Source organism: Carettochelys insculpta, chromosome 5, assembly GCF_033958435.1.
Source record: "Carettochelys insculpta isolate YL-2023 chromosome 5, ASM3395843v1, whole genome shotgun sequence".
Taxonomy (NCBI): Eukaryota; Metazoa; Chordata; order Testudines; family Carettochelyidae; genus Carettochelys; species Carettochelys insculpta.
This window is the reverse complement of record NC_134141.1, coordinates 7,680,954-7,825,132: the sequence shown is the minus strand read 5'-3', so window position 1 is coordinate 7,825,132 and position 144,179 is coordinate 7,680,954. Positions and strand designations below refer to the sequence as shown.

General features: G+C 43.4%; 3 protein-coding genes across 8 annotated transcripts; all 3 read right to left on the bottom strand.

Moving 5' to 3' along the window:
* Nucleotides 1–6,352: 6,352 nt before the first annotated feature.
* TAL2 (TAL bHLH transcription factor 2) lies at nt 6,353–16,189 on the bottom strand. Its single transcript, XM_074994028.1, has 2 exons — nt 16,120–16,189; nt 6,353–6,892 (listed from the first exon to the last, which is right to left on the bottom strand). The coding sequence occupies exon 2, from the start codon at nt 6,880–6,882 to the stop codon at nt 6,529–6,531; it is 354 nt and encodes a 117-aa protein (XP_074850129.1). The 5' UTR covers nt 6,883–6,892; nt 16,120–16,189; the 3' UTR covers nt 6,353–6,528.
* Nucleotides 16,190–39,609: 23,420 nt separating this feature from the next.
* FKTN (fukutin) lies at nt 39,610–75,418 on the bottom strand. 5 transcript variants are annotated; one of them, XM_074994619.1, is made up of 12 exons: nt 75,362–75,418; nt 71,949–72,016; nt 68,842–68,909; nt 68,720–68,752; nt 62,561–62,620; nt 58,225–58,428; nt 55,988–56,265; nt 53,511–53,643; nt 52,122–52,251; nt 49,353–49,486; nt 48,058–48,185; nt 39,610–44,702 (listed from the first exon to the last, which is right to left on the bottom strand). In XM_074994619.1, the coding sequence occupies exons 3-12, from the start codon at nt 68,890–68,892 to the stop codon at nt 44,489–44,491; spliced, it is 1,365 nt and encodes a 454-aa protein (XP_074850720.1). In that variant the 5' UTR covers nt 68,893–68,909; nt 71,949–72,016; nt 75,362–75,418; the 3' UTR covers nt 39,610–44,488. The 5 variants fall into 5 exon arrangements, with proteins under 5 accessions (XP_074850720.1, XP_074850718.1, XP_074850721.1 ...); XM_074994622.1 differs by adding an exon at nt 45,257–45,392 and having other exon boundaries at nt 44,540–44,702; nt 68,720–68,909; XM_074994617.1 differs by having other exon boundaries at nt 68,720–68,909.
* Nucleotides 75,419–77,323: 1,905 nt separating this feature from the next.
* Nucleotides 77,324–126,270, bottom strand: FSD1L (fibronectin type III and SPRY domain containing 1 like). 2 transcript variants are annotated; one of them, XM_074994615.1, is made up of 14 exons: nt 126,158–126,270; nt 119,240–119,335; nt 118,520–118,651; nt 115,013–115,114; nt 109,841–109,863; nt 104,156–104,277; nt 98,838–99,047; nt 97,513–97,611; nt 95,628–95,757; nt 94,504–94,536; nt 89,387–89,487; nt 88,009–88,260; nt 84,225–84,313; nt 77,324–82,167 (listed from the first exon to the last, which is right to left on the bottom strand). In XM_074994615.1, exons 1-14 carry the CDS (start codon nt 126,170–126,172, stop codon nt 82,045–82,047), a joined length of 1,527 nt encoding a protein of 508 aa, XP_074850716.1. In that variant the 5' UTR covers nt 126,173–126,270; the 3' UTR covers nt 77,324–82,044. The 2 variants fall into 2 exon arrangements, with proteins under 2 accessions (XP_074850716.1, XP_074850717.1); XM_074994616.1 differs by lacking the exon at nt 94,504–94,536.
* Nucleotides 126,271–144,179: the final 17,909 nt, after the last annotated feature.

The window sequence follows — 144,179 nt, the reverse complement described above, 5'->3', positions numbered from 1 at the left end:
TGGGAGCCACACATTACCCAGGGGCCCAGCAATCCTGTCACCCGCCCCCCCCCCATCCACCGCTATGTAGTTTATCATCCTTATAATCAGATTAAAGCATGTGTATCTGTGACGTGTATTCATACTTGCGGGGTGGGCTTTTCAGAATGGCTCAATGCTGGCCTAAATCTGCTCTTATTGGAGTTGTCTCATTGACTTAAATGGGAACACAGGCCAACACCGAGCATTTCTGAAAACTCTAGCCATTGCACACTGAGACCCAGGCATCAGTAATTCCTGTGTTTGAGATAAACAGAAACACATACCTTACAGGGCCCTCGTGTTTAATTCTTTGAACCATCTCCCCCTTTGATTCTTCTCTTAGCACCTGCTGCTTTAAAAGGACAAATGCAGCACTGAAAACCAATGGATTTAGAGTGTGTTGCTTTATCGCTAGCTTTAAGATTTAAGGCTGTGACTTTAAAGTGACCTCTGACCCATAGGTCAGCAGTTAAGCTGTCCATTCTCCCCACATCTTTACTCACTTGCCTTCAAAGAACAAGTCAGTCAGGCACTGCTCACCCATTTTTCACTCGGTCATCTCAGGCAATTTCCTTATGTCTAAAATGTTAATAGGGAATAATTTAATAATTTATATGAATGACTTATTAAACATCTTTCAAATGTTATTTCCTTGAGACGTGTCAGGTCACCATCAGTCTTTTCCTCGTCAATGGTTTCTGGAGTTTTTCAGCAAGATAAATATTGTCACTTTAAATATCCTTCAAGGATACTTATTGGTATCTAGTTGTATTATCTGCTCCTGCTCTGTACCAGGGTCCGTCACCATAGCCTAAATCAGAAGCTGAAAATTCTATTCCCATTGCTACACTACTCTTTTCTCATGGTAACCTATTCCTATCATGCCTCTGATATCCTTTTGTAACCAAATCCGGCTGGATACAGAATCCATTGATTCTCCCCCTCTTCCACCGTCTACACACCGCTCAGTTCATGTTCTGCTCATGGGACTAATAAACAGCTCTGTTAACTACGCTGGTTAACATAGACCTTTGGCAAACTGAACAACATGAACAAAGCTAGCATAAGGCAGAAAAATGTTCCAGCGCTATTGCTGGCAGCAAGAAGGAACTGAAGTTGATATATAATGGGCATCATCTCATGAGGGCATTATTCCAGAAGGCGCAAGTCACTAGCCTACAGATACTGCTAAAGGCAAAGCTTCTGGCATTGGTGCACATGGCAAGCACAACCTCCTGTTGTGGAATGGGCATGAAGGGCCACTCAAAGAAGGATGTTTATCCAACACACACATGAAAAATAGACTATTTGGGCCAAATCCGGAAGCTCTTCCTGAAAGAGCTGGACTGCCATGAACTATTCTGCCTTAGGAGGGGACAGCCTGAATGGCTTTGTTGCGAGAGAACAACAGTGCCTAGAGGCTCTTTGGCTTTTGATTGCCCTATGGACTGTAGGTCCGCTGAGACCATTGTTCCGCCGAAAGGCTTACTGCCTAAAGAGGCACAACAAAGGATGTATTACTCTCTTTGTTTTATAGGCAGGGGATTGAGGCCCAGAGATGCACGACTTGCCCATGTTTATCCAGGAAGTCTATGGCAGAGCCAGGACTTGAACCATGTCTCCTGAATCTCAGTCCAATGCCTTTATCACAAGACTACCCTTGTCTTTAAACCATGTGTTAGTCACCACTAGGGCTGGTAGTCAACATCTTCTCGTTACTGGATGGGCACTACAGAGACAATATAGCAAATTAAGCAACCTACAGAGACAATACAGTTCTGCCCATGACTTACTCTTCTGACCTCTAAGTACTGTGATTACTAGCACTCTGTATCCAGCAATAGCTAGGTCACGAGAAAATTGTGAGCATCCAGAGCTAGAGAGTTAAAATGGAATGACCACCCATGATGAGGTAGTCTGCTTCCTTAAGGGAAAATGTGCCTAATAGTGAGCTCTCAGCCAGCACCCCCATCATGTGGGGTGGCACTTTGTCATTGTGAAAGATTACACACACACACACACACACAAACAGAAGTGATACTGATAATGAGGAAAAGGTCCCAGGAATGTGTGGTGCTTAGGTAGAAATCCTGTCCCATGTTTTTAAGGGCCCAGAGCTAGAAGCCTGGTTTAAAGGATGAGGCAAGGCACTCCTCAGCAACCAACTGGGGATGAGCTGGGGAAAGGGACTAGTATAAATACCGCCCTCCTCCATCACAGCTACAGGCATGGGCTAGAAGAGGGGTCAGTAACCTTTCCGAGGTGGAGTGCTGAAATTTGACTTTTTGACCTCCATGTACGGTCCGAATGCCGGTGATACTTTTAAAAGTCACCAGTGGTCCTATTTAGAACAGCTGAATAATAAATTAAGATGCCGCGCTTTACTGTTTAGGTGGTGGCTGGTAGCATTAGCTGGTCTTTTGTTAATCCACAGACAGCATGGGGGAGTAGGGGCGGGGCTGAGCTCCTGCCTCATGTGCCAGTGAAAATTGGCTTGTGTACCAAAGGTGGTACATGTGCCAGGGGTTTCTGACCCTTGGACTAGAAACAAACTGAATTCTAAGCATCACTGAGATTTGGGGACATTTATAATTCAAACCTGGATTCCAACAGGAACATGGCGAGTCCCTATCTGAACTTCCCAATCTGTTAGGGTGTTCAAAATCCATCACTGGGTCCCAGTTTTGTGCCTTTCAGACTCCCTCTACTTTTTAAAGTGGAGTTGTTTGGGAGCTTTTGAATGCTAAACTTCTGAAAAACTTCTGACATTTTTGCAGCATATTTTTACTGATCTATAATGTTTTAGGCAACCAAAGAATTGGTCATAATCTTTCCAACACAGACACTAATAAAACATTGGCCAAATAAAGTAAGAACATTTTTTAAAAAAATGGACTATAGTTTTAATTTATCCCTGGGTTTTTGTTTTGTTTTTTGTTTTGTTTTGTTTTTTTTTGGACTATCTCTGATTGTTAAGATTTGTTGGTAAAATAGTCTGAAGATCAAAACAATAACTAAGGGGTAAACCTTAAAATGAGCCCTGTATTTGAATTCATTCTGCTTTTGCAATTTGACATTCCCTATCAGATTTTTTTTTAATTTTAAGAGTAAATTTAAGGATGATAAGGTTAGTTTCTTAAATAATTTATTTTGAATACGTTAGCAGTTAAATAACATTTTACACAACAAAACGTGACCAGTTACACTATATTTGTTCATAGCCACACACATAAGAAATCACAAAAAACCAAGAAGTCCTGGCAAAAAAAATCTTTGGTAGATAAATCTAGTCACACACATGCTGTACCTCAAAATAGGCAGATCCTAAAGGAAAACCAAACAAAAAACATGAGCCAAGATTAAGAAAATTTTTAAATATTTAAATAACAAGCATTTCACATTACATAATTGGCTAGGCTTTCTTCCCTTTCCTTGATGACAATACTCTGTTCAAAGGATGTATCTGTTTTGATTTGCTTTGCTGAGGAGAAAATGTTTTCAGTAGTAGCAATGGGCTCATGGAAAGTATATTACCAACAAGCCTCACACATAAATGTTTACACCTATTTGGCCAAATTTTTATTTTGGTATAACTCCATTTCAGTCAACAAATATCCAGGAGGAGCAGCTGGTCCATTAACTTTGAGACTATACATAGAATAGACAATATCAATTCATTTAGCAACATTAAAGGGGACCTAGGCAAGGATAAAGCATGAGCTTCACAAATTGTGGAAAGGATTTGGTGTATTTCCACTCAGATGCCCTTCAGTATCTTCACTCATTTCAGGTCCCCAGAGTGTTGGGATCTAGGACCAAGGAGGCTGGAAACCAGAGCTCTTTGAAAAGTATTTGACATGTTTCTCCTAGATCTGCAGTGCATTACAGCCGCAATCCAAGAGCCATAGAACTGTTTTTGGCAAACGTTAGTCTTTGTAAGTGTTCGGATTAGCAAAACAACATTCCCAACTGGGCCAAGTTTGTTTCCTTGTCAGCTCCCCTGAGCCAGATAAATATATAGGGACTGTGGAGTGTTTTACGCTTGATTCGCGTGATTCTGATAGGAAACCCAGGGTTAGACGACAGATTCGCTGTGCTACAAGCGTGAATGTTGCAAGTGTAATGTCCTCAAAGTTCTAACTACAGTTTCTGAAGGCAGCTCATCTTCTCAGTAGGAGGCAGAAGCAGCCAAGGAGCTCTGGCAGAGCATGGGACACTTCCATTTCCTGAATCCTGAATGTACTGTGAACTCAGGTACATGTGCGCTACCCACCGGTCCCCATGAACTCAATGGGCATTTTGTCATTGACTGCAGTGGGAACAGGATTGGACTCAGAAACCTTTTACATTTGAATCCCTAGACTTTCTATCTGCCATTCCAGGGGGGTTTTTAACACCTATGAACTGTCCAGATCTCTGCTGACACAGGAAGGCAAATCTGGTACATACACCAGTCAGTTCCTTTGCAACATTCTAGAGTACAATTGCTTTCCTATTCCACAGAGTAATACTTGAAAGCCTGAAAATTTCCTTAGATAATTAAATATTACTTCAGTATTTGCTGCATAATTGAGGTATTCCAGAGAGCAGCAATTCTCAAACTTATCTTATCAGACCTCCTTCTTTGTGATTATAATCATTTATGCCCCCCAGTACATATACTGCCACCCAGCTCTGGAGGTAGAGCAGAGAGCAGCATCTGCCGGCCAGGTGCCCAGCTCTGGAGTGAGAGAGGAGAGCAGTGGCTGCTGGCCAGACTCCCAGCTCAGGACACCAGCAGCAGCACAGAAGGGTGGCAAGGCGAAAAGTGGTATTCATCAATATAGTTTTTCACAGCACACAGCGTCCTATTGCCACGCTTACTTCTACTCCGCTGCTGCCACCCCTGGAGCTGACAGTCAGAGCCCTGCTGCCTCCAGGTGAGAGATTCTGAGGGAGAAGAGACTGCGCAATAGGGCTCTCGATGTCAGCCCTGGGTGGTTGGTCTCCAGCTGTGCTCTTTAGTCTCACCTCCTGGGTGTGCAAAGCTCTTCTGCAGGAGCTCCAGACACCCTGGGCTGGCAGCCAGAACACACAACCCCTCTTCACCCACACAGAGCCTGTACCTTCCTTTACACATTCCCATGTCTCCCTTGGGAGGCCTGCCCCTGAATTTGAGAATTGCTGACCTACGGTAATTTGTACAGGGGTTACTGCTAATAAGCCCTGATCTGAAGCCCACTGAGTTCAATGCAAGTATTTTCTACTGAATTTTTTCCATTGACTTCATTGAGCTTTGCCTCAGTCTCACAGCGAGGAAAACTCATCTAGTTATCAAAGGCAAAATCCACATGCTTTAAGGGCAGCCCACGGTACATATGCAAGGTAGGTATAGTGCATCCCATCTTGTTGGCCATGCGGACAATGCACAAAAGCATGAAATAAATATGACCTCACTCATTCTGGTAGAGATATGCACAGGTCTTGTGGGCTGTAGTGACGATCACAGGGAAGCTACTTCTGGCAGCGTGCCAAATGAACATACATACGTAATGCTCACACAGGCCTGTATGCTGGTCAGCAACATCTCCAAAGAGTCCCTGCTTCCTGCTCTTGTGTGGTACAGCCTATAATGTGGCATCTGTCTAGATGATTGCTCAAAGGGGGCCTTTGCTGGACCAGTCGATTCATGTATGTAAGATTATCTCCTGGTTCTTTAAAACCTGCCATGGAGAGCTAGAGGAGCAGTCTCTCTGTAGGTTTTACATCGAGCCAGAAAGAAGCCCACCAGTCTCCTGCAGTGCTCACATTTGAGTGTAGATTTACTGATGGATGGACTCTATCCACTGCACCTACTGAAACTTAGCCCATAACATTTCTTCTTTCAATGCAGGCCAGCATTTCACTCTTGGTGGCTGTTTTTATATACTCATTCGTGCTTCATTCTGATGCTAGAGAGGCCTTCCGCCTGGCAGACAAAGATCCAGCAGTTGGGAGCTACATTAGAAAAACTGAAGACGGAAATCAGACGAGAACTCTGCATGATGAGAGTCATCAACCATCGGAACTGCTGGCCGAGGGATATGGTAAATGCTCCACCACTTGGAATCTGTCAGTCCAGGCTGGGTATTTTTGACATGACACGTGCTACTTCAGCCACAAGCAACAGGGCTCGCTGGTGTCTCCTTATGTAGCAGAGAAGAATATCTTCTTTCACCACAGAAATTACTGAATTAAATTCTATGACCTGTGTTCTACTGGGGCTTGGATCATAATGGTCCTCTGTTGGCTTGGATTTTTTCTGTGAAACCACTGCAATGAATCCTTTCAAATTCCCAAGGAACACCAACTTTCTACTCAACCAAGCCACTGTCTCTCCAATGGCTCCTTCCACCTCCTTGCCTTTTAAATAAGATGCATTTAATACACCGGTAATAATATAAATAAATACTGTACAGAGGCAAACAATCCACAAGTTATGCAAAGGGGACCATCAAACTAACCCAAGGGTGAATGACCCATTCCCTGCTAGGGAGAGGATGTCTCTGACCAGCACTCTGGGATACTGCTGCTTGTGCCCGGAGAAGGGACTCCGCAGTCTTCAATAACAGTCAGCTCCTCCACACTCTGCAAATGTGGGGCTTGTTGAAATAATCCCAGTATGCTGCCCCGGGCAGTCACTCCTGTCTGAGGCAGGCCCTGCTCCCCCAGGACCTTGACGAGGAAGTTGATGTACCTCATAGCCAAGCGGAGCGTCTCGTTCTTGCTGAGTTTTTTGTCTGGAGGGTGGGTCGGGATGAGCTTCCTCAGCTTGGCGAAAGCGCTGTTGACGTTTTGCTGCCTCCACCGCTCCCTGGTGTTGGTGAAGATCTTTCTGGTCATATTCGAGGCTCTGCAAAGCAAAGGGAACAAAGAGGGTACGCTAGCGGTCTCTGGCTGGCCTTGAGGCCGTATGGCAGTAGCAGTCCACAGGAAGTAATAGTGTTGCTAGCAAACTGAAATTTGTGCCCACCCTGACTGATGGATTGCCCTCCCCAGTTGTGGATTAAGTACATCCCCAAGTTGACCTGTGTCTCACTCCTTGCCCAGACTACAATTTCAAACACAGTCGTGGCAGGTGGATATAAAGATTTCGGCTCACATTGTCAGAGGTTTGAGGAAAAGAGCACACATGGGGACAGATCCTCACTTCCCCCAGAACACACTTGGCTTCTCCAGACATCTGAGGGGGTCCTCTGGCGTGAAGGAAATGCCAAGTAGCTGAATCAGTGCAGCGGTCTCCGCACCGCCTCTCCGCCCACATCCCAGCATAGGGGGTGCACCAATGACCAGAGAGCAGCAGCATTTTGACAATCCCAAGCCGGCACAATGGCCCCTGGACACCACTAACAACTGACACAAAGTACAGCACTTCTGAAATTGGTCTGAATTGTGCTTGGGAGCAAACCAGTCCTTCAAACCTCAGAATAGGGTTAAAAAAGGGGTAAATATGGCATACAGTCACCACAGCCCACCTCCACCATATGTCTTTTGAGACAAGCAAAGCTGCACTGGGCCCAAGGACCGGACCCATGGCATCTACCAGTCACCATGAGAAATACTCCTCTAGGAAAACAGAACTGGTACATTGCAGCACTGCCCAATTACGACTGTCACTGTAGGGTATGATAGTAAAACCCTTCACAAAAGCAACGGTCTGCTTCTCCTCCCAATCCACATGACTCACTTGTTGCCGTAAGGAAGGACTTTTCAGCAATGGAATGTGCACTCATCCCTGGATCAGACAGGGAAAATCCCACCCTAAATTGATACATAGCCACCATTAGGGGCTTAGACCAGGGGTAGGCAACCTGCAGTCCACCGGCCACATGTGCCGCCCATATGTGACCTTACGTTTGCACTCCAGAGCATATATTCGGTTTGTCTCTTGACCCCATTTAAAAGAACTAGTGTGTACTTTACTTGCCCAAATGCTGCTGAAGCAGGGAGATTACACTGAGTTTGTGCATGATGTTTCCCATCTTCATCCCTTTTTCGGTACATAAGTTTTTGGGGTGCTTATGCTTTCCTCTTGTATTTCCTTACCACCTTTCTAGCTGTTGCTGATTATAACTGTGTCCAGCTTATACCCATTGCTTTGGTTACAGAGATGTTTATTCCTGTGTAAACGCAGAAATGTTTCAAATGCTGGACAACTCATCAGTGCTTTGTTTATTTAGTTAGTGGTGGCTTCTTTTCCTGGGGGCTTACTTACAGCACTGCATGAAATGCTCCCTGAGAGTGGGTCAGCACAGCTCCCTGGCCTCACTTCAGCAAATCTTGATGAGTCTCTGATCTCATCATTGCAGGGGTTTTATTTTTGGAAAGATGACCATAGCCCATTCCTTCACATCATTCTTTCCCTGTCTCCCTTCTCATTTTCAGTGGAGGACAAAATGGGATTCGTGAACACAAGCCAGCAGCTGTCTTTATGAGTCTAGCTCCTGTGTGACGTTAAAAATATACCAGTGTGACTCTGACATTTGTTCAAGATCAGCAAACACCACACTTCCCCCAACTCCCAAACTCTTTTTACAGAATCTCTGTATACATGGGAAACTTCCCTACCTTTTCAGCTCTCTCCACCCTGAATTTCTCTCTCCCTTTCCTATTATAGCACTATGCTGCCAGCTTCCCAACTTTTTCTGTGGTCTAACTCAGGGGTTTAGGACAGAGATCTCCAAAGCTAAAATCAAGTGAGTCTAACACAGCAGTAATTCTAATATCTCAGAAACCAGCCCCGCCAATCTTTTTTTTCTTCTCGTGCCACACACAAAGCATCCCTTAATGCATTCTGTGTCCCTACATCTAACACCCTAAAAGTGGTCAGCGTACCAAAGGGGGGCCAGCACACCAAATGATCTGCCTTATGTTTCAGCTGGATCAGCACTTCCTTGCCTGCTCTTCACCTCGCTTTCAAACTGTCTTCCTGCTTCTGATTTATGCTAACGTATACACCTAAGCACTGTGTTATTTATATCTCTCTGATGCAGTATATGGAACTTTCGGCATCTGTCTGCTGTTGGGTTTAGTGTATAGCTCCTTAATCGTGAATCTGTGTCAAAGTCCCTATTTTATCCATATATAATACAAGAATATATATTGCATTAATCTGCAGGCATTAATTCACATTGAACAGTTTTCTGGTCCCCTCCACTAGACAAAGACAAGAAGTCCTACATTCACCTAAACAGAAACAGAACCAGGTAAATGCCAGGTTAGATCCAAAAGAATGAATTTTGCTCTACGAGGTATACAGGGTTGTGCCATTGAAACTGGTGGTGTTACTTTGGGTTTAAAATCATTCATTTCTCTTGGATCAGGAAAGCAAAACCCAACATTATGTGACAGATGCTGGTTTCTGATTCAAGAGCCATATTCGCAGAATTATCGTTCATCCAAGACATGCAGATGAAATATAACCCCAGTCGGACTGTGGGTCACTCAGAAATAGTTCATCTGAAGCAATGAGAATAAAGCTCAAGTAAACAAATACCAGAAGCCGCTTTTGTCCCCTTTACCTCTTCAGAAAAAATCATTCACTTGGCTTCAGATGTGGCCGTACAAGTTAAACAGTGCAGAGAAGAGATGATGATCTTTTTTCTCAACAGCAGCGACTCTCACAGCCTTACTACCCACGAGCCATTCAAGGTCTTCAAGCAGAAGGAAGCAGCAGGAATTCCCAGCACAAAGTGACATTTCTGCTCGGACATTCTAAAACGAGTCACGGTGATTAAGTTGTGGGCAGGGAATGGGTCTGCAATGAAGCCAGGGACTCAGTGTTACCAAAAGGCTGATTACAGACAAACATCTCAGAATACAGCTGTCCAATGCATAGCACCTTTGACCTCAATGGAGTTACACCCGGCATTAATCTGACCCCTTCGTCCAGAACCAGTTGCTCAGTCAACACACCCACTGACAGCGAGGACCAAGCCCCTCACAAATAAAACCCACAGCAGAGTTCTGGTTTTTTCCAACAAGAAGGGCGCGTTAACGCTTTCTATTTAATACTTCACACTGAGGTTTTTGGAGCCTTCTCAGCCCTGGAATGAAATAATGGAACAAAAGACGGACCCCACTTACAATTCAGGCAGATACTTGCCAGATCGATTTAGAACGGGGAGCCCCAGCAAAACGCTTGGGGCTGAGTTTTGTTCAGTATGCACTGGTGTCGTGGAACAAAGGAGGAGGAGGAAAACTATTGTTTCTCCCTTCCTGTTCGTGGTAGCACTGGGCTGTGGCAGGGAGGGGAAGATATGGCTGGATGTTGCAAGTTGTTACACCGGCCAGCACCAACACCCAGTCTTTTGAGGTCCCAGGAGAAACAAGATTGAGTTCCTTGCGATGGAATCAGATAGTTACACAGAAAGATGAACAGGGACCATAGCCTTTTGGGCCTAAGGATTACCAATGTGGGAATGACCACCCTTGTCACCACCACCACTACCAGTCCACAGCTCCTTGTGTCTCTTATAGAGTATGGATCCTCTAGGAGCTATGCTGCCAGAAATTCCCATTGTTGAGATGTCAGATTTAAAGGCAAGAAGATAAAAGAGGTGGCAATGGTGTCTGGTGGATAAAGCCTTAGACTGGGACTTAAGAAACCTGGGGTTTGTTCCCTGCTCTACCACCACCTCTGTAGTGACTTTGGGTAAATTCCTTCATCTCCTTGTGCTTCCATTCTCCTCTGCCCCTGGCTTTGTCTACATCTTCTGTACGATCTCTCCTGGGAAAAAAAAACTTCTTTCAATCCGCTCTTTTAGAGAGAGTGTCCTCACAGCCGCCGCCCTTTCGAAAGAATGGGCTGGGGACTGAAGAAACCAGCGCCATGAGGATTGCTTTTTCAGAAAAAGGGCCCCCGAGACATCAATGGATGTTTTTTACCTGAAGACTCTTTTGGGAAAAGGCGCTCTTCCTCAGCTAGGAGAGGATGAGGGCCTCCAGAAAAACTGCTGTGTTCTTTCAATTGCAGATGGAAAGACACATTTTGTGTGTAGATGCTCCATGGGTGCTTTTAGAAAAGGTCCATTTTTTTTTCAAAAGAACTCGCTAGTTTTGACGCAGCCCCTGTGTCTATCTTGGCTTTTTTCAGTTGTAAGCTGTTGGAGCCAGGAATTCTTTGTTACTGTGTGTACAGCACTTAGCTCAAAAAGCCCCAGTCTTGTGAGGGTCCTCTAGGAAACAGGACAATAATAAATATTTCCTGTGGTTAAGAAAGTTATGGTGAGCACCTTTAAGGAACTTTTATAAATATTTGCAAAAGGGGAATATAAATCGAATTAACTGGGGCCTCCTTTCTATGACCAAGCAACATAGCTCCATCATGGCTGTCTTTTAACTGTGGAACATTTGGAAGCACAACACTCTGGAGAAGACATAATAAGAAACAAAGCAGCCTGGGCCCAGAAGTTTATGAAGGTCAGTGACAAAACTGACACTAAGAACTCTCTGATTCCAGGAACTTCCCCATCCGAAGCCAGGGTTTGCTGGAACTCTCAAACGATAAAGTTCTCCGAAAAGAATACTGTGGTGTTCCAAAGCAATGGTCTAAACTACCCATTTTTAACTTAGCATTATGGTATTCTGGGGATGAGACTGTGGAATATTTATTGCTCCATTTTTATGAGGCGCACAAGGTGGTGAGGTAATATCTTTTTATTGGATGAGCTTCTGGTGGTAAATGAGACAAGCTGTTGTGCAACTAGAGCACACATTTGGACAAGGCTTTTTTTTTTTTTTAAACGTGAGAAAAATGGCCTGCATTTTAAACAGAGACTAGTTATTTGTGGTGCTTCAGCTTGAGACCTGGTTTCCAGAAAGTGAGTGTTCAGCACCCTCTTCTAAAGGTCTTGTGTTGGGCACCTAAAAGATGAGGTGCCCAGAATCACAAGTCATGTTTCAAAAGTTAGGCCGGTAGATCTACCAGCTTTTAGCCTAAATGCACTTGGCAGAGCAGAATGTCTGTTTTCCTTTCAGCAAACCACAAATTTAAAGATTTCCTTGAATGCCAGAGAGTAAAATGCACAAATTGCCTTTCATGAGGAAAACCAGACCTCTTTGCCCTTTTTCTTTTCCTATTGCTCTCCCATTAGGAACATTCTTTACCTTCCTTTGTTTTGCTGCACTTACGTCTCCATAAAGCCAGACCCTGGAGTCCTGTCTCCAGCCAGATTCTCTCACGGAAGCTTGGGCTGATAGACCTGCATGGGTCTGACATCCTTTGTGTCAGTGCTATTTACAAAGGACCATTAGTTTAAAAATAAACAGCTGGGTTCCGTGTTCATCAAGTGCACGTTAGCATCAAATTCTTTTCCATAAAATATTTTCTTGCTCTTTTTGCCATTATGCTTCCCTCCCATCCTGGAAGGTACAGGTACTTGAGCTGATCCCTGTTCTAGCTGGTCTCCTTTGAAGCACAGACCCTCAGTCCCAAGCATTTCCCAGATATCATGGTCCATGCGTTCATAATCAGAAAGAAAATCCAAGTACTCTGCAAATACTACAAGTATCCTGGATGAAACCTATACTGTGCATGAACCTCTGCTCTAAGACCAACCTTCATCCCAGCTTTATACTCCCAACTCATAACTACTGTATCTGGCCATCTCTCTCTGCCTGTGCATCTCTCGTTTCCACGTTAAAAGGTTAACCTTATGTTTGGAAAGGTCTCTGTTTGCATGAACCACCTTTATCTATAAGAACATAAGAATGGCCATACTGGGTCAGACCAAGGTCCATCCAGCCCAGCATCCCATCTGCCGACGGTGGCCAATGCCAGGTGCCCCAGAGAAGGAGAACAGAAGACAATGATCAAGTGATTTATCTCCTGCCATCCATCTCTTGCCCTTGTTCTGAAGGCTAGGGGCACCATACTTTATCCCTGGCTAATAGCCATTTATGGACCTAACCTGCAAAAATTTATCAAGCTCTTTTTTAAACCCTAAGAGAGTCCTGGCCTTCACAGCCTCCTCGGGCAAGGAGTTCCACAGGTTGACTGTGCGCTGTGTGAAGAAAAATTTCCTTTTATTAGTTTTGAACCTACTACCCATCAATTTCATTTGGTGTCCCCTAGTTCTTGTATTATGGGAAAAGGTAAATAATTTTTCTATATTCACTTTCTCCACACCATTCATGATTTTATATACCTCTATCATATCGCCCCTCAATCGCCTCTTTTCCAAACTGAAAAGTCCCAGTCTCTCTAGCCTGTCCCCATATGGGACCCGTTCCAAGCCCCTAATCATCTTAGTTGCCCTTTTCTGAACCTTTTCTAATGCCAATATATCTTTTTTGAGGTGAGGAGACCACATCTGCACACAGTACTCAAGATGTGGGCGTACCATAGTTTTATATAGGGGAAGTATGATATCTTTTGTCTTATTATCGATCTTTTTTTTTAATAATTCCTAACATCCTATTTGCCTTACTAACTGCCGCTGCACACTGCGTGGATGTCTTCAGAGAACTATCCACTATAACTCCAAGATCCCTTTCCTGATCTGTCGTAGCTAAATTTGACCCCATCATGTAGTACGTGTAATTTGGGTTATTTTTTCCAACATGCATTACCTTACACTTACCCACATTAAATTTCATTTGCCATTTTGCTGCCCAATCACACAGTTTGCTGAGATCTTTTTGTAGTTCTTCACAATCCCTTTTGGTTTTGACTGTCCTGAACAACTTGGTGTCATCTGCAAACTTGGCCACCTCACTGCTTACCTCATTTTCTAGATCATTGATGAACAAGTTGAACAGGATCGGTCCCAGGACTGACCCCTGGGGAACACCACTAGTTACCCTCCTCCATTGTGAAAATTTACCATTTATTCCCACCCTTTGTTTTCTGTCTTTTAACCAATTCCCGATCCATGAAAGGATCTTTCCTCCTATCCCATGACCACCTAATTTACATAAAAGCCTTTGGTGTGGGACCGTGTCAAAGGCTTTCTGGAAATCTAGGTATATTATGTCCACTGGGTGCCCCTTGTCCGCATGTTTATTAACCCCTATCTTGCACAGGAGCAATCCACACCCTTTCTTTGTGACAGAACAAATGCGCGCCATGCTGGGGATGAAGCAGAGATGGTGCTAAGAGCTCCGCAAAAGAGCACCCTATACTAAACTCCCGGCAGCTTCAGAGCTGGGGGAATGCAACCCAGCATGTGATTTTAGCCTGAGGAGGCTGGTGGTTTCAGTGCTATTTAAAACACGATCCAGGGTGATGTTTACATTTTTGCCCACTCAGGTCAGGGGCTAATCTTCCTTTGAGTTCAGTGAGCAGAGGAATGGACCCTGTACATGTATCTCACATGCAATATACATTAACTTCCAAATACACAGGGTTAAAATCATACCTGGTATAGCTCTGCAGGCATGCACATGCAGATTCCCCTAGAATCTGACCCACTGTCTGTCTCTAAGTTACTGATCCCCATAATCACTGAGAAACTGATCCACTGTGGCAATCCCTGCCTTTCTATATCAAGAGATAAACTACCAGGAGACAGAGGGCCCGATCCTGATCACACTCTAGTGTAGTTCCATTGACTTGAATGGGGCTATTGTCCATCTGCAGCAGAGTGAGAGAGATCAGCATTAGGTCTACAAAATTCAGGGTTAGCATGATCCGAATAATATTATTCTTAGCACACCCTGCTGACTGTGCATATTCCCTCCCAACAAAGTACACAATCCAGCTGAAAGGCCCTCAGCTCTGAATGTATTTATGTACTTGTGTTGAAAAACTTCAATAATATCTGTAAGAGGGAAGGTTTATGGAGAAGAGAAGGTGGTTTACAGAGTGAAATTATAAAAACAACAAAAAAAAAATCCCAAAATCTTTAGAGAAAGGCCTTGCATTGTGCATGCTAGAGCCTAATTTTGCTCCTAGGGAAGTCGCTGGAGTTTTCACAGTTTATTTTAGAAACATACTTGATTCATTTCCTTTGTCAAATATAGCTTTATAAAACAGAACCAAGCCTGCAAATGAAATTTAGAACCACCATAGATTAGCAGGTAAGAACAAATTTAACCAGCTTTTTAAAAATTGTGCTATTTACATTATTTTCAAGTGTTATTGATATTAGCTTTTTCTCAGATAGACTGGATGGTGGCGGGAAGTGGTGGGGGGACTTAAATCTTTCCTTCCTGGGAATTGTTCCATTAAATGAAATTCATCCCCATACCTATCACACACACGATACACCATAGACTTTACCGGGTAAAGAAGTAGTAATAGAAAATAGATTTTTAAATTGTGCATGTGTGAATCTAGAATTTAAAGCTGTCTCTTAGTATATCTTTACCTATTACTATTCACAGTCTTTAACTACGTATTATTTACACACAATCTACTGCACCAGTGCGCATAACAAGCTGGCTACTTTAGGCTTTCTAAAAGCTTTGTTTTAAATGCGCAAGTCCATCAGATCCTGCTATCAAGTTATATTAGTTTTATTTATTAAATTAAAGGGCTTTATCTTCTGTGCAGCCATTTACACCAGTGTAAAATGAGTGTCAGTCAGGTTCAGTACCATTCTGCACTCACTTTGCCGTGGTGGAAATGACTGTACAGGCAGCAGAGAGCAACAAAGGATTAGGCCCATAGTTTGTGGCTATAAAACCACAGACTGAAAGAATCCAGCATTTGTTTGGACTTTGTGTACTTTTAAACATCCCCACTCATTTTTTTAAACAGCAAATATTTGCTCCTTGCTTGACATTTTTATTTCTAAGCTTTAGCAAATTTTAAACAGCCTAAAAATAAAGGTACATAAGGAGTACACCACAAGCGTCTCTTTTTGGTTCAATTCAGTAACCTGCAAGTAGCGGTTTTCATAGCACTTCAGCTGGTCTGATATGCTGCTTTTTAATTAGCATTTCAGAGAGAGGACAAGGGGGAGTCACTATTAATAAAGACCCAGCAGATGGCAAAAGGAATTCAGGAATTCCTTCCTGGAAGGGTATACTTTGCTGTGCACACCTGATGGCAAACATGTACACACCCAGGAAAGTTGCAGTGTGGATCTACAAGCCCCCAAATGACTAGCTAAGAAGAAAGCCCTTGTTACTTACTTTCCCAGACACAGGCGCTTGCTGCTCTTGGAACCTGGTTCAGCAAGGGAACTTTCCAGAGAATCGGAGATTTCCCTTCCTCTCTCTTTGCTCTCAGACCCCGGGCGGAGAGGCTGCTCTCACTGCAGTCAGCCAAGTGCTGATCCTGGCTGCCTCCTTTATAGGATGCCAGCTCCTTTGTCTGGCGCGTGTCATCACTGGTCCTAGCAATCCACAGAGCTTGTTTTGCATCTCCCAGGAGATTCTCTTAGTCCTGTCTTTTTTCTCTCCCCTCCACACCCTCTTCTTTCTGAGGCTGATCCACACTGCTTTAGGTGCAAAGCACCAGCCGTAGAGATTTAAGCAGGGTCTGGCTGCACATTGGGGAAAGCTGGGGCAGAGCTTAGCAAGACTTGTGTTAGCTTATTAGTTCACTCAGTGCTTGGGAAAGGTGTCAAAGTGACATCCCTCAAAACCAATGTTGTGAAGGCCAAACCTATAAGAAGGCTCAAAAAGGAATTAGAGGTGTTCATGGAGGACAGGTCCATTAACAGCTATTAGTTAGGATGGCCAGGGATGCAAAATCACGCTCTGAGTGTACCTGGCCTCTGACCGCCAGAAGCTGGCGGGGGATGACTGAGAAATGGATCACTTGATAACAACCTTTTCTGTTTCTACCTGCTGAAGCACACGGCATTTCCACCTGCTTAAGCACGTGCAGGGAGACAGGATGCTGGGCTGGATGGACCATTGAGCTGATCGATTATGGCCATTCTTATGTTCTCTAATCCATTGCTCATTTTAAAATATATTTTAATCCAAAAACTAACCAACAGATTTACTCACTTTCTCGGAAAGTTCATTCTGTAGCCACAAAGCAAATGCGGCAAGTTGAGGGAGGACATGCTAGATTCTTCACAGGTGACAAAGAGATTGACTCCCAGCTGCAGAAAACTCTCTTCTGACCACTGAGAGCTAGGTGGGACTCTCTTCGGCCATACTCAAGCTCACGGATTGGCCAGACACACGGCAGCAGAGCAATATGGGGTGCTCTTGCTTAACTGTCCCAATCCTACGTGAGGTAATGGACCCAAGAGCTGTGCATGTGGTTCTCACATGACAGTGCAGGGCACCATCCCGGGGTAAAGAGACTGTCCCTGCTTTAACTTCAAAATAAACACAGCTGGCTTTTTCGATCGGTGACCTGGAACTTGGTCCCTGCCTGGGATGGGAATCTGGTGCGGATCGCAGAGAAGGCTGGCTGCTTTTGTGAGGGAGGAGAGACTGAGGGGGAATGGGACATTGCACTCAGGAGGAGCCCAGAAACAAACTCCTTGAGCCCCCGTTCAGGAAAGAATCCCTACGCGGGACAGCACTTAATTTTAAGCACATACTTAAGTCCCATTCAAGTCTATGGGACGTGAAGTCAAGCCCAAGATTACACGCTGCTCTGAATTGGGCACTGAATTGGCTTGTGTTTAATGTAATTGGATTGTGCCCTACAACATTAACAAACCCCTTCCAGAGGGACGTCCTTTTCTCGGGAAGAGCAAGTCACAGGCCCTGTCTGCTGTAGTTCTCTCCCTGAAGAGCTAAAGTGGAGTTTCAGCCCTTTCACACGGTAAATTAAAAGCTGCGCTGCACTCTGAAAGCGGTGTCAACCGCTTCATTTAGCACAAGTGTTATGTTAACTAATGGCCCTACTCCACAGGGGCCTTTGGCCTCACAGAAGCCTGATTTCCATGTAATTTACATTGGACAGTCACAGAATGCACCTCCTCTGTGTAACTTCCTCCAAATCATTATTTACCCACAGCATGCAACAAGCTACTCCAGCCAGGATTCAATGGATGGGGCAGGGAGCTGCCAGCCCAACATGGAAAGGAGAGAAAAGCTCTTATCTGTCGCGGCTTAGAATCCGCACTGCTCAGGGTTTGCAAAACCAGGCCAGACAGAACACGGGAAAATGTACTAGCAAGAGGAACGTCTGCATGGCAGGGCGAGCCCAGCACAGTCTCATATTACTACTTCTTGCACAATTATATATCATCACAAAGCAAAAAAATGAACGCTCGGATTCCACTCCTATTGCAGTCAAAAGGGATTTTGCCCTTGACCTCATAGGAACAGGTGAAGGTTCTACCTTGCCCAAGGCCAGGTGTACAATAGCCTTTAAAGTCAGTTGTAGACACACAATTCCAGCTACGGCCATTGCGTTGCTGGCATCGACTTACCTACAGTCGACTTACCTGGCTGTCCTCACTGAAGGAGGTCAATGGGAGAAACTCTCTCCTCTACCTCCCTTACTCCTCATGAGATTGAGTACAAGGTTCAGCTGTTGACCCCAGGTAGTTCGATTTTACACGTCCCCAGTAGGAGTGTGAAATAGAGCCCTGGAAGATTGACTCTGATTTGGTCAATCGTTCAGGTAGTGAAGTCACATCCTTGGGGAATTTACCACCTACAGCCCAATCCTGCAAGCGCATAAAGAAGGACGCACCTGTGGGCAGGTGAGCAGTGTTGTTGACGTCCATTGGACTCAGTGCAAGCCCACATGTGCACACACACTCGTGAGTTTACACAATCAGGGCCATCAAGGCAGGCCCAGAGGAGAAGAGGCACCATATCAGGAAGTTAGCCAAGTACTTCTCTTGTCTTACGCAGATCAGCAGCTGTGAGCCTTACAGACGGAGGGAGGAGCTCCTTGGAGAAGTTGCCCCAGCGTCTCTCGGAGGGTCAGAGCAAAATGAGAAGAAAGCCTGGCGCACCAGGTCTAAGAGGTCATGCTCCGTGCAGGGAATAACACAAAGGCAGGTCTAAAGGCAGGAGCAGGATGTGGAAAGGCTGGTGCTGTTTACACAGCTTTCTCCAGCTCTGACCTTCATGATCCCATGGCTGAGACGTCCCCCCCGGCATGCACCCAACCCCAGAAGACAAGGCTTGAAATCCCAAAAGAGAAAGTTAAAACTGCCTGTGCACTTGTCCACAAGCCCAGCCGCTGCTCCTTGCACCCTGCCTTTAGTGTGGTGTCCCCTCCCAAACAACAGCACACACTACTTCTCCAGGCTGAGCATGCAGAGGCGGATGCCATAGAAGGCTACACATAAGGGCTTGAGAGACACAGCACCTGAGAAATCCGTGCCCTTGAAGTGGGGTTGGCCTGATGGAAGCAGCCACAGGGAACTCCATATATTGTGCCTTTTGCTTCTCCTTTTCCAAGCATGCAGCAGACCCAGGCCCCCATGAGCTGCAGCAGGGCATGCAGAAAGCCAGCCAGCCTACCTGCTGTTGACTTTACAGGCAGGAACAAGTCTAAGGCATTCCTGATTTTTGCCCCTCTCTTCTGGACAATGGAAAGAACATTTAGACAGGAGACACCCAGGCTGAGAGCCTGAGTGTGAGGCTGTTATATCTGCCATGGAGCTGCTCCCTGTCCAGGGAGGAGTTTTCTGTTTCCAACCTACAAAGCAATCCCTTCCCCACCATGTGCCAATGTCACTTTACCAGAAGGCAGGATTCTTCTTGGGCATCCAGACACTGTTTGTCTCTTTCCTCTGCATTAAATACACTCAGAGAGATCCCCACCTGGCCTAAATCAGCAAAGCTCCACATCGGTCAGGATCCGCATATCCGCTGTTTGCAGCACTGGACCGTACCTTGCAAACAACCGATGGGACTCAGCACACCTTCCCTACTGATGAGTTGTAACGTGTGAGTGGCTGCAGGTGGGCCACAGCCCACCCACTCAATATCCTGGCCATCCTTCGCTGTCCTGGCTCTGCTCCTGTACCTGTCCTGCTCAGCAAGCTCCACACTCCAGCAGGGAAGTGGGGTTGGGTGTGGGGCCTTGCCCAACTCCATATTCCAGCTGGGAAGTAGGGTCAGGGTATTGGGGTGCCAGAGCAAGGCAAACCCCCATGCCCAACCCCACTCCCCAGCCTGAGCGTTGGATGTCTGGAGCAGGGCACGCCCTGAGTGCTGGGCGGCGATGAGGGAAGGGCAGAGTGAGGGGCACACATTCCAAGGGCCCCCATTTTTTGGGTCCCCTGGAGGGTGGAGAAGGCAGCAGATCACTCCTATCCACCTCCCCACCCCTAGCATTGTTCACTTACCTGCAGGCCACCCAAGTGTCCTCTCCTGCTTTCACCACTGCTGTATAGCACCAACAGTTCCCAATATATGTCCTTTCTGTAACCACCTCACTTTTCGAGAACACAACCCCAAGGTATGCCAGGGACTTGCTGTCATTCTACCATTTCCATCTAGTCAGGAACCACTATCACTATTAGAATTTTTTTGCTTGCTAGTTCCTATTATATTTTCAAAATTCCTCCTGATTGTCCTTAACATTGCTGGAAACAGTGTTCTTAACCTCTGATGATAGGACAGCGGGCTTAAATTGCAGCAAGGGAAGTTCAGGTTGGACATCAGGAAAAATTTCCTGTCAGTGTGGCTAAGCACTGGAATAAATTATCTAGGGAGGTTGTGGAATCTCCGTCTTTGGTGATATCGAAGAGTAGGTTAGACAAAGATCTGACAGGGATGGTTTGGATAATGCTTGGTCCTGCCATGAGTGCAGGGCACTGGACTAAGTGACCTCTCAAGGTTCCTTCCAGTTCTATGATTCTACAGAAGAGAAGAATAATTTTTCTCCCTCCCTAAAAAGTAACAATATTTTAGGTGCTTGAAAGCTGACCACTCTCATGTCCCCTCTCAGTCTTCTCTTTTCCAGACTAGACAAACCCAGTGCTTTCATTCTTCCCTCACAGGTCATGTTTTCTAGACCTTTAATCACTTTTGTTACTCTTCTTTGGACTTCTCTCCTCCCCACCCCATTTGTCCACATCTTTCCTGAAAGGTGGCATCCAGAAGTGGACACAGTACTCCAGCTGATATCTAATCAGTGCAGAGTAGAGCAAGAATTATGTCTTGTGTCCTGCTTACAACTACTATAACCTTCCTTTTGTGTCCCTTTGCTTCCCAGATCAATTTTCTACAATCCACAGCATTTTAATTTAGACCTCAATGGGTCAAGAATGTCACCAATTATTATTTGCGTTCATAGGAAGCTCTCTCACTAATTAATGCAAAGAGGCGTAGATTCACAGAAAAGATGAATCTGATAGCATTGGAACACTATATTTTACCTCTACTTTAAGGCATTTTCACACTGACCTATTGCTCTTAAGGGGTCTTAGTTTATAAACGTCTGTACTCGCTTTATTAATCCTTCTATTGTATTCACTCTGCTTGGCACTGGTAATCTCAACTGGAATTGCTCATTTGTTTCTCCTTGCTCCTGGTATGGGCACTAGAGTACACCAACATTCCCCGGCAAAGTCTTAGAGTCCCACTTGTGCACTATGTTCAGCAAGGGCATCTTAACTGTGCATTTAACTACATAGTTAACAAAGAAAGCAAAACAATTACTGCAGGGCCAAAATGCACTCTTTGTTTCTTAGTATTTCTCAGTGGATTGGTGTTAAATTTACGTTGTAATCCAGGATGCATGCATCTTTGAGCCTTTGAGCAATTGTTATTTCAGTAGCTCTTCAGATTGTCATCTGTGATCTGCAGAATAATAAAAAAACATAAAACAAAAGCAAAAACAAACCCCCTTGCGAATTACAAACCTTGGAACAATTCCTGCCCACTTAAAATTATCCTGGTTTCTGATCTTGATGTTCTTTGTCATTCATTATGGCCAGAATTAATATACTAACTGTGTCCCCCACTTTATGAAACGGTGTCAATGGGAACCAATACATTTTTGAACCTCTGCAGTCTATGAAATTCTGTTATTTGTATTATGGGAACATTTCATAGTCCACTCTGGCTGCGTCTACACGTGCACGCTACTTCGAAGTAGCGGCACTAACTTCGAAATAGCGCCCGTCACGTCTACACGCGTCGGGTGCTATTTCGAAGTTAACTTCGACGTTAGGCGGCGAGACGTCGAAGCCGCTAACCTCATGAGGAGATAGGAATAGCGCCCTACTTCGACGTTCAACATCGAAGTAGGGACAGTGTAGACGATCCGCGTCCCGCAACGTCGAAATTGCTGGGTCCTCCATGGCGGCCATCAGCTGGGGGGTTGAGAGATGCTCTCTCTCCAGCCCCTGCGGGGCTCTATGGTCACTGTGGGCAGCAGCCCTTAGCCCAGGGCTTCTGGCTGCTTCTGCGGCAGCTGGGGATCTATGCTGCAGGCACAGGGTCTGCAACCAGTTGTCAGCTCTGTGTATCTTGTGTTGTTTAGTGCAACTGTGTCTGGGAGGGGCCCTTTAAGGGAGCGGCTTGCTGTTGAGTCCGCCCTGTGACCCTGTCTGCGGCTGTGCCTGGCATCCCTATTTCGATGTGTGCTACTTTGACGTGTAGACGTTCCCTCGCTGTGCCTATTTCGATGTTGGGCTGAGCAACGTCGAAGTTGAACATCGACGTTGCCGGCCCTGGAGGATGTGTAGACGTTATTCATCGAAATAGTCTATTTCGATGTCGCAACATCGAAATAAGCTATTTCGATGTTGGCTGCACGTGTAGACGTAGCCTCTGAGATCAGGGCTGAAATGTGCTAAGTGCTATAGAGCAACATAATAAGAGATAGTCCCTACCCTAAGAAATGTACTGTGTAAGTAGATGGCTAGCTAAAGAGTGGGAGGAAAGGAAATCTGATTACCCCATTTCACAGATACGGAACTGAGGCACAGAAAGATTTGCCCTAAGGTCACAAAGGAGGTTGTTGCACAACTAAGAACCAAATACAGAACTCCTGTGTCCCAGGACAGTGCCTGATCCACTGCAGAGGGTCCATCCTGCCTTATTGTTAGAACCAAAGCTCTGGTAAGATGATGGTTTTCACTGTTCTGAAGTTCTGATAGATACACCATGGTCAGCTGTTCAGCACGCTAAGATACTGTTGCTAACGATAACAGGTCCAAATGCAGCAACAGCTTGTACTTTATTTTTAATCATTACACAGTGACAGACATGTGCATACAGTGGAAGATAAGAAGATGGCCACAGATTCTTCAAAGACAAGCCCACACTTGTGACAACGGGGCGTGGAGGTCAGCACATGAATTAGGTTCCTTGTGTCCACTTTGCCATGTCAGCATTTAAATCACCTTCTCTGAAACTGCCAAGAGAAGTAACCAGGCATCCAACAGGAAGCAAATCTGTTCTTGGCTTATTCTACTGTTTACTCTTCACACTTTAGCATAAAGGCTGTTCTGCACCTTCCCCTGCAGGGAGTGAGACAACTCCTGTCAACTTCCGTGAGACCAGCAGCGTGTGTCGGGGAACGCACCCAGACATAACATATGGATCACAGATGAGAACATGACTGCTATGTCTGTCTCTGCCTCCTTCTAGGCCAAATCTTAAATCTCTCCTCACTCAAGAAAACCACTCAATGAATGCAATGGGATCGTCGTGAAGCCAATGAGAGGTTTGCCTATGTACGGACTGTGTGAAAACTGAGCACAGGCTTCAGGTGTAAATTGCTTCCTCCCTGTTTGGATCATGGGTTTGGATCTGAGGACAGGAATGCTCATGCAGGTGACTGACGAAGGAGCAATAGCACGTCTGTGTTCGTGTGTGTGTTCACCACACACTCACAGCCACATACTGCAGAGGGGAACAATAAGAAACAATAACACACATCTGCTTGACAGCTTGTCTCCCTCAGCAACCGAAGTTGGTTCAATGGAAGTTATTACATCACCCTCCTTGTCTCTTCAAGAAGAACCTTCATCGGTGCAGATTGAACAGTTAGAAGAGACTCCTTGAGGTTCCAATACCAGCTGCACTGTAATATTAAACATCCGTCATCTGGAGGTTTTTGTAACCGTTTGAGTGTCTCCTTAGTGTTAACAAAACACTCCCCTGAGGAGAAGGGCGATACTTGGCTTCCTAGGTACATTTTTCAACTTAATTCCAGGAGCCAAGTACTTCCCCTTTATATGAAACTTGCCAATTAACTTGATGGAAATGTTTTGCTGGGAAAGAATCATAGATTGGGGGACTTGACGTTTCTTTCACCCCAGTCAGGATGGGGTGGGCAGGAAGTGAGGGCAGTTAAAACCAAGACACTAATTGGTATTTTATCACAGAGGTATCTAGGCCTGAAAGGATCTCCCAAAAGCAAAAAGGGAAAATAAATTCAATGCATCAGAATAACACCTTGTCTAGAAAACATTGTGTCCATTTTTGTCTGGAGTGGACTTTCTTACCAAGCTAGCTGTATGAGCAAGCGTAATTCCCGACTAGTTCACACTATCTCTGAACTCCTTGCAGGGTGAATACTCAAAGAAAGGTTGCCGTGTTAGTCTGTATCTGTACATAACAAAAAAAGCAGTCCTGGAGCACTTTAAAGACAAACAAAATAATTGAGTAGCGTTGCAGGGGTTTGTCTGTCTGAAGAAATTAAAGCTGGGCTGATATAGTTCAATGAGAGTCTACAATGCCAGGCTTCCTCCTTTAGCATGGCTCAGTTCACATGGGGGGAGGGGGAGAGAGACAGACAGAGAGCACCCGCCCTCTCCTATTTCCCACGTACGCTACTGTGGTAATGAATCACTTGACTCCAAGATTCAGCAAAGCCAACTAACTCCAAAGGACAAAGCACAGTTCAGCTCTCAGCCCTGGCGAACATAAAATTTATTCCACCCATGGATGGAAACAAAGCGAGGGAACACTGCTGGCCTCTGAAAGTACAGAGTGTGCAATCTGCAAATCACACTGTGACACCAGACCCCAAAAAGGCCACATGCATACACTGTGGCAGCGCAAACCAGAACAGAAAGGTGCCACTGCCTCTTCAGTGCATGCTAATGAGATTTTAAGTAAAAACATCAGTTCTAATGGCCTGGTGCATACAGACTTTGATGACAGAATGCATGCAGGTACAGGTTTTGTACAGGCCATTTAAACGGCCATTTTTGATCACTGGGCCTTTGGTTGGCCTGCTTAGTCTTCTTGAAACCGAAGACCGAAAGACTGCTCGTTCATCCTGAACCCTACAGAGAGCAGCGGCCTCTTGCCACCAGAAGCTTGAAGCTCGAATGACTCTTTTCAATAAAATCAAACCATCTCTGCATCACTTGAGCTGAGTCCCTCAGCGCTGCTCCTCATTACACTGAGTTTGAGCCCCTTAGCCAAGCAGAGGGCCACAGGAACCTCACGTAACTGCCTCCTCGACCTGTTTCTCAGACAGTGCACAACCCTGACCATCAATTCACTGCCCTCTTACTGTTCCACCAACCTGGAATGTTGTTGACAAAGAAACAAAGCACAACTCTATTACTCCCATAAAACTAGCCCATCCATTCCCAAGTACACTGGCTGCTCCCACTCCTTTAGGAGAGCTGCCTGCCTTCATGCAGTTTACATTTGCCTTGTAGAGTGGTTATTTTGTTTGGCAGCTTTGAGAGTGGGGGAGGAGAGTTGGGGGGGGGCGGGCTGGGGGAACTGTTGAAGTAGGAATTTACATAATCTGATTAAAGGGGATTAGCCAATGGCTGCTAAACAGCCTTAGTGTGCTTGAGCTAAAAACCTTACTATTCATTGCTCTCTCGGCCCTGCAGAGAAGACTGCACCTGCAGCACTGGCCAGCTCTCTGCTGGGATCGTCAAGGTGGAGAGGAAGGGGATTTTAAAGATACGCTGCTTCATGTGTACACAGGCTTTAATTGAACTGTCTGGATTAGCAGTAAGGAAACTCAAATGAAAGCTGGACCAGCTAGCGTTATCGGGAAGGGTCATCGGTTTCTGAAAAGGGCTGACTGGCATCGGTCCTCGTTGGTTTCCATTCGGTTAATTTATAATGTTGGATAAGCCCACGAGTTCTGCCTGGAAGGTGATTCAGACAAAGGTGTGCTGCTTCAGTGAGAACTAGGACCCACCAATCTTACCTGACGTTGTAAATGGCCAGTGCTAAAGAGGACAGCAGAGTAACTCAGGCAGCAGCCATCACAATCCTGCACCCAACCGTCCAGGTGCTGACGATCTGCACATCAAATTAGTGCAAGCAGCCTGGGGTGGGAGCCATGCCAGCCTAGCCCATAGGAAACAGTCAGTGGAGACAGGGGTATCTGGTCCCAAATCTGCTCCACTCCTCACTGTAAACATGATTCTGCAGCTGTGAAGTTCCTTCCAGAGGGCCAACAGCCTGGGGAACAAACTGCACTTTGTTCAACCTAACGACCAAGGGAGATAGTGAAACAACATGGACTAAAACGTCAGTGACACACAGCTGAAGCTTCCCACTCTTCCACACAGTCGCCTCGGACGTACACAGGGCTGTGCCACAGCTATCCAGCAGGCTTTGCTATGGGGTGAAGAGCAGCTGGCTGAAGCTGAATCTAGGGAGGTCTGAGGCCATCCAAGTGGGTGGAAACACTTTTAATAACCCCTCCCCATCTCGTCATCATGGACAGAGGGTCTGCACCGTCAAGTGGTTAATGATTTTCTCTACTTCCACTCCACCTGAAGGCTGCCCCCTTTTTTCTTTTCTTCTCCTTCTTTCTTCTCCCCCTCGCTGCTATATACGTATATATACACCCACTTTTCTCATTTTTGCTCCAAAATCTGAAGTGGGTCTTCCTCATGAAACCATGTGACCTAATACAACTGTTAGCCTTTAAGGTGCCATAGGGCTGCTTCTTTACCAGGCAGACGGTAATTAATCTGACCGCTCATCAGTGATTTGTTTTTCACATTTGACAACATCTGTACAGCTTGGTGTGTCAAGTCCCTGTAAGAAAAAGATAAACGCTTAAATCTTTCTTACCCAGGGCCCTGGCCACAGCCCAGTGCAGTCAATAAGATCTTTCTGTTGACCTCTAGTGGGTTTTATATTAGAGTCTAGGCCAGTGGTGGGTGAGCTGTGGCTCACAGGCCACATGCTGTTCACTGGGGCTCCACCTGCAGCCCCTGGGCCCCCATCCCCCCCACGCCTCTGACACACAAGGGTATCGGAGCCCTGCACTTTCCCTGAGCCCCATCCCTCCCTCTCAGCACTTCCAGAGGGACCCCGAATTGCCTGATTCACACTCCGTCCCCTCTCCTTGCCCCCTTCACAGGCATGAAACCCTGTGAATCAGCTGTTTGTGGCATTCCAGCTCTGGGAGGGAGGGAGGGGGAAGAGCGGGAACAGAGTATGAATCAGGCAGTTAGCCTGACTCAAAGTGCTGGGAGGCAGGGGAAGGAGCAGATAAGGGTGGGGGCACCAACGCACCAGAGGCACGGGGAAGGGGAGCATCTGAGGGAGCTGAGGGGCCACAGGTGGAACCCCAGTGAGCCGTGGGCTGCTGCTGCCCACTGAAGGGAAGGAGGGCCACTCATGAGGCCCACCCACTATTCAGGGTTGCCCATCCCTTCTCGAAACAGACAGTAACCCCAGGTGAACTCCTGGCTGCACTGAAGTCACTGGGGATGTTGAGGGACTGAGGCAGACTCCAGGACTAGGGATGGTTCTTTTATTGATGAGTTTAAAGACGGGGAGGCTGCTCTCTCGACAGTGGAAGATATCAGGCAGCCTGTGCCGACCTCTCCCAGCAGCCAGGAGAGAAATCGGGATTGCTGAAATCTGTATCACCAAGGCAGACTCTGGCTGCCGGTTAAGGGGAAATGAACTGGAAGTCTTTCCCTTGCTCTGAGTGTGCTTCATCAACCCTGCAAGACCAGAACCACCCTGGCAAACAAAAGCTGGATTCCCCAGAAGAAAAGGGCTTTTCTTTGTTTAATCCAACAGTCAGGATTCTGCTTTATAATCACCCAGGAGTAATTTGTGAGCCAGTGTTTACAGGGCCACACACCCAGCTAGGCCTGACATGCTGGTGGCTCCGACCACATTCACCCTCCACTCCTGTCTTTTGCTTTCAAGGCTTAGAAGGCTGGGCTGGAAGCTGCCATCCACAGTCCTCTCCCAAACCTATTTTAAATGAGATTTATTTTTCTCCTCCCTGACTATCAGTATTTTAATAAGAGCGAGCGTGTTAATATATCAGGATGCAGAATGATGCATGAAATCGACAGTGTCAACAGAAGGGAGCCGCTCTGCCTGTCTTCTTTTCTCTCTGATCCTTACAACAGAGGAGGCAGCTTCACTTCTTTGTTAGGACAAAATGGAACCTAAGGAGGGGGCGGGAAACTGCCGTTAGCATCTACTTCTAAAAAGGCTCCCTGGGCCAGATTTCCCACTGGTATGAAACAACCTCAGTGGCGCTCCAGCCAACGTGCCCTCTAATTGTTCCATTTGTGTGTGGAGTAAATTTTGTGGTGTGCACCAAGGCATAGGAAGATGTGCGCCACCAACATAAATACATCCTGCTGGCTGTGGGGAGCTGTGGGTGTCTGCCAATCAGATGGACAGCCCCTGAATCTCTCCAGGGCGGCCGCCCAAGTGCTCAGCTTACAGGGAACACTGGCTACGGTCACGTCTGCTGGCAGGCTCTCTGACTTTGAGCACTCGACTGCAGAAACCCGGGGGATCCAATCTTATCTGAGTGACGAGCCCAAGCCTACATCCCACAGCCATCAAGGGAAATCCTCTGACCTGCACTGTGCAGGGGCTCAGATAAGAGGATCATAAGGGTCCCCCTTTTGGCCTCAAAATCTACACATCTATCATGCACCTCGTAAGATGCCCGAACACCACACTGTGAGGGGAATCCCATAAACAGTCAGGCTGTGTCTAGACTAGCCCCCAACTTTGAAGGGGACATGGTAATTAGGGTGTCGGGAGATTACTAATGAAGTGCTGCAATGCATATGCAGGATTTCATTAGTCACAATCTCCCCAAAGGTAACTCGAAGTGTGAAACTTTGAAGTGCTGGCTTGTGCGTAGCTGCGGGTACTTCGAAGTGCCTGCGCTATATCGAAGTCCCTTTACTCTTCAAAATTTTGACCCGTGGCTACACACAAGCCGGCACTTCAAAGTTTCACACTTTGAGTTGCCGGGGGGGGAGGCTGTGACTAATGAAATGCTGCATATGCACCGCAGCACTTCATTAGTAATCTCCCGACACCCTAATTACCATGTCCCCTTCGAAGTTTGGGGCAAGTCTAGATACAGCCTGAGAAAGACAAAACCCCACTCCTGAACTTTGGTATGACTCAGATGCAAATCCAAAATTAACAGGTGGTCTGTATCATTCTTAACGTCCCCATAATTTTGAGCCTGGCCAGGCACCTTCAGAATGATGGCCTGATTGCGGCACCCTTCCACAAAATAGTACCACACTCCATGAATTGTTCCACAGGAATTCAAGGGACCACTCTATTACCATAATTTACCTGCATTGCAGGAGTGTCATAAACCTAAGGAATGACCTCTGGCAAAGAGCTTCACAGATACATAGGAAACTCACAACAATGGGAGCCAGAGGCACTGAGAGGTGAAGTAACTTGCCAGTGTCATAGGAGAGGTCAGCGAAAGAGCCAGGATTAGAAGCCAGGCATCCTGAGTCCCAGACCTTTCCCTCCCACTTGCCCACCACCTCTCATAGAATAAGGTGCTAGAATCGACTGTGGGGCATCTTGTGGTGTCCCAAGGACAAAGAACGTTTTCACTGAGAACAGTCATGCTTCCAAACCACAGACACAAAACGTTCCTGCGGACAGACCCTTTCATGTGTTATCCTGAACACTGCAGGGTGATGTCACTGTTCTCCTCACTTGTGTGGCCTGGGAAGCTTTCAGTTCTTTTCCCTCTGCCATCCATCCTCAGGTACACACAGCCGACCCCTGTGGAAAAACAAAACAGGCAAGAAAGGAAAGAAAAGCTTGACTTGAGCAGCAGGTACATTTCTTACCATAAATCTCCCTTCCTCTCTTCCCCTGCAGTCCTGCCAACAATGCAGCTGCTTGGTCCTGCACACAACAGACCCCTGCCAAGGAAACCCATTGAACCTCAGGGCTCCAGTGGATAATCTCAGCTAGACCTAAGTGACTAGCATGGTGGAGTGTTGTGTCAGAGGGACAGGGAGTGGTGGGGAGGAATTGACCTTGTTCCTGTGCCTAGCCTGATGTGTAGCTTGTTTCCTGTATCAGAAAGGACACCCCGTGGGCAGCACCCTCCCGACGCTCTCGCTCCATTTGTTTGCACTGCTGAACAACCGCTCAGCAATCGAGGACAGTTCAGTTCTGACACCCTTATGTTATTTATGGGTTTGGAAATCGGAGACATTTGGTACCCGGCCAGTAAGTGGCACAGATTGGAAGGCAGGAGGGGAGAGCTTAGGCTTGGCTCTCCATTCCCCATTCATTGTGAACAGGGGATCACTCCAGCTAACTGGCCAGTGGAGATAAGGATTTCAGACAATCTGCATTAGCCTGATAAGGATGGTTCGCATGGCAGAAAGATTATTTGTTAAGAACCTCAGTAAAATAAAACACAGTCAAAGGGCTTATCACGGGAACTCATTTTCCACTCACCAGTTGTGCCCAGCCCCAGCAATTTTTTGATAAATAAAGCCCCCCTGCTTGTGTCTCACCTCTCCAGGGAGGGTAGGCGGATTGGGGAGAACATCCGGGAACCACCCAGCCTCTGTTGCACTCTCTCATTGTTTGAATTATTACTGGGATTCAAATCATCTGCAAGGGTGGAAAGGCGTTGTCCTTGTTTAAAAACCCAACAGGTGTAAGTCACCATCACCGCCCCAGTTTGCACCTGTGGAAGGTCTGGCCCACAGGGGCTGCGCTTCTCTCACTCTCATTTAACACTTCACCCCCCAAAAAGCAAATCCCATCTCCAATAGGCAGGAATTTCTGAACCTCTTGTCCCCTCCCTTTCCTCATCACAAAGCCAAGCAGGCATGGGCAAGTGGCTGTTGGAGAGCCCTGCAAAAGCTGAGATTTTCACATAGCTCTGTGGTTTGCGCATTGGCCTACTAACTCCAGGTTTGTGAGCTCAAGCTTTGAGGGGACCATTTACAGATCTGGGGGAGCAAGAAAAAAATCCATCAGGGATGGTGCTTGGCCCTGTTGAGGGTAGGGGGGCTGGATTCACTGGCATCTGAAGGTCTCTTCCAGCTCTATGAGCTAGGTGTAAGTAACCTCACTCCCCCAACTTTTAAAAGAAACCCCTGTGCTCATAGTCTTACTCCCAAACACACACATTCCCAGTCAGGGGTCTGAGAGGTCTCCTTGCCTCTCCTCTCTTCTTGATTGCTCTTTCCTTTAAGCACATTCCAATGTTGTGCAGCATTCTTTAATGTAAACTCAGCCCCCTCCCAATCACTGCCCCACCAGCCAGTGTTCCCTGTAAATTGAGCACTTGGGCAACTGCCCAGGAGAGATTCAAGAGTCAGGCAGTCGATTAGCAGGGCACCCAGTCAGTAGCATGTGTTTCAATTAGTGGAGCACATCCACACTTGCTTTGGTGCAAATGACAAAATTTATTCTGCCCAGGGATGGAAAATATTAGAGGGAACACTGCCGCTGACATCACCAGCACGATGGCCTCCCCCATGCAAAACAGACTTTGGACCTGTCCTTTGATGCCTCCTGGAGTGACTTCACACAGCTAGAATGGGGGGGCAGGGCCCTGATTCTGAGGCGGTAGCATTGCCACCCAGACAAAACATGCATCTCTTGTCCTGTTCCTACCCAGTGGAGAAGTTAAATGAAAAACCAGCTTCTCCTGAAGGCCACATGGCCAGAACAGCATTGCAAGACTCACAGCTCCTGATAAAAGTGCCTCCCAGGGGAGGGCTCAACACAGGAACAACCCGACCCACGTGTCTCTGCAGAAGACTATCTCTGCGTAAAGGAAAGTTCTGCAATCGGAACCTGAGTGGTCCCTGTGGAATAAGCAGGACCAACCACAAAGTCAGGCATTCCTCCCCACAAGGGTGGCCAAAACTGTTCCTTAGTGGAGTATCAAGAGCGCTGTTTAAACTAAGCATAAAGGATTATAATAATGGCAGCTATCTGTCAACTATAGCTCACCACATTACATGTTCATGTCCTTCAGGCAAAGAGACTAAAAGGCAGCCTGGTTCAGGACACAGTGATAAATGGTTTGTTAAATAAGCAGACTTCAGAGACACGATACCAAAAGATAAGATTATCTCCCAGCCTTCTGTGTTATTAAAGCTATTTCCAGAACTTTTCTTTTAAGGAGGAAGAGGGCAGAATAACCACAGCCTGCAGAAGAGTAATTGAGTTTCCAGGAGATACACATACCTGTTTGTGAACACGGAAAACACAGGACATGACCCAAAACAAACCACTTAAGGCAGAGGTGGTTTCTCTTCTAAATCAACTGTGGACACATGCCATGCCATGTCTGATTGCAAATCACGAGCTGACTATCTCTGTAGCCTACTAGAATCTGATAATGACATGATGACACCAATATTTGTCATCAAAATTTCAATTTCCTCTACATTTTTCCAACCAGATCTATTTCAAAATCACCTACAGCCATAGGACACAAATAACTTCAGGCATTGCTGCTATGCTCTCATTTGTCACGGGATGAGAAACAGAAGTTTACAATAAGTACATTTTCTCTCACCAGTTCACTCCTCCTCCTCCTTACGTTTTAATTTTAGCTAAACTTGGGCACCAAACACTGTCACTGTGTTCCGCCAACAGGAGTACTTTTCTCTTCTACATCATCCATCAGAGTATCCCAAAGCACTTTACAAATGGTAAATGAACTCTTCCAATGCACACACAATGCAGACATTAAATTAGCCCCATTTTACAAGTGGGTAAACTGAGGCCACTGGCAGGTTGAGTGATGTGACCAAGATCCCATTATGAACCACCGTCAGGTGTAAAAGAGATTAGTTTCCCAGCCAACCAGTCTACTCAGGCTTTCTGGGGTTTATAAATCACACAATTGTAAATTTTCTAGTGACGTGTAGATCTGAAAGCCAAATAATTTCGTTATTTTGAATGCCTAGTCCATATTCTCAGAATCTTAAGCGCAGGGGCACTGTACCACTTTAACAAAATTTACTTAGTTAAAGGAGTACAATAAAACTGTGGCACGTAGACAAGGCTTTCCGCATGTCATCTCTATGGCGAAGGCTGACAAGGCTGTAGAAAAATAAATCAAGGCACCCATGTTTACAAATAATGGAAAAGAGATTGCCCAGGAGATCAGGCACCATATGTCTGATCAGCCTCGGAGCCAAGCTGAGACCCACACGCACATAGAGGCTTCCCGAAATAAACATTCCGGGCTAGCTCCTGTCTCTAGCGGCTGGCACCTTTTTAATCAGCTCGTGTTTGCTCAGCACTCACTCTTTCAGTGCAGCTGGGAAGGTTGTTACTAACCCACCACCAAGCCTGAATGCTGACAATGGCGGAAGAGTAAACATGCAGACTTTGCATCCAGAGACACTGCTACTGCCAGGCCAGAAGCTGAGATGAGGCTCCTGCCACAGTGAGTGATAAGTGGGGTGTAATTATTTCAAGAGGAGAGGCTTCAAAAGTTAAACAGTAATTCTATAACACTATAGCTACACTGAAGAGCCTTGACATTCCTGACTGGAGGTGACTGGCTAAAAGGCCACAAGCAGCATTAATTAGCTTATTTGTGAGAAAGGAGGCTGTTCAGTTTATTTCCGTAGCAACAACAATGCTAACGGCTGAGTCCGAGGGAAGGAAAGAAAGTTAAGCACTGGCCAGACAGCTTCAGACTTCTGGTATTCCAGGCAGTTTCAAACAGGCCTAAGGACCTTGTCCAAAGGCCAATGAAGACAATGGAAGACTCCCATTGACTTCAGGAGCAAAATCCTTCTGCTCTGTCCTTACTTGCTCTAATGCAATTTCTTTGGCATACAGGTTGAAGCTCTCTAGTCCGGCAACATCTATAATCTGACATGATTTTAGTTAGCCGGAGGAGCATTTGTCATGGGTGTGGCCAAGTTTCTCCTGGTCCCATAAGGTTTGTTTATTGCCACCAGTCCTGGCTCTGTGTTCTGTGCTGTTATTTAGCTGTAATTTACCCTAAATGTCTTCTAAGGGCCCTGATAGCAGTGGAAGTGTTACTAATATGCTAGGCAATATTGACGTCCTGTGGTCTGGGAAATTCTCTCATTCAGCACCAGTCAGGTCCTGGTGGTGCAGGCCTGGCCTAGAGAGATTCAACCTGCACCTAGAGGGCGTTCCTTGTACTTCATATACTCCCAGTGTCACCTATTGAGATTTATTAGACTCCTTTCAGGTTTCTCCATAACTGTAGATAGAGACTAACTGCGCTGTGGATCTACTGAAACCACTAAGACCACAATTGCATGAGATCAGAACACTTAACAGCAAACCCTGGCCAGCTAACACCATGGATGGTTTGGGAGCCAAAAAGTTCCCTTTTAGTCCAGTGTCTGGACCCTCGTGATCTGTGGTTCTCTCCCAACACAGCAACTGAATCTCTGCAGTTAATGTTGACTCCTATACCATCTAAACAGGTTTCAAAAAGATTTAATATTAGTGCTTGCTGCTCTTGGCTTTCTTTCTTCCATTTCAAATCCTGGTTTGATCTTGAGGGATGTATTTGCTAACTCAAGAAGTTAAGTACTCATGAGATCATCAAAAAAGGGGAAACTGCACTTAAAGCAGATGCAAAATGTAGGTGCTCCTATTTGGAAATTAGGCCAGTAGTGTTTGTAGATTCTTGAGTATGCCAGTTCTTAAAAGAAGTTTAAAACCATGAATTTCTACACCAGAATTTTCCCACTTCCTCAGCCGCTGACTCATGCAACACACATATATAGAATTTCATTTTGGCACCCCTACCGTCAGGCAGTCATGGTTCTATCGGAGACATGGTTCTCAGAGTGGAGGTGAGCATAGCGTCTAGGTTGGACACAGGTGAAATCTGGAGCACTTGAATGCTCAGCTATTCCTGCCTTTTTAATTATGCAAACCATAAATATTTGTTTTGTATGATGTTTCTCAAATAGGTTTTGACAGTTAGTTATTTGGATTACTGCCAAACCTAGAGACCACACCTGAGATCAGAGCACCATTGGGCTAACCATCAGGCAGTCAGAGATAATCCCTGCCCTGCAGAGTTTACAGTCTTTATAGACAAGACAGAGAATTGGTGGGAGGGGAAACTGAGGCACAGAGCGGTGACCTGAGTTTTCCAAGGTCGCACTGCAGCACTAGAAGTGGAAAAGGACAGCAGTTACTCTACATTAACTATGTTTTTGGGATGTGTTGTCCTCACAGCCTTGGTACGCCAGGACCCTGAGTGTGTGACACTGGATGACTCCGGCCAACCGTGTCTGTTAGTGCCGTGCCTTTGCCAAAGATCCTCATGCTCCCCATGAGGTCGTAAAGGGCAGAACGAGTCAAATCACCCCTCAGTTCCATTCCGGCACAAACTCCCATGGGAAGACTCCATAGTGATGGCAGGAAATAGTGGTAATCTATGTGGACAGTACATCTCAAAGAACTTCAGACTTGTCTGCAGAGCACTCCCTTTCTGGGAGGGGAATGCAAACAAATGAGATCAAAAACGCAAATGAAGCATGGATTTACATATCAAATGCCTCATTTGCATATTCTTGCACGATTGTGCTTCCGAAAGAGGCTTTGCAAGAAGCAAAAACAGCCATGTAGATGGGGTTTCTTTGGGGAAAAACCCCATTTTTGAAAGAACCCTTCTTCCTGAGATGAATGCAGAAGACTGGTTCTTTCAAAAACGAGGATTTTTTCTGAAGGAACCCCATCTACCCAGCCTTTTGCTTATGGAAAAACCTCTTCCAGAAGCAAGATCACGTGAAATGATGCAAATGAGGTGTGAGACATGTAAATCTGCACTTCATTTGCATTTTTGATCTTGCTCCTTTGCATTTCTCTTCCACAAGGGTAGTGCTGTGAGGACACGGCCTTACTGAAGGGCAACCATTTGGCTTCCGTCTTCAGGAGATCGTCTAGATGGATTCCATGCTTATGGACTACCAAGCAAGTGCCTCCTTGCTCAGCAGTGGGTACTATGAGTCCTAACTAAACAATGATTGCAGGAGAGCCCTACTGACACAGGCAGCCAATCTGGAAGGCTCTACGAAATACACAGCTCAAGCTTCACCTAGCTGCCTTGCATTTCAGAAACAGAGGCGTGCTGCCACCGGGCAGCAGCCATTTCTTGAGCCCCAGTGGGAAGAGCTCGCATGTGATCAACTCGTAATCCATTCTTACACAGTAAGAGACTTCGTTGATCTCTGTGAAGTTACTGTCTGAAACCTAAACTTATTGGGGAGGGCCATGAACATTCCAGCTGTGTTCCTCAACGATTCTGTCCTGTTACAGTGGTGTGACATTGACCTCCCTATGCTGAGTGCGTGATGTGTTGCTTCCCTGAGGAGTGGAGTGACGCTTGAAGGAAAAAAACAGAGATCAAGTGGTTCACACGAACTTCTCAAACACATCTGGACAGGAACTTGAGATGAGAGACCTTGTCCTTATAAAACACTAACATGTCAACTCACCGTGAGGTCCTGAATCTTCCCTATCTTTGAGCAGACGTAATGGCTACTGGAAGGGAGCACTTCACTGATAAGAGGTAAAAAAGGAACAAGCTTTTACGGGTTAAGAGAGGGGTGGCAGTTCCACCAACCTCATTAATACTACACTGAGGTCCCAGAAGAAAGGGTCTTCAGAAGAGAGAGAGAAGCATGAGTTGAGTCCTTAAAGAACCTAGCCATTGTAAGGTGAGAAAAATACCAAGTCGTCCGACATAGGAGGGTGAGGTGCAGGTATTGTTTCTAAATAGACCCTTATGGAGAAATTTCATCTAGATTGATCAGTTTTGTACTACTGCTGAAATGGGTGTGATCATGGCAGTGAATGGTCTGAAGAGAAAACCTCTTCCATTTACTATTCTATGTCAGCCTGCTTTAGGCTTTCCTGAATTGGTGCAGAATATTCTGAACCTCAGCTTGACAGCTCCTTGCAGACGTCAGCCAGACAGCATCCAAGCTATCGGGCACTGGGCCCAAAGGTAGGATCTGACTGCTGTCTTATAACAGTAGGGCTATGTCTATACCAGGGGAAAACTTTGAAATGGCCATGCTAATGGCCAAATTGGAGAATACTAATGAGGTGCTGAAATGAATATTCAGTACCTCATTAGCATGCTGCCGGCTGCAACACTTCAAAAGTGCCTCGTTTCGCTCTCGCACGGCTCGTCTACACGGGGGTCCTTCTCGAAAGGACCCCACAAATGTTGAAATCCCTGATAGGAAGAGGGGGATCAGCTGATAGGAATAAGGGGATTTCAACGTTTGCAGGGTCCTTTCGAAAAGGAGCCCCATGTAGACAAGCCGTGCGCAAGCAAAACGCAGCTCTTTCGAAGTGCTGTGGCCGGCAGCATGCTAATGAGGTGCTGAATATTCATTTCAGCACCTCATTAGTATTCTCTGATTTGGCCATTAGCATGGCCATTTAGGAGTTTTCCCCTAGTGTAGATGTAGCCTATGTGGGGCAAAACAAGAACAGTGATTGGCGACTGCATTGAGAAGTGTTCACCACTATCAATCACACAGGTCAGAGAATCTCACTCAGTAATTTCTACATCTGCTCCTAATTGGCTCATAACTTCATTTTCAGTGATGTGAGGAGGGATTTATGATTGCAGGATATTAAGAGTCACTTCAACAGTGTTTATTTCTCCCTCCTTCAAAAACAGAACTTTCATTGACATTGCGTTTTCTTGGCAACAGCCTTCACCCAAACCTCCTTTGTTATGGATCAGGCCTGAATGATTCTGTAATTCTTATTCAGACTGCAACTACAATATTCCCCCTCAGCCTAAACTAACAGTACATCTGTGTAGAATGCAAAGTTACAGCAGAGGCTGCATTCTATTCGGTCTGAGCCTCAGCTGGTGTAAATCAGCTGTCACCAAAACTGTGCCTTCATACTAGGCGAGGGGATCTCCTCTGTTATGCAGGACACAGAGAACATCTTCCCCCTTACTTGCATATGGACTGTTGTCTCTGGTTTGGTACCGGTCTGGTGTTCGCCTCTTGTGAGGCAGCCTGTACACCTACAGCGTTCCACAGCTAAAAAAATAAAGGACAGGCACAAGTTGTGAAAAGAACTGTTACCCTGACAGTCTGACCTTTGGAACTTTATGTTCATGTTTTTACACAGACCTGATCACTGTAGTATTGCATAAACAAGAACAAACAAAAAAAAACCCTGATAGGCTCCCTGACTGTGGAGAAACTGGCAGCAAAAATATGGAGTTTTTTCTTTCTTGCACTTTTACATGAAAACAGAAGGGACACAAACCATACACAGATTTCTGAAGTGGCAGAGCCTCAAGTTCATCTGCTTTAGGCTCCTTCATAGATATTGTTCCAAGGAAACCTGTACATCTTTAAGTGGATAGCAGCAAAAGTGGGATTTATTATCTTCCTGTCCTAAAGGTCGTCAATTGTACTTTGCTAACAGGACAGGTGAATATGACCAGAGAGCAGATGCCACCACTAAGGCCTTCCAAGTCAGATTTTTAAGAAGATTTGAGTTGTCTCCATGCCCCAAGGACCTTTTCCAATAAGATGCTGAGTGTGATCTCCGACAAATGGAGGTGCTTTATCAGCACCTCCCATGCTATGCAGGATCCAAGCCCATAATCTACTGCAGGACAAATGTTATGACACGCTCAGCACCCTCAACTGGGGCCAGATTTTCAAAAAACCTGAGCTCTCCCTTTAGCATCTGACTGCACTGGATAGTCAAAAGTGGTCAGGAGCCTGCACCTTCTAGTATTCCCAGTGTGGGTGAAATGGGGTCTCCACTGCTCTAAATAGTAGTTGCTGGGGGCGGAGAATGTTTTAAAATCTTGCCTCACTATCCAAGTACCTGAATGGAAGTTGTTGGTTGTGTTTTTTTTAACCATCTGGCCCCTTCATATGCAGCATTTCTTAAGCTCATTGAAGAAATTAAGATGTCCGTGGTAACCAACAAACTAAATAGTCCATTTGTAATACCCCTCTTTGCAAAAACCATACCATGACTTTACAAGTAAAACTGCAATGAAAAGCACCAGAGAAAGCTGCATTTAAACAACCAGACAATCAAAGATATCGAGTGAAACAAATAAAGGACATAATTTAATGACAAATAAGATCTTTCAGCCAAGAGTGAGAATAAACTACGTGGCACAACATTTTCAAAATGACAGCATGGAATTCTAGAAATACCATTTCTAAAACAAGGTAAGGAAAGCATGGTCCGTTGGAATGGATCCAGGTCCTAGGTTTCATCCCAGCTGTTGTGTGACCCTGGACAAGTGGCTTCACCCTTCTGTGCTCATTCCCCTCTCAATTTTTTTCTGTCTTGCCTGTTTAGATTGCAGAAGTCTGTTTCTGACTCCTTATTTACACGGTGCACTTAGCAGAGGGCTGCAGTCTTGGCTGGGGTCTCTCAGAGTGTAAGTAAAACAAATAAAATAAAAACAAGTATCTACAAGTCATACAAGGCTGCAAGTTTCAAATATTCATCAAAATGCAGTTAAGTCATCTGACAATGGAACAAAGTGTGAAGAAATTATGCCAAAATCAGAGATTGAACAAAAGATTATACAAAAAATATTTCTGCACTAAATTTATATCCAACTTAGACCCTGAGTCCATATACAATAATAGACTCAGAATGTTTCATCTTTCTCACATGAATAGCTTCCTGGAAGTTAGAGCAGAGACATCCTATTGTCAATGCTAGACCCATCCTGTAGGTAAATACACGGCCTCAGCCTTCATGGATTTTAACAGGCGCAACACTTAAATTCACTAAATTATTTTAGAAGATAAATAGTGACTTCTGCACATTACATCTGTAACACTTTCTGGCTATATTTTCAATCCAGTATCAACAACCCACTTCATAACCAACAGGTGTGAGATCTCACTATGGGTAATCTTGAACAGTTAACCAAAAGACCTTACCTGTTTCTTGCCCAAGAGTCGCAGCGGGCCACCATGTCTTTAAACAAGATTATTTATATGCTTCAAGTTAAGCTGAGCCTAAATGCTTTGCTGGACCGTGGCTAGAATACTTGGCACTGCCTGAGATTAAGCCCTTGCACTGCTGTCGGGGACCAGAACCACACCTTGCAGCCTATAAAATTTTTCGTTTTCGAAAATGAGATGGGTTTTTAAACTAGGACCAAAAAAAAAAGTATAAATCTGAAAAGTTAAAACTGTACCTGGGATTAGATTGCGTGAGGCAAATTGCAGACTAACAGCAATTCAAACTCACAAAACTGAAGACCTTTTTGATGTAATTTGCAATGAAAAAAGAGACTGAGATGGTGCTAATGGAACCCCTGGACATCACTGCAATTCAGTGCTTCCTAACAGAAAAAATGGAGATTTTAAAGTCTGCCATATACTCAGAAGTTATGATCAATACAATAGTCATAGGTTTGCCTTTGGCATCTGCCTAAAGCATTAATGTCAAGGAATAAATTCTGTCAGGCTGGCTCTGATTGTCAAGCTCAAGCGACGGCAAGATGAACACACCGTGTGGGGTGATCTGAGCACAGCTACAAAAGAGTGAGCAGATGCATAAAAGGATAGAGCAGCAGGAAATGATTCCAAGGTGAGTATAATGTATCATTAATTTTGTACTTACTACTTTTCTACTTTATTGTGTGTGTCTGCTGAAGAACCATCTTCTGAAGAAAAAGCTGTAATAAGCTATTTCTTAAGGGGACCCCCAGAAATATTATGCAAATGCATGCAACTACACCCTGGGTTCAAACCTGCCCTGGTATATGCATTTGCTGCTTCTGCTGTTACTCATGGTTCTTCTGGAATATTCTGCCTCATTTGTTATGTTGTTTTTTCATGTGGCATTTGTTATGAGTTCAGATTTTACGTTGCTGCAAGCAAAAAAATAGCATAAGAAGTAAAGAAAGCAGACAAGGACACTTGTATACATTCAATGTGCAGATATCACCAAAAAATCCACCAAATTTCTCACAAATGTGAGGAATGTGTCACACTTGCTACAACCTTATTGTACTCTAAGGTGGGCATAGCAACTACATGAAAAAGGGATGCAGGTAAGAAAGCTACTCAGGTTTCAGAAGGCAAGAGTGGTTACATAATCTGGTGAACATCACAAAGGTTTGCAACAGTAGCTGGGAAGCAGAAACAATTTTTTTTCTTCACTGACACTTGTGAAGTCAATGGGACTGTCGTCAAGTAAGTGGAGAATCTAAACCCATAATAAATAGCGCCTCCTATTTCTCATGTCCAGGCTATGATTTATCGTATTTTTACAAAAAACAATATTTTAATAAAGTTTATTGCAAATAAAATCTTAAGGTAAATGTGGTAAATAAACAATTGAGAAAAGCAAAGATCAAAAACATTCCTGGTCAAATTATTCCACAGTAAATAGTAACACTTCACAGTACGCTAAAATGCTGCCCTAGATAACAAAATGTAAGTGGTATATTAGCAGACTGTGTAGAAAATTAAACTCTCATTCATTCCATATGTCTACAGTAGCAAGCTTCGCGCAGCACAGCTGTATCCATGCCAATGATGGGAGAGACTCTCCCAGTGACACAGACCTGTCCATGCCACCACTAATGAGGGTGAACCTTACATAGCTCAGGGATGTGTTTTGTCATACCGCTGGTGACACAAGTTTTCTCAGTGTAAATGGTGGCATAGGTATGGCCTCTGCCAGCGTTAAAGAATACGTTTCTTCTGAGGAGAAAATATATTAACAGCCTTGACAATAAGTTACACATACATATACAATATTACAGTCAGATATGCAAAAGAGCCTATTCTATTTTGCTGCTAGCCTTTCCATTTACAAATACAAAATCACAAATTTGTGACAGCATTGCAAATTTTCTATCCAGACACAATCTTATATTTTCATTCCAAAGCTCTATCATGTTACAGGTTGCACCTCAGAAATCCTGTACTCTCTGGTCTGGTAACATCCAGAGTCTGGCAGGACCAAGGATGTGGCTGGCCCAGAGCGCCGTGGCAGCCCAAGGGCTATCTGAGAATCAGGCCAGGTTGGTGACATGGGAACCGGTAGTGGCCAGGGAGCTGGTGGCCTGGCAGTGGGCAGGAGCTACTGCTGGGGATTAGGATCTGGTGGCCCTGCAGATGCCGGGGAGGGCCCTGCCAGGGAGGCACCACCAGGCCAGAAAGATGGTGGCCAGGGACGTTTAGGGGCCATCAGCCCACAGCTGGGGATCTAGGAAGCTGGCAGCTGAGGAACATCAGCCGAGGAGCAGTGGTATATGGTCAGGAACTGGTGGTGCCCGGAAGAGACTGGGTGCTGGGAACAGGCCCACAGTTGGGAGCAGAGCCTGGGAACAGGAGGCCAGCAGGGGACACTGACCTGCCCTGATCTGGGACCACTCACGTCCCGAGGGTGGGGGACCAGGGAGGTGCAATTTGTACAGAAACGGAGAGCAACTGTACCTTATTTAATAACATAGCGCCGTGTAACACAGAGCTCTGAATAATAAAATATCAAAAGGAGAACAGCCTTAGACTGTACATAACAAAATAATGCAAAAAGTACCGCCTGAGAACTCACCCCTTCACAGACTCATCAAGTAAAACCATTATTAAGATTTAATTGCTTTCCATTCCCAAAGTGGCAAAAAAACGCTGAGAGGTTTCTGTAGTGTTTAGCCAGTAGTAATTAACAATGTGACATTTTTTAAAGTACTTGCCACATAGTAAATAATTTACTCCAATATTCAGTGGTAAAAGAGTTCTGGAAGCAGGAGGACCGGTGGAAATAAAGTGCATCATACACTCTGCAAACACCAGGGAAGCTACCCCTGCACCTGGAATGGTAGGGCAGTAAATCAGCCACTCAGATGCAGCTGTGTTAGCTACTTAAAACTCTATCAGCTTGGATACACACCTGAAAAATTCAGTATTTATGTATCAATTGAATACAAAACAAAGATTTGCCCTATCTGTACTAGTAACTATCTATATGTCTACAGTAGATAATCATTAGGCTCAGGGAAAGAAATCTCGACTACAGTCTTATCATACACAGATATGAAAGCAGCAAAACCGCTGAAGTCCTCCACATTGGCCCCATGAGTGCTCCAGTTAAAGCCAGTAAAGTTGGCATTTATATTTCATTAACCTCAAAGGGATCACCTTACCCACTGAGAAGGAGCTGAACAAATCAAGGTCATTTAGCTTCACTGACTTCACTTTGGGAGAACTCTAGACCCATCTCACTAACTGGATGTGAGTATAGGTTCACACTGAAGCTAGTCTTCAGCAATCCCTCCCCCAAACAAGAACATCTCCTGTACTGACTAAACATACAAGTAGTCATGAGAAAAGGTACAGTTGTCAGATTCTTATATCCAGTGGTACCCCAGCAGTGGCCTTTGATTGCACAATTGTAAATCCAAGGGGGAAGCTGGCAGCTGTACAGAAATTAACAGGTTGGTACTTAAAAGATGAGGGCAGGGATGCTCAACCTCGTCCATACCACGACTACAGCTGACAACAACAATAAAAAAGCTGCAGACTCCAGTCCTAACTCTTAAGAAAGGTCAGGTGATTGTCACCCTATAAAATCTGTTTGCAGCTCCCAGGCTGAGACCCATGCTTGAGAGCATCAAAAATTAGAATTCTGGGCTCTCCTCTTCTATGAAGTACTTTCCCCTCAGCCTCCATAGCATATGACTCCATCCATGCAGTGCGTAGCTATGTCAGGGAATGCTACATAAAGCAGTTAACCAAAAAAGGCCTCCACTTTTGTTAACTGAGCCCTAAGCTCAGGTTTTCCCAAGGACATACTAGGAAAGCCCACACTTCCTCTGATGTGGATAGGACTCTTCAGTGTCTGACCCCAACTTTTCACCTAGGGCTACCTTTGTATCCCTAGCTATCTCAGCTGTGCCCCTTCACAAAGCAGTCACACGTGCTCTGGGATAACTGGAGAACATTCCAGTGACTTCTGAAGTCAGACTGGCTGCCACTACCACCACTACAGAAATGCTTTAGATCAATTTGCCTTCTATGCTGCCTACCACTGGTATTTCAGTGCTGCATTTCTAAGCACGTTACATCCATGCTGAGCCATTTAGACTGGCTTCAAGTTAATCTTTTCCAACCTTCATCCCCACTTGTATCTTTCTTACATTCCTTCTGTACTGCCTTCTTCTCAACGAGGCCTCTCAGTTCACAGGTACTGCCTACACTCTCCTTCTGCGGCTGTCACAGCGAGTGCCAGACGTAAGGCCTGTGAGTAGTGCTCGCGCCACTTCTTACACAAAAAGAGATTCCAGATCTCCATAGAAATGGATGAAAATCGATCAGAAAACTGATCTCGACCTCTTCGGGTGAGGGAGATTAAGCATGGAAACAAGCACCACCGAACAATCCTGATTACGTCCATGTGATCAGTAGACTTGAATGACATCATCCCATTCCTCAACAGGCCACATCCCATTGAACTGCACGTTGGGTGGAGAGCTTTTCCAGTCCCACAGCTTCACAGGTACCTTCCAGTCCTTGCCGTAGTTGGCTTCAACATACTGGAGGGTTTCACAAGGCACATGTACCCTGAGATCTGCAAACTCAGTCCAACACAGTGTAAACTTAGGAAACAGGTACCTAGGATACAATAAGAGAACACATAGTTAAGACTCAAATATAGGTATGACAGTCAGTAAACAAAACCTTGGCAGCCACTACACCATCTAATTTATAAAATTATGAAACTGTACAGATTGCGTCATGTGGCCAGAGCACAGGACAGTCAGGGACACCTGCATTTCAGTTCTTTCCCTGCCCATGATTTCCTGCATGACACTGGGAGAATCATTCATCTCCCCACTTCCTGTTTCCTATCTGTGAAATAGGGATAACAACAACTGATCTACCGCATGGGAATGTTGGGAGGATTAACTGCTTAATGATATGGGACAAGGGAGAAGCAGTGGATGTGGTACACCTAGACTTTAGTAAGGCCCCTGATACAGTCTCCCATGATCTTCTTATCAATAAAGGAGGCACATAACAACTTAGATGTGGCTACTATAAGGTGGGTGCACAACAGGCTGGATAACCACTCTCAGGGTAGTTATTAACACTTCACAATCATACTGGAAGGGAATAACAAGTAAGGTTCTGCAGGGACCTGTTTTGGGACTGGTTCTGTTCAATACCTTCATCAACGATGTAGAATTGGCATAGAGAGTACTCTTATGAAGTTTGCAGATGACACCAAGCTGGGAGGGGTTGCAACTTCTTTGGAGGATAGGGTCAGAATTCAAAATGATCTGGACAAACTGGAGACATGGTCTGAGGTAAACAGGATGAAGTTTAATAAGGACAAATGCAAAGTATTCCACTTAGGCAGGAACAACTAGCTTCATACACACAAAATGGGAAGCGACTGTCTAGGAAGGAGTACAGCAGAAAGGGATTTAGGGGTCATAGTGGACCACAGGCTAAATATGAGTCAACAATGAGATGCTGTTGCAAAAAAAAGCAAACATGATTCTGAGATGGATTAACAGGAGTGTTGAGGGCAAGACAAAGCAAGTAATTTTTCTGCTCTACTCAGCGCTCATTAGGCCTTAATTGGAGTACTGTGTCCAGTTCCAGGCACCACATTTCAAGAAAGATGTGGAGAAATTGGAGAAGGTCCAGAGAAGAGCAACAAGAATGATTAAAGTTCTAGAGAGCATAAGCTATGAGAGAAGACTGAAGAACTGTGCTTAGTTTAGTAAAGAGAAGACTTAGAGAGGACATGATAGCTGTTTTCAACTACCTAAAAGAGGGTTACAAGGAGGAGGAAGAAAAATTGTTCTCCTTGGCCTCTGAAGACACTGGAGCTATTTAAGAGCAGGTTAGCCAGACATCTGTCAGGGATGGTGTAGACAGTGCTTGGTCCTGCCATGAGGGCAGGGGACTGAACTCAATGACTTCTCAAGGTCCCTTCCAGTTCTAGTGTTCTGTGAGTGTCAAGTGCTTTGAAGCTGGAGTTTTATTAAGGCTATGCTCTCCCTGACTGCTTCTCTTGCAGACGCAATGCCCTTAAACACAAACCACAAAAACAATACCAACCCTCCCCTTTTATCTCTCCTTTTGAGAAGGTATTTAATATAATGGAAGCTAGTGGGGTTAAGCCATTCTAAACAGGTGCATTCTGTTACTTACTGCTCAAGAGGACTAATTTCTATGCTCCTTTCTGATATTACAGTTTCCGAGTCCTAGAAAATGTCTCTTTAGGCTTTAAATTTTTCATTATATTGACTCTTTTCTAGCTACAGGTTGCACCTCCCTTATCGGGCATACTTGGGACCTGACAGGTCTCGAACAAGAGAATTTGCCAAGCAAACAGATGTTCAGGTCTTCTGCACCCTGTCAGCCTTGTGCCCCAGGGCTGCTGCAGCCCCGCCTTTCAGCCTCTCTCTCTCCACTAGGACTCCAGCCATTCTCTGGCCTCCCAGGGACTGCCACAGGGCTCCAGCCAGCTGCTGTTCTGCCACCCGGCTGCTGTAGGGCTCCAGCTCACGGCCCTGGACTGCCATGGGGCGGGGGGTACTCTGGCTCATGGCTCCTGCACCATCCCAATACTCTCTCATTCGGCAACATCCGCAGGACCACGGATGTTGACACATGACAGAGTACACCCTCCTCTCTCCAAGACTGTTTCAAAAAGCAAAGAAGGACTAGAACAATCATACTTTTGTTGTAATCTGTGAAGCTGGAAAATCTGTACCATATCCAGGAATGCAGCACCTGGGGCATAGCACTGCAGCATGAATTCAAAGCCAATAAGCACTCTCACACACATGAAAGGCATTCTGCCTTGCACAAGGAAAAAACACTGCTCTCATCCCTCTAACGACTGGTGCACATATTTAATTTTGGAAGAGAGTATCGGTTCTTTTGGCAAGGAACTGGAGGTCACATCACAGGTGTGGTACATATGCACCGGCAAAAGGAATATGACACACGGTTGCTCAAGAAAAATGTACAGGTGAACCCCCTCCCTACATGGGAAACACACAAGCCCATTCTGTTCAGAACCAGTAAATGTGCTGTTTTACTCAAGATTGTGCAAAAAGGGCACCTTTCTTAGTCAACAAACCTGTGTCTTTTGTTAATTTACATTCCTGTTTGCTCAGTTTAATGACTAAAATAACCTTTGACTGCACCTGATTATCCCTGTACACTCAAGAAATCTGAGAGAGGGTGTTATGGAAATTCAAATGGAAAATTGTGAATCAGTGTTTATTAAATTTCAATTCACCATTCCCGCACAAATGCCTCAAGGGAAAAACTGGAAGATAATACTACACAGATGGCATGGAGGTCCTAATTCTGCCTATTCAACCTTTCACACTGGAGATAAGGTATCAGATAGAAAGGACCCAGCCTGGATCTCAGGACCCAGGCTGAGATTGCTCAGCTGTTTTCATAAGAATGACCATTCTGGGTCACGCCCAACGGTCAATGCAGGCCAGTAGCATGTTTCTCGGCAGTGGGTACCACATGCTTCAGAGGGAATGAACACAACAGGGCAATTGTCTTGTGATCCATCCTCTGTCATTTAGTCCCAGCTTCTGGCTGGTCAGAGGCTTAGGGAAACCCAGAGAGCATTGATTTGCCCCCCTGACCCTCCTGATTATCTACTATTGATGGACCCTAAATTTAACCTGCGTAAATTTAAATCTACATTTATCTGCACATCTGACACAGAAATCAGCAAGATACTGTAAACGGCATTCCATGTTTCCTAAGCCACTTTCATAATAGGAACATACCAAAGTTACAAATACTGAGGACATTTGACAGTGAAGTACCTCCTTGATTGGAGGATAAAGCTAAATGCCAACTATTGTAACAACTATTTCTGCAACTGGACATTAGTAACGCATATTTAATAACAGCATCTAATGCTGTAACAACTTGCTCAGCTAGTTTTCCTTTCTATCAATTTGAAATGAATTCATACTTAAATTTCTTGCCCGATTTCGCTTGAGTTCCTCCGTTCCACATGTGGTCATCCTCTTCATAGAAGAAAAAAATATCAAGTTTCACATCATCTTCTCCCAGAAAGGTGAGTTCAAAGCTGTCTTCTACCTGTGAGGTCAACAAATACACTTCTTATACTAATATAACAACCAGGAAAAAAACAAGGAGAGGTTGCTTATGATTTATTTGTGCTGGCATATTATGGAGGGGTAATAGACATGTAACAATTTCTGGTGTCCCCTTTGGTGGGGGACACCTGAAGGGTAACATGAGAAGAGTGAATTTGATCACGAAGATAACTTTTTAAAAAGTCATCTCCAAGAAAGCAACCGCTCTAAGGTTACAGAAGACCAGTTTCTGTAGCTCCATCCTGTATACATTATATTTGCAACAAAGGGAAGCGTAATCACATTTCTTTAGCCAGATCTCACAGCAGGAGTATTTTATTAGAACTCAAAATGCCAAAATGACTCCAATTTGAGAACAAGATGGATTCTCACATAAAAGAGCAGAATAACCTCAATGAAAAACTTACTAAAAGGTCCCCATATTTAGTATTCCTTTATTTTCATTTCCCACATCCATTGGTACCAGTTAATGATGAATCCTCTGAATCTAAGTTCAGCTAAGCCATGGCTGTTTGTGAGATCACACTGACAAGGGTTGCATAGAGCCCACAATAAAACACTTGGAATTAATTTTAATCTACTACGAATTTTATTTTTTTGAAGTCAGAGGTCTTCCACAGCTCTCTCCGAGGCCTGTGATATCGTCTCTTCACTCTATACTTGTGATCCTGCACTGCAGCCACCAGCTCTTTGGAGTCTAACAATCTAGTTTTTGAATCATCTGATGGGCACGCTGAGGCACTCCTCTTCCAGCACCTGCTGGCTGTAAGTGCAAGTCTTTGTAGAAGGACTCTCCTACAAGCAGGCCAAATCAATATCAAAAGAACACAATCCACCTTCAAATTTAAGGTCCTATGGTGACACTAGCACACAGATGGAAGCCCCTTTATTAGTAATATACGAGCAGAATTCAGAGGCAGGATGATCAGCACTCCATTATGAAACACACATTACCCCTACCCCAGAAAGGAAGCAAAGTCAATGTGTTTACACATGAGTAAATCAATTGAGCACCGACGTTTGCAGGATCAAGGCCTAAGAGATCCTCTTATGAATAATGTTTTTAAACACCTTCTGTCAACCAAAACCTTGAGAAAAACATTATAACGAAGATTAAGTTCACAGTTCAGATTTGTTAACCACTAACCTTGCCAAACTTATGCTTCAGTGGCAGTCCTGCCTTCTGAAACGCTGGAATAATGTCAGATTTATAGTCTTGTATGAAGATCCCCAAGTCCACATCTTTGCTGTAAGGAATAATACTACACTGTCTATACCATCCTAAAATCGAGAAAAAAAAATAAATCAGAAACATGGCAGACAGACAGCTTGGGCTGACAAAGAGTAGAATGATGTGTCATGTGCCACTAGCTGAGATCTCTCTGAGGGAAGCTACGTAGCTACCCCTACAGAGACACCTGGATCAGAGGAGGAGGAACACAGGGAGCTATTCCACTCATGCCCAGCTGTGTACTCTGGAACAGTTAGGATTGTAACGGGGCTGATTACCACTTAAACAACACTCCCTCAATCTCTCTTAAATGTATGTTTTCTAACTTACATTTTGAAAAGAAAATTATTCCTAGTCTGAGCCCTTCATGCCAGATTTCACCTCATATTTATAATAGAGTTACAAATCTATTTTTAAAAAAGGATTACAGTAAACCCTCGATTTATCGGACTAATGGGGGAAGGGGTGTCCACTGATGCTGAAAGTCCGTTATATCCGACCAGAGGCAGCTTGCAAGGCACACTAAGGAGGCTCTCTGTTTGAGACCTGGGAGGAACGCCATAGACTTAGGAGACAGAACTTGGCAGTGGGCTCTTTGCATTCTTTGCTCTTGTGGCCCTGGCAGTCCATTAAATCAGGGTCTGTTAAATCGAGGGTTTACTATACTTGATTTCAATCACTGACGACTTCTGGGACGTTAACCATCTTCCTGCTGCTGTTGGAAATGCTGAGGCTAGAAAGAGACATGCTCCTCCCCACCTACTTGTTAAAGCCACATCATAGGTAACCGCACATGAAGAAAATAATACTCCATTTAAAGGCAAAATAAACCCTAACCTTTAAGGAAACGCTAACTAACAAGAATTATTAAATTCTGAGGACTTAATCTACTTTGGAATTTTTTATATTGCTTTCAAACCTGACACAGTGTAGCCTGCCATCATATAAGGCCTATTAGTCTAGTTAAAGCTTCTCCATATGTATTTATCCACCGCAGTTAATTCAGTGCATAGTTGGTTTAACCTAGAAAATGACTACCTTATTTTCTTGTTATACTCCATTTTGCAGTAACCACAAGGAGACCTGCAGAGTATTCCGCTCTGCAAGAATTAGCTTGTTGCAAGGTTTTGTTTTTTTTTGTTTTCGCCTATATTTTTACCCCTAGATACAAGGCATATAGGTGATTTGTATCAGTGCCTGTCTGACCTAGTCCCTAGGTCTAACTGTGAAGTCGAACTCTTTTAACCACACACCAACTTAAAAAGGGATGGTTGCCATACAGGACATGCATCAGAGATCAACAACACTGAGCCCATGGGTTGCAGCCATCCTGTTACTGGGGAAAAGGAAGGCAAGGATTGTCCAAGGTTGTATTTCTGAGTACTCTTACCCTCTTCTCAGAGCTTATGCATGAGGCCATGACATCACACCTCATAATATTCAGGATGATACCTCAAATGAATGTCACCAATCACATCTGTGTACCCTGTATACTCCTAGGGTACCAGTCCTTAATTTGGTATTGGAAAGGTGGGGTTAAGGTGATATAAAAGGGACTATAATACCCCATAGCAATAGGGAAAAGTAGGCTCATATGAGACTCCTCAAAGAGTTTCTAAGACTCTTGCCTCACTAACTGCTTTTCTCCAGTACCAACTCACTCTTTTTCTAACCTCAGTCTTCTTGTTCCGCTATCATATGATCTCCCCTGACTGTCTGTGGAGCAGAGCAGGTCTCAACTCCTAGGATCCATGGGAGGGAGTAAGGATTGTAGTCATTGAGATATAAACTGTAATAACTGTAATGCAAACCATAAGCAGTAGGGCTGTGCTAAAAGAGTAAAAAGGTGGGTAGTCTGCAAGTCTATATTGGCTCTCTCTATTTTCAGTATCACCCATTTCGCACTTTTATATTAATTCAACTATTTGTTTAAAATCAACCTGCCGTGACAGAGAAATAAATAAAAGTCCTGTTAAATTTACTTGTGTAATCATTGGAAATCCCAGGACCAGTTGTAGTTCTGGAGCATTTCTAGCTCCGTGGTGTTTAAAGTGATCAGGGTGTACGTATGGGCCTTTATTTTCAGGTCAGATTGGCTAGTCTAACCGAAATTAGTAAACTCCTTCCAAATAACCTTAAATCCCCAGTTACAACAGTCAACCAGCTATCACAGCATACCCCTAGTACTGAAGCTTTATAAATAATTTATCACATTAAACACTATTTTGTGTGCGATGGAGGAAAATCTGTGTTTAAAATACAATATAACAGACGTACGAGTCCCCCACATTTTCATTCAAGCACCTTTACAAATTATTAACAACGATCTGGTCCTGCAAGCTGCTGAGAGCGTCTTCAGAGGTGATCAACCTACTAAAGTACTACAAAATTAAATGTAAAAAGTTCAACATTTCCCCTAAGTGGCTCCTGAAAGACATCTTGAAAATAAACCAAATACTATTATATTTTATCGTAATTGGTGGATTTCTCATTTTGACTTCATAGCGAACTTATTTGAACCGTGTCAATATACTGGATTCCTGCTTCACACACCTACTAACCTGGTGTATTCAGATGTCAACCTCAGCCACCAGCACTGGAACTAAACAGGATTAAATGCTTCACATTTTGAAAGGCGCTTCAATGGGTTTGAAAAGCAAAACAATATAAGCTCAAATACTTTACCAAGGCACGTTCCACTGCTCAGCCAGAATTTAACTCCTAAGTTATTTAAAGTCAGGGCAGCCAAATGCAGCAATGTTTTTGCTTTTTTTCTGAACTCCACTGCATCAAGAGAGGCATCATCAGGATACAGCTGAAGTGTGAAGGAAAATTAAACTACTTTAATAAGTGCACTTTAATTTTTATTTAAAAAAAAGGGTGGGGCTGGGGGAGATTTGGGGGAATTTTTTTTTCCAAGACTTTGACTAGTCTCTGGACACTGTCCACAAGACACACAGTGAAGTAAGCGCAATTTAAATGTCTATACAATGAACCATTTTTTGTTACCTTTTCCAAAGTGATGAATTGTAAAAAAAAAAAAAAAAAAAATTCAGTATTAACATACTACTTGAATGATCCACAGCGAAATCAGAAAAAGATGAACACACATTAAAGAAACAAAATATGTAAATGCTGTGATTAAACTTCTGCAATATTTACATTTTTCAATAACAACACACACTGAGCCTGAGCTTGCTCTCATGAGAGTCAATTACAAAATTCTTATGGATACAAACCGAATTGGGCTCACTGTGGCTATGTTTAGCACAATTTTAGCAATTTGTTTGGCACCACCAAATATTAAAACTGTGTACTGAAGTTACAAGTTTACACTAATTTCAGATGAGGCACAGTCGTTTAAGATCAGCAGCACATTTTTCACGTAATCAGAGCACTAAAAAGCATCTTAATAACAAAAGCTGTCTTTCTCTCAGGGGGATAACTCTGGTACTAATTTTCCAAAACACAAAACCTTTTTTTCCCCCCTTTATTTCTTTGCACTTTAAAAAGATCAGCCCAATCATTTCAGAAGTTACAAGCCTTTGAAAAGGGTGACTCAGAATGAACGTGCTCTCAAATTTAAGCATAAAAAGTGCAAACGTGCTGTAATGCTTCATCAATCCTACAAGCGATCAAAATTAAAAGTTACTGGAAAATTGGGACTCTGTGCTTAGAAATGCTACATGGTAAAACTTAAACACAAAGATATTCAGGGTCTGACTCATTTACAATAAGGCTGCTTGATACAACTCTGAAACATTAATGGGGTTTTAAAGTGTGTGCAAATTTACACATAATCATTTATCATATACTTGCAAATGCAGAGGCAAATTCTTCCAGAACAGATGAAATATCTTTAGCTGTTCACAGAAAAAAATTCTAGCTATGCTCTCAATATTTTTTAAAAAAGAGTTAATTTTCTGAGTACAAAAGCCCCAATGTCGCACTCATGCAAGTGTTTAACTTTAAGATCCTTTCAACTCAACCACATATGTGCAAGTACAAGACAGGAGCCTGAGAGTGAAAATCTACTTTATATTGCAGCAGAAGCACTATCTGATTACCACTCACCTGAAAGAAAGCCCGAGCTTCTCTGTACCTACATTCGAGGAACTTAGAGTGTGACATCTCCTCTAGAAATTGGGATGGATTTTTTGGAATCTGAACTTTTAAGTCATCAATGGAAAGTGATAGTAGTTCTGGCCTGCGGTGAAAGAAAGACATTATGTTATCCTGGCCAAGGACACATTATGACAAATCAATTTCCACCTCCTATAGCTGGCCTGGATTATGAAGGTCTAAAACATGTTGAGCACTTGAGCAGCTCCTAATGTATATCCAAATGTATTAGAACTGATTACACAAAACCAGAACTTCTCAGGTACAACAAAATCTACAAACTCTTCTCCTAGGCAAAGGTTTTCAAAGCAAGGGCTAATATTGACTCCTACATCTGAATTTAGACAACTGAATAAATTACCTTATTTTTCAAATGTGTCAAGTAATCAGCAGCTTGCATCGAGTTCATTGGCAGCTGCTGGATGTTTAGGACCTTTGAAAAACCAAGCCATTATTCAGTTGCCTAATATGGATTTAGGAGTCTAATATTAGTCCCTCTTTTGAAAATCTTGTTTTATAACTTAATACTTTAAGCCTTCATGGCAACTGAAATGTTGAATGCCATTTGACCCTTAATGCCCTGTATTCTAAATGCTTAAGCCAGGGAAGTTTAGTAACTCAGTAACTTTTAACAAAGATTAATCAGTGCATTCCCACCTACCTTTAAAATAAAAACCTAGAAGAGTTTGTTTCTGTTCTGATTCTTATGACAATTTCAAGTCCGGTGCAAGCATATTATTCACACAGTCAGGCTGTATGCATCTTGCTTCCCTAAGACTGCAACAAGCATGTAGATTTGCCGTTTTTCTTATGCTACTGAAACACTGCATAAGTGAAAGCAGTGACTTAGAAGCGTGAGCTTACAACACCAAAGGACATCTTGCTCAGGGCTGGCAAAACCAGAGGAAAGATAGAAAGAGAAACTGAGACGCAAAGAGATGAGTTGCACGAGTTCCAGACAACCATTACTGAGCTCTTTATCAATTTCCCAAAGGGCTGTCCCAGGGATGTCACTCTCTGGATTGTCCTCCACCACCCCCATACTCAGCTTTCTAATCTTCACTTATTATCAGCTTACAAATATTCCTAATATTACTATTTTACCATGTTTACTGGGCCTGATTCAAAGCCACTCAAGTGGATAAAAGAAGCTCTTTGAATCAGGCCCCTATAATAATTAAAAGAAAAAACATTCACGGACGGGAAAACGTTAAGTCAGTTCTCTCTCAAAAAAAAATCCCCAAAACTCCAGATCTGATCCCCCTGCAGAATTCTGGGAAAGTTCAGAGCCAGGCCACATGGTTTTGACCAATTTTAGTAGAGGAGGCACTTTCATGCCACGTTCCTATTTCAGTCACTTACAGAAGCTTTGAAAATGGAAGAGAGGCACAAGACTGGAAGCTAATAATTCATTCCAGACCTAACAGACTTTGCACATCTGACAGGCAATTCATTAACCTTGCTCCTTCAGCCTCCCTATTTGTACAGTGAGGATATTAATACTTCCTACCTGATGGGGCATTGTGAGGATTAACATTTGTGAAGTGTGTGGAACATAAAAGCACTCTTGATCCCGGTTCCATTGAAGTAAATGGCAACACTTCCACTGCTTTCCATGGTGCAGAATCAAATAACTCCCGTTCTGTTGCTTGTGCTCATTCAAAATTTTACTTTTTTGGGGGGAGGCATTTTGGTAATATTCCAGTCGGTCATTTTTGAGGTTACCAGGCTTTCAAAGCACTAGTTCCTTTACTTGCATGTGCAAATATGGGGGAGGTGTTTGATAAAATGGGTTCAAATGCACTTCTGACACAGCATAAATGAGACCTTTCTCCAATATCCTTCCACGCTAGTCACTAGATACTATTACACAGACCTTTGCTGAAAATGTATCCTCTCCTTTTTCCAGTGCTGAGTGTGTCAGATATGAAGTTTTGGCTCTGTAGCACAATCAAAACATCTGGAAAGAAGTTATACATCTTTAACAGATGCTGCTAAAAAGACAATTTCCATCTTGCCTAATGTATATTTACTTCAATATATTTCAGATGTAAGCTGAAAAGCAGAGATATTCAATTTTCTGCTGACAAAGATGTGATGATATATCTCTTTGGAAATCAAAATATCCTACCACAGATCAATGTTGGGGTCAGCCCATTACTGGATCTCTCATGCCCACATTAAGCCACTTAACCTCTCTGTGTCTCAACTTCTCCATCTGTAAATTGGGAAAAATACTTGTTTTACTAGTTAATATAATTGGCTGTCACCTTAAACTTCTGATTCACCTGAATCTTAGTGAACACATAATATGGGTTTTATAACTGCCCATTAGAACTGCAAAATGCTGATTTTAAGACAAGATGGGCAGCATTTAACATGCTAAAGTACCCTTAAATCCTCATTGTCCCCTTTCATTTTTAACTTACTTGTTGTAAGCTCCAGGGTAGCGGCCAAAGTGCAGCTTTCGGAAAGGCACGAACTTTCTGTCAGTGTGTTGCTTCAGCCGCAATGGGCCATGCCAGACATAGTTACCACTGCGCTCATAAAAGACCACCAGGTGGATGGCATGAGCTGCCAGTTTGAAGATGTAGTGGAGAGGAATTTCAGTTCCTGAGAGGTCATCCATCCCTTCCAAACGGGGGTCTTTGCTCTGTATCCTTAGCCACTGGAACCCCATTTTTTCAGCAGCTCTAAACAAGCTCATCTAAACATCAGAGAAATAAAGCTTATTGTGAGGAGACCAAAACCAAACCTTCAACACCAAGGGTCATTTTTTCATGCACTTATGTTACGACTGATTTACAACACACAACTTAGATTAGAATCAGGCCCTACCTATTCAGAATTTCTCCTAAACCTTAAAATGGTGGTAAATGCCTATCCATATTTCATTTTTTTACTTGCTTTCACTTCACCTACCTTAATTACAACAATTCCAAAATAAACAGACTTAAAAAAAAATGCTTCAATGTCCCCCTTTCTCTCAGTTTTGTAATGCACAATGAAACCACAGGATGATCTTCCTCTTTTGGTGAAAGCACTGTGACTGGACAACACAAACTGGGATCTGAGACCACTTCCACTATCTAGGCTTGCCTACGTGAACATTTAAGGCCAGGTCTACATTACCCACTTCAATATAATCATGTCAGAGGTGTGAAAATCCAGAGCCCCAAGTGACACAGTTATACTGACCTAGCCCCCGCACATACAGCACAGGAGGGCTGACAGGAGGGCTTCTCCTGTTGAAATCTGTACCGCCTCTTGAAGAGGTAGGTTAAAATGCACCAAGCTCCCACCAGCATACGGCTTGGTAGTGATGGAGGACTTCATTTGGGAAAACACCACAACCAGGCACGTATTATCCAACAAGTTCTCTGACTGTATTGGACATAATTTTTATTTCAGAAGATGAAGAAAGCTACCAAGGGAGAGGCTGTTCTAGATTTGATTTTGACAAATGGGAGGAACTGGATGAGAATTTGGAAGTGGAAGGAAGCTTGCGTGAAAGTGATCACCACAAGGCAGCACTCGTGAATCTAAGGCAGGGTAGAGGGAATATAGCCAAATAAAGACGAAGGATTTCAAGAAGGCAGACTTTCGCAATCTCAGGAAGATGGTAGATAAGATCTTATGCAAGGCAAGTCTTAGGAGAAAACCAGCTAAAGAGAGCAGGCTACGCTAACACAGGCACAAATGCGAACTATCCCAATGCGTAGGAAAGACAGGAAGTATGGCAAGAGACCTTCCTGGCTTAAGTAGGAGAGCTTCAGTGATCGAAAAATTAAAGAGAGTCCTACAAAAACAAAGTCTATTCACAAAAGGTGAACATATACACAAGTAGGTAGAGACAACATTAGAAAGGCCAAGGCACAACACGAGATCAAACTCGTTAGAGACAAAGGGTTTTTTTTAAAAAAAAAAAAAAAAGCAAAAACAAAAAAACCCAAGCTGTACAAACCCATGAGAAGCAAGGCCTGGACACTCAATGACGGTGGGAAAACAACAGAAAATGTGGTACTGGTGGGGTTTTTTTTTTGTTTTGTTTTCTTGTTTGTTTGTCATAAAGAGTTCAATTAAAACTTCATAATAAAAAATAAATGACAAAAAACATACGTCAGTATCTGGCTGCTGTACATTATGAAACAATCATAAATGCACACGAACAGCTCTGCACTGAATACTACTCAAAATTTTCTACGGCTATCTGAATGTAAGTTGCTATTTTTTTCCCCCCCTCCATAACAGTTCTCTCTCTGCCTTTTGAAAGTTGGCCTCATCTCTCCTCAATCTTTGTACATTGTGGGCCTTGGATCTACCATCTTTGGCTTACCTGATGGATTTTCAATTCACTGAAACAGCTTTTAAAACATTTTATCTGAGCTGCCTCACCAGTGCTGACAGAGGCTAGTCTCTCCCAGTGGACCTCCCCATCATGTGACTCATTAACACTCTGTTTAAGGCACATGACTGCCCTTTACCTCAAGAGGTTTCTTTAAAAAAAATATCTAGGTGCTCTTGGTGCAACACCATCTTTAGACCAGGTCCACACCACAAATGTTAAACCTGCAAATGTTTAACTATGTGTGTTCTGTTTCATCATTAATGCTGTAATGGCTGGGTGAATCACAGCAGACAAAAATGAAAAAGGAGAAAACCTTACTTCATGTCTCCATGTTTTGTCCAGCAGTGCAAATGTAGTGAAGTCCCGTGAAGCACAGAAATACTTGCATTCCGGGCTCATGCCAGCAGAAGAGCTGCTGAGCTGTTCAAAGTCTTTATGAATTAAACCCAGAACTGAAGGATCAATGAGGTACACTGGTACATTGTGAGTGGACACTAAACCAAGGAATTTCTTAATCACGTGCTGTTTGGAAGAACAAAAAATAGGAAGCACATCACCATATAAATATGAAAAGAGTTAACATTTCAAAATTATGAATCCAGTAGAAAATGAGCTCTCTCAATAAGACTTCAGCAATAGAGCTAGAAAGTGGAATTACGCACCAACCCTTAGAGCTCCAAAGGAGTTTATACAGTGAATGTGTGTACACAAAAGAACAGGGCTCCCCCACGACACACATTTAAGACCAAAACTCTTCAGTTTATGTGAAATAATGCATATGTGATGCTGTCCTTATGAGAGTCCATATATTTTTATGAACCCTAATCTCACATTTGGTGTTGTGTTTCTGGCCAAGGCAGTTCTCACTATACAGCAGTGCCCTCTACTGGAAAAAGTGGAGTCAGACTAGCTTTTGAGATGATCTCTAGAAGACAATGGCAGCAAAAAGAAGAGTAAATTGTGGGTTGAGAGAAATTTACTGGCCTTTTCCACTTAGGAAATAAGTTAACAAAAATATATAGTATTCCTGAAAGCAGCAATAGTGATATCCGTATGAATTAGAATTAAATTCTTTACAGAATTACTTTTAAAAATCCCAGGTTTATAATCATCTGAGCCAGTCATCTTACAAGATGGTCACTAAAATCTGGGAGGAAGAGGAGTTTATTATTATGCTAGTAGACAGTATATGACATAATAATAATAATAATTAGCATGTATTCCTCACTTTAGGTCTTCAAAGCACTGTGCGCATATTAACTAATTCCAATCAACTTGAGAGAAATAAACATATTCTTATTTTACAAATGGTGAAACCAATGAGACTGAATGAAATTATCTCAGCTCATAAAACATGCTCATAACAACACTCTCTCATAGTGGTTTTCGTCTTTTGAGGGACAAAAATCCAATCAGGAATTTTTGCATATTCATTTTTGAGGACGAGGAATTAGCAGGTAGATTTCAAAACCATCCAAGGCAAACTAGGACATTTAGTCACTACATTAAGTGGAAATGCACAATTCATGGCATCAATCCAGTATCAAGGATGTTTTATAGTTTCTGGTATATACAAAAGGTGCATTGTTCAGGCAAGCATGTTTGCAGTGCTTTCTTTGTTTGGACTAGAGCACTCTGATGTTATTAAGTATAAAAAAGCACTTGTAAGAACTAGATGCTTGAAGTCAAAGGATCCCAGTCTCTAGGATGGTGATTTGTTTGCTTAACTCATACACAGGCATTCAATTGAATAAATCCACATCTCCATGCAAAATGAAAAATCAACAAACATTTACAGCAACGTAGCATACTGCAAGAGCAATTATAAGTTAACCTAATACAACATGGCAAGATGGATTAAATCAATTACATGCAAAGGCTTAATGAGTATTTCTACTCTGAAAAGTACCTGTACAACTGGCATTGCAGCATGTTTACCGTAGCTTGATAATTCTAGATCAAATGTGTTCGGTTAAGGGACTTTGACCCTGCTTTCAACTATCAGCCCTGCAAACTGAACTTGGCATTTCAATGTCAAGCTATGGTTTTCTTTGGGTCATGCACTGTGTCTAATTAGCATAAGTTCTGTATTCTGCTTTGTTACTAATCATCTAACAGAAGTAAAATAAAATCTTACAAGGGAGCTGTGCCTGCAGGTAATTGAGCCAGAGAGAACATCATGTCCAGTACGTGTCACAATGCACTCAGTAGCTGGCTAGAAGAAATGGCCTGGAGGAGCTGCCAAGCGCTCTTCCCATCAGGAGTGGGGCACATACGCAAGTGCCGTCTGCCTCGCCGACTTCGGGAACAACAGGGTTGTCCATTGTTCCTCAAATTCACTAAATCAGGGCTTGTAAAATCGAGGGTTTACTGTACTCCTGGCTGGGAGTAACTAAACATTTTAAAATGGTTGCTATGCACATCCTTAGCAAGCACAGGATGGTATTTATACCAAAGGGCACAGGCAATGCATTCTCCCCCTTACAGCATCCCCTTTTGTCCACAATCACACCAGTGTGGTGTTCAATGCAGACACAGAGATTTGTTCACAACCCATTTTCCTCAGCAGGTGCCAAACAAATAGCAAGGCGAAGTATGACAATTTTGGCAGAGTTTCTGTCAGCAGAGCTCAGCAGTTTACAGGATTAAATCCTAAAAATATCAACCAACCAAAACATATCTTGAAGTTGTAATAAGACCAGCAGCACTGCCTCCAACCAGGAAGGAGCAGTAGCTCAGAAAATTAACTGTGCCCCTTCTTTGTGAAGAGCTTTACAAATCAGCATAACCTATGTTAAGAGGGAACTAGAGTGACAGCAAGCAAAACAGATTAAACAACTGGAAGAGTGCACAATACCATGTGATGTCACTACCTGCCAGTAAAAAAAAATTAGCTGGTGATTTTATCCCAGCTGCAGTTTATTCAATAAGGTGGAATTCTAATAACCAAAGAGTTTCGATATTTAATTTGGAAGGACAGAAAGGCAGGATTCAGCACTTTTGCAAATTAAAAAAAAAAAAAGAAAGAAAGACAAACCCAAGTCCTGAAAAATTTTTCCTGAGAGATGGAAAAGTGCCTTGAGTATAACACAAAAGAATCTCCAAGGACCCCAAAATCACAACCAAAGCTCAACATCTGCCTTTCAAAAATAGAGAATTTCAACCAACATCTTCAAACGTTTTGTAACTTTGCTCACCTGTCAAAGGCATCATGTGGTACACGTATATTATGCTGTAAGGTAGGCTGGCAGCAGATGTTTTTTACCAGATTTTTGAAGGGTGAAAACGATTACAAAATTTAACCAGCAACAGCACAGATTCTGGACAAAAGTCTAAATGCAAATAAGTGCATAATTCCACACTTGCTATCACCTCTTTTTGAATATTCATTTTTCCCAAAAGCTGAGAGCCTTACTGTACTGCAACATATACGCTGCAGAAGTAAAACTATAGTATATAGTTTTAGTATGTATATAGTATATACTTATAAGTATATAGAAGTAAAACTACTTCTAAAAAGGTGGATAATTTGGTATGACCATTAATTATTTTAATAATGGCACCAGTAAGATCTGTATTTTTTTCTGTGTTAACTAACAAGTTACCAAACTGAACCAGTTACGGTTCAAAAAGTCATCCAGAGAAGTGGAGTGCAAGGCCTTTCAATGCCTATTTAATCTGATCAATCTTTATGTTACAGAGTGGAATTCAATGGTAAGGAACCTTCTAGTTCTTCAGCTTTCTTCTCCTAATTAAATGCTAGTATAATCCATAAAAAAGTTATTACCAAATGTCTGTGCACAAACGATAAAATATCATTGGCCGGCTCACAGAAATGAATACGTGGCTTCAGTCCAAGTCTGACTAGAGAGAAGTTTACATCATGAAATTGTCACAATTGACCCTAACTGTAACCTGTGCTGATTGTCTCAGCAAAAGGGGCCATGGATGGAACAGACATGGAAAATGACTTTGTTCTGAGCCCTGAAGTACCGTTTACATCAAGCCTCAAACAGAGCTGAACGAACAATTTAAACAGTTCTGACTGAATAGGATTCATTAGGCTTTGAAGCCAGTACATTACAGATAGGGAAGAGGAGATTTGGAGAAGCATACACCGCACTCCCACTAAGGCGCCCAAGTGTATTTTAGGGATAAATGGGACTTCAGTGTTCAAATCTGTAAATCTGATGCCTTTCACAGGCTTTAAATTCACTTTTTAAAAAGAGAAAATTAAAGATTTCTAGTTTCTGTGTTAGTATCTTGGCCCATTTGTATTTAGGTTAGATTGCATGTTGCTTATCGAACATGTACGTGCTGCTTTTATAAGGCAAATTATTCTTCCCTTTCATTATCTAAACCACTTGTTCTACTGATGACACCACCACAGTGGCTAAATTCTCCTGTAGAAATGGGAGCATAACGGAAGCGAGGCCTATGTGCACAACACACAAGGCCTGATCCTGAGACAGGTGAGCACTCAGAAATCCCCTTTAATGCTCGTCTTCAGGGTGGTAAGATCAAGGTGGTTTCCATTTAAACCAACAAAACTCCCAATGACTGAACTTGAAGCAGAAGTGGACTCATATTTCACAGTTCTGAAAGACTTCATTGATACAGGGAAAGCTGTATAAATAAGTAGCATTGTACATACCCATTGTGTGCCATCTTGTCCTGACTGGCTCCCTTTAAGTTTTGAAAAAACAGCTCCATTCTAGCAAGAACAAGAGGAAAAGATATTTTGAAAGCTAACATGTCCCAAATGGTGGTTTTGTTTAGATTTATAAAAGAAAATTGGATGTATTTTTTCACAAACACTCTACATTTCAAAGATTGCAATTTTAAGTCACGTATATATTACAATGGCATAAAAAGCATGCCTGGTAATATTCATTAATTTTCATTTTAGAAGGATAATGCAAGGATTGTTGGATCTAGTCTTGTTTCCAAGTCAATAGGCCAATTAGTAAAAGAAAAAAAATACAGGGTGGATAGAAATAAGTTTAAAGCAAAACCAAAACAACTGGATGTTTTTAAATTAAAATCCAATTTTTTAAAATGTTAATTAAATATAAGTTTGTTAAAAACGTATTTAAAGTTACATTTTGAATTGGCAAAGTTTTTGTAGGACTAAACTTATTGTAATCTATTAAAATCACAAAAAACTTATTATGATCTATTAAAATGACAAATTAAACACAAAAATAATATTAAGCGGTACATATGGTGCCAACGTATTAAAGGAAGTCAAACTACGGAACTGGAGGAAGTCACTGATCAGGGACGTAAAAATCAGTTTGTGCTGAAGTGCTAAACTAGCTTTTGGCAGTTTTAGCCTCCTCTGAAGCTGCAGCAAGGACACTTCTTCCATTTCAGTTTGTTCAGCAAGTTCAATGCATTCAATGTTAAAAACACAACCGGAAGCTAGAAAAGGAAAAACATTCTTGCTTTTTCAATGTCTGATCAAAAACAAGGTGAGATGATGATATCTACTAGTTCTAAATGAAGATATGGTACCCAGAAATTTTTCATCCATGACTTCCAACAACCTCCATTAATTTGGGCCTGTTGGCTGGAGGCTGCAGTGACATGCTGTCAGTGTGGGTTACAGAGGCATCCCCCATAGCTTCCAGACATCGCAGGCAGCAGCTCCCAGCTGCCAGAGGTTCCTCCACAGCTCCTGGTCACAGTGTGCTCTCAGCAGCTGAGGGCTCCCCCTCTATAACTACCAGCCACTGTGGAGGGGGGAAGGAGACCCTGAAGCTTCAAGCCAGCATGGGAGCTATCAGACATCATGTGCTGCCGAACCATGAGGCTCTAAGCTGCCACGGGTGGCAGTGCTCCAGCTCCTTGCCACCAAGGACAGCAGGGCCCCCCTCTGCTCAGAGCTGCTGCTGCAGCTGCCCAGCCTCTGCAGGCAGCACAAGGACTCCACAGCTAAGCTCCTGCTTTGTCAGGGATACTTTTAGTTAAGATAACGGACAAGTCAAGGACTTCCATGAATTCTTCTTTATTGCCTGTTACCTGTCCATAACTTCTACTAAGAATATCTGTGACAAAATCTTAGCCTTAACCAGGAACAGTAAGCTCAGTTCATTAACTCCAGATACTTCCTTCATGTAATGAGTTGGTTCGTTTTAAAGGCAAAATAGGTTTTGGCATTTTTTTTTCTTTTGCATCCAAGTAGTAAAATTGGAAAGGCTGGCTTTCTGCATTTTAAATTGAATTTGAATATCCATGCAACTAGGTCCTGATGCATAGCCCAAGTAAAAAAATTAATCTAGCAAATAAAACTGCACCACTCACCATTTGCTAACATAAACATATAAATATTAAGAACCTAAATGACTTCTTTTCAGTTGAGCACACTACACTTGCTCAAATAAATGTGGCATAAATATTGTGCAACTATCTGGTTAACAAAAATTAGCACCATATGCAGTTAAAAGACTACATTTATTTGCGGCCAATGTTTGATCAACTAAATCAACTTTAATCAACTAAAATCAATCTTTCTTTAGGAAAATAAATGTACAAATGCAAAGCACAATTACAATTCTTTTTTTAAATCAAGGGTTCATATTTGTTGATTTAAATCAATATTCTTGAAAAAGGAAGCTAAAATAATGCCTGTAACCCCAGAACATTGGGAAAAGTCATACATTAGGATTAGCAGTGCAGCTTGTCATAGACTTGACCCTTAATGGATAAGTTTGAGAAGAAAAATATTTGTGTCATAAGATAATATTCCTGGCTACCTAGTGGACAATGATTTCTAATTCACAGCCTTGCTGCAGACAGCACATGAAGAAGCCAGTCTGTAATGTCATCTAGTACCAACACTACAGACTAAAAAAGAGCCCCCACCACCAAATGAACTAAGATGGGAAATTAGATAACAGACTCTCCTTCTAAAGGCGGAGGAAAGGAAGACATACTGTTGGCTTCCGTTCTTGCACTGTGAGAATTGATATCTAAAGATAACTCATTCAATCCTCATGAGGGCATGATTTCACTTCTAGCAGCATCTAAGCCAATTATTGCCTTCATTTCCCATTATGGAAAGAGTACATTTAGCCTCACGTGCTTCTTGTGGCTCAATCAGAACATAATGACTGGAATTTACACGTGCTATCTAGAAAGCTTTACAACAGAACCCCACAGACAGGTTAAAGGCAACTGATTCTGAAGAAACAGTAGCTTCTTTTATTTATAACACATCTGCTGAAGAAACTGCATTCTGGTTTTTTCTTCCCTAAACAACCTTACAAAAATTTCCAAGGCTCAGTTTGTCTTGGGTTTCAACACAAAATCATACTTCAGTCTGGAATAAGTCAAGGGGCGTGCACTTTAAAAAACCTTTAGCTGTACCAGACAGTTCAAAGATACAGCAAAAAAGACAGTTACTCACTTCTGTAACTGGCATTCTTCGAGATGTGTTGTTCGTTCCCATGCCAACGTAAGTGCACATGCTGAATTGCCAGAAATTTCTCCCCTAGCTCGTAGCCCGAGGGTCGGAGTGGTGCTGTTATGGCACCCAATATAGCCATCACTCGATCTGCCCCCTGTTCAGTTCCTTCTTGATAGCTACTCCAACAGTGGGGAAAGGTGGGAAGAGTTTGGAATGTTCATAGACAACACATCTCAAAGAACACCAGTTATGGCAGAAACCATCTTTTCTTCTTTGAGGGATTGTTCACATGCATTCCAATGTAGGTGAACGTAACCTATGTCAGTAGGCGGGGTCCGAGCCCTGGAATGACTGTAGTACAGCCCTGTCTACAACAGCATCCTCTCTAGCATACTGTGTGATCATGTTACGGACTGCAAACGTATGTATGGAAGACCAGGTGGCAACCCTCCAGATGTCCTGAATAGGAACATGGGCTAGGAATGCTGTTGAGGAGACCTGCACTCTTTTAGAGTGACCCCTGATCGGAACAGTGGGGATCCCTGCTGGCTCGTAGCATTCCATAACACAAGCCACTATCCAGGAGAAAAGCCTCTGGGAAGAAACTGGGAGGTCCTTCATCCTGTCCGTCACAGCCACAAAGAGCTTCCTGAATGGTTTGGTTCTGTCCAAATAGAAAGATAAAGCTCTGTGGACATCTAAGGTATGTAAACTCTGGTCCCTCGGGATAGCATGAGGTTTGGGGTAAAAACAGAGTGAGATATCGTGATTGACGTGGAAAGAGGAATCCAATTTTGTCAGTAAGGCCAAATGGGATCTCAATCTAACCTCATCCTTGCGGAACGCCATACAGGGTGGCAAGTATCAGGAGGGGTAGAGGTACTAGTCTATATCCACAAAAAATAACAAGTCCTGTGGCACCTTACAGACTAACAGATTTATAGGAGCGTAAGCTTTCATGGGCAAAGACCTGCTTCATCAGATGAATAACCTTGTGGATGAGGGGAACGGGAGGAAATGCATATGGCAGAGGGCTCATCCAGGACACAACGAACGCACCTGCCCCCAGCCTCCAGTTCCAGTAAGAGCAAAATATCTGGTGCTTTGAATTAAGGTGCACGGCAAACAGGTCCACCTGGGGATAGCTCCATACTCGGAAAACTGATTGCAGCACACACAGATGAATGGACCCCTTGTGGTTCATGAAGGACCTGCTGAGGTGGTCCACTACAGTATTGTGGACCCTGAGTAAGCAGTGGGCCTGCAAGAGAATTTCATGATGAATGCAAAACTCCCATAGCCTGAAGACCTTGTGACACAGGGGAGAGGAGTGCGCACCCCCCATCTATTGATGTAATACATTGCTGTCATGTTGTCTGTGCTCACTGACACACAATGCCCTGCTAGGCTGCCCTGAAACACCTTGCATGCCAACCTGATCTCCCTGAGCACCCTTACATTCACGTGAAGATTGAGATCCGAAGTACTTCAGAGAGCCTGAGTACAGCACTCCCCCAGATACGTCCTAAAGCCCAAATCTGTCATATTGGTTACCAGAGACAGGGAAGACTGGGGAGGCCTGAAGGGCACCTCCACACACACTGTCCAAGAGTCCAGCTACCGAGGCAGGGTCAGCAACACCCACTGCAACAATGTCACTGATTTGTCAGTATTATCCCACACAGGGCGTTATACCGAGGCAAGCCACAATTGGAGGGGACTCAAATGAAGTCTGGCATGTTGCACCATGAATATACAAGCCGCCATGTGTCCCAGGAGCCTCATGCAACACCTGGGCATCATGGCGGGGAACCTGGTCAAGTTGTTTATGATGCTGGCCATAGCCTGAAACCTGCTGTCTGCCAGGGAGGCCCTGATGAACACAGAGTCCAGGAGAGCCCCCACAAACTCTATTCACTGAGCGAGGATGAGCATCGACTTTGCCTTGTTTACCAAGAGGCCGAGACTGTTGAAGGTTTGGCAAATGAAGGATGGAGGGCTTGCCCTGAGAGTGGGGACAACAAGGCACCTGCCTCAGAGAGGGATTCCTCCTTGAGGAAGAGAAGGGCACCGTTACCTGAAGGAGGTTCTGCATTGCATGGAACGCTTCTGGTGTCAAAGGTAACTGTACTGGGGAGCGAGGGTGAGACCTCTGGACCAGCATGGAAGCCTGACCATCCAGGGCCTGCCCTTTGTGTGCGTCCCCGAAGCCTCCTGAGAAGTCTCCCTGGGTTTAGGAGCAGGCGGAGAATGACCCCTGTAGTACCATTTCTTTTTGTGAGGCACCAAGTACTGGGGCTTGTGCCTCCAAGGAGGCTGGGCTACTGGCCCTTGACCTTAGTGCTAGACCCCACTTTGTTCTTCATCAACACCATGGCTGAGCTCGGTGCCAGTGCACTACACATCAAGGAGAACGTGTTTGGCCCTGCAGTCTGGGACGTCTCTAGTTGAAGAGCTACCTCCATTAACAACACTTAGAGGAGTTGAGCTCTCTCTTTCAGAGTCCTTGTCTTGAAGGCCTTGCAAACCGAGCAGCGACCCAACTGATGGCTCTCGCCCAGACACTTCAAAACAAGGCAAGTGAGGATCACTCCTTGGCATGCGCTTCTGCAGCCGACACAGACAAAGACTGGCAACCTTGCATGCCCCAATGCCAAGATCTCAAGTGGGAAACAACCATCCTACTCAGAACCCGACGATTAACTCTAACTACTAACAATGGAAAACAACCACCACCTAAGGAAAAGTATTAACAGGTTATGGCCTAACAGGCACCAGCTATCTATTAGAGATGCTCGCATGACTGTCGGGAGTTCCAGCAACCAACACAGCGGCAACAAGGAAATGAGCAGGGGACAAGGTGGGTAGTACCTATATTGGGCGCCATAACGGCACCACTCCACAGGGCACTGCTCTGAAATGGCAGCTACCAGCTAGGGGAAAAATTTCCACCAACTGAGCATGAATGTGCACATGAACTTACACCGGAATGCGCATGAAAAATCACTTGAAGAAGAACCTGGAATTGTGGTAATTCAATCCAATGTCTAAACAATAAGGAGTCCTGTGCCACTTGGGCCCAAGCTTTTGTGGGCTAGAATGCACTTTGTTAGATCAATGTCTGATTTCATAAATAAAGGCTCTGTCCAGATGGCAGCATGGCCAGGGCTCAGGATTGGGAATAACATTCTAATCTCATCCATTCTATGATACCTACTCACTACTCTTTGGTAATTTATTTAATATCTCCCTATCAATTTTATAGTAATAGTAAACAATCCCTCTAGGATGGTTTGAATAATAATTAGTTAATGTTTGTAATGTTCTTTGAACATATTAAGTTCTATTTTTAAAACATATTTTTTCACCAAATTCAGGTATTTAAAGTGAATTTATTTTTACCTTTGGAGATAAGTAGTACTTATAATAGTACAACTGGAACAGAAGAAACACTGAGCTTGTCAAAGTAAGAAGAGCCAAAACCACATTCTTATTAATTCTCTGCATTAGTCTTCAATGCTCACTTGATTAGCATTTGAAAGCAGCTCAGTCTTTTTCATTTTTTCAGATTGCATATCCCTTCTTTGCTATTCTGTGAGAAAACAAAGTATGTCACTTAGTTTAAGTAAAAAAACACATACAAATTTTATTTTAATAAGGTACAAAGTACTGAACTAATAGAAACTAGAGTAAATTGGGAGAACAAAGTAGTCACAGAATAAAAAAGGAACAATGCAAATTAAGAGTAAATCCACATGAAATGGGTGCTAATCAGTAAGAAAGGTGGGTTTTTCAGTCATATTTGTGAAAACAACAAACCTCTTCAAACTACAGATAAACTATATGAGCAAAACGTAGGAAAGATACTGGAATGAGAATTCCATCAGAATGCAACTTTCATGTTTAATAAGGAATGATCACCCACTGAAAGGGAAGAAATAAGAAACTACCTATAAAACTCATCATTTTGGAAGAGGAACGCTTTTTTTCTTTTGAGACCATTTTGTTCTTTAAACTATTTAACTATAACATATACACTGGGTTAAAAGGGAACTATGGACAACCCAAGAAACTACAGACCCATCCGCTTAACTTTTGCGCCAGGAAAGATATTGGAGCAAACAACTAAGCAATTAATTTGCAAACATCTAGAAGATAATAAGGTGCTAAGTAACAGTCAGCATGGATTTGTCAAGAATAGATCTTGTCAAAACAGGTAGCTTTGATAGTGATGAAGGCCCCCAGTATAGAAGGGATGTGGACACATTGGAGCGAGTTCAGTGGAGGGCCACGAAAATGATTAAGAGGCTGGAGTGCATGACCCATTACAAGAGGCTGAGAGATTTGGGCTTATTTAGTTTCTGAGGGGTGATTTGATAGCAGCATTCAACTTCCTGAAAGGGGGCTCTAAAGAGGATGGAGAAAGACTGTTCTCAGTGGTGACAGATGGCAGAACAAGGAGTAATGGTCTGAAGTTGCAGAGGGAAAGGTGTAGGTTAGATACTGGGGAAAAATATTTCACCAGGAAGGTGGTGAAGCACTGAAATGCATTACCAGGAGAGGCGGTGGAATCTCCATCCCTAGAGGTTTATAAGTCCCGGCTTGACAGTCACGGCTGGGACAATTTACTTGGGGTTGATCCTGCTTTAGGCAGGAGACTGGACTAGATGATCTCCTGAGGTCCCTTCGAGCGCAAGAATTCTATGATTCTATGGGGAGAACCGGTAGACATGGTGTATCTTGACTTTGGTAAAGCTTTTGATACTGTCTCACACGACTGCCACAAAACAAACAAGGGAAATGCAACCTAGATGGAGCTACTGTAAGGTGGGTGCAGAACAGGTTGGAATTACATTCCCAGAAAGTGGCTACAATAGTTCACAGTCATGCTGGAAGAACATAATGAGTAGAGTCACACAGGACTCATTTCTACATATGGTTCTGTTCAATATTATAACAAATAATTTAGATAATGCCATAGAGCAGCGTTTCCCAAACTAATTTGGCCACAGAACAATTTTGGGCTTGGAATTTACTGACGGAACACATACATGCTAGTCGGTGTGGGGAGGGTTTCAACCAAAAAATTACCTAACATAATGCTTGAAAGTTGATTTAAAAGAGTTCCATTTTTAGAAGTCTTATTTTACAAAGAACAAAAACAACAGGAGAAAATTATATGAAAGAGCAACAAATGTCCTTCTGAAAAGGAGGATGGTCAGCAACCCTATAATTCAGTATAAAAATTAAAAATGAACTATAAACTCAAAGCAACAGCTGAAAGAAGCAAGGTCAGTGTTGTTCTTTTGCACAAAAATAGAAAGGACAATATTGTTCAAAATATTGTTCCCTAAAGCTTAATTTTTTTCATGAAAAAAATGCAAAACAAATTAGGTACTGAAAAATATTTTAAGTGTGTTTTTATGAATTTGTTATTTTTACAGAAAACTACTGGAAAATAAAAATAGGTAACATTTAAGAGCTTTTTTTTAATGGGAAGAGCGTTTTTGCATCTTTTGATCACAAATCTGCTTAATATTAGGATTGGTGCTGGAGAGTTGGAGCCTCATAGCATGTGCAACACAATGTGATTTTTCTGAACAAGACTCGTGCCAAAACAATCTGAATCAACTCAGATTGTTTCAGCATGAGTTACGTGATAATTATACTCTTATAAATGCTTTATAAATAGAAATATACCTAATGCTTTATAAATAGAAATATACCTACAATCTAAATACTTTACAAATACCTTACTATTTTTGAGACACATGTACTTTCATATTTAATATTTTAGAAGGAAAAATATCACAGCATAAAAATATTTTCACAGAACACCTATTCACATCGCACGTAACACAGTTTGGGAAACACTGGCATAGAGAGTAGCCTTATACAGCTTGTGGAGAATATCACAATGGGAGGGTTGCTCTTGCTTTGCAATGATCTGGAAAAATGGTCTGAAATAAACAGAGTGCGACTCAATATGGTGCAATGCAACATACTCCATTTAGGAAAGAATCATCTGTTGCACACATACACAGTTGGAAACAATAGCCTAGAAAGGAGAATAGCGGAAAGGGATCTGTGGGGTCATAGTGAACCGCAAGCTAAATATGAAAAGAGAGGTAGCCATGTTCGTCTGAATTCCAACAAAACAAATAAGCAGTCATGTACCACTTCAAGCTAAATCTGAGTCAACCATTGACACTTGCAAAAAAACAAACAAGCACACAAGTAAACCTAACATGATTCTGGGAGGTATTAGCAGCAGTGTTGTAAGACACAGAAATAATTATTCTGCCCAACTCTCTGAACAGGCCTCAGCAGAAATACTGTTTCCAGTTCTGGGTGCCACATTTCAGGAAAGACGTGAACAAACTGGAAAAAGTCCAGAGAAGAGCAAAATAACTGAAGGTCTACAAAACATGACCTATGAGAGAAGATTGAATGAACTGGAAGTAATTTAATCAGGTATCACCACAATGAACATTGTATGCATTTTTAATAACAGAAAATATAACTCAACAGTGTATGCTACCAAAAAAAGCTTGCAGGACACCTGCGAGTTTTTCACTGAACACCAATGTTCTGCAGAACGTAGTTTAAGCAATACCGGTCTAGGTAATACCTGGTCCTGCCATGAGTGCAAGGAACAGGACTAGATGACCTTTCAAGATCCCATCCAGTCCTATGAGCCTACAAAGGGAGAAAGAGAAAAAACAGATATACAACAATCAGGGGCAAGAAATCAGGACTGATTAATAGGGAAGAAAACATTTTGTTCTTTTATGTTCTATTTTTCTTTCCATTTGACCAGAAATGCAGTAGCAATTCATTCTGTGAGGAAAATCTACATTTAAGGAGAAGCTAAACATTAGTATGTCCATTTATACTTAAAATTCCCCATGCCTCACCCCATTCCTTCAGTACCATGTCTTTGAGTTGTCAGTTTTTATTGCAATTTTTTATTTGGACCTGTGTGCTCTATAACTGAGCCTGGACTGGAAATGCTATAGATCTGATGAAGTGGGTCTGTCCCACGAAAGCTCATCACCTAATATATCGTTTTGTTAGCCTTTAAATTGCTACATGACTGTTGTTTTGTTAGAATACAGACTAATATGGCTACTTCTCTGTTACCATTTATACCGTGATTACATTCTCTGATTATCTTGTACATGGTGCTGTTCAGAATAACATTAGGTTCATTTCTCTTCTTCAATCCTGCCCTTCCCTAGCCAAACAGTTTATACTGTTCCCTGTCTACATAAGATGAGCTTAGAGTAACAGCGATGTTAGTCAACCAAACATAAACCAGAGCTTTAAATATAGGCTGTTTGAATACTGACGTTTGAATCTAATGTTAGAATGTAACTGCCATTTAGAGGATCAAAGTCTGAGACTCCACCTCAACCTGTCACTTCTGAGCTGGCATAAACTAGGAAATCTGCTGGGTAGGAAACACATGCTTTTTCCTCTATTAGGGATTTCATCTCCTTTAAAAACTGGATTTTAGTCTGACAATCTTATCAGTAGTGTCCGATTTCATAAGTAAAGGCCTTGTCTGGTTGTCACAGCTGTGAGAGTTCAGGATGGGTAGACAAATTCTAATTCCATCTTTGCTTTCTATTTGCTATGTTTTAGGTAATTTAAGCATGTCAGTGTTATTGTAACAGCTTTAAATAATTCCAATCCCCTGGCTCCCCAAGATTCTTAGAGAGGATTTTGGAGTTTTTTAAAATCTCATTCTTCTGAAGCATCATGGGAGATTAGCCACTGGACAGGGAGGCCTAGAAATCTGACGTAGCACTAAGCACTCTCTCTTAAATGGTTGGTTGACTGTTTTTTGTTCACACAGTTAGGGTTTAACTTATCATATATGGACAAAACAAAAAAGCAGTCATGTAGCACTTTAAAGACTAACAAAATAACTTAGCAGGTAATCAATTTTCATGGGGAAGACCCACTTTCCAGAACCATACTATCTCCAGATCTGAAAAAGTGGGTCTGTTCCACGAAGCTCATCACCTAATAAACTGTTAGTCTTTAAAGTGCTACATGACTGCTTTTTTTTGTTTTGTTAAGATACAGACTAAGATAGCTATCTGTTACTATTCATCATATATGGACATTTTCTCTCAGGTCAGACTGGCAATGACTAGGCTTAAGGGATGCTACTTTTCTCTGCAGATAGTGGGTGTAGTCCCTTGCCAGACTCACTCAATCCTTGACATTGCAGCACTCTCTTTATTCTCTGCCTGTGGTACCCAAAAATCTAATCAATATGAGTTGTAATACTTTGGTCTCTGTTGGTCATAAGGTTTCCTGTGGGTGCTGGCAGGTGAGTCAGACTAAATTAGCAGTTTTCAACCTTTTTCATGCAGATCCTTAACATTTTCACAATGGAAATCTTATGCAGTCTGCAGAGCCCTAGGGGCTGCGGACCAAAGGTTAAGAAGCACTGGACTAGATCGGGGTGTGCAAAGTGGGGCAGTCCCCTTTGGGATGGGGGGTACAGCACGATTGCCTGCTGGGTCTCTGGCTCAACCACCTCATTTAAAAAATGTTACTGTCTTTACACCTGACTATTCATATTTATATACTACTTAAAAACTTTTTTTTTTTTAAAACATTCTACGTCCTTATTTTCTTACATGTGCCTAAAGGTTTTTTGTTTTTGTCTTTTTTTCCTCATAGAAACATAACCAACATTTATCAGTTTGGATTACATTAGACGGGGGGGGGGGGGGGGGGGTTGCTAATTGCAGGGATGTAAAGTGGCATTCAACAAAAAAAAGTTTGCTCACCCCTGGACTAGATGAGTTAGTGGTTTGTTCTTGTCTTAAATCCTACAATCGGAGGACTCATTCACCTTTGAAAAGCATACTGAGCATAGTAAGTGCTAAATACGATCAATGTTTCCTGTACGCTGGGTGCTTGTGTTGCTCAGGAGAGATTCAGATGCCACCCAGCTGCTTAGCAGAGCACCCACAGCCAAGATGTTTTTTCAATTAGCAGTAACAACAAGAATTCCTGTGGCACCTTATAGGCTACGTCTACACTAGCCCCAAACTTCGAAATGGCCACGCAAATGGCCATTCTGAAGTTTACTAATGAAGCGCTGAAATGCATATTCAACGCTTCATTAGCATTTGGGCGGCCGCGGTACTTCGAAATTGACGCGCCTCGCCACCGCGTGGCTCTTCCCGACGGGGCTTCTTTTCAAAAGGACCCCGGCTACTTTAAAGTCCCCTTATTCCTATGAGCAGATGGGAATAAGGGGACTTTGAAGTAGCCGGCGTCCTTTTGAAAAGGAGCCCCGTCGGGACGAGCCCCTCCAATTTCGAAGTGCCACGGCCGCCCGCATGCTACTGAAGCGCTGAATATGCATTTCAGCGCTTCATTAGTAAACTTCAGAATGGCCATTTGCATGGCCATTTCGAAGTTTGGGGCTAGTGTAGACACGGCCTGTCTAGACTAACAGGTATTTCAGAGCACAAGCTTTCATGGGCAAAGACCCGCTTCATGGTGCATCGGACAAAGTGCGCCTGTGGCCAGGAAAGCTAATGCTCCAAAATATGTCAGTCTATAAGGTGCCACGGGACTGCTCGTTGTCAAAGATAACAGACTAACGCGGCTCTCTCCCCGGTACTTTAGTTAGCGGTGCACACCCGCACGTGCCTCAGGGCACGCGCCAAAACTTGCCCCCCACGCGGAGCGAAGCGCTAGGAAGGAACGCTGAGCGCTGGCGCGTGTGCACGCGCAGGTCTGTGTGCACACCCCTAGAACCACAGGACCCCCCGGCCCAGGACACAGCTGGAGTCCGAGACCCCAGACTCCCCCGACACCAGCGGGCAGGCTCAGCAGCTCGCCGCGAGCGCCCCCCAGCCTCGCTCTCGGCAGGCCGCACGGGCCGGCTCGGGACCGGGCCACGCAAACAGTGGCAGCGGATTGCATCCGCCCGGCCGCCGCCGCCCTCCCCCCGCCCCGCACCGGCATGAAGGCAGGGACGCGCCCCCTCCGCCGCCCCAGTCCCGTTACCTGGGCAGCCGCCGCAGTCGCGCTTTGCAGCAGCCGTAAAACACGACTGCGTCCTCGCGACATCCGAGAGTCTGCGGGCTAAGGGGGGGGGGGGGGACAGTCCGCGCATGCGTCGGGAAGGAAACGAGGCCCTCGAGCTGGCTGCGCGCTCTGCTGGTGCAAAGCGGTCGCTGCAGCCTCCAGCGTGCCGGAAGTGTGTGTGAGGCGACGGGCGTTGCTGCTGCCCCTCGTCCCCAGAGGCCGGACCTGCCTCACAGCGACTCGTGTGCCAGCGCCGAACCCCGCGGGGGAGAGCCGACGGCGTGGCGGGCGTGCAGGCCCGCTCCCCACAGGCAGGGCCCGTGCCCGAGTCCCTCACCTTCGGCTGCGCCCGCTGCCTGCGGGGGGTCTCCCCCGATCACCGCCGGGCCGCGACTAGCTGCTGCCCGCGGGGTGATGTACAGCGCCGTGCGCCTGAGGCAGACTAGGCCCGCAGCCGCCAGCAGCTGCCTGGCCTGGAGCGAGAGAGGACGACTCCTCCTCCTCCCCCCAACTGGTCGAAGTAGCATGGCTGGACTTAGCCCACCTTATTTCCAGGTGCCCCTCTCTGGGCTGGAGACAGGATGACACACCTCTTTGTGGGTGTACACTCATGCCCAGGAGTCCCCCCCCCCGCTTTCTGGGTAGGGGCAAGTGTTGACAGCTGCAAAATTGATTTTTGGTACACACTTAGCACACCTAAAATTACACAGCAGCCCCTGCTATTCACAGTAAGTATAGGCCCTGCTCCAGCCCAAGGGGGAGATGTTGCTTTGCTTCAACACCTTCTTACCATCCAACCTAAAATTCAGCTTTAGATGGTGAGCCAGAGCAGTGGTGGTCTTAAATCCACAGTGAAGATACACCTTAGAGGATGTCCATAGCTAGGGGAACTGAATAAATACTTTTAGAATAAATGGACCTAGTTTGTTATGCTGCTTTAAAATTGGCTAGCTACCATCACCCTAACAGGCATTCAGAAGAGTGGAAGTAAACAGGTGAGGTGGAAAAACTGCAATAGAGACCTGCCAAGATGCACATACAATTGACATTCTATTACACTACATTGCTTTGACCGCTGAAGACAGCGGGCAGCCTACTTACACCCCCTGCATCATTGGAGGTAAGAAGTAGTTTCCTAAGTGGGTCAGCTTACTGCTGGTGTGATGCAAATCCCACTGCTTGTCAGTCCCCTGATGTTCTGTATTTTTTATGCTGCTGAAAAATTGTTGTATAAGACTAAAGCCTGGTCTGTATTAGGGATCAAAATCCATCCCAGATACACAATTCTAGTTATGCTAATTGCTTGGCTAGAAACCATGTAGCAGGATCAACTTTGTTCCCTCATGTAGGTTGGGGTTCTTCAGGCTGTCATCTCAGTCCATGCCTCAGCGTGGAGTACCAGAATTGACAGCAGAGCCCAGAGAGATTGAAGACATGGCAAAATTTCACATGCAACAAAAACTAACCCCCACACCCCCCTGCACCCTGCCCCATAAGTAGAGAGACACCCTAAATGGTGAATGCAAGTGTTTTGCTGAAATTGAGGTAGAGGTTTATAATTGTTACAAGGCTCCAGCTTGACCATATTGGAGGTTGCTATCTGAATAGTTTGAATTAAATAATGAATAAAAACCTCAATGATTACATTAGGAAAACATTGAAAAAATGGTGTTTGAGATAAGAAGTGAGGAAAAAAGTGAACATGAATTCAGAAGAACTATGGAATGGTCATGCATTGTACTCATGTAAACTTGTTTTTTTTAAATTTAATATTACGTCAAGTTTGGTTTTGATTCTAATCTAACACTTGCAATACAGAACACACCCATATCTTAAAGCTCTGGTAAAAGCATCTCTCCACCTGAAATATAAACTTATTTCAGCCAAAATATGATACTGTCCTCCTCTGGCATAAAAAAAAATCAAAACATTGCAACAAGGGTATTATGCAGCTAATGTTCCAATATTAATTTATTAATACAAAATGTTTGTAAGACATACACGCACAGTTTGAGTTAAAGACACAGCAAATAAGATACTCTGTGGGCTCTAAGGCACCCCTGTAGTGCTGCTATGACAGGTCTGTCATCTTGAAATACTTGACAAAGGAATTAAGCACTGATTACAGAATACCTGAGGTATTGTCAAAGTGGTGTACATAAAAATCAATGTGCAACCTGTAAAGTAAAAAAAAAAAAAAAAAAAAACAAAAAAAAAAAACCAATGTCAATTCAGAATCAAGTACACTCAACACATGCCACAGCAGGAGCCATGATTATAAGCTCCGTTCATGAAAGGCACATGCACAGCAGAGGTGTTCAAAACAATAGGAGGGGAGCAAAAAAGCTTTGCCTTACAGTTAGATGTGCATAACGATGACTTCACAGTGTTTGGGAAAACAAAATCCAGATTTCCCCCCTCCAAAAGGGAATAAAGTGTTCAGAAAAATTGAGTTTAGGCAGATCACACTTGAACTAATCTACCAAAATGGTTCAAATCCACAGTCTATGCTCAGAAGAATACAGATCATATATTTTTTTAATCAGATTTTTCACTATAGTAACCAGTTAGTTTACCCATCTTGTATGGAGGTGTGAAGGAACTGTCATTTAGAAGAGAGACATAGCAGAAGGATATATATGCTTCTGCAACCTTGCTACACAGGTCAAGTAGTTAATTTTCCAAGCTTTATGAAGGACCAAGGAAATTAAGTCTAAACTGAATTCAATCACTACCCTTTTATACCCCATACCCAAAGACAAAAAGGCATGAATGCACATGTGTAAATCAACAATGCTGTAAACAGCTAAATCCCCCTTCACTAGATTCACATACATTTGCATAAAAAGGCAGTGGATGTATTTTTACAGTTTACCACAATGTTACAAATTCTTTATTATGCCCTGGTAACAAAATAGAAATAATGTAATTTACAAAGACTAGTAATAATGCTTAAACCAAACTTTTCTAAGTATACAGAAATACCATTTCAAAAAGGTAAATCAAAAATTTTTTACAAGACAACTCAGTTTTGCTACAACCTTCCCATCCCCATTCCCCCATACTTGAATTTTACAATGAGCAAAGCCAATGGGTTACTTACATGCTTGGATACACTGTGCTAGACACAAATCTTGCAGAAATCCAACATGAACTATGCCAGAACCACCACTGAAAAGGGTTGCAAGTTTGCCCAATCAAGTCAAGTGAGAGTAGCCTCCAATACAACTCACATGCCAGAAACAGTCTAAAAGGTATTCACACATTCTTCCTGTATCTACTCACTCCAAAGCAGCAGCCAGTAAGTTACCTTTTGTTACACTATCTAAAAACAGTACCTAACGTGCTATGCAATACCCTTAATGTACCTGTACTTCCACAAGTTTAAAAAGCAGATCTGCAAGATGTTAATGCAAATCATAATCTAAGAAAAAAATCTAAAGTGCTTAAGGCAATTCCTCATCTCCATATTCTATTTACTAAAAAAAGAAATGAGACTTAGCAGCAAAAGTCAGTCATAGTACTAAATACTTCAGCTTGTTTCAAACTAAGCTACGATAATAGTTTTAGAAAAAATTCAATTCCATTGTTTACACCTTATGCATAATCAAGTATACCTTGCAGGTTTCCTTACCATTTGCATATGTTCAAGTAAATTTATCTTCATTCAAATTTTGAGTTTGACTTAGTAATTACTGTTTCTTCCTTAACCATGTTAACTTGTAGCATACACTTTTACATAGCTAAACTATCCCAGATTGAAGGGTAGAGAGAGACAACAGAAACTAACCTTTAGTACCATCAACTAAAGTCTCAAAATGGACACAAAGCTTACAGCTCCTGCTAATCACAATTTTGACTGCCATCCTGCATGCATCTAAACTCTCTCCATTCACTGGATGTTATGGATACTCACATTGCTGCCTTAAGGGCGTGAGTCTGCAAAAATCAAGGTAATTAGATGGCTGAAGCCAATTCATATGTTAATTAGCTCATTTAGTGCAAAACCAATCACTTTGTCAAATTTTCAAATTTTTTAAATTTTGAAAAGTACAGCAAAGGAGAGAACACATTAGAAGCTGATTTATACAAACTGCATTATAAAAATGCATATACATTTAATTTTTTTTAATGCAGAACTGAATACCAGCAAAGGGAATCAGCTTATCCTCAGTTTCTTAAAGGAGTACCAAGTGCTGTACAACACCACCACTAGACATTGAGGGCCAAATTCAATGCTGAATAAAACCGATTACATCTGATTTTGCTTTTTATCTCCAAAGTAACTGCACAAGATTTCTTCACTGAATTTTCCTAGAAGGGGAAGGATTGCGAGGCTCTAAAACTTTGATGAAAGTCTGTTTCCAGGGACTGAATGTGCATGGGGAAAGGTGGTTTTCAGCCATCCCCTCAATTCAGTTCCTAAGAAGGGAGGCATGTCACCACAGCCATAAGCATCATGCTTATAGAAAAGTCTTAGTGTGAGTGCACTATAAAATATACCACTATTTATAGAATTAAAATGTGAAAACACTGTCCTTTTGCAGACCATTTTTTGGGACCCTTGACTAGAGTAGAAAGGGGAACACTGATTAAAAGTGGCTAAAATGGATTTAAACACAAAGTACAAAACTTCAATACTTTTCTACTAAAATATTCTCAACTCTCACCAACATGAATTTTTACTACTGTATGTTACTACTAAATTTGCTGCTAGTGACTGGATCCTTAGACATAACTCTCCAAGTTCTCAAATTAGTAGCCGTTGCCTCAAAAGGGAGAAATTTGTGGAGAACAGACATCTAGATAGAATGGGAGGGGTCTGAATCTGATCTATTTATAAACAAAGTCCCACTATACTGAAGGGTGAATCTGTTTAAAAAACTGGAGTGCAGTATATTAGTCCCGGGGGAATTCTGCAGTTTTACTCTGGTTCCAAATTCAACAAGGCAGGATTCCCACAAGAATAATTTAAGTATATGAACCATAAACAAAGCAATCTACATTAGCAATCTTTGCAAAGGGGTATGAAATAACCTAGGATTGGCAACCACTTAACGTGGGAGGAGGAGGAGGAGGAGAACATGTGCAGAAGTCTAGTAACAGTTCAATGCCCTGTCCTGTTTCAGGGAGGGGAATGGGAAGACATTCAGTCCCATGAAAGGAGTGAGAAAGATTTAGTCAGCACAACCAGAATCACTTCATTCTGGAGATCACATGCAGTAAGGAAAAAAGAGTAGGGAACCTGTCAGAAAGGAGGGTGCATTTTTAAAAAAAGAAAGCACACAAGAACTTGCAGGGGTCCAGAACCAACAAATCTGATACAACGTGGCCCTACCTATTTAAACTATGCTCTTGTATTTTTAAGCCAGTAGCTTTCCAGTTCTGTATTCTCATTCCATTTAGATTTAATGTTTTGCCTGTGAATAGTAAGAACCATGCATTAACTCTGTTAGAAATGATACAGGTGGAGCTGAGCAGTAAGCAATGTGCTGCCCAGTTTGAGATATTCATAATGCTTTGCTTTTTTGAAAGGTGCAAGAGTGCATATAGTAGACTGCATTACCATTAAATGATCTGCCACATTAGTGTGCAAGATGGCTATTTCGCAAAATTAATGTTGCTACACTTTAATGAACTGTCCTAACTGCAACACACAATGAGGTCTGGGCTGTCTATTCTTAAGTTTTAGCTTGGAGCATTGACGACATCTTAAAACCCCTGCCCCCACTACTATCATGACCCTTGCATGTTTACACACTTCAAACTCATTAGAAAGCTTTAAATCTATTATATAAATATCTGAAACAGAATAAAACACTGTTTAAACCGCATATTAAAAAGACTAATATAGAAAGTATGGAAGCACTTTAAAGCCTAACCATACTCCAAGCTGAAGGCTTAAGAGTGCTATAGCTGAAATCTTATCAAGGGCAGTACAGATCAGGAATGCTCTAAGAACATTGGTGTAAAACTGATGTAGAGTCTTTGTTTTCACTAAATTGCACTGCAGGATTACCGATCTTGTGTTCTAATTACAAATAGTTTAAGATATTCTGCCCTGTGCCCATTTAAACAACTAGAGACCACCACAAAAATGACACTATTTATTCAACTAATTCCAAAAGGTAGCCAATCTGTGTTAAAGTCACATGAGCTACTCTAAACAGCTCAGGTCTCAAACTTGCATCGTGCTATATCCATATGTAGAAATGTGAAGGACTGGTTACTTCAGAGCATCACATATTTAAAGCTTCCATTCAGGACCTCAAAAAAATGGAACTCCTTTTCAGGGTGGAAGAACAAGAAGAGAAGAGAATAGTGGTTAGTGCTTTTCAAACTAAGACCACACCTGCCATGTGCAGTTATACTGAAATGATCAGGTATCTAATACAATCAAATTCAGTCTAATGTAAAGCACATTGCTACAGCTCTTGACTTCCCCATCTAAACAGCAAAAAGTCAGTTGAGCTTTCATCTGGCTTTCTGGATTCACAGTATGTTTGCTAGTACTTTAGCCCAGAACCTTTGCATTACTGGTGCCCAGGCCTTAAAGCAGCAGTGGGTAGCAAAGCCAGTCAATGCACTGCTCACAAGCTCCTGTGAGCAGCATCTGCACAAAAAGCCCACTCAAACTGGAGCAATGTATCTAAGTAGACATGTTATTGGGTAACATTAGTTAGGCTGCTTGCTGAACCGCTCAATCCATTTTCACTCTTCTGGAGCATTTTCACAGCACTTGGCACCTGCAGTCCAGTACTCAACGCAAGTCCACCGCACCAGACCTAGAAGATAAATTATGCAAAAGCAACAATGAGTCAATTTTAAAGCCAGTAACATCCATTACTTCCCCCACCCACATTTCTAAAAGGAAATTAAAGACAAACTTCACGTCCTAAAACTATGGTTGTCCTTTTCCAGAGAACCCCTCCTTTCTACTCTTTAGTAAACACACTGGATAGGAAATTCTACTAAGTGTTATTTTATAGCTTCTCTCTGCCCACTTCACATTTCCATCTTCCTGGCTGAGACGATTTATTGTCACTCCTGAACTACTTGGGAAACAGCTATAAACTCACTAGTCTGAAAACCAGCAAATCAGGGATTTCAATAGTTATTTTTCATTTTCTGCAAGCATCTCTTATAACAGCAGCATAAAGTGCCAGGCACTGCTCAACAACAACCCTCTGCAGATTTTGAGAGGCACTGCCTAGTACACAGCGATATCTTGACAAAGATTGGCAGGGGGAACAAGGGGGCTGAAGAATAGAAAAATCATAAGAAAGGTCTTCAAGGATTGAAGGAATAAGGACCCAGTAATTGAACTAAAATACGGTTTTAGCCCAAAACATTGTGCCATGCCAACCTGATTTAAGATACTGATTTTTTTCCAGACAGACAAAGGAAATGCAATAGATCTATGCTACATGGATTTGTGTTCCATAGAGAAGATGGGGAATATTATGATAATTTAAAGGCAGTTATGGACCTGGTCATGACAACAGGCCATACAAAATGTATTTTGTCAGTAGATTACTAGCAGAGTTCTTCACGGCAATGTTTTGGAACTGGTTTTAACATTTACATTCATGACCTTGGCATAGAGTGTGCACTAAAAAAATTTGCCCAAGCAATCTTAATTCTGTCCCCTTGTGTATCGAATAATACAGAGGTCCCGAAATAGGATACTGTATTGAGACATAACATGCATATGCACAGAGGCGATAGAATTTAAAGATGCCCGTGCATCCTTACATCTGGTATTTCTTTCCCTGAATGACAGCAAACTTTTTTTTTTTTTTTTTTTAAAAACAAGTTAGTGTGTAATTAGCCTCCTCACCCAACACATTCTTAGCAATGTTTGAATCTTCAGCAGTGCATCACAGATAGCACTCTTGTCCTGTAGCTCAAGCAGTAGCATTCTCAGAGAAGGGGCTGAACCAAAGTTCAGGTGCTTGGGTTGGGGGAGATGAGGGGGAAAAGAAGCCTAGCCAAGCCCAGTTGTGTCCCTTTACACAATGTTAGCTGGAGCTCCTGCCCCGTGTGCTGCCCCCAGAAGGGGATGCTCAGCCTGCACTCTCACACTACTGCCACTTCGACAGCTCCCAGAAAAACCATGCTCTGCTGCTGCAGGACAAGCTAGCCTAGCTAGATGGTGTACTTGGTTATTCTGGCACAGTTGCCAAGTGCAAGAAAGAAAACGGCAATTTGGAAGCTTCTGTTGAAGATACAACCTTAACAGACACCCCTACCTCATAATGAAGTGTTACCACAAACAAAAGATGAGAGCAGGAGTCTGCAACCAAGAGCAAGAGGCAGCATATTTTTCCTCAACTGAGTTAAAAAACCTCAGTTCAAGAGCTGCACTGCATATGAATAGGAGACTAATAATTCAAAATATTTTTTATAACCCTTATTTTAAGAACAGTGCATACGCAATGATTTGTAATGCAATACACATTTCCGGCAGGACTTCCACAAACTGTGCGTGTTTGTATCACTGTCTTCCAGACTTTCACTCCCAAACTCTTGCTGGAGGATGCTAGGGGGAGTTACCCAAACATTTTGAGATCACATATCGTTTGCTATTTAGATATGAGTTGTTCATTTTGGGGTTTTTAGATGTTTATCAAAAATAATCTTTTTTTTTTAAAATAACCTTTGCAATTATAGCATTGGGAGCCACAAAAGTCCCTAAAGACCTGCAGGTTGCAGATCCCTGGATGACAGCTTCTCAAAGAAAATGCTCACAAGAATTCTATGCCAAGTACTAAGCAAATCAAACAGAGGTCAAAAAACAAATCAGTGCTAAAAGTAGAAATAAAGTTAACTGGGTACTGACCATGAAACCTGGTAGTAGTGGTTGGGTAAATTTTGTTTTGAAGGTATGCAACAACTGCTTTGAACTTGCATTATAAAATGAGAGCTGACCTGAAAGAGAAAAGCAGGTTTTACAATAAATTGTATTTACGCATTGATAAACATCCAAAATTGATCAACACTGAAAAACAAACTGACCCCCCACCCACCCCAAGGCATTAAAGTGACAGGTACCCCTCAGGCAACCAGCCTAACCATAGAATCCTAGGGCTAGAAGGGACCTCAGGAGGTCATCTGGTCCAGCCCCATGCTTCAAGCAGGAGCAACCCCCACTAAGTCATCCCAGCCAGGACCCTTGTCAAGCCAGGACTTAAAAGCCTGGAGGGATGGAGAATCCACCACCTCTCTAGACAACGCATTCCAGTGCTTCACCACCCTCCTGGTGAAGCAGTCTTTCTTAATAGCCAGCCTACACATCTCCCTCTTCAACTTCAGACCATTGCTCCTTGTTCTGCCATCTGACACTGACAACAGTTTCTCACCCTCCTCTTTAGTGCTCCCCTTCAGGAAGTTGAAGGCTGGTATTAAATCACCCTTAAGTCTTCTCTTCTGTAAGCTAAACAAGCCCAAACCCCTCAGCCTATCCTCATAGGTCTTGTGCTCTCGCCCCTTAATCATTTGTTGCCCTCTGCTGAACCTGTTCCAGCAAATCCACATCCTTTCTATACTGGGGAGCCCAAAACAGGACACAATATTCCAGATGTGGCCTCACCAGTGCCGAATAGAGGGGAACAACTACTTCTCTAGATGTGCTCGAAACGCTCCTCGTAATGCATCGTAGTATGCCATTAGCCTTCTTGGCTACAAGGGCACACTGTTTACTCATATCCAGCATTTCATCCACCATAACTCCTAGCTCCCTTTCTGTCATACTGCTGCTGAGCCAGTCAGTTACCAGCTGATAACAATGCTTGGATTCTGCTGTCCCAGGTGCAGGATTCTACAATTTTCCTTGTTGAACCACATCAGATTTCTTTTGGCCCAGTCTTCCAATTTATCCAGGTCACTCTGGATTCTCTATCTACCTCTCCCCTACTTGTGTGTCATCCACAAACTTGCTGAGCGCAATCCACTCCCTCATCCAGGTCACTAATAAAGATGTTGAACGACGCCGGCCCCAGAACCGAGCCTGGCAAAATGTCAGCAAGAAAAAACTTATTCACTTGTGAAAACTGGAACAGTATGATACTGGTTTTACATCTGTAGTTCGTTAAGTTCTTATGCCTGCTAATGTCAGAAGTTGCTACTAGATCAAAAAGCCATCTCTTCTTCTGTTAAAGGAACTACAACTAGTTCCATGTAATGCACTTCCTTATTTCAGCAAGCAATCAAACACTACCTTTACAGAGCTGTGTCCTAGCTTTGTTTGCTAACTGCATAGAAAAGGTCACAACATACCATCAGTGGCTCAACAGTAGTACAGATCTATGAACAGCAGCAATCCAAGCCACTTGGAGACACCATGGCAAAGGTAAGGACTAAGGCAATATAAGGCTGCATTTACACTATGAGAAATTCAAATTTAAGGCAGGTAGCTCGATATTACCATGTGACTGTCTTTAAATACTACACTCTTGATTTTGGGAGCACTAATATCAAGATTACAAAATTGCAGTTACCTGACAGTTACAGCATCAAGCTCAAATTCAAAAATTCAAAATAAAGCCCACTGTGGAAGTGCCATGTTTTAAAGTCAAATTTATTAGCCTCCAGAGGTGTCCCATATGTAACCCACAGCACCCCCTCATTGCTCTGCTCTGGCCGCTGCTCTCCAGTAATAGGACAACTGTGAATTTCAAAAGCAGGAACAGCAAGCCTGTGGCTGTGGATTCATATTTGTAGGAGAGCCTGAGAAAGGTCTCTTCGCAATTAGCCCTGTGAGCATGTCTACCCACTACAACTATCCCCTGCAGGGAGTTTGTGGTTCTGCCTTCACGCTCGTTATTTTTCTGTGCTGCCTGGTGCCTGCTGCCCTGTCACAACATGTGGCAACAAAGCTGTTGTGGGGGGTTGCGCTTCCGTAAGATGCTGAGAAACTTCTCCGTGGTTCACATGTGTGCAACCCCCCTCCCCCCCCCACAGGAGCCATGGAGTAGGGGTCTTTCCTGCACTCAGCCACATCACATGGGTAGCTCCCGACGCAATAAAAAGGGACATGCCTGCCACTGGGTACTGACCATGCTGCCAAGCAGCACCGTGTCCTAGCTTGCATACATTTAGGGCTCCAAGGGGGGAAAAAGATATTTGGTCGGGGAGAAAGTCTCCCCCCACCCCAAGTGGCTAAGACAGTTGGGGGGGGGCACGTGGGAGAACACTTCAGCTACTTCAACAGTCCTAGTGGCTCTGCAGCCACAGACCACAGCACCCCGCGACACCCCACCAAAAATATTTTCAGGAGCTTGCTGCCCATTGCAGACACCTGCTAGTTTGATATTTCGGTTATAAAATTTTTGCTAACATTTATCTGTCTTCATGCTTTCACCCTGCAGAAACATGGGGGGGGGGGGGGGTCATTGAGATGCCTATTATAAGTGCAGTGTGTGATATTTTACTTCCATCACCCGTGCTGGCAATATCTGTGTAGTGAAACAAAGTCAAAAATCTTCTTTTCTAGACATTTCTATCCTTTCTTCTAACTTTGAGAATATAGTCTGGGCTCCTGTATTATCTTCAGGCATCCCATGCAATGATGGGAGAGGGCACACTCAGTGGATGGCCAGTTGAGAATTCAGCTACAGAAGACATTTCTGTAAACTTTTTTGCCACCTCTGTGGATGCCCTACTTTTTCTTCCTTCCAACAGGAAAAAAAATGGATGTTTGCTTAGCATGGGAGGGGAATGAGGAAAATGCAAAGACCAGCGAGCATATCTGGGATGCTATGGGGATGAGGGAAGCGTGGGATAGGTTCCCACAGTGGGCACTACTGCAACAGTCAATGTTTGCCAATTGAGTGTGGCAGCAATGAGTCGACTTTGAGGAGCACGTGGGGATGTGAGGAGGGTCAAATTCCAACTTATAAATTCGAGAATTACAAAATCGATGTTAATAAATTCAAGTTTCTCATTGTGTAGACACAGCCTAAGTTAGTTCACAGAATTTGCAAGGAAAGAGGAAGCCCAAGGCAGTAAGTCCACGTAACCTGAATTAAGTTTTAGTCTCGGGAGAGAGTTTCCTTAGTACTTGTACATAAAGTATTTAATTTTTTTTTTTTAAATTGTTCTTTCCATTTGGGAAACAACTAAAAGACAATTGGTTAAGCCAAGTTCACCTGGGTATTTGTCAAAATGAGCCAACTATTAGAAGACAAAAAACCAAACAAACAGTGGTATACAATATATTGCCATCAAACAACTGCTTTTCTGTTCATAAACATTCACTACTTAACTCAGATGAAAGGGACAGAATAAGGCATATGTATTTCTCTTGGTTCCAAATTGGATGAACATTTACGATTTTTCAGAAGTCTCCCATCGCATATTATAGCTAGACTTTTAAGATCTAGGTTAGAGAATTTCCAGTGTTCATAACACGTTTTCAAATGGAGCCAGGTAATTGAGAGAGAACGCAAAGGTACTGTCTAAATTTGGTGTCCATCCTCACCATGAAAAACCCATTTTAGTATTGCTCACAGCTTGAATCCTAGGGTCTCCCCACCCAACATGTACACCACACTCCTGCAATTTGCCATCGTAGTACTAATCCATTACTAAATTTCACTCTCTTAAGTTTAACATAAAAAAGTTACCTCCGTGAAAATCACAGTACACCCCTATCCTGTCCGGAACAGGCACATCTAGGGCTTTGGCTTTATTATTGTGCTTTGCAGCAAAGGTGGTTTGTAGCCAGTTGTTGACATGGATACACCAGCTGGTGTTAGTTTTTCCCAGTTGATCAAATTTTCCTAAATTTTTGTACGCTACTCCCACACTGTAGGATTTGCAGTCCTTCTGGGCTCTCACCTCCCAGTAGTGCTGCCCACTTTCAATGGCAGTGTCTCCTGTAACAGATCAGGAATGTAGAGTTATTTTAATTGATACCAGAGCATGCAGGATAGGATACTTCTCACTGGCAAAAACAAAGCCTACTCAAGAAATGCAGTAAGTAAATATATAGATGTTGTAGCCAGTGAGCCTAGAGAAAGACCAAAAATCCAAAAAGTTTGGACACTTAGTAAGCTCAGACATCTTCACCCCTTTCAGAGATGGTAGAACAGCGAGAAGCTGTCTACTGAAAACAGGTATATAATAATATATATAATTGGAGATACCCCTCTCCTAGAACTGGAGAGGACCTCTGGAGGTCATGTAGTCCAGTCCCCTGCCCTCCTGGCAGGACCAAGCACCATCCCTGACATCTATTTTGTCCCAATCCCTAGATGGCCCCCTCAAGGACTGAACTCACAACCCTGGGTTTAGCAGGCCAAGGCTCAAACCATTGAGCTATCCCTCCCCCACAATACAATAAATAAGAGTAATACAACAGGATGCTGTATTAAACAAAACAAGCACACCTTGAGGCTGTTACAACTGACATTATGAAGTAATTAAGCAGAAGTATTTTGACTATCTTGTTACTAACTTTACAGTAAAAGTGTCTCAAATGCTAGACTTTTCCCACATATGTATCTTCAGTTCCTGAATCAGCACAATGACCTCTGTGCTCAGATCTTAAAAAAATATCTGGAATACAGATCCTAGTCTGAGCATAGGTTGAGGAAGTCACTGAGGCTATGTCTACACTGGACTAAGAGTCAACTGCAGATACATCGATTTTTAGCTACACAATTGGTGTAGCGAGAATTGCTTATCTGTGCTTGGCTAACTTGTATATCTATATAGAGGAAGGCTGAGGGGAAAGTTTCTCATGTTGATCTACTTTACTCCTTGCTTCTCACAAGGAGTATGGGGTCGACTGTGACCCCCGAGAGGTTGATCTTGCGCATCCATAATAGATGTTCAAAATCAAACACCAGAAGACCACCATGAGCAGGTCAATTTTCTGTGGTAGTATAGATGTATCCCAAGAAAATTCATGAATTAAAAAGCTACAGATTCTCTGATGGAAACCCAGATGCATCTACGCAGGCTCAACACTAAGCATTAAAGCAAAACAATTCACTTTACCCAACACTGTGTATGATTCACCAGTAAAGCGGTCTCTGCTACCCCTTATCAATGGCGACCTTGAACTAACTGATGTCCTCTTTGGAGACGGTGTGCCACTTCTAGAAAAGAAGAAAATAATTTGCACTTCCATATGGGGAAGTTGATAGACCAGTCAAAACAATGGAGGGGGAAGTTTTATTTCTCTTGCTGGATTCAGATTAGTTTAGGTGAATCATGCCTAGAGTCTTAGGTACTTATGTTGCATTTTCAAATGGCATGCTGGCCGAGCCATTAGCTGCACTATAAACCCTTCTACATAGAAGGGAGCTAGTGATCATGCACAAGGGCTCACAGAGAAGAGATGAAAAAGCAAACAGACATAATGAAGATGAGAATGAAGAGGAAAGCCAGAGACAGCTGAACAAGTGAATGGGAACATAATTTTAAAAAAAAAAAAAAAATTATATATATATATATATATAAAAAATTTAAATGAGCCATCTTTCAAATTACATGCAAGGGGTAAATTATGCCTTGTTTTTTGTTGAAACCTAGAAAGTTTTTATACTGGAAAATGGCTAATGAAAATATGGCAGATCACTTTTTGATATTTAGGCGTATAGGTCAAGCAGATGACAAAATGCTGATATTTATTACAACATAGCCTGGAAGGTCATTGCAAATTTTTAAGTTGCTTGCAGAAAAAAGTAGCAAATCTATATTCCCATTGATAAACCCCATGTGCACATTACTACATTTTTAGAGAAGTTTAAGAATCCAAAAAGCAAACAATGCTGAAGCTGCTCTATACTGTACAATTTAGTGGGCCCGATGCCCAAACAGTACTTCTGTTGGGAACAGAGAGGGAGCTGTGCTAGTCTATATACTATCAAAACAAAAAAGCAGTCAAGTAGCACTTTAAAGACTAACAAAATAATTTAGTCTGTTCTGATATGGCTATGGTCTGAAGAATTGGGTCATGAAAGCTCACCTAATAAAATTATTTTGTTAGTCTTTGAAGTGCTACTTGACTGCTGTTTTGTTTTAATAGTATTTCTGTTACTATAGAAGTTATTGTGTTACATTTCAGATGAAGAAGAAAGTAGAAGACTCAGAAGCTCAAGAATTTAATGCATTAAAGCCACCTACTCAGAACCAAATCAGAACAAAAAACAAACAAAAAAAAAAAAATGCAGGAGGAGTGCGCTCCAGCCTCAGAGCACCCATGGAAGCCAGACCAGTGAGGTAAACAAATGAGGGAAGTCTGGTTTATAGAGGTTCAACCTGTACTTGGGGAAAAAAGATGCCCCATGAAGCCTTTTTTTCAAATAAAGATTCTATTTCACAGGACTGCTGACTATTCTTTCATGTTGCATATGGGAGAGAATGTAAGGAACGTTATAGCCTTTTTAAATGCTTCGCCAACACAGTAACAGAAATTAGGGGCCCTGTACCCAGTAACTTCTTCCCCATGCTCCCAGAGTACTTCCAATAACTCATTTGCAGCATTGAAGCTCAGGGAGGGGACAAGGGGTGGGAACGACACTTGGAGAAGATGCAGGGTAGCTGTGCGGGGCCAGGTGCACAACCCTGTAGTCATGGTGCTCTGCAGCTGCCCTGCCTCTTTTCAAAGCACCCCATTCTGTCAATGCTGGTTCTTCTGCTGCTGCCTGAGTGGACCCTGCAGCTGACAGCAGTAAAGGGACCAGCATGGACTTCCCTTAGCCCAGCGAATTTCCTGGTTTGGAACTGGTAAGGTCCTAGAGGATACTGGACCAGGGAGGCTCAACCTGTACTAAAAGCAAAGCCAAGGTAGGCCTAGGTTCTCTAAATCAGACTTCAACCTATTTCCTGAGAACTTTCTTGTGCTGGAGCATGTTCCCCTTCCCACCCCTCCACTTTACAGTAGTTTGCCCTTTTACTGAAGAAGTTATTTGGATAGGAATCAATATTTTAGAAACAACTTAGTTTGACCAAATATTTTATTGATCTTTAGGTAAGACCCAAACCAAGACTAAAGGAGCATCTCATCACCTAAAGTGAATGTTTTATACAGTGAGACTAAGTTTTTTTTAAAATTGCTTAGTCCAGCACTCCTGATGAACATTAACTCACCACTATTAAATTCAACGTTTTGCTGTTAGTCTAACTCATCTAATCTTGTACTATGTCTTCACCACCAAAATAGATGGTTACACACTAGGAACAGAGCGTACACTACAATGCAACTAGCCAATGTCAACTGAATGGGCTGGGAGATAGTGTTGACCTTGTCAAGCTAATGCTAGCAAGATCACCTGTGCCCGGTTTGCACTCTGATTTTACAATTAAGCAACACTGCAAGTGAAACACTGCAGCTGCTGACAGTGTAGGGTAATGTTTACATTAAACGTCTCCCTGGTTATTTAAAAAAAATTAGTCAATTCCTGTTGGCTTTTGACTTTTAGAAATAATTCACATGGAAAAATGTTCAGTTTATATTGAAATGGCAATATCACTTTAAACAATGCAGTCACTGAATATTGTTACTCTAGTTCATGGCTATAGTTTCAAGGTTCTGGCATTTTGCAAGTAGGTAGCAGTAGGCTTGTCAAATGGCGCTAAAAACATTTTACTCATGTCCCCTGACCTGATATACCTTATGAAGCAGACTTTAATTTGCCAGATGACAAGATCTCATAGCAGCTCCTAAACTGCTTGAAAAAAACAGGAAAGAGGAACAAGTTGGATAAGAGAGTCTTTCCTTGAACCTATTTTACTGGTTAAACAGGCACGTTTGAGCTACAGAGCTCCTCAGGTCAGTTTCAGCAGCAGCAGCTGGTCCAATAAAAGTTAACTCATCAACCTTGCCCCTCTAATATTCAGAGACCAACACGGCTACAGCAAGTGGGTAAAGGATAGAATAATGGTACTTTAAAAGCAGCTAGTAACAGTTTAATCAAACCAACTGAAACAATCAAAAGGCTTCCAATAAATAGTAACAAAAGACAGCATTTTACTTACCAAAAGAAAGGAAATAAGTGAAAGCATGAAAAACAGCAAAGCCAAGAATTAAAGCATATTTTTCAGAGGGGAAAACAATAGCCACAGCAGCATTCCATCCTGCTCCAGGTACACCACTGCTGAGAAGCCAACCGCTTCTGGTTTCCATCAGAAGCAAGTGCTTTGATTTTATTTTCAGCAAGTTAGGCAGAAAGTGTCATGGTCATTTACAGATCAGAATAAAGCAGACGCTATGCAAGTTGAGAATTTTTCACCACCCAATTTTGGGCAAGTTACACCAAATTTTGAAGGCATGCTACTTTATTTTGAAAAAGGAAGTGGGGACAGGGTGGGGGAAGAAATCTATAAATGACCATTTCATCCAACAGTTTGACCATCACCACTTGACTCCAACAGCCTTTAACAGTTCACACAGTACCATTTACTACCTTGGATACAGATTGGTAAATAAGTGCTTAAAATACACTATTCGAGGGTTGCCACACAACTTTCAGTTGGAGGAGTAGGACAGAGGATAAAGTGAGCACAAGTTTGTTAGCTTATTCCTTGCTACTGGACCAGCCTAAAATTTTATTCTTGGGTAATCTTGGAAAGAAAATCCATAACAGGAGGTGGAGCAATAACTTCTCCTAAACCTCCCAGCATGGAGAGCCAGAAAGCTGGTCTAATAGCTTCTGGTAGAATGAAGCCTGCCTTACAAGCCAAGCTGGGTAGGGTGACTCTCCTGAAGAAGGAAAATGTAGAACTAACTAGAATTTGTCTATGCCCTGAACACCTTATGTCCCCTAAGGGAGCAATGCACAGAAATCCAAGAGATAGAACTATTAGTATCTGTCTCTAGAAGCAGTATCAGGAAAAAGAATTTAGGCATGTGTCCTGAAGCTGAAAGGTAAGGACATACACCAGCTTCAGGAGCTGTTTTTCCATGGAATAGATTTTTATTGCTGCTGATCCTCCCAGAAAGTCAGGTTTATAATATGTATGTATAAGTACAGGGAGGGTAGAGAGATACATGTGAGTTTGGGCAATAGTGCGGTTCTATTTTGTGCCCAGGATTTTAACTGATGAAATGACAAGGGAAAGAAAAGCTGAGGACAGAGAATCAGTCTGAAGAAACTCCACTCAGCAAAAAGTCAAAGGTCACAGGCAATACTAATTTAAATACAAAATACATTGACCATAATAGCCCATTCTTCTGGTCACTGCCAGTTTCAAAACAGGCAGAAAAATTTCCCCCTGGGTCAGAAGAAATATTTCCTTCCTTTCAAACTTTTAACTAACAAAACTGAACACAATTTCAAAATTATGTTGTCTAAAAATGAAGTCTTTAGATATGTTTGGAATTTAGGATTTGATTTTACAAAACCATAAAATAATTTGGTCAACCCACATTTCCATTTTTCCCCAAAAAAAATTTGATGAAACCTTTCAACAAATTGCAAAGGTAAAAAGTTCCAGGCCTATCAATACTTTTGATCAGGCAGGTCTGATATCAGGCTAGCTATGCAGACCAGACTACACCAGTCAAGTATTCGGTCTTTAAGGATGCCCAGTAGCTTGGAAGGGAAGAGTGGAAGTGGTTAATCTATATATGCTAACTCAGGTTGGCATGCTACCTGCCTTTTCTATTCCATCTTCAGGTAGGGCATAGAATTCAGGGCTGAAAGCATTAAGGGTTCAAGACTGAGACAATGAACTGAACAGAGACATGAAGAATTAAGGCTGCAAGCTGTTTGGCACAGGGACACTCTGGCTGCGTATCCATTTTAGCACTTATCACAGAGGGTCCTGGTCTGCCTACAGAGTTTCTATGCACAAAGCAATATAAGTTATGTTGACATTGAAACTTGAGCATGTACAGCTCCATTTGAGTCAAAGAATTGTGGCATCTCCCATTTGTCTAACAATGGCAACCAGGGAGGCTGTTCTCCAGAGAATGGGGACTGCATCAACCCTTCCCAGGAATGAAGACTAACCCATTAAATGAAAGCAGAAATTTACTGTCTTGGGTACTGATGAAGGCTGTTGGATGCGCTCAGTTTTATTCAGAGAATAAGCAAGGATTAAAAGGAGAATTCTGAAGATTTTCAAAGCTAGAGTCTAGATCCTAAAACTAGAAGATAGGTTATCACCTTGTATTGTTCTTCAGTATGGTAATCTGGCCGCTGTCGGACAGAAATAAGCAATCATTAGAGGTCACTACTAAAAATTGTACACATTAACTCAAGAAAAACATCTTAACCTCTGAAATTTGTCACACAAGCAGCCACCACCAGCCAGGAAAGCATTCGATTTAATGCTGGTAACAATTTGCATAACAATACATGCACAAATAAGTCTTTACTTGAGAACAAGTGTAAGTTAAATTCTTATTTTCCCCCAGAATTGGCCTTCTCATAAGACTCTTTATTGCACGTCTAACTTCCACAGAGTAATTCTACTCAATTTTCTATCCAACATCTTTTGATATCCTTACTGACTCAATAGTTTAAAATATCCCCATCTCCCTCATCCATCTTCTGTGGTTCCATGAGGCAGCCCAAACTTGAACAGCCTCTCACTATGAAGAGTTCATTGCATTTTTAATTAAGTGGCATGTTACCTATTTCATCCATTCCCCCTCAGGCAGTGCAAGTGAGATTCTCTCAAGCTTGAAAGTCTTGAGCAGTGGTTCTGAAACTGGGATGTGTATAACCCTAGGGGTATATCAACTTATCTAGATGTACACCTAGCTTTTACATCAGGCTTCATAAAGAGCAGGAGTAAGCCTGTACCAATTAAAAATTCATAAAGACACAGTGAGTAGTCTGTACTAATTCTATAAGCTGAAATGTAAGTATGTACAATTAGTTTAATTTTATAGGAAAAACTATGGAGAAAGCAAGCAATTTTTCAGTAGCAGTTTGCTGTAATACCTGGAAGAAGTTTCCTTTAATGTCCACAGTTCCAACCAGACACGTGCCTGGAGATTTTAAGCAGGAATGCAAATTCCCACAGAGTGGAATGGGCAAGCAACCAATTTACTTCCTAGGACATGTCCCTAGTCCAACAACAAGTCAGGTTTACCTGACACCTCCACATTTAAGCATCTTTTATAGAATAATATGGTCCAGGGAAATCAACAGTTCACAGTATGCCAATTCAAAAAATATACTGAACATCTTAAGCACAAACAGTACCATAAAATTGTTTGCCGCTCTACACGAACATTTCAATTAAGACTTCCAGTTACAGATCACAGCATTAATGTTCTCACCTGCCTTTATTTTCTTTCCCTTTTATTTTGTTTTCTTGGCCTTTGCCTCCAGTAGGATCCCACTCAACATAAGAATCTTCAACTTTCAGGTTCAGATGAGAAGACGTACTGTCCAAATTGAAGACAAGTGCTGATGAAAACAAGATTTCAAAGAAGTAAAAAGACATGGATTAGTTCCCCACACTGAAAGAAAATAAGCATAGGAACAGAACAATGCACTATAAAAAGTCAAGTAACTAGTCACGTGTCAGACCATCAAAATAGGATCAATTTCACAGCCATGTAAAAAACATGGACCATGAAATCTGGTCTTGGGTACTTTTACTCTATGACACAATAGAAATTTAATGGAGAGAGCAGTGTTTTCCAAATTGGGAGTCCTGACCTCAGAGGGATTTAGCAGGAAAAGGGTTCACAAGGTTATTTGAGGAGGTTTAGGATTTTGCCACTCTTCTGCAAGGTCAGAGATGTGGACAGATAGCAGCAGTATTTTTCAAGGCAGATAACTGAACCTACATTAGCATCCTTCAGAGCTGGAAATTTCACTATTCAGCCTGGATGATGAGAGATCTGGTGACACTTTTTTTGTAAGTGTTGGCTACGACAGTCTGGTCCAAAAAAGTTGCCCTCCCATTAAATATTGGCTAATGTCTTGCGACTGACGCACACCTCAAAGACAGTAGTGATATTCTGAAACTGTGAGTAAACATTCTGCTCAGACAGCTCAACCACATCCCCCGTCTCTGAAAAGATGTAAAATTACTCTTGATGAATGTGTTCCAAATATAGACCTTAAAAGTCAGAAACAAAAAGACAGACTTCACTTTTTTTTTGATGGGGTATATTACCTAGAAAGTATTCGATAGATTGTTCATTCACTTTTCAGAATATTGTGTGGGGAAGTGTGTGCACCTCTGAGGCAACATCCCTTTGCTCTTTTTCAACAGTTTATTGTATTTAAATTTACAGCTGCCAGCCCTATGACAACCTGGATTTTAAAGTCCAGCAGTGTTTACTGGATTACAAATCAGTAGTGAAATTCTGCATTTACAACTTAGCTATTTCTCCTGAAGTGCTAGCTGTTAGCAATGCACAAGTCAGATCAAGCTGCTTGGTCTTAAACAAAAAAATATTAGCTTAGTATCCAGTATTGTCTGTATGCAATGGCAGGATACAAAGTGGATGTACTTACAGCTTTAGAACTAACTTCCAGTGGATGTATACTTCCCCAAGCAATTGCAACAATTAATCTAACAATTAAACAGCCTTGAGAAGTGCTACAGATTAGATGGGTATTCTTTGATAGCCTCATGGGGATTGCCACAAATCTAGTAGTTCACTATACAAATCCACAAGACTGACTCCTCACATCTGAGTCTGCCCCTCACATCTGAGTCTGCCCAGCAACAACCCTCAAGTGTTAGTGAACAGTGCGGGGGGACAGCTTAAATTATGCAACCAGGTTTATAGGGCCAAGGTAGCTAGGGAGTATAGTGCCAAGCTCTGTCCCCCACTCCAGCAGCTCTACATGGTAGCAAAACCTTTCGTCAGAAAAGTTAGATGTTTCCATAGCCAGTGAATAACCGATAACCAATACTTCAGAAATCCATCCAGCAGACAATGTCAGATGTTGGAGTCAAGAATGGTTACACACCTATGAAAGATCAAGTCAGGTGTTTTTACACAGTAAAGTAATAGGTTAAGTCAGGGTGACTTGTCCCTGTAAGTTCATTCAGGCATGTTAATTTCATACCAAAACCCCCAGCCCCAAGTTTTCATTGCCACTTACTCTCAAGCCAGTCTACTCGCAGCAAAATGCTAAATTATCCTTGGCATTTATGACACTGACCTTCTACTTATTCATGCAAGACTGTCCCCTTTTTACCTTTTGTTTCCAAAGTCACTGGATCAGAGTACTCCCCTGCCACTGCCTTGTTGCAAGCTCTTACTCGGAAATTCATATACTTTGAATCAAATTTCAGTCCTGGGGAAAAAAGAAAAAATGAAGCACTTCAAGTTTGTCATACTGACGGTGATTAGTCGTACATATTTGAGGTAAGACAGCGAACAAGAAGGATTAAGGGTATGTCTACACTACAAAACAAAGTCGAATGTACCCAAGTGGTATTTATAACACTTGATTTTATGAAGTCAAAGTTGAACATCCACACCTGCTCACAACAAAAACACAAACAACTATTGTGTCCCCACTAAAATCAGGGAAGTATGTCTCTTACAGCAGTGCATTTTGGAAACCTACCCACCGTCTCTTGACCCCTGCTGCATTTTAGGATTTTTCTGCTGCTGCATTATCAGAAAAAGTTCCCTGCAAGTGGTTGCGGGAGTGTGATGTCATCATCCCACACTGAACTGTCCTCAAAACAAATGACTATCTTTCAGAAGTCCCCAATGAGATATTGTTTGAGTCATCCGCACCACAGTACTTTTAACCAAATGTGCCATGATAGCACTCACCATCATCTTCCCAGACTGCACTGCCCTCACTTGGAAACCAAAACAGCTAATTTTCAAGAGGAAATTAGGAAAAGAGGGGAAAGCCAGAAGGCACTGGTGTCCAGTGGTTAGCATCAGAAGATAAGGAAAGACTGCCTCACCTTCCAGTGGTTAGGCACTCTTTCCCTACTGAAAAAAAAAAAATCAGTGGTTCCCTTTGGGGGAAACACCCCAAAAAGCCCCCCCCCAACCCCTCTCACAGGGCAGCAAGTCAGGGAGCTCTTACTCCCACATTACCATGTCTGTTTTCCCCCTTATGAAATACAGCCACTGTGCAGCTCCCTTGAGCCACACGCTTTGGGAAAGTGGGGTTGGGGGGGGGGGGGAAGAGGGAGGGCAGCCAGAGGCGGCCATTAGCTTGGTGCAGGCACCAGAATATACATAAGGCCCTGTGTGGGCAGGGGAAGGGAAGGAGGAGCAGCAGCCAGGGACTGCTGTTGATGATCAAGGCAGCCAGCCCCTGAAAAAAAAATGTTTGCCACTGGGGGAAGACCTCCCTCCCCCCCCAGTGACAGCCAGCCCCCAAAAGTCTTTCCCCTGAAAGCTTGTGTCTCATCCAGAGAAATAAACCCAGTAAGTGGCAGGATCTTACCACCACAACTAAGAGGATTCTGTTAGATAAAACACACAAAATTAGCACTCATTGAGTTTCCTCACAAGCAGAAGACTTTAAGAGGGCAAGTGAGCAATCTTTACCAGACAGTGTGTATTCAGTGCCCTTAATATAGTCTATCACCTCCCAGCAGGTTTCATCTTTTACTCGAGGAAGCCCATCAAAATTAGTTTTCCTGTATTCCAATACAAAGTGATCAATTTTGTTGTCTTCTTCTGGCATTCTCCATACTATCGTTACAGTGTTGTCAGCTACCAAACACTCCACAGGGTCTATTTCTGGAGCTTTAGGAACTGCAGAAGAACAAAAAAAAGCAACATTAGAGTTTCAGTTCTTTGTTTCAAAAAAAGCGTTTGCCATCCCAGTGTTGCACTCTGTTCCTTGGGAGCTACATGAGAGAATAAGAAATTGCTGGTAGTTCAGTAGCATTTGTTGTTTTGAGGGGCTTTGCTCCATTATCTACAAATTGGAATTTGAAGATAAGTGAAATATATCCATCTACTTAACAGGCAGAGTATTATGAATAAAACACAAAATTAACATTTTGCTAACAAATGTGCTTTAGCTTTTATCATTCTTGTCCATGTTTTTCTGACTATACAGGTCAGGCTCTCTTTGTACCAACAGTAAAAAATAGAGCTGGCAGGGACTAGCCATTGTAATTTCATGATTGGAATAAGCAAGCAAGAAGAACGTTGAGACTAAGTTATCATAAGGCATTCAGATAAATTTTTACAGGTCACTTTATATAAATATATTTAATGTAGCATCATGCAGCAAGAGAATGCTTCTAGCACTTCAGAAAAAGGTTGGTTTAATAGTATCTTGACACAAGCATCCTTATGCAGATATACAACATAATTACAGAAAATCGTTGTTAACACAATGTGTGTTCACCCATCCTGATTTTGTACACTAAATTCACTCATTAGTAAGTACTTTGTGTTCAACCTAACTGTAGTATCTGTATGCATATTATTTTGTTTTCTGGAGTTTATTCTCCAGCAAAATCCAAGCAACAGGATAAGAGCTAAAAAGCAAACTGGCTTCTCACTGGGGAAAGCATGTTGCCAATTATTTAAAGGTTTAGTCAAACTACTTTGGTTTTTATTTAGTTATCCTCCAGGACCTCTAGCGCCTCAAACAAAAAAACACAAACCTAAATTAAGTTGACAGAAGATGGCCTCATTGTACCCTTCAAGTACTACACAAAAATGTACCTCTTTTCTGAAGTCCTCCTGCATTAAGCTTTGGGTTACCCTCGCACTAGAAATCAAATTCACTCCTTACTCCCCATGAGATAGTTGGCGACACTGCAAAATCTTAACTCTTGACACCAGCTACTCAAGCAAGTCTACAATTTGAAGTAATTTCACTACACTTCTCCCCCTCATACCCTCAACTACAATCCCAAATAAGTCCGAAGCTTGCCTTCTTCTTGACGTGGGAAAGAGGCAGCATCAGAAGATGGGTGCAAGACTACTAAGGGATAGCACAGTCTATTACCACATATAATTTAACAACAAACCCAATCTTACCAGTGGTTCATTTTAATCAAATGGAATTTCCTAGTCTCTACCCCTCCCACCCCGAACAATGTATATGAAGTAAGCAAAATATGGTAAATCACCAATTACAGCTGGAGTTAATGACTGAAAGCTTATTTCATGAATAAGGTGAAACCAAGACCTTTAAAGAGTCAAATTAACCTAGACAGAAAAAAGTATCCATATATATTTCTCTCTCAAAAAGCTTTTTAAACCTACAAATGAAAGTTCTTTACCTACTAATCAACTTCTGCAGTTTTACAGGCAGACCCAAACATACTGCTTGAAATAAGCTTGCTCACAGCCCACTAAGTATTATACTCCCCTGAAGCCTAACACTTGTCAGAGAAGAAGAGCCTACTGCAAAGTCACCATCCAATATGCATTATTGGACTTTTCATATTTAGGTCTCTATCTACATTGCTCAGAGTGCTTCTCCCCAACCCTCCCAATATTAGCCCTATTAATACCAAGTTCTGATTCAAGCTGGTTCTTTCCGCGTCCTGCATCGTGACCAACAGATGCTCTGAAGTCTGAGATCCATAATTACATCATGAGGATCTGTGATCTCTGAAGTATGACTGAAGTGATACCTGTAACAGCACTGCTTTCACTGGGTTATCACAGATGTAGCCAATTAGCCTTTAGTAAGCCATTTTGTTGAGCTAAAAGCTTCTGCTAAATCCTTTGCATCATTTCTAACCATCTGCTCTTGAATGTGAGGACGACTACAAAGTAGTAATAACTTTGTCATTCAAGACAGTAAATACAGGGTTGGGATTTCTTCCACTCCACATAAAACTCTCATTGCAGGCATATGGTTTCATTTAACAAAATCCAAACTACACAGGCATACTGAAACTCCAGGTAAAGTGACCATCAAGCAAAGCTCAGACCAAGCTGACCTCAGATCCCAGTACTGTTCCCAACTGGCTGATCTGGCAATAGGTGTGCAAAAAAAGCACCTGGAAAGCATTAGCAGTATGTGTAGTCACAATGCTCTGGCTTGATATAGTAGGCATCCTTCAGTCTACATACAACTCAAAATGCATTCAGCTTCCCTCAGGTGTTTAATTTACCTACTAGCCATGCTCCTCTTCAATCACCACTGTCAACCTGCTCTCTAGGTAGAAAATTGTAGAAATGTCGACAGATAAATCTAAGCACTATTTTTTTTGTGAAGGTTTTGAGAACGAACGACATTAGAACCCTAATGCTTGTAGCAGCAAAAAAGAGCTTGGGTTACATTCATGCAAACACTTCATAGTGACAAGCTTTCAGTACTATTAAGCTGGTTTTGATTTCTAACGAAGCATTTTTCCCTTCTGACTACACAATAGTAGAATATTTACCAAGTAATGTGGTGACGTGTGTCACTTTTTGAGCTGAACGCTTGGCTACTTAATCACTTTGCCATTCTCTGGTTCAGTGTGCTTGTCCTATATATCCCAAAAGATGGTCAGTTACAAGGACTTCCTTTGGAGCACTCACCACCACTGGAGAGAGACAAGCGACTATTTATTGGGGAATTCAAGCTCTTCACTATGGAAGCAAACACCCTTCTTTTTGCCAATGTTGTAGCACAGCTTAACTGCTATGCACACAAATAAAAAAGTGCAAGTTACAATTTAATGAACGCAGCAGGTGTCCTGAAGTGACTGAAACATCATGGAGTTAAAATGAATTATCTAAATTTCAGCTTGCATTGAAGACATTTCAGAAATCTTTGAAAAATTTTTAGTTTTCCTTTTACCATGTAGTTCCTCTATGCAAGTGAGCCCTAATCAAAGCATGAAAACAAGAGGTAGTCCACTTGAACAAATAGTGCATGAGTGCAGAACACTCACTCCAGTTCTTAGCATAAAATGCAAGTAGCTTCCCATTAAGCCAGAGAGTTGCTCATTTGTAACTTGTCAAAAGATATGGTGCTCTCCACTTTGTTGGCCTTCCCAACAGAAGCAGAAAATTTTCTTCAGTCTATACATATAGTGTGCTTGGGAGGCTGGCTGCACAGGATCTGTTAAAAGTCGGTGAATATTTTTCAATAGCACAGCTTGTGTGAATGCTTTTCACTCCTCACAAGGGGCATTTAAACAGAACACAGGACAAACTGTATTCAGATGACTTGATATTCCAGCAGGACATGTGGTTTACAAAAGGTTTGGGAACAGTCTTGGTTGTACAGAGATTGAGAACAAAGGTTTATGAAAGCAGTAAGCTCAAAGGCTTAGAATCATGGGGGAAAAAGTTCTAACTGGTTTAAGAGAGAAGTTTAGAGAGCAGATTATTGCCCACCAGCAATTGTTCAGGAGTTTGACAGAAATATGGCACCCATCATTCAGAAGCCATACCAGCTATTTTTGAAGCACCTACTCCTGCCCAATTTTTATTTCCTGCTAGATAGAAAGACGTTTGTCGCATGTCCATTTTTAGAAGAGTTGTAAGGTACTCCAGTACTACTGGGATATCTGCATGCCTACTTTTCACCTCCTGACCAAATTTGGGCATTCAGAAAATCAAAACCCAGTAAAATTTTTGCCTCCAAGAATCCATATTGTTATATGTAGTGACACAGTTCTCTACCAAAAAGAGCTACAAGGTATTTAGGTTAGCCTCTAGAAAAAAAAAATCCAGCAGTATCCTTAAATTCATCTTTCCATATTTAAATACCTAGTATAGATTATCTTGCATGAACAAGTAGGGAGGCAACCAACATTGTGTTGAAACTGGCTACAAAACAAAAGGTCAAACTGCAAAAATGCTCTGATTAAGTTTTTGGGGTTTTACTGCAGACTAACTTTTTCCACGAACAACACTGGGCAATCCATCCCTCCATCTGTCATGCCACATGACAGTACAGTATACAAACAGCATTTCAAGCCTCCTCCCTTATCTAAAAAGGGTAAGAGGAAGTGAGTTGCCATTTTTACTCAGATATTAAGGACTGAATGGTAGTTTAAAGTACAGTTTAGCCATGAATTCCATGATGTAATCATGATTAGCATGACGACACTGATTCGAGACAACACTAAGCACAGGACCAAGGTTACCTCCAGATCATACAGTGAAAGTGAGAATGACTGCCAGCAGGAGGCAATAGTTTTCTTAATAGCTTTGGAAACCATGTTAAGGTTAATAGACTCAAATGGGTAGCTGTGTCAGTCAGTAGCTTCACAAACAAGCAGTCGTGTAGCACCTTAAAAAGACTTGCAAAATGTATTAGGTATTTAATATTAGCTTTTGTGGGTAGGAATCTGAGGAAGCTTAGTCATCTTTGAGGTGCTTCAGGACTCTTAAGTATAAAGGTTGTTCATTCATATCCCAAATGAAAAGCTTCCTGAAGCCAGAGTTTACTGGACTGATGCCTTTGAGAACTTGACACCCAATCTAGGAAATTCAAAGATCACATATTATAGTACAGAAAGGAAGAAGTCAAAAGGGACTTACACTCTTACTCTGTACTCATACCCCTGGCATCTTTGAACTGAACGACAGCAGTACCATGCAAAACAAGGCTCAATTTGTGAGTATGCTAAACTGATGCCATGCCAGTTCAGATAAAACCTTTGGCAATTATCTATGATGGTAAAGAAACAAGAATAGGGCTGAGAGCAAAGAACAGCTTTCATTCCCACCTTTTTGATTGGCTCTAATAGTTTGTAAAGGTGATACATATGCTAACTCCTCATGAAGTAGATTATGGAGAGCTGATATCTGACAAGATCGAGAAAGCTTTAGTAAACATTGAAGAAACCGCTTAAGGTAGCCTAAAAACCTATTTTAAAATGCATGAAAACTATTTATCCCTGATATCTTACAATAAAAGATTCAGTTCACCACAGACTTCATTTTACCTGGCAAAAACTTTAAAGCCTGGAGCATCTGCCTTTCCTGAGAGAAGTCCACCATCAAATGAGTCATGTTATCACTGACTTTTGGTTTCAAAGATAAGCGGAACGCTGAAGCCATTGTGACTCTACAGGAAAGAAAAGTTTATTAGGAAAACATGGTTCATATTCTGGAAATTTTGAACTCAAGAAGTTAACTTTTGGGGTGTCAAAGCCATATAATTTTTAAAGTTTGCTTCAGAAGTTGCTACAGGTTTGAGAAAGTTGCTGTTCCCTTATATTTGGGAGAAAAAAAAAAAAAGCTTCTAGAATTTAAAACGTTGTTAGCCAGTTTGATGAAATTTAAGTTACAAGAAGTGTTTCATTGCTGTGAGATTACCTCACAAGAGCTTGTGCTACTTGGAAGTGCCTAAGTTTCACCTCACCAGTGACAGACCGACCATGTAAGACAGACCAGAAGTAACTAAAGACTTCAGGCCTAATTTTCTCATGCTTTGCACCTGGTGCAGACAGAACACCACTAGCCACTGAGTGAAAAATTCTGATCTGGTAGCATTTTACAGGTGATTTGTATGAAACTAGAATCCTAGGACTGGAAGTAACTAAGTTATCCTGGCCAGTCCCCCGTACTCAGGGCAAAACTATTATTTAAAACATCCCTGACAGGCATTTTCTTCAAGCCATTTCCACATCATTTTGAATTTTCACCTTATCTTCCATAGCACTTGCAGCTCCTGCCAGTTTGGGATCATCTGCAAACTTTTTAGTGTACTCTCTGCCATTATCAATCATTGATGAAAACATTCAACAGAAATTGACAGAGCTGGTCCATATGGGACCACATTTAATATGCCCTTCCAGCTTGATTGTGAACAAATGGTTGGAAAACCGTTCCCAGTGAGTAGCTATGCACCCACTTTATGGTAGCTCCACCTAGGCTGGATTTCCCTCATATATAAAGTGGTCATGCGAGACACTAACTAAAACTTTAGAGTCAAAATAGGCCACATCTAATCACTCCCACCCTCCCTCATCCCTGCCCACCTATCCATGAGATTCATTTGTTAGAGAAAGCGACTAGGCTGGTTTGATGTGGATTTGCGCCTGGCAAGTTCATGCTGATTTATGCATTACTATTATCTTCTAGGTGTCTGCAAAGTGATTGCTTTGTTATTTGACACATTATCGGTCTGACTCCACTCTCCGATTTGCTCACCTTGATTATCTTTTTCTGATTTGTCCTCCTTGCTTACTGTTTTTGGTTCTCTGTGCCTTAAATATTGAGTCTGTTCTGGTCTGGCTATGGTCTGAAGAAGTGGGTCTGTCCCGTGAAAGCTCACCTAATAAACTATTTTGCTAGTCTTTGAAGTGCTACTTGACTGCTTATTTATCTGTCTGGTTACTAAAGTTAGGCTGACTAGCCTAATTCTCCAAGTTGTCCTTATTTCCCTTTTTATAGATGGGCACTCTATTTGCCCTTTTCCAGTCCTCTGGACTCGTCGTCCATGAGTTTTTGAAGACAATCACTATGTCCTCAGTCAGCTCCTTGAATATTCGAGGATGTCTGTCATCTGGCCTTGATGACTTGAAGCATCAAAGAAAAGGTGCATGGCACTGGGGAATTAAGATCTTAGTGTGATATTTTAAGAAATATGACACTTTAAATGTTATTAGACTTAACTATCATCTTATTATTAGAAGTGCACTAGCACCAACACTGCAGAATTTGTTCCAGGATTACTAAGTCCATTAAAGATACTACTATGAAGCATCTTAAGTCTCCCATTGAGGAAAATTCCAGTTGTCTCTTAGGCAGATTCCCATTTTGAAATTACTGGACATTACTTTGAAACAAAGCCTGTTTTCTGCTGAACGAAACAGGCATCCTTTATTAGCACCAACGTATTTAGGGGGATGAGGAAATATCAATTGTATAATTTAGACTCCATGTAAAAATACATGACCAGTATCATGGCAAAGACCGGCGTGCAGAAGAGTTATCAGCTTTCATATGAATGCTCAGCTTTGACTTAGCTCCAGGAACAGCAGAGACTAAATACTGGTATGATACATCCCCAATCTATTTGAGCAAGAGGCAGGAGAAAAGAGTGCATTCCTGCCATGTCTTTGTTAGTGACCATACAGAGTTGTACAGCATTACCCTGCAGTGCTGTCCACCTGTCAAACCTTCAGTCTATCCTGTCCATATTTTTAAAACTTGCTACTTTTCAAAACTTGATTCTTTTCCCCCTAAGCATTGCAACTAACACACTGTTGTCCAATTTCTGAAAAAGCAGCATTTCTCCCAAATTCACATGCATGGATCTCGACATCTGAGAGTGGCTAACAATGGGATTAAGTGTTTTAGTGAAGGAACAGGTGGGAAACTTACCCCTATCCCCATCACATGAAAAGAGTCTTACAATGGATTGCATGAAGCACAAAAAAGGCATTCTAGCAGTGGAGGCAGTGAGGGAATTCATAAGATCAGAGAGACTTGGAGAAAGAAGAGAACAATGAAGAGGATCACAAGTTGCCTGCTTAGGGAAAAGGACAATCCAGCTGGCATTGCAAAGAGCAGACACACCATGACCATTTACTTTCACAACAATTTCAAATTTGGAAATTCCAACTCAACCCTCAACTCAAAGTTTAGTATTACAAGATCAATTCCAACTAATCCACTCCCTCAATAAACTCAAGCACCGAAACAAATGGCTTGATTAAGGGTACAAAAATCCATACCGTAATGTAACTTTCCTAAACAGCAAAGACATCTGAAAATATGAAGTTTTAATTTAAGGACAAGTGAATTAGAGCATCCGTGTTTTATAAGAACCTGAATCCCTAAAGATAGAATTTTATAATTGTGAGCCACCAGTTTTAAGTTTTATTCTGGCTTGTTATAGCTACAAAGTAGTTTGCTGTCAGAGTGGCAGGGCCCTCAAACCTCTGAATGAAAGGGATTATACACGCCCAACTGGAATACTTAAACTATCTTGTCCAAATGGTAATGTGGCCTCAATTATCCACACTAAGTCTAAAAATGGATAAAAATCAAAAAATAAAAAAAGGCTCACTTTCTTTCCAAGTATGAGGTAGGTGCCAGTAAGGCAAAGGCCGTGTCTACACTAGCCAAAAACTTCGAAATGGCCACGTTTACTAGTGAAGCGCTAAAATACATACAGTCCTTCGTTAGCATGCAGGCGGCCGCAGCACTTCAAAATTGACACGGCTCACCACCACGTGGCTCGTCCAGCCAGGGCTCCTTTTCGAAAAGGACCCCGCCTACTTCGAAGTCCCCTTATTCCTATGAGCAGATGGGAATAAGGGGACTTCGAAGTTGCCGGGGTCCTTTCAAAAAAGGAGCCCCGTCGGGATGAGCCACATCAATTTCGAAGTGCCGCGGCCACCCACATGCTAATGAAGCACTGAATATGTATTTCAGCGCTTCATTAGTAAACTTTGAAATGGCCATTTACATGGCCATTTTGAACAAGTTTCTAAAACCCAACCAAATCTTCTGCAGGAAATGTTAGCTTGCTGGCAATCCTAAATACTACCATCACCACCCCTGCCACCCCATTTTGCTAGTCTTTAAAGTGCTACTTGACTGCTTTTTGTTTTGATAGTGTATAGACTAGCACAGCTTCCTCTGTTACTAGAGAGTCTAAATAGGATTTGCTTTGACAACCACTCAATATCCAATACCAGTCACTACAGTTTACAGCTAAGATATTTTAGTTCTTCCATGGCCAACTTTCCTGTGCACATCACTAGCAGCCACACTGACCGGCCAATAGACTAAGGAAACCCCAAAAGTACAATAGCTTGGTTTACATAAGTAAAACCTCAAGAAGTCAGTCCTTACAATTTGTCCCAGCAGAAACTCCCCATAACCACATTGTGAAATTTGGTAAGTCTGGCCAACAGCCAGCTGTATAGGGATTCACTGTCCAATGACTGCATCAGAATAGCTGAATACTGCCAGAATGGCGACGGAAGCTTGGAAGGGATAACAGGAAGCATGCTGCTGTTCAAGGAGCTGAAGCAGATTACGAACTTCTGCCACCACCATTTCAAACTTCTCTCAACTAAAGGTTCTCTATTTCTGCTTGATTGGATAGAAAGTTTAGTTTCCTGTAGCAAAGAACGCTCAGTTTACCTTGGACATGAATTGCAGCATGAAACTTGCCCTCCCACCCCACCCCACCCGGTAACTTGTTTGTGCTCATGAAAATGACACTCAGCCAAACATTCTGGAAACACTTGGCGTGCTCATCACCCACATGTTGAATACAGCTTGTCTTCCCAAGTTGGGAAGTGCTTCCATCTCTAGAGAGACCCACTGGGGTGGCTTGAGTTTGCTGGGCACATTGTTATAGATTGTCCTGGTCTAGAAGAAAGATGTGCTTACCCTAAGATTGTTTTACCATAAACATACTTGGCCCATTAGACATTTTTCTACTCTAAAAAGCTCATTAGTGTGTTGAAGACTATACATCTGAAAAAAAAAAATATATTTAAGAAAAAGGAATAAAAAAAATCACTAATGCAGGAAGTGAACCCACTGGCATCAGCATTGGTAATACTACCAGCAAGACGTTAAGTTGTTTGTCAACACTTGACTAACTTAGCTGGAAAAATTCTAGCTACAAGGCACCCCCTCATTTTGGGTGAGTCTACACAGCAGAGTTATTTTCAAATAATGGACACTATTACAAGAATCTGTGCAAGCATCTACACAGCAAAACCACTATTTCAAAAATCGCCAGCTTATTTTGAATTCTGTTAACCTCATTCTACAAGAAATAGCACCAGTTCTGAAACAGATTTCTGAATAGGGGCTATTTCAAAATAAGCTATAGTGCTTCCAGAAGCTCTAATCCAAAAGAGGCTCTCTTGTGTGGGGACATGCTATTTTGAAATAGCTGAGTGCTATTTCAATATGCATCTCGTGCACAGACCCACCATTTCAATACAAGGTATTCTAGAAAGTGTCTTCCAGAATAGCTTATTCCAAAAATAATGCTGCTGTGTAGACATAGCCTTTCAAAACAGAATATTAAAATGGTGTAAAAATTAATTCCAGCTCCTATAATTATGAATTCAAAGGGAAACTGCGAGCTTGATAAAGATTTTAAAGGGTTTTCAAATTTCAAGTCTGCTTGTTTGTCAGTGCAGGTCTTCTCACTCCATTTTCTAGGTTGTTACCTATTTCTCTCCCCTTCTTGCTATGTGAAAGACACACAAAAGAAAAAAAAGTTAATCAGCTAGGCTATGTCTACACTAGAAGCATATGTCAACATAAGTGTCTACACCACACTTGTCAATAGTGCCCTGTCCAGAGATAGTTATGCCTCAAATTTTTGAGGCATAATACTGTCGAGGAAAATACAGAGTTCTGTCAAAACTCTAGTCAACAGAATGCTTTAATGTGTAGATGGTGCCCGAGTTATGTCGACAGGAGGCCCCTTCTGTCAACAAAACGCTGTAGTGTAGACCCATCCCTAGATGGGAGAGTACGAAACTGACAACATACTAAATGCTGTCAAATAATCATCATCTTCCAAGTAACATTTAAGAGGTATCAAAGAAGTTGACTGTTCCCCTTTAGAATGGGCTTTGGAGTTCAGTGAAAAGATTAACAATTAAAAAGCAAGAAGTTTTGTAGAAGGTTTTGTACCATACCTATCTTTGATCTGTCTGGCAGCCTTGGTGCGCATCAGGGAGAAGAGAGAGAAGGTAATTAGTGCTTCCATGCAAATTTCAACTGCAGTAACATGCAAGAAGAGTTAGATTATGAATTCCACAGAGGTGCAACTCAGATTGAAACACTAAACAATATTTTACCAATTATTTTGATGCAGAATTTTTCTTTTTATCTGCTTATGTTAATGCACAATGGTTAGAAATGCTGTAATAAGTCAGATCAGAGCAATCAACTTCAAAAGCCACACCAAACCAACTCCAAATTACTGGACTTTCTAGCACAAGAACAGGTATAGTTTGTCATTTAAAATTTCTTCCTGCATCCATAGCTTCAAATAAAATAGAGACAGCACCATTCCCTTGGTTTCTGCTCATTTGACTCACTACTGCAAAGCACTGTGTTACTAATGGTATTTATCTATACCACAGATAGCTCTGAGGCTTAACTTCTTGTGGAGGTGCCAAAAAATTCCATGTGAAAAATTACTGTACTGTTTAATTTATCTTCCTCTGCTATGGATTTTCCCTACGTATTCCTCAGAAATGGCCATATATGGACTTGCACAAATAGTACTCAACTTCTTGCTCTTTTTGGAGCAGACCAAGAATCAATATGGCTAGCCCACATGTAACCGTTTAAAATTTATCATCTGAAAACAGGGAGGACAGGTGACATTTAAGAATAAATCTACTGAACAAGTTGAAGCACTTGCTGGGTGGATACAAACATCCACCCAAACTTTCACGGAGCAATTTCTAGTTAGAAGTAACTTCCAACTCTGATAGTTAATGCTCAAAATAAGACTCAAGGAACTGCGCCAGAAAACTTATGACACTTCTTTAGTCCACCCATTTCCTTTAATCCAATATTGGCATTTAATTAACACACATGGAGTGGAACTCTGGGGTGATCTTTAGTGGAAATTAGGGTAACAATGTGAACATTCATCTAGTATAAGTTACAATCAACATGTTGTACATAGTTGGATCATTTCAACTTACAAATAGCAGTGAGACTGAAATTCACTTCATTGTAGAGTACCTTCTTATTGGTTTGCCTGGTGCCCAAATTTCAGTCACTTGTCAGGTTCAGGAACCTTAAGCCTCACGCACCCAGCAAGGCAGGTGAACTGTGGCGGGACAGTACCCTATTGGATGGGGGCTGCCCAGCTTGAGGCGGGCGGTGACTGTCCAGCAAGATGCGAGGATCCCTCCCACCGTCGAAGGCAACCCCTGGCGCTTGTTCTCTATGCCAATTGAGCAAGAGCTTATAACCGGTAACCGCGATCCATAGTCTGTGTAGACTGAAGGATGCCTACTAGAGTACCTGCACCAGACCATCTGAGCAGAGGTGAGTTTCACTCTAAATGCCCTTATTTGCTAAATATCTGCTGTGTAAACTATTAAATAGACTTTGACCAATGACGTTCCTTAGCAATGTGGTATCATCCTGATGGGGAAAAAAATAAAAAAATCCTACATTGGCAACGCTAGCAGGATTTTAAGTAGCTGCTCTTCACAACTCCTGGTAGCTCCTCCCTTTACAAAAAACAAAAAGCCACTCTGTACGTTCCAGGGTTGCTCCAGAAGTCATCCTGTCATTTCTCTAATGAAGCAAACATGCAGCTCTCAATCACTCTATTACCCCTTCCAAAGCCTCCTAAAAGATGATCAGTGTTTCTGCACTAAAGATGATGAACAGTTTAGGGATGTAATAGAGCAGCGCTTCCCAAAGTGTGGTCGGCAGCCCAGTACTAGTCCTTGGAAAAAAATACCAGTCCTTAGAAAATATACAAATCATCATGCACAAGCCTATTAGTTTGCTCTAATTATGCAGGAAAATACAAAGTGTACCAACAACAAGTTAGGCAGCTGAGTATTTTATATCAAGATTTATATTATGTACTATTATTTTTGTGAACAAACAATGAAAGTTTATTTTTTTTTAACATATGTTTATATTTTTGGGCCCCAAAAAAGTACTGAAAAAATGGGTTCCAACTATATAAAGTATGGGAAACCTTGTAACAGAGTATTCAGTTACACGATTAACTGATAAGCATCTGCTCATTAGTTAGCGCTACAGGTTACTCACAGCCCCCCCTCCCACCACCAGTAAATAAGGAGGGGCTGCCTCAGCCTCTATCCCTGTTTGTGCCAGGATCAAGCAATTTCCCCCACTGCTGCTCTGCATTTAGAAGGCTGACTTAGCACATAGGCTCTCAGCCTTTTAAATGCAGAGCGCTGGTTGGGGCAGGGGGGAGGGAAGAGAAGAACCTGATCCCCATGGCAGAGACAGCATCAGCCTTTTAAATGAAAGAGGGAGGGGGGTGTGGCAGGCAGTTAGGCATGTAACCCACAGAAATTTCACTAACATCCCCAGAACAAATTCTCATTTTAGAAATGAGAATTGCTGATCAAATGAGCTGGCTCAGCAGACCATGCCAGGAAGTTTTAATCTTCTGTTAGCTACAGTTAGCATCAATCAAGGTACTGTTTATTGCAGTCACTTGTTTTTTCCAGGTCAATTTTACAGTGAGCAATTTAAATCAAGTTTTTCAGACTGAAGTTTTGAAACAAAGTCCAATTCACTACATATCACTTGTAAAAAAAAAATCCTCTTTTTATAGTTTAAAAACCAGACATGAACAGGATTCTACATCTCCCCACACATTCAGGTAATTACTTAACTTGAGAACAGCTAACTCTGAAAAACAGATTACTTCCTATATTCAGGGATTCTACATGGTATAGAAAGCCAAATTATTTCTTAGCTGGCTAGCCATACAAAGTGTATTTGGGTCTACTCAGTGAGGAATCTGACCAGACAGCTTGTCAAAATAGTTACTTGTATCAATTCACCAGTGTGGTCATAAGGGACATGTAAGTTTAGACTTGATGCATTTAACCTTTGATCAGATGCAGTGTGTGTCTAAAAATTAAACAGGAAGCATGCAAAAAGAGTCTTTAGCAGCCCTTGACTAGCCAGTGAGCACAAATCAATACTAACCCTGCTTCATACTGCTGTATATGAAGCAAGTCATTTCAGCCATCTTCACCGAGACAGGACCATGGAAACATTTAAGTGAAGTTCACATTTAAGTGAAGTTCTACAGAGAACTTAGACCATTACTATGGTTCACACGTTACAGCAAATAACTACTGATCTATTTCTCAGAAGTTTTTATTTTTTGGACGTACTGCAATAAATTTAAAAGCTATGCCTTGCATAAAATGTCATGAAATTGCAATGACTGGAATATTTGTCAGTCAACTGTATTGCTCCCTTTTTTTACATATTAACATTTAGAAAAACCTTTAGAGATGCTTGACAGGCAGTGACGATGGACACAACCTTACTGCCTAATATGCCACAGTTAAAAGGAGCTTTGCAAAGACAGTGTCTACAGCATTAATATTTATCCAAACACGCTCACTGCACAGTCTTACAAGATAGTACACAAATTTAGCACAGGTAATTTTTACTGTGGTTTTTAAATATCATCGCCACATGTGTAATTTTGTTTAGAAACATGCTTCCATTAAGCAATCAGTTTCACAGCCTCGTGGTTGGCTGCTTAAGACGACTTCACTGCAGATACCAGAAGCTTGATACTCATGACATCCTGAAAAGTAGATTCCTCTCAAGCCTAATTATAGTATAGCAGTTTTAACCTAAAAAAAAAGCTGAGCCATTCATCTATGGCGTCCACAACAGATGCAGCCAAGTGCTTCTGCATGTATGAAGGAACATTATGGGGACAATATAAGCTTACAAATGAGCCCTACTTCTTCCCAAGGGGTTTCATTAGTGCTTTCTTTTTTTTTTTATTATTAAAACTAAGGGCTGGGTTTGAATAAAGATGAGTTTTTAGCTATTACAAGATATTGTCTCCTTGCATACTACCATTAAATATAAGCAGCCTTCATTTTTGCTGTACTTTAATATCACTAATAGAGTAGCTCAAAAGGTAGGGACAGTTTCCCCTCCTTCAGCAGGCATTAAGCTCAGTTAAAAAAAAATAAAAATCATCATCGCTATGGCAGCACATAGACCAGAACAGAGAGACAACTACAGAGCCTTATAGGCCAGGCAGATCTGTGCTCACAGAGCTGAAGTTGAGACGATGGCCTAGTATAACCCAGCACAAGTTACAAATACTAGATTACAGCTGTCTGTAGTGGCTCCCAGTATCTTTAACACTGCAGATTTTATTACCTGAAGTGGTCTACACAATTAGCTCATGACAGATAAGATTTCCATTACTGAAGTCTGCATGCTATCCAGCTAATTCTAGTTGCAGATTTTAGTACAATACTTCTGAAGCATTTAAAATGACCCTATTTTAAGATACCAAGAAATGACAGGGTACACTAGCAAGTAGCTGACCCCCCCCCCCCAGATTTAAGTACTAGATGTTTAGGTTGCCAGTCTTTCAGTGCAAATGAAACTGGGGAGGGGAAAGCAACCACGCACCCTGTCACTTTAAGAGCTTCCAGTATGCTTTTTATCCAGAGAATAAAAATGTCAGAAAACCTGAGTAATTGGGTTTTGGATTTGGTGCGGCTCACTGCATTGTTAGCACAACACACAAACATGCTACAAAACACAAAAAACCAAACATGGAATATCCTAGCAACAGATAACGCATTGCCAGGATTTCATCAATTTAGTTGTTTTCTCCACTCCTCTAGGCTTCCCTGGGTGCATTTCACCCACCCAATTTTAACTTAATGTACATATATGTTGTTTGTATTAGCTATATAGAGTTAAAACTATGTCTGGACCCTTTGCACTAAAGATTTGTACATGTCTTCCCCTCACCCCCACCAGTAAAAACTGCCCTAAGACACAGATGCATGAAATATTTAAACTGCAATTAAATCAAACGACTGTGGCTATCAGTGTTAAATCCCAGTAGGGCACTCCATCAAGTTCAGGAGGCAACAAAAAGCAAACTTAGGATACTCATTCTAAATAGCATTTTAGAACAAAAAACCACACAGCCAACTTGGCACTATGGCTAGAGGTTCTAGCTACCAATTGTTACGCTTAAGCAGTTTGCAATGTCAGGATTATGATGAAATCCCACTGACGTGAACAAAAACTAAAACTGCATTTTCCTTATACACATCAGTTTAATTTTCTACCTTTGAGAATTCCTCAGGGTCCTTAATGTCCATTGACCGTGCAGCATATTCTAGTAATTCTTCAGAATTCTCCAAGGCATTACTACATTGGCTAAGTTGGTTCTAAGGTGAGAAAATAGAAGAGTTTCATATTTTAAAAGTGGGTAAGACAGTGAGTTTTAGTATGAATCGCAGAACTTTAACATGGACCCTAGTTATCAGCTCTGACATCCTAGGGCTTCAGCATCCTTCTTAACTAAATGTTTCCAGAGATGAAACTTAAAGTTGTTTACTATACCCTGTGAAAGGAGCAAACAATTTGTTGGGTGGCAGCTGTAAGGTCCAATGGATGTATACATGCACCTACTAATATTTAATATACCAAAAGCATTATATGATGTGTGCACCAAATACACTAAAGTGTATGTTCAGATTGGGGTACAAAGCTTTCAGAATGGCTGTTAACACCATGCTTTTCACAGGAGACCTAAGTTTCGCCCCAGCCCTGCCATCAACTCATTGCACTGGCGTTCATTTAGTTTGCACCAATGTTTTCATCTGTGAAGTGCTGCTTATTCACCTTTGGAATCAAGAGCTACAGCACCACAAATACCCCATAGATCTTCTGGTACTGTACAGCAAACATATGCAAGCCTGTTCTCTCAATAGCTTCCGATAACAAGCCAAAAAGTTTGCACAATACAAAACACGACTCTTCCTAAAGGAGGTCACTCATGCCCTTAAAACACTGCATGAATGCAGGGAATTTTTGCAACATGCTCAGTGAGAGGCTGAAGCCATTTAGAGAGATTAAGACAGACTTATTTAGAAACACACACACACACTTTAGGATCCAAGTGAACTGTCTTTAGTAGTAGAAAGACTGTTTGAGACCCCACAGTTCACAGCAATGTTCTGTGATTATTACTGAAGTACATGTCGAGGTTAATGCACACCTCCTTCCAGCCAGCGTAGCTGCTGTCCAATGACCTACATGTGACTGTTCCCGATATATCAGCTTTGACATACCAGGCACAACAACATTGCATAATATTGCCCAACTGCCATAAAACCAGACACTGCAGCATTAGCAACGTTTAGCTAAGGGCATCTCTAAAGAGTCCCCATGTTAACTGTCACCAGACCTAGCATTTGGGAATAAAAAGACAGCTTATTGTAAACAAGTGCAATTAGGATCGATTCCCTATAAACAAGTAGTGTTTCCTTCAGCCTTGCACAAGTTTTAAAGGTGGGAGTGTCCCCAGTTTTAAGTCTGGGCCTACACAAGAGTTCAAAAACCTCTTGCAAGATGGTATTAGCTTTAGAGAGAGTGGTGTCACTTACATTATCTATTAATTATACAGTAACTGTATACCTTATGAGTTCTTCCAATTTAAAGGCACGGAAGAAGTAGTTTTCCAACCCAGACAGTATCTGGAAGGCTGCCTACATAAATACAGCACAAACACCCTGATGGACAGTAAAAGTGAAGGATATTGCTTCCTTAACTTTAATGAAGAGTCACATCCGGTTAATATAAGGGATATTAAAGGGTAACTGGTAAGGGCTAGAGCAGCACAACTGCTGCCGGAGGGAAGGCTAGCTATTAAGTGATCAAGTTATTCCCTATATTTAAATAAAGCACTGGATAATTAAATATTAGAAGTTCTATGGGGTATACATACTCTCCCATTCAAACCATGAAGGCTGCGTCTACACTGACCTGTAGTGCCAGCAGCTTGATGCAAATGGGCAGTCATAAGGGGCTGCAGACTAAGGGGTTTTTGCCAGCAGAACCATGTCTACACTGCCCTGCCACCAGAAAGCAAGCAATCTTGTATGAATATACAAATTAGCTATGCAAATATATATCCATTTTCATTTTTGAGAGCCCTCCTCTGCATCACACTGCTGGCAGCATGGCTCAGTGGATACACAGCCTTAGAGTACCAAACATCTTATAGACAATGATTCCACTGACACACCCACGTGGAGTAACAGGCATTATCCCCATTTTTAGACTCTAATCTGAGGCACAGAAGAGTGACTTGCCAGTTCTATAGGACATCTCCAACAGAGTTAAATGCAAAGTTGATTTGTTAATGCTCTACAGAGAGTAGATGTTAGTCTCATCTTAAAAATCTCCAGTCGTAAACTAAAAAGTTTGCACGATACAGAACTTTGCTTCTTTTAGTGTGTCAGCCAGGCCAGCTGCTAAACCCTCTCTCAAACAATGCCTCAAAAAAAGTCCCAAGTTCCAGTGCAGAGCCTAACAACTTATTTGAAGACTTAAAAAAAAGTCTTAATGACAACAGATCTTGAATTTGGTACAAAATTTACAGTTCTTACTTAAGCAGCACATAGAAAACCTGCATGTCAAAACCTCTCAGCTTGTGCTCAGAGCTACAACACAAACACTGCTGAGGCAGCTAAAAGAATATAATGAGTAAAGACAAGAAAGCACAAAGTGCCCTCATCAGTCTAGTTGCAGAAGTTCTGGAACTCAAGTTGAGGAGTTGTGGGTATTGATATGCAAATGAGCATATCAGCAGTCTTCCAGCTCCATTATTTCATTTCAGTGCTACAGAATGAACCAGAAAATGTGGGGGGAGGAGGGGAACCTACTCTTCCCTCTGAATTCTAAAAACTATACTGTAAAACGTTACCCAAGTTGAAGGTTTGGAAGCTAAAGTATGACCATTACCAGTGAATAAGCCCCTAAGGAGACATGAAAATTTGTTTTAAGAAAGTTTACAACTGAACAAAAAAAAAATAGAGATGAAGAGCAAGGAATAAGGGGAGAAAAACCTTTCAGAGAGAGAAAGGGAAGCAGAAGAGGAGACATTTTGAAAATAAAGAAAAGTAAGGAAAGAGAATCAGTGTTAAATGCTAATTTTTAAAATAGAGGGACAATCAAAAATGCTATTCAGAGCCCCTCGCAACATATGTTTACACTCTGAAAAAGCCACTTCCAATGATAAGCTATTGAAAAAAATACAAAGCTGATGTCCAGTTTACAGTCAGCTCTTCTGCTCATATTCCTCACAATCCCAGTGATATTCCACTACAGAGTAGAACAGCATCATACCTGTTCTTGTACGAGATTTAGTAATCCAACATTTCAGAAATACATGTTGGTACACAGTTCCCAACAATACCTCATACCTGTATAGCGGAAGACTAAGCATTATGAACAAGGAGGAAGAATAAATCAGGAATACATCCCCCAGGTCTCAAGTTCCAGGCTTCAATTTCTAGCTTTGTTACAGTCAGCCAGTGTGCCGCTGAGTACGCCCATTCCTGCGGGATTCAGCTGCATCACCAAACCTGGAGAGCAACTATCCATGTGAATTTCATATATCTGACAATTTGTGGAACTAACACAATGGAAGCCATGAATGAAGGCAATATACCTCAGCTGCTAGTAAACCTTTGCGACAAATACTTGCTGCAAAAATCTTTTGCATTGAGATTGAAGACAACTGAATCAAGAATTGCTTCTTTGGTCCTCCAGAAGCTTTCAGATACCTGTAGCTCTTGAGATTTATGAGCTTGTTCTTGCTTGATACTGTTGGTCATACTTTCCTTCATCTCATCCAGGATAGAATACATTCCATCAAATTCCTCATCCAGCTCAGCAATTACATTAGAAGAATTAACCTGAGATAAGAATTGAAATCACGTTTCAGTTGCGCAAGAACTGTAACGCAGATCTGTCTTCCACAATGAAAGCTTCCACCCCTCCCCCCCACCCCGAGGAATTTGCATTCATCACTCTGCAAGTTGTCACGCTACCCCGTCTCATGAAAGTTTGATAAGGTGGGCCTCTTAACCAGATTAGAGATTTTAGGACAGAGGTCCTTTGCTCATTTATCATTGTGGGGTGCATATGCAATACAAGGTGTTTTGTGGGCTACAAACTGAGACAGGCTGCCCTGGTCACATGCTGGAGCCAGGAAAGTGACCAGGGCATCCTGGCTCCCCCAAGTGGCCTGAAATTTGACTTACATGGGCATTGTGTTACCACAACCCCTGCGTAAGTTTGGGGTCCACTGTATAAATTTCTACTTTTTTATTTTAAATATTAGAATCATCCATAAACAGGAAAACTAGAACAGATTTTCCATTTTGATTTTAAGACTTGTCGATAGCACCTCTTTAAGTGTGCATAAATCTAACTGATAGAATTGAACAGCCCCCTCCCAACTCTCCATTTCATCATGTGAGAGTAAAATGATTTGCAGATACCTGAACACCTTTTAACGTATGTTTCAGTGTGTCGATAAAGTTCTGGATTTCGTCATTTTTGTTTGCCAGAGTAGAAACAATCCTTTGTAGAGCTTCCTGGAATTACAAAGAAATTCAAGAGAATGTATTTTTTGTGTTAAGATTACATACTGAGCAATTTCAAATAGTTTGCCATCCCAAAGAATGTTTATACCTAATTAAAACCTTGTCTGCCTGTCACCACTTCCTGCTGCAACACAAGGACAAGACAAATGTGGATTTCAGTCCTAACATAAAATGAGCTTTGTTAACGTTAAGAAGGCCAAGAGCAGGGAGGTGTAAATAGTGTTCCAGTATGGAATAAGTATTATTTTCTCCTCATTTAAGGGGTCTTGTCTACATCTTCAGACATTTATCCACTCTTTATATAAATTATGTAATCAAAATCGCCTTATTTGCTGTCAACAGAAGTTGGTATATGAGCAACTAAGGTTAAACTAACATTTCTTCCTAGACCCATCCTTAAGTCAGTCTACAATTTCAGAGGGATTTTTATTTCTGACCCCACAAATTGTCTATTCGTGTTATTCTACAAGTCATCAGAATTTTAAAAAATTATTGGAACAGAGTAGCTACCTCAAAACATGCCTGAGGAGCAATCTCATGGTTACCACTCAGACACCAGATTGCATCACACCAGCTTTAGAGGATATTCCAAATATCCAGTTCAACATACTGAAAGATAAGCTAGGGAGACAAAAAACTCAGTTACCGAAGCATCCACCTGCCTGCACTCTGAGAATTTTAATATAAGAAAGTGCTCTCTCTCACTGATCTGTGTTTCACCCCCCAAAAAAGTTGTCAACACTCCTTGATTCCTGCCAGAAAGCCCTCAGTAAGAGATACTTCCCTATTTCAAGTTTGGAAAATTTACCTCTACAGCCTATCAAGCTGGCAGGAGGCAGTCACGCAATACTATTCCAATTGTGAAGAACTCTAATCTGTTCAATTTTTAATTTTCAAACTTCCACTTAGGTCATTCAAATTGCTATGGTGAGGTATACTAGGACCCCTTACTTCATCAAATTATGAATGTATTTCCTACCATTTGGTTTCTGATGTTTTCCATTGGTTAAATTTATAGCAGTATAATGGACATTTTTATGTTATTCCCCGAGACGGTAATTCAACCAGCTGTTTTCTGGTTCACTACTGACCAGGCGCCATTGTTCTTGTGTGTCAGACAAGGCTAGCGCTAAGCCTTAAATCCTATAAGCACAAGAGTCAGTATGGATGAGACAGAAAACTTTCAGTCCTCTTTTGACTTGGATTTACTAGCTCCTGTTGGTTCTGCCATTTGAAAGACATTTTACAGCTATGTACAATAAAAGTCTGAAAGCCAAGGTCCATAGTTGACTATTACCTAGAAAGTCAAACATACCACACCTCTTTTCTGCTTGCTAAGTCAGACCATCATAAACAAGACTGTGCCAAGACCGCAGAGTTAGGACTAGCAAGGAGAGAAATCGGGAGAGAACGATCAGCAAGACTATCAGAAATCATACATATTTGTGCTGTGTCCATCCATCCGTCTGTTCGGGCAAGGTTCTACCATGTACCACCCCCTGCCCTAGGGCACCTTGGGGCCAGGTCCAGCCCTGCCAACAGGGCCCCTTCCCCACCTAGTGCAGGGCTCGGCCCAGCTGCCCAATGGACCCCCACCAGGCCCCCCCACCCCATGCCAGCCACTGGACACTATGGGCCCCAATCCAGACCCGCAACAGAGCCCCTCACCTGGCCAGCACGGGGTCCAGCAAAAAAACACGCCCCCAGCCCCAATCCTGTCCTTCCCCTTGGTAGCGTGGGGCCCAGCCCAACCCCACTCCCTGCCCCACCACATCCCAGCCCCTTTCCCAGCCAGTGCAGGGCCCAACCCCGTGCAGGGCCCAACCCATGCACTTTGGGTGTGTATTAGAACAAGTTTCTGTCTAGAACTTTCTTCCAGCCCAACCTCCCCATGCAAGCAGTGCTGCATCCGGGCCTCTAGTTGTACATAAAGTTGCCAAGCCTATATTTTCAATCAAGCAAGAAGGATAGCAAGAGGCCTGTCTAACTTTACACCTCACCATATATTATCTAGAAGGGTGGAAAAGGTGAGGCCCCTTCAATTCCATACCCACCTGTCCCTAGCAGGCTTAGTATCCCAACTAGCACATATTCATGGGATCACCGATGATAATGACACCCTCATAAGAGACATGGCACGAGACTTTCTGGTATGTAGCAATCAATCTCTGACCTGATCAGCTTGGTGCACCAGACACCCACCATACTGATTTAAAGGGTGTTTAATATATCATTGGAAAGCTAGTAACTCACCGATAATTAGTATTCTTGGGAGATTAGGTACAGTTAAAAGAATTACAAATGTGTTTGGCACTTAAGGCTCCCTGCACTATTCCAATGAGCATGGCTCCACCTGCTTGTATGTGTTCCCCTTGATCAAATTACACTGAAGAAACAAAATATATTTATATAAAGGCACCCAAGAGAAGGAGACTGCAAACAAAACAAAAAACAAATCCCACAAAAAAATATAAAATAAAACCATGACCTCAGATCTCTGGTGGACACAACAAGCTGAGCCCCCCAAGTGGGCTTCCAAACTTTGGGGAAAAAAGGATGAACCTTGCGTATAAAGTGGAGAAAGCAAGCCATTGTGGCATTCTTCAAACACTAACTACTTTGAGACCTACGTTGGATCCGAGCAGAAGACTGACCATGATGAAAGGTGAGAAAAATCAAAGTGCTACAGGTTGAACCACTCTAGTCTGGCAGTCTCATTCAGCAACATACATAATCTGGCATGATTTTAGTTGGCCACACACTGTGATAAGTGGTCCTCTGGCTAAGTTTCCAGTGGTCTCAAAGTTAGTTCACAGCCACCAGTCCTGGATCAGTGTTCTGTGCACAGTTTAGTTGGTCACTCGCTAAATGGCCACACCCTGTCATTTATCCCTACATGTCTTCTAAGAGACCAGTAAGCAGCGGAAGTGTTGGTAATGCTGCTAGACAATGATGATAGCCTGTGGTCCAGCAACTTTCTTTTGGCACCAGTCAGGTCCGAAGGGTGCCAGACAAGAGATATGCAACCTGTAGCATCTTAAATTGCAGTGAAAAGTTCCAAAAACAACAAAACTAAAAATATGCTTCTAATACTAAAACCCAAACGTGCAATAAAACAAGACTGATAGCAATCTCCTTCCTGGATTATTTTAAGTTGAGACATAAAAACAGCCATACTGGATCAGACCAGAGGTCCATCCAGCCCAGTATCCTGTGTGCCAACAGTGGGCAATATCAGGTGTCCCAGAGGGAGTGAACCAAACAAGTAGCGATCAAGTGCTCTTTCTCCTGCCATCCATCTCCAGCTTCTGATATACACACACTAGGGACACCATTTGATATCCATCCCGGCTAATAGCCATTAATGGACCTAACCTCCATGAATTTAGCTAGCTTTTTTTCAAAACCCTGTTATAGTCCTAGCCTTCACAGCCTCCTTGGGCAAGGAGTTCCTCAGATTGACTGTGCGCTGTGTGAAGAACTTCCTTTTGTTTTAAACCTGCTGCCCATTAATTTCATTTGGTGTCCTCTAGTTCTGCTACTATGGGAACAAGTAAATAATTATTGCTTGTTCACTTTTTATATACCTCTATCATACCCCCACTTCATCATATCCTCTCAGAGTAAAATCCACAATCAAGTAGGCTGCTGCTGTGTGCTGTCACTCTAAAGGTCAAATAATTGATAAGGTTTTGTAATTGCTACAATAAAAAGGGCTGAGCACTTCATGGGAAACTGTTTTGGGTAGACTGAAGACCGAGAGGCAGCAGGTATCAGCCTGCATGGAGAACTAAGTGGTGGAAGCCAAGGCAAAGTCACTGTTCAGTAAGCAGGCTGCTGGTGTCAGTCCTCAAAGTTGTACAGTACAGACACCCCCAAGGTTAGACGTGAGGCTTTACAGGTCTGGATAAAAAATGCAAATCATCAGAGCAGCATAGCATGAAGACATGTTAGAATGTGGTGTGATAGACCAGAGGATATAGCATTGAACAGAGCATTCTGGAGAGGCATGACATATAAGGTAGGCTTTATTGGATGGGATTAATGGGAAGACAATACATTTTGTCATCTGAGGTTTCACAACTAAGTTTGTTATTTTACACTACACATACAAAGATTTTCTTTCATTAGGCAGACACACAAAAATGAGTACTGTTCCCATTAACTTGAGCTCTATAGACTCCTTGCCACCCTGCATACTAAAAATAAGAAATTGTATAGGAAAGAGCCGGGACCTTCCCTGAATTTATAGTTACATACAATCCTTCCTAAAAGGCCATAGCAATGCACATAAATGAAGTGTCATTTATGTAGCAGGTGAACATCTCATATTAATGAATACCCATATGAGTAGTATTTGATCAATTTCAATTGGCCCAGGCAAGTAAAAAGGGACCTACTCAGCCAGAATCTTTGCAGAATCTCATTTAAAAAATTAGGTTTCAAAAAAGTTTCAAACGTGAACCAAATTTGAAGATGGCTGTAATATTTCTGCTGCTGTTCTTATCTTCTCTAAGCAGCACCAGAAAGATTAACAATGCAATACTAGCAAGTATAATCATGAAGACAAGAGCTGTGTGAAACACAGGGTACAACTCAACCAGCAGAAGCCTAAAATTCTTGAACTACAGTTAGTTAAGTGAAGTCCTAAAGGAGGAGGCAGCGACAATCCTTCTAGATGCCTGGCCAGGGCCCCATAAAGCTGGGTCAAACTTACTTACAAAGTTTCTGCTAGATCTTCCTCTTGGCCCATATTCCCCTAATCCAGCCACATCTTTGCAAGTCATTAATTTGACTGGATGAGAAAAAGAAAGGAAAGAAACAAGAACATGGACCAATACCCACATTTTGAAAACACAGATGGAGTTTACCTTGCTGCTTTTAATGCAGTTTCACATTAACAGAGGGGTTCACTTACGGCAATTACTAACTGTCAAAAAAACACATTAAGATCTATTCAACTGTGGTTTAAGATATGTACAGTAACTGTACACATACAATTTGCATCCCAAACAAGATGCAAAAATCTTATTACACTCAATTACATTTGCTGATTCACATCTGTTATACTCCTGCTGTAGGAAGGCTCAGAGCAACATTACAGAACAGTTTCTATTTGTTTTCCCAGCATTTTCTTTACAGTAGCTACTTTACTTTCTGCTCATTTTGCAGTATGCCGAGTTACTGGTAAAGAGTTTTTCTTCCCCTTCTGAAACACTGTCCTATTTTCTTACTAGTGCAGGCAAATCCCTTAGGGCAGTGGTTCACAACAAGTCGTCCAAGGACCACTGGAGGGAAACAAGCAGGTTTCAGAGGGAGGGAAGCTGCCAATAAGCCAGAAAGCCTAGCCAACATTAGAGTCACTGGAGACCAGGGAAGAAAGCTGAAGTCATCCTAGTTTTGTGGAGCTCTCTGTTTGCCACTTCCCAAGCCAGGCCATGGCTTTTTACCTACTGGATATGCAGAAAAATGCTTGTTGAGGCACAGGGTGTGCATGGATATTTTTAACATATTGGGGATAGGGCGGCCTCGGTAAGAAAAAGATTGAGAACCCCTGCCGGAGGGAAACCTGCTGCTTCCCTGGAAGTGATGGGCATGTACTTTGCACCCCTCTGCACTTCTCTACATCCCAAGCAAGTTCCTTCTCAGTCTTCATACAACCTCTCCATGACAAAAACCTCCTCCAAAATGTATTAAAGTTAGACAAATGGCAAAGAAGAACAAGAAGTGCAGACTCTACAGACAGAAGGATGGATGCCCCATCACTGAGGCTATGTCTACACTGCATTCCTCTTTCAGAAGAAGAATACAAATGAGGGAAATCAAAAAAACACAAATGAAGTGCTGATTTACAAATCTCACTTCATTTGCATAATGTCACATGATCGCTTTTTCAAAAAAAAAAAGTAGTGTAGATAGGGTTCTTAAAAAACCTTTCTTGAAAGAATACTTAATCTTTAAAAATGGAGGTTTACAGGGTTCTTTTGAAAAAGCCATCCCCCCCCCAAAGAACCACAATCACACTGCTTTTTTTCAGGAAAAAAACCTCTTCCAAAAAAGTAATTACATGAGAATATGCAAATGAAGCATGAGATTTGTAAATCAGCACTTCATTCACATTTTCCATTTCCCTCATTTGCATTCGTCATTTGAAAGAGGAAGGCAGTGTAGCCAAAGGCTGAGATTTTTAACTTGGACATATATAACGGAAGCTACATTGTGCAGCTACACTCCTGCCTCTGGGACCCTAAGGCCCAAAGCAACAGGTCCCATAAGATCTCGCCTGCTCTAGGCACACTAACTCTGTCCTCGCCTCTAAAGGAAGCTCCAAAGCCAGCCTGGTGAGACTGACAATACCCAGCACTTACACAGCACTTTCCCGAGGCTGCCCACAGAGCTTTTCCAAGCAGCAAAGAGCTTTTCACTGAAAGCCGGACAAAACAGCCCCTAACATTTCCCCTCAGGTCTGCTGAAGCATAAACCACCACTGCCTGACCCAGGACCGCCCCCCATGGCCTGGGGGCAGGCAGGGAGAAAAATAGCAAGCAAATATGTCCTCCCACGACCCCTGCACCCTCCCCTTCACCCACAGCCCCAAGCAGCCTCCCCCCCGCACCCTCCTGTCCCCCGCCCCTCCCCACAGCGCCCCCCCCGCACCCTCCTGTCTCCCGCCTCCCCCCACTGCACCCTCCTGTCCCCCCCCGGCCCCACACAGCCTCCCTCTGCACCTTCCTGCCCCCCCAGCCGCCCTTCAGAGACTCGCCCGGGAGCGTGGGCGCGACCCACTGCGCACCGCCCCACACGCTCACACACCTTCTGCGCGTCCATAGCGAGGCAGCCGCCGGCGCGCCCACGCGAACACCCTATGCCCCAGCCCGGCCCGCCGCTAATAAAAGTGGCCCGCAGCAGGCAGCGAACCACAGCCCCGCCCCTGCCCGCACCTCTACGCGTGCGCAGTCCTGCGCCTTACAGACCGGCTTTCAGCCCCGCCCTGCGTACCCGCCCTTTCCCGGGCAGCACGCACCGCCCCTTTCCTGGCCGGTCCAATGGAGACGCAGCGCCTTCCAGATGGCACCGCCCCCTCCTCCGTCTCTCACGTGATTTGGAACGTCTACTTCGCGGTGGGAGGGGAAAGCGAGAGGCGCAGGTGCGAGCCGCTGCCTTGGCGCCTGCGCATTGTGGGGGAGACACACCTGAGGCGAGGGGGTTTGGCTGGGGGCGACTCAAGCTGAAGGGATACAGCCTGCTGCCTATCTGTGCGTCGCAAGTTCGAGTCCAGGCCCCGCCTGGTATGTTTACACAGCGCCCCAATACAGTCTCAGGCGTGCTGTGCCCGCAGTCGGGGCGCGGGGTTATTAACCCAACAAAGACCTGTTCCCACACTGGTGTCATCCACCAGCACCCCCACCATGGCAGAAACTGCTTCTCTTCTGGACAACGTTGACAGGAGACCCTTGATTTTCAATGGCCAGCAGCTCCAAACAGTCTAAAGGTCGTGAGTCGGGCCTCCCCTCTCAGCAAGACCATGACTAAAAAGCCAGTCACAAGGCAGGGTTATTTCCATTTGCCTCCTGATTTTTAGGGTTCCAACTCTGACTGGTACAACTCTGCAGGCTTTTCCCCCACCATGCCATGTAATTTTCTTGGAGTAGCCAGTTCAAAGCTCCAGGCTTTCCATACTCATCAGGAGATCAGTACTGATTCGGGAAGATGACAGACCAACCCCGGAGCACCCTACTGATTTCAGAGCCTTTTGGGCACACTTGGTTCATGGTTTTAAGCTTTCCTTTCCGCCCCCTCCCCCCCCACCACATCCCTCCATGAGAGTTATAAAATGATTGTGAAAAGAGATGCACAAAGGAGCTGGGGCTTTAAGAAAAGCAGTAAATATCCTAAGAGTCACACTCAGATTTCAAGAGTTGGCAACACTGGGATTGTTTGAATTTTTCTGAGTTCAGCTGGGGATACCTCAGACAGGCTTCATTTCTGGAGAGCAGATGCTCAGCTCTTTCTAAAAATCAGTGCCTGATGAGACATCTCAAGTTGGACACATTAAAATAACTAATTTTGTTTCTAAGCATTTGCGCCAGAGCCTGACAGAGGCTCAAGGACGTTATCTGCTTTCGAAATGATGGGTACGCCTGTGGACATTACAGCTGCATCTAGACTAGCAAGTTCTTTTGGAAGATCTAGATCTGAAGAAGTGGGTCTCTCCCACAAAAGCTCATCGCCTAATAAATCATTTTGTTAGTCTTTAAAGTGCTACGTGACTGCTGTTTTGTTCTGCAATGCAGTTGATCTAAGGAACTCCTTGCCAGTGAGTACTGAAAAGTCAAAAGTAAAACTGGGTTCAGAAAAGTAACAGAGAGATAGCCGTGCTAGTCTATGTACTATGAAAACAAAAAAGCAGTCCAGTAGCACTTTAAAGACTAACAAAATAATTTATTAGGTGATGAGCTTCCGTGGGATAGACCCATGTCTTCAGATAATTATTTTAATAATATAATATAATATTTTTGTTAGTCTTTAATGAGTTAGTGGACTGCTTTTTTGGTTCAGAAAAGACTTAGATAAATTCATAAAGATAGGTCCACCAATGATAATTAGTCAAGAGGATTGGGTCCACAGCACCATGCTGTAGGTGTCCCTAAAGCTCTAGCTGCTAGAAGCTCAGATTGGATTACAGGGCATGAATAACTCAGTAAATCTCCCTGTTTTGTTCAGTCCCTCCGAAGCATCTGGCATGGGCCACTGTCGGATGACAGGATACTGGGCTTGATGGATTATTGTTGTGACACAGTCTGGCCATTCTTATGTTATGTCATAGTTTCATGGCTCATGTAGCTAGCTATGCTGCCTCACAAGTGCAGGAACTTGTATGATCCCAGTGGTCTGTGTTTTGTTTTGTTTCCCCCCCCCCAAGTCATGCACACATAACTGCATGTAATTATCATGACTGTGTGTGCAAAGAAGATTAGTGTGAGCAAATGGATAATTACATAAGAGAATAATTAGACATTTGCCCATCCAAAAGCAGTAATTTTGCATGCAAATTAGCCATATATTGTGCATGTCACTGCATAAATAGACCTGAAGTAGAGATCAGTATAGCTCAACAGCTTTTGTCTTTCAGCAACAGAAGTTGGTCCAGCAAAAGATATTACCTCATCCACCTAATAATTCTGGATCTAATAGGGCTACAACAACACTGCAGATTGCATTGTGAAAATAAGACTCTTTATGTTAACGTAACCTACGTAGAAAGAACCCATATACATGAAAATGAAAAAATGCTTGCTTTGTGAAAGTTTTCCTTACTGTTGAGTCAGGTGGCTTATCCCAGTTTACAAAAAACATTTGTTTCCACCTAATTTCTCCTGATCAGTTTTGCAGTCCTAAAAAATGTAATCCTCATTTAACATAAAAGGAAAAGCAAGAACAGCTTTAAACCAGTGTTCTTTTGATTGCTCCACACTTCGGGTGCTGAGTTCAAAAGAATGTGTGCCTTTGACTGCACTTTCTTGATTTCTTCTATTGCAACAGTAGCAGTGAACATACAATGGTTTCATTCAAACTATCCCAGATTGTTTTATTGCAGAATGTGGACATTTAGCCTGTAAACAGTATAACAGTATAAAATAGTTTTTGTGTGTTATGAAGTCAGTGTATAAAGTAGGAGGCCACAGACCTTTTTCTCTTGAATATGCACTTTCTGCATTCCTGGATGCAATCTGCTCTGAAATCTCTGCCTTTGTGCTCCACAGAAAAGTTCACAGCCAGTGTCAGAAATGGTTTTAGCACTGATGGCCCATTGTACAGCGATTAGTTCAGTTGATTGGTTCAGCATTACATGCCCTCCTATTCTGTCAGCCAATCTGTCACTCCAACCCAGAAAAAAATTAACCCCGTTTTGACCAAAACCTGGAAATTTCTGGAAGCCATCGAGCCAGGGCCTCAGCTGGTGCACACCAGAATAGCAGTTCTAAAGTCAGTTTGTGTACTGATTTGCACCATATAGGGACATGACCTAACTGAATTATAATTGTAGCGGTTCCCTGTGTAACCTTAAAGAACAATATGCACATCCAACATTCTCCCATTCCGTGTGTTCTTCAGATTTGACTGCAGCCATCTAGCTTGCTGTTTCTCCACTCCGCGACAGGAGGGTATTTCATCTCCTTAATTATGATGTCCTATAACACTGTTTCCTAAAGTGTGGTGTGCAAATCACCAGTGGTGCAAGAATTTCAAGGGGTACATGTCAGAAAATAAAAGACTAAAAATCAGGAGATAAGCACTGGGATGGCACTAGGAAAGGAGGTACATCAGTAAGGCTACGTCTACACGTGAAGCCTACATCGAAATAGCTTATTTCGATGTAGCAACATCGAAATAGGCTATTTCGATGAGTAACGTCTACACGTCCTCCAGGGCTGGCAACGTCAATGTTCAACTTCGACGTTGCGCAGCACCACATCGAAATAGGCGCTGCGAGGGAACGTCTACACGCCAAAGTAGCACACATCGAAATAAGGGTGCCAGGCACAGCTGCAGACAAGGTCACAGGGCGGACTCAACAGCAAGCCGCTCCCTTAAAGGGCCCCTCCCAGACACAGTTGCACTAAACAACACAAGATACACAGAGCCGACAACTGGTTGCAGACCCTGTGCCTGCAGCATGGATCCCCAGCTGCTGCAGCAGCAGCCAGAAGCCCTGGGCTAAGGGCTGCTGCCCACGGTGACCATAGAGCCCCGCAGGGGCTCGAGAGAGAGCGTCTCTCAACCCCTCAGCTGATGGCCGCCATGGCGGACCCCGCTATTTCGAAGTTGCGGGATGCGCAATGACTACACGGTCCCTACTTCGACGTTGAACGTCGAAGTAGGGCGCTATCCCCATCTCCTGATGAGGATAGCGACTTCGACGTCTTGCCGCCTAACGTCGAAGTTAACTTCGAAATAGCGCCCGACGTGTGTAGCCGTGACGGGCGCTATTTCGAAGTTAGTGCCGCTACTTCGAAGTAGCGTGCACGTGTAGACACGGCTTAAGGCTGAAGTCCTGAAATGGGTACGAGTGTTTTAAGTTTGGGAAACACTGACCGAAAAAGAATGAGACTTTATGTTTTAAGGTGCACATATATACTGTATCTTTATGAAAGCCAGTACATGATAAAGCTGTGTATCCTGTAGTTGTAATAAAGCCTATCTGATAATTCAACTACAGGTTGAAAAATGCATTCAGTACTTGCACCTCCGGGCACAGCGTCTTAAAGTTAATCTGAATTGTTAGATCCATATTGCCCATAATCACTGGTAAGAAGAGTTATCAACCTTCTTCTTCCCAAATAGTGGGAAAAGTTGAATTAAGTTTAAAAATGGGATCTGGTGTTTTGTTTGTTTGTTTGTTTGCTGGAGATAGAGGGAGTTCAGGAGTAAAATCTCCCATTGACAATTAACAAGGATTTGTTTAAACTTTAGAAGAAACAATTTTTAAACGCACACATGCCTCCTAGAGGGTATACAACCCAAATTTTTCATCATTAGGTAATTGAGAGGGAGCCATGCTAGTCATATATACTATCAAAACAAAAAAGCAGTCAAGTAGCACTTTAAAGACTAACAAAATAATTTATTAGGTGAGCTTTCATGGGACAGACCCACTTGGTCTGAAGAAGTGGGTCTGTCCCATGAAAGCTCACCTAATAAATTATTTTGTTAGTCTTTAAAGTGCTACTTGACTGCTTTTTTGTTTTCATTAGGCAATTGTTTAAGAGGCTCAGAAGGAAATTAACCAGAAAGCGACACAAGTGCCAAAAAAGTGTAATAATCCACAATGGTTTGTGTGCTAGTAACATCGCTAGAGATTTTTCTCTCTCAAGATAGAAGCTGAGATAATCAATCCTGTATCTTCTCCACAGCTTTGAAAAGCAACCAAATTTTGAACCTACCACTAGTTCTTTTAAACTGAGAAGTTCACACTGGAACAAGCTGACCTCTGGAGAAAAGAAAAATAACTTCTGAATCTATTCTCCTGAACAGTGAAGGTTTAGCCCTGAGCCATGTAGCCCAGGAATCACTTCTCATTTTAAAACCGTCTTTTGAAAAGCCCTACAGCCTGGAGCAGTCAGGGGAGAAAAGGAAAGGAGACAAGTCACAAATAGCAGGGAGGAGAGAGAAAAGTAGGAGAGAGACAGAGAGAGGAGATAGGGCAGGAACCCTGCCTCTGAAAAGGCTTCTGGGAAGGATTTTTTTAAATTGTTATAAATTACGTTTAAATAGGCAATGGGAGAGGCTCAGGTAAGAAAAGATGGGCCCCGATCCTGTGCAGCCAGAGATCTATGCAGAATTTGTCTGTTGGGAGCTGCTTGCAAAACAGTGACCCTGGTTCGTAATCTATACAGTACTGGTTTTTTCTAAACCCATATAAATGTTTTTAATAAAAATGCATTGTACAAATGGCTGTATTTTCTGCTGATTAGCAATCAAGGAATATTACAGGGTCAGTCATTAAACAACAGCAATCTGCATATTTATCTCTCTTTATCCAAGGATCTCTAAGTTTTTCATGAACAGAACCTTGCATCCTCTATGCCCAGTTGGTGTTGAAGAGGCACTGTGCTTATTTAACTCACTTCCCTGAACAAACTGCTTGTGACTTGTGGGGGAAGGGATGGTAGCCAAGACATAAGGCTGTAGCTGTTGATCCAGTCAGAATGCAGGCTTTTCTAAAGCCATTTCTTAATGAGGATTATCCATTGTCCTGGTAATAGGCTCAAGATAGTCTTCTCCTGACCTTGGATTTGTTACCCTTTCGGAAAAAACACAACAAAACAGCAGAAATGTAGCACTTTAAAGACTGCATTTGGTCTTGAGCTTTCGTGGGACAGACCCATTTCATCAGATCAGTTGCATTTCCAGTACAGACTGATATTTATAAGTGCAGAGGTCCAAAAAAAAATTGCAATAAAAACTGACAAATCAAGTACATAGGACTGAAGGCGGAAGGGTGAGGGGTAGAAGATATTAAGTGTCTTGCCTGAGATAATTACAAGCATCGAAGGAAGGGACTTGATTTGTACTGTGTACTTGATTTGTCAGCTTTTTATTGCATATTTTTTCGGACCTCTGTACTTACAGATGTCAGTCTGTACCAGAAATGCTATTGATCTGATGAAGTGGGTCTGTCCCACGAAAGCTCATCACTGAATACATCATTTTGTTAGTCTTTAAAGTGCTACATTTCTGCTGGTCTTTTTTGTTAGAGTACAGACTAACACAGTGACCTCTCTGTTCTTCTTCAAAAAAGTGAGAATTGACATTTATTCGCATTATGCACGTTGGTAGCTATTCTGTCTGCCGCTGATCTATTGAATGAGATTCTTTCAAACAGAACAATGGAGATTTCCAAGACCTTGATGACCTGCTTTTAATGGGTGAAGGTGGATGTGCTTTAGTAACTCAGATTATTGCAAAAGCTCAGCAGATGGCACTGTAGCGTTACAGGCCTGGAGAGAGGGATGGTGTGGATACGTTTAACAGAAATACCCGGTATTCAAGGGTTGTAATTTCAAAACTTTTTATGTTCCCTTTATTTAGTGCAGCAAGGAGTGAAGGCCTATGGAGTTACATGCTGGAGTCTGACAACTCACTAGCTACGTCTACACGAGAGTGCTCTTTTGGAAGAGAGTGGTCGAAAGACGCCCTTTTGAACGGGAGCATTTGCACACGGGCTGGGGCTGGGGCCGGTGCCGTCGATGAGCGCCGTCAAAAGGGCCATGCGCCACATCAAAAGGGGCCATCTAGGACATCGAAAGAGAGCGTCTACACTCACCAATGGCCTCTTTCGAAAGAAAGGGCCAGGAAATGCTGTAGACGGGGTTGCAGGGCGCCCAAGCCTTTCTAGGGCCGCAGCAAGCAGCTCCTTTAAAGGACCCTTCCCCAACACCTTCGGCCTGCACAGCACGAGGCCTGTGGAGCTGCCACAAGCCCCACGGACACAGTACCCGCAGGAAGGGACGTGGAGCAGCAGCAGCTCAACACCCTGCTGGCTGCCACCAGCGGAACGAGCACCCTGCTGGCCGCAGCACTGGTGGCCGCCCTGAAGCTCCTGGCAAGGAGACCTCCCAGGGGCAGAAGGGGATGCCCCAGACCATCAGGCCCTGCTCCCTGCCCCCCCGTGTGCTCCGCCAGGTCTGGAGCCACCCTCCCAGCTCTGAGTGGTGGGAGCAACTGGCTGTGGGGGAGTGGGATGACTACCGGTGGCTCAGGAATTTCTGGATGCAGCAGCAGACCTTCCTTGAGCTCTGCCAGTAGCTGACCTCCACCCTGAGACACCAGGACACCCGGATGCTGCACGCCCTCCCCGTGAAGAAGAGGGTCACGATAGCTGTCTGGAAACTGGCCACTGCAGACAGCTTCCGCTCCGTGGGATGCCAGTTTGGTGTGGGCAAGGCCACAGTCGGGGCCATCGTGATGGAGGTAAGGAGGTCTGGGTATGCCCCCACCAGGGATGGGGCCAGGGGGCCTGGGGTAGGGCCAGGGGTCAGGCCCAGGGTGGGGCCAGGGCGGGCCGGGCACACCCCACACACTCTCCTGGGTGCCTATGTCCCCCCACCGCAGGTGGTCCACGCGCTAACTGCCATGATCCTCCAGAGTGTCTTCCGCACCAGGGACCTTGATGCAGCCATCATGGGCTTCGCTGCACTGGGGTTACTGAATTGCTTTGGGGCCCTCAACAAGACCCACATACCTATCCGCGCCCCGGGGCACAGCGGAGGACAGTTCTTAAACAGGAAGGGCCACCGTTCCATGGTCCTGCAGGCCATGGTGAGCAGCAGGGTCCAGTTCCAGGACATATATGTGGGCTGGCCTGGCTGCACCCACGACGCACAGGTCTTCCACAACTCGGGCCTGTGCCGCCAGCTGGAGGCAGGGACCTACATCCCGCAGAGGGACATCCTGCTGGGGAACAGCACCATGCCCCTCTGCCTGATGGCCGACGCCACATACTCACTGCAGCCCTGGCTCATGTGGCCCTATGTGGGCCACCCCACTCCCAGACAAGAGGGGTTTAACACACAGCCCAACCACGCCCTCCAGGTGGTTGAGCGCACCTTCAGCTGCTTGAAGGGGCGGTGGTGCTGTCTCCTCAGCCACCTGGACGTGGGCATCGTCAGTGTCCCCCAGGTTGTGGGCACCTGCTGTATGCTCCACAATATTGTGGAGAGTAAGGGGGAGGCCTTCGTGCATGGGTGGACTACTCCCAGCCAGCTGCTGCCCCTAGCCACCAGGCCCACCAGGATGGGATCTGCATCCCGGGGGCGCTGCGCTGGTACTTTGACCAGGGGCCCCAGCCAGCACTGCCCTGGCCACCCCCTGCGGGGCTCCTGCACACTCTCTCCCCACCTTCCTCACGCTCCTCCCCACCAAGCACACAGGGGTTTTTGAAAAATAAACCGGTGCATTGGTAACTGCAAAAACTGTGCATAATACTTATTGCTAACATACCAGAACAGCCAACTATTTACAGGGGAGGGGGACTTCGGTGGCCCACCCAGTGGGCCATCACTCCAGGGTAGGGGTAGAGAGGTGTGACCCACGCGAGCCCTAGGTCCCACGTCCCCCCATCTGGGGCCCCTAGCAGGGAGTACAGGGAAGGGGCTGGGGATTGGCAGAGGGCCAGCAGAGTCCTCTCCTGGGGGGCTGGTGGGTGGGGCCACAGTGGGAGGGGCAGCAGGCACGGCAGCAAGGGGGGCAGCAGGAGGCACAGAGGGAGGGGGCAGCTGGGCCAGGAGCTCCCTGTAGGTGGCCCCGATGTCCCAGAACGTGGCCAGGAACTCCCCCCAGGCTGCCCAGCGCCAGGCAGCCTCCTGCTCCCCAAAACGGAGCCAGCGCTCGGCCAGCTCCTCCTGACACCAGATGGAGGCAGTGAGGTAGGGGTCCTCTGCCAGCTGCCTCTGGCTCCGCCATGATTGGGCACATCCTGGCGCTGGTGGTGGCTCCAGCCGGTCGCCGTCCCTCACCTCTGGGGGGCTGTCCAGTACCATGGACGGGGCCAGGCTCTCCCAGACCTCAGATGGTGCGGCCATGAAAATGGGGGGGAGAGAGGGACAGGCTGTGAGTACCGATCCCTGCCTTGTGGCCCACACCCCCCATGGGCGCCAGGTCCCCATCCCCTGTCCGCCTTCCCCCATCTGTGCATGCGGTGGTCCTGTGGGCGTCCCCTTTGTGTGGTCTGCTCCCCCCACTCCTCCTCCTGGGTGGCAGGGTGTGGCACTGGCCATGGGAGAGGGTGTTGACGGGCACTGGTGGCTGTGCCACCATCCTGGGGCCATGGTCTGGCTGGGCCCTGCTGGGCCGAGGTTTGCCAGGAGTATGGGGGGCCCCCGGTTGCGTATGGTGCCTCTGCCCATGATCCAGGGTGTGTGCCCTGTTGGGTACATACTTGAGGGTCCACTGCCGAGGTCAGGGGATGGCCGTCTGGCTGATGCCTGGCTGGAGGTGCGGAAGGGGAGGCTATGACCAGCTCCCCCTCCAGTCACCGACCGAGGCTGGCTCTGTGTCCAGCGCTGGTGGTTTGGGGCTGGTCGCTGGTCTTGGCTCCTGCTCCTCTCCCAGCTGGGGCTCCTCGGCCGTCCAGGAGGGCCAGCAGGGAGGAGGTGTCCCAGGGGCCCAGGATGCTCCTGAACTCCCTGTAATGGGGCACACAGCAGGGGCGTTCCCCAACCGACTGGCCGAGTCCCACCCTGGGTGGAACCCCTGCCGTGGCTCTTGGTCAGGACTGCAGGCAGGGTGACCCTGGGTAGTCAGGCTCTGGGCCAGCTGGGTGCAGGCAGCCACGTTTTGTCACTTGCTCCCCATCACCCAAAACACCTCCTCCTCCTGCCAGAGCCCCAGCAGGTCCTGAAGCTCACGCTTACTCCAGAAGGGGGAGCACTTCCCACGCCCGGCTGGACCCTTGGGAGCCCTGGGTGCACTCGGGGGGCCCTGGGTGCTGGCTGTCACACCTGGCTGGTGCATCTGCCTGGGTGCCGGCCGTCGCAAGCAGGGGGCTCCTCACCTGAGGCGTACAGGGGCAGCATGTGTAGCAGCTGCTGCCTGCACACTCTCAGCTTCCGGCAACGGGGTTTCCTGGTCTGTGCGGCTCTAAGAGCTGCTGCGCACACAGACCGTAGAGCCCTGCAGGGGCTGGGCAGCACATCTCTGCCTAGCAGCTGATGGCCGCCATGGCGGACCCTGCTGTTTCCAAAAAGCGGGATGCCACGCGTCCACACGCGCCCTATTTTGAAAAAGGGACGTCGAAGTGGGGCCTGCTCTGTCAAAAGAACGGGCTAGTGTAGCCGCAGCTACTGAGCATGCAACCATCATACGTGCGGTTCAGAGACTGAGTGGGCAGGAGGCTTTTAGGGTTGCCAGCTTTCTGACTAAAGAGCGTTACATCCGTCTTTCTCCAAAGCCCCACCCTGCCCGCTCCACCTGCCTCGTTCCATCCCTTGCTGTCCTCCACCCTCACTCGCTCATTTTCACTGGGCTGCAGAGGGACCTGGATGGAGAGGCAGCTGACGGTCATGAAAGAACTATTCTGGCCCATGGAGAGAGCCTGGAACAGCAAAGCCACAGTGCCTGTTTGCCTGGCCACTCCCGATTTCTGTAGTTGTACGTAACGATGTCCAGCTCCTTTCATGCACAACATAAATAAACACAACAAGCTTCAGACAGACTGCGGAAAGGGCCTGATTCTTGGCTGGTGTAAATTGACAAGGCTCTATTAAGCTCAGTGGAGCTATCTGGATATACACCAGTTGATGACAGATCTAAAGGCTGGATCTCCTCTACGAGGTGAAACATCCTTATCTGATTCTGTCTTGTCTGGCAACATCCCTTGTCCAGCAGGACAATGGATATTGCTGGACCAGAGAGCAGCTGTGGAACCCCAGCTGGCAGAACCAGCAGCCCTATGGCTGGAAGTTGGCTGGGGCACAGAGCCCTACTGGCAGCCCCAGCCACAGGGATCCAGCCAGGGCCAGCGAACCCAGCAGCCCCAAGGCTGGGAGTCAGCTGCAGCATGCAGTCCAGTCGGCAGCCCCAGCTGTAGGGAACCCAGCAGTCCCATAGCAGGGAGCCGGCTGGGCACTGAGCCCCATAGGCAGCCCCACAACTGCGGGGAGCCCTGCTGCACAGGGGTAGCTCAGCAGCCCTGGGCAGGGAGCCCTGCAGGAGTGCCTCCCCTTCCCTCCAGACAGCCAGCCTGACCTCCCCTCAGCCAGCAAATCCCCTCATCCAGGATCACTCAGTCCAGGCAGGGCAGTACAACCTGTACAAGGAACTCTAAAAATAGGAGGACCCTGGCACACGACAAATGAACAGACATGTGGAGACTGCAGCTGAATTTGCAAATGTACAACAGACAATTTTAATAGGGACAGAGAGGTCGCCGTGTTAGTCTGTATTCAGTCAAAACAAACCAGCAGGTGTGTAGCGCTTTAAAGACTAACAAAATAATTTATTTGGTGATGAGCTTTTGTGGGACAGACACCCCCCCCCCCCGACCCCACCGCCCCTCTGCTCTTCTGATTTGCCAAATTTGGTAACAATTTTTCTGATTTGTCAACCTTGATAACAATTTTGGACCTCTGTGCATTATATATTGAGCCTGTTCTGCTAGGGCTGGAGATCTGAAGAAGCGGGTCTGTCCCACGAAAGCTCATTCCCTAATAAATCATTTTGTTAGTCTTTAAAGTGCTACAGGACTGCTGGTTTGTTTTGCGACACTTTTAATGGCTCTGTCTCTCTCTCTCCTCCTGTTACAATACTTTTTTTTCTCTTACTATTTCCTCTCAGTCCTCCTCAGCAGAAATCCTTAGAGCTACTCCTTGCCTCCAAACCTCTTTGCACACAGGCCAGCAGAGGGAGCTGTGAGACCATGACAGTAACAGCTTCTTCCTATACCAGTGGGCTACCCCTGCTTTTGAGGACATCTGCCTAAACTTAGCGAATTTAAAAGCCTGCAATTTTTCATCTCGGCAGGTCACACGCTGGCCCCTTTGACACGTCTCTTTAGTACGTGATGAAAGTGACATGAAATAAATGCATTAGTCCCCCATCAGGAAAACAAAGTAAATGCAAATGCCATTGCACTGTGCTGGGGTCAAGACTTGTCTGTGCAGCGTTCCTAACTGGAATCCATGTGCCTGTTCCTTCTGTTCCTCTGCATCGCTTGAGCAGGTTTTCGGAAGGTGCCCCTGGGGCCTGAGCAATCCCACAAAAACCTGAAGCAAGATGTCCATCGCCAGATTGGAGTGTATGGGAGAATCGCCATTAAACTTCCCTTCTCGTTTAAAAAAGAAACAGGTGGGAGGCACTCATGTCAGTGTGTTTGGGGAGGCAGAGGCAGTACCAGCATGTAGCTTAGCACACAGAAAAGTAACTTTCTTAGCCCTTTTCTGAGTCTGACTGTGCTGGATGCCCAGGGCTGACTCAGGAGCCATTCCACAGATGGATTGCGCTCTTGGCTTGCTATCTCCTTAGCCAGCATGATGCCCACACAAAAGTAGAGCTCCACAGCTGAATACACAACAAGTACTTGCATATGCTGATGCTCAGGTTTCCATAGAAGTGAGGTGACTTGCGAGTGGCCGATCTGAAATAGGTTAGGTTTAAGCTAATTCATGCATAAAGGTTAAAAACAGCCTTGCTCCAGAAGGCTAACTTCATGCCATGTCTTGGAGCACAATAACCTTGGGCATGTTAATATAGGTAACCAAAGGGGATGCTGTATTCTGATAAGCTAAGCAGCACAGGCAAGGACAGAAACAGGAGCCACCAGGTCATGTCCCAGCAAAGCTATTGCAGGGTGAGTGGTGCATTCTCGCCTGATTTTGGACTCAGCCAGTCAAAGCCGAGCTTTTTATCTGCTAACATTGATCGCAGCTTTCATAGGCCCAGGCACAGCTGGCCCGGCGATCAGGTCAGGCATCTGGCCTGCAAGCAACAGGAACCAAATATTGACAACCAGGCCCTTTTGGAATGGAGAAGGGAGTCAGGGGCAGTTAATGACATCAGGGATTCACTGTACAGAAAAGTGCTGAGACCACAGTTGTCCAAGTCTTGGAAAAGAAAGTTTTAAAAACAGAAAGCTGATCACAGCGAACTGGAAACAAAACCCAGCCCTTTGGTGTGAAAGGGGACACTGCAGTGCACCAGACACCCCCCCGGGAACCATCAGGGTTCCTGGTGGTAGAGCCATGGAGCAGGCACTGACACAACCATCTCATCTGCACAGGGGGTTAGCTGTAGTGCTGGCAAAGAGAGATTGTGTGATCAGTCCTAGCATGTGTTCTGGGAAGTCCCTGCTCTTGCCAGTGCCCCCTGCTGCCAGCCATGGTACTGAATGACATCTGTGCAGGGAGTGAGTCTGGCTTGTGTGTAGAGCTTTTGTTGGGCAGGGTTATGACCTAACACTCCCAGCAAGGTGGAATTGGATACCAGTGCTGGATGCACCTTCATAGTGGTCATGTAACTGCCCCCAGTCAGACTCAAACTGGGAGCCACTGGAGCTTAGGGCAGGTACCTCTACAGCTTGAGCTGAAGGCCAGCTGGCTCTCAGCTTAGGCTGTAGAAAACACATTCTTTGTCTGTGAAGTGGTCTTGGTACCATTGCAATGGACAGTTCACCATACATAGGTGTGTGGGTTACAGTCACACTCCACAATTCTTCCAGGGGCAACAGCTCCCTCACTCCCTGCAGTGGTCTGCTGAACAGAATCAGGAACAAGAGGAGGCATTTCCTTTTTAAAGGAACACAGAGTGGAAATATATCAAGCAGCTTCCTGACAAGGGCTTAGTCCAGAGAATAGTCTCAGGGCTTTCATTACTTCCTTTATCGCCTGGGAGAGCCAACACTAACCTGCACAAAGTGCTGAGACGTACTGTCAGGAGCAGTCTTGCAGTGCCAGGATGAATTCAGTGTCCTAAAAGCTCTCAAATGACTTATGAGGTCCTACTGCTTCAGAAAACCCTACTCATTGGATGCCTTTAAAGGATGGATAGTGAATGTTGTTTCATATTCAAAAAAGTCACCTCTACTCAACAGATACAGCCCATGCACCAGGGTAGATAGCACCTCACCATGCCCTTACAATCATGCTAAAATCTTGCGCAGTCCAAGGCTTTAGGCTGGCCACGGTGACCTGTTAGGTCTGATCTAGAGCAAAGCAGTAAACGAGCTGTGACTGGGACAGTGGGGAACACTGCTGCAGTTAGGGCGGCCTGACTTACTAGCTGGAACGTGCTTGGGGTCTAAAGCAGCTGATGTTTGGAATGTTATCTCCACAGTTAGGAAATTCCTAACCCTGAGTTATTAAAAATGGGAAGAAAATAATTGCACCAGAGTAATATGAAGGGTTTTCAGTTGCTGATAATATTTATCATTACTCACATTAATGATCTAGAGTAGTTCCTTGTTTCATTTGAATTCTTAAAATTCACTTTAACTATGAAATTTTGTGCATAGGCCTTGAGCTGGTTCTCTGAACGGGGGAATTTCACTCAGTACACTTGTATTACAGGTAAAATTAGCAGTGAGTCCTGTAGTTAAGGTTGCATAACACTAGCAGTACATCGGGTTAAGGCAGGCTCCTTGGCTCCATGCTGGTCCTGGAAGTGGCTGCCATGTGATCAGAGTCTTTCCTCTAGCTATCACCTCCCATCAGAAGGGAAAGTCTACAGCTCTCTAACCTGTGTAGTAGCTGGCACTCCGTCCTTTAGAAACCAGCCAGTCTGATCCTCCCTGGCTGGGTCTGACCCTTCCTTACCTGTCCAGGTACCAACTCCTTTTAACATTGCCAGTGTGGAGTTAATACTTCCCTCCACAGACAGTCCACGGTGGTTGTCTCTCATCATTTAGGCAGGATCAGCGAACCTCTAATGAGTCAGACTCTATTCTTATTCTCACCCCAAGCAAGTGTACAGTGGTTTTTTCACTGCTCCCGCCCCCATGCACAAGGTGATTTACCCTGGTGGTTTGGGGCATATTGTGGCACCTGATGCTGCAGCCCCTAGTCAAATGAAGGTCTTGCTCCATATCAGTCACTTTCAGGTTTATCTGAGTAAGGGAAGGAGACGACGGCTGCCCGTCGGGTGTATAAATTGTGATTTTAATGATGTGTGGCACCCAGCTGCTACATTAACAGGGCTGCAGAAACGCGAATAAGTGAAGCAGGACGCAACTGCTGTGGATGCAAAAACTAGCATGTATCCTGTGACTGGCTTTGAAGAGCGGTCATGAGCCAGCAGAGACTGTAAACAGAGGCATAATGGTAAATAAACTTCAGTGAAGCCAAGGTTGCATGTTGGAGTGCCTTGTAGATTGGCGTTAAATTGAGTAAATCTCCTGTCAATATAGGTTAGATCACAATGTTCCTTCTTCAGAAGCACGTTCATTTCTTTCACATCAATAGTCTGCTCCAGAAGAAAACTTAATTACTTCTGTGTTTGAAAGGTTAGGTGAATACATGCTCTTTGCATGAGGACCCATGGATTTGTTACATAGAGGTGTGGCTGTGATTCTGTGCTAGAGATAGGCTCAGTTGTTCAGAAAGGTTTTATCTTAACACCAAGTTTGTTTCTCACTTGCCCTTGCTAGTCAAGCCCTTTTTATTTCCTGCCTGACTTGTGATGCAGTGGCTAGCTAATTGGCTCTTTAGTTGGAATAGTTTTAATTCCTGCCAGGTTTTTTTATGATCATGGCATGTTGTGATTACAGAAGCAAGGAAATGATAATAGATGAAGCTGCAAGGAGCCAGAAACTCAATACTGCGCATCCCTTGTCATGAGATTTGCCCTCCGGCTGAACCACAATGACAGTACACAGCTGGCAGGATGGAGCCTGGCACTGGTATTTTGCAGGGTCAATTAACTGTTTCACTCAGCCCAAGGGAGCAGGGTTCGAAATGAACTATAGACTATTTCAGTGCAAAATATTTGTCACTGATACTCAAGAGTCTCTGCTAGCTTTTCAGAACTAGGTGCATACAGAAGGGGGCTTAATTTGCTTAGGCAGTTACCATGTAATTTTGGTGTTAGCTGCACTAGTGTAGCAACTGAATAGTAACAGAGAGGGAGCCGTGCTAGTCTATATACCATCAAAACAAAAAAGCAGTCAACTAGCACTCTAAAGACAACAAAATAATTTATTAGGTGAGCTTTTGTGGGACAGACCCACTTCTTCAGACCATAGCTATACCAGAACAGACTCAATAGTTAAGGCACAGAGAACCAAAACCAGTAATCAAGGTGAACAAATCAGAAAAAAATGATCAAGGTGAGCAAATCAGAGAGTAGAGGGGTGGGGTGTGTGTCAAGAATTAGATTAAGCCAAGCATGCAAACAAGCCCCTATAGTGACTCAGAAGATTCCCATCCCGGTTCAAACCGCGTGTTTATGTGCCGAATTTGAATATCAAAGACAGCTCTGCCGCCTCCCTTTTCAAATAATGGTGCAAAAATTTTTCTTCAGTAACATGCAAACTCTTAAGTCATCAAGAGAATGGCCCACTCCATTAAAATGTTGACTGACTGGTTTGTGGATCTGGAGTGTTTTTATGTCTGTTTTGTGCCCATTAACTCTTTGTCTAAGGGTGTTAGAAGTCCATCCAATATACAAAGTATCTGGGCATTGTTGGCACATGATGGCATATATTGTGTGCCCAGTTTGCACACACACGAATCTGCATAAAGACAGCTTGAAACGAAGGAGCGGGTGAATGAGCAATGCAACGGACAGGCCAGAGAAATGCTCCTTTCCGCTACTTTTTAGGAATATCAGGAACGTCAAGTCTCGTCTTTCCCATTTTTTATTGGAGGACTTCATGGAGATTCAGATGAGGGTTAGATGGATGCATCCTCATCCCTTGATTCAAAGCCTGCCATTACTGAATTTGAACAGAGCCTTTTTGCTTAGAAGTCATGCAAATGCTCCCAATGTTTGGTATTTTCCTACTCCTGCAGTCGGGTGAGTATGTGAGAACCTCTGCTTTTTTTGTTCTAGTTTTTTGTTCTAAGCAAATTTCTAGCCCTCTTGGCTGTGGAGAAAAGCTGGACTACGTCATCATGGAGGAGTCAAAAACTAGAAGGCAAATGAAGGACCCCAATTTTTTTTTTTAACAAATGTTAATTATTATAAGCTAAATTCATGATCTTGGGGAGCTTGATCCATGATCTTGGACTACTTGGTGCTGGCAACAGAGTAGATGTGAACGAAAAATAAAACAGTTCTATATCATGTAACTATCACTTCCATTTTCAATCAGGATTTGCTTTCAAGCTGGCTGCAGCGTACGTCAGGATAAACCAGACCTGCGTTTCTAGTACAGGTTTGCTTCTTATTAATAGGGCAACCCCTCCACACACTTAGGCTTAGTCTACACTAGGCAGGTAAGTCGATTTCAGATACACAATTCTAGCTATGGCAATTGCATAGGTAGAATCGACTTATCTGCAATCAACTTACCTGGCTGTCCTCACTGAGGAAGGTTGACGGGAAAGTTTCTCCCATTGACCTCCCTTACACCTCACCATAGTGAAGAGTACAGGGGTCAACCCCTGATCAGTTGATTTCCTGCATCTCCCCCAAGTGTGGAAAACTGAACATAGATTGATCCTGAGTGGGTCAGTCTTTTGGGTAATGTAGATGTGGCCTTAGTTAACACCCTTTTGTCAGCACTCGTATGACAGTAGAGAAATCAGCATTATGGACCAGAACCTCATTGTGCATTACCACTTTCCTTTTATTTCTGTCATCTGATGCACTTTATATTCTTCAAGTCTTATGTAATTGATCT

Coding starts and splice junctions, on each gene's coding strand:
- FKTN (XM_074994617.1), bottom strand. CDS start 68,824: ATGCAGAGAATTAATAAGAATGTGGTTTTGGCTCTTCTTACTTTGACA. Junction 62,621..68,719: donor AGTACTACTTATCTCCAAAG/GTAAAAATAAAT, acceptor TGTTCTTGCTAG/AATGGAGCTGTTTTTTCAAA. Junction 48,186..49,352: donor TGAAGCATAAGTTTGGCAAG/GTTAGTGGTTAA, acceptor TTGACCTCACAG/GTAGAAGACAGCTTTGAACT.
- FSD1L (XM_074994615.1), bottom strand. Junction 99,048..104,155: donor GGCTTTAAAGTTTTTGCCAG/GTAAAATGAAGT, acceptor GTTCTTCTGCAG/TTCCTAAAGCTCCAGAAATA. Junction 97,612..98,837: donor CACTGAATACACACTGTCTG/GTAAAGATTGCT, acceptor TTTTTTCCCCAG/GACTGAAATTTGATTCAAAG.
- TAL2 (XM_074994028.1), bottom strand. CDS start 6,882: ATGACCAGAAAGATCTTCACCAACACCAGGGAGCGGTGGAGGCAGCAA.